General features: G+C 44.4%; 3 protein-coding genes and 1 long non-coding RNA gene across 5 annotated transcripts; 1 reads left to right on the top strand and 3 right to left on the bottom strand.

The window, feature by feature from the left end:
* Positions 1–12,966: 12,966 nt before the first annotated feature.
* Positions 12,967–18,198, bottom strand: LOC114882374. The gene has a single exon (XM_046289390.1). The coding sequence runs from the start codon at positions 18,196–18,198 to the stop codon at positions 12,967–12,969; it is 5,232 nt and encodes a 1,743-aa protein (XP_046145346.1).
* A 3,284-nt stretch (positions 18,199–21,482) lies between these two features.
* On the bottom strand, positions 21,483–22,287 carry LOC123988637. Of its 2 annotated transcripts, XR_006830263.1 has the most exons (4): positions 22,237–22,287; positions 21,830–21,903; positions 21,576–21,741; positions 21,483–21,522 (listed from the first exon to the last, which is right to left on the bottom strand). It is a non-coding gene; the product is annotated as an uncharacterized LOC123988637 (long non-coding RNA). The 2 variants fall into 2 exon arrangements; XR_006830262.1 differs by lacking the exon at positions 21,483–21,522 and having other exon boundaries at positions 21,542–21,741.
* A 23,821-nt stretch (positions 22,288–46,108) lies between these two features.
* LOC123988640 lies at positions 46,109–90,023 on the bottom strand. The gene is made up of 4 exons (XM_046289389.1): positions 89,971–90,023; positions 50,223–51,190; positions 49,676–50,066; positions 46,109–49,616 (listed from the first exon to the last, which is right to left on the bottom strand). Exons 1-4 carry the CDS (start codon positions 90,021–90,023, stop codon positions 46,109–46,111), a joined length of 4,920 nt encoding a protein of 1,639 aa, XP_046145345.1.
* Positions 90,024–100,035: 10,012 nt separating this feature from the next.
* On the top strand, positions 100,036–101,586 carry LOC123988639. The gene has a single exon (XM_046289388.1). The coding sequence runs from the start codon at positions 100,036–100,038 to the stop codon at positions 101,584–101,586; it is 1,551 nt and encodes a 516-aa protein (XP_046145344.1).
* Positions 101,587–144,179: the final 42,593 nt, after the last annotated feature.

The following is a 144,179-nucleotide window of genomic DNA, read 5'->3' as shown; positions in this document are numbered from 1 at the left end:
GCATTAGGTTTGTAATATACATTTAATAAGAATATCATTATTACCATATCTGAATTAGATATGTAATATACATTAAATAACAATATCATTATTACTGTATCTGCATTAGATATGTAATATACATTTAACAAGAATATCATTATTGCTATATCTGCATTGGATATGTAATGTACATTTAATAACAATATCATTATTACTACTATATCTTCATTAGATATAATGTAATATACTTATACCTTCTGCAGATCTATGGACATTTTGCAACAATATCATTACTACTGTATCTGCGTTAGATATGTAATATACGTTTAATAACAATATCATTATTACTATATCAGCATGAGATATGTAATATACATTTAACTACAATATCATTATTACTATATCTGCATTAGATATGTGATATACATTTAATAACAATATCATTATTACTATATCTGCATTAGATATGTAATATACATTTAATAACAATATCATTAGTACCATATCTGAATTAGATATGTAATATACACTTAATAACAATATCATTATTGCTATATCTGCATTAGATATGTAATATACATTTAACAACAATATCATTATTACTATATCTACATTAGAACTAATGTGATATACTGATTACTCCATACAGATCTATGCGCATGTAGTAACAATATCATTCCTACTATATCTGCGTTAGATATGTAATATACATTTAATAACAATATCATTATTACTATATCAGCATTAGATATGTAATATACATTGTATAACAATATCATTATTACTATATGTGCATTAGGTGTGTAATATACATTTAATAACAATATCATTAGTACTATATCTGAATTAGATATGTAATATACACTTAATAACAATATCATTATTGCTATATCTGCATCAGATATGTAATATACATTTAACAACAATATCATTATTACTATATCTGCATTAGATATGTAATATACATTTAACAACAATATCATTATTGCTATATCTGCATTGGATATGTAATATACATTTAATAACAATATCATTATTACTACTATATCTTCATTAGATATAATGTAATATACTTATACCTTCTACAGATCTATGGACATTTTGCAACAATATCATTCCTACTATATCTGCGTTAGATATGTAATATACATTGTATAACAATATCATTATTACTATATGTGCATTAGGTGTGTAATATACATTTAATAACAATATCATTAGTACCATATCTGAATTAGATATGTAATATACACTTAATAACAATATCATTATTACTATATCAGCATTAGATATGTAATATACATTTAACTACAATATCATTATTACTATATCTGCATTAGATATGTGATATACATTTAATAACAATATCATTATTACTATATCTGCATTAGATATGTAATATACATTTAATAACAATATCATTATTACTATATGTGCATTAGGTGTGTAATATACACTTAATAACAATATCATTATTACTATATCTGCATTAGATATGTGATATACATTTAATAACAATATCATTATTACTATATCTGCATTAAATATGTAATATACATTTAATAACAATACCATTACTACTACTATATCTTCATTACATATAACGCAATATACTGATACCTTCCTACAGATCTATGGACATTTAGTAACAATATCATTCCTACTATATCTGCGTTAGATATGTAATATACATTTATTATCAATATGATTATTACTATATCAGCATTAGATATGTAATATACACTTAATAACAATAGCGTTATTACTATATCAGCATGAGATATGTAATATACATTTAACTACAATATCATTATTACTAGATCTGCATTAGATATGTGATATACATTTAATAACAATATCATTATTACTATATCTGCATTAGATATGTAATATACATTTAATAACAATATCATTATTACCATATCTGAATGAGATATGTAATATACACTTAATAACAATATCAGTATTGCTATATCTGCATTAGATATGTAATATACATTTAACAACAATATCATTATTACTACTATCTACTAGAGACTAATGTGATATACTGATTACTCCATACAGGTCTATGCGACATTTAGTAACAAATCATCCTACTATATCTGCGTTAGATATGTAATATACATTTAATAACAATATCATTAGTACTATATCAGCATTAGATATGTAATATACATTGTATAACAATATCATTATTACTATCTGTGCATTAGGTGTGTAATATACATTTAATAACAATATCATTATTACTATATCTGAATTAGATATGTAATATACATTTAATAACAATATCATTATTGCAGTATCTGCATCAGATATGTACTATACAATTTAACAACAATATCATTATTACTATATCTGCATTAGGTATGTATATCATTTAACAACAATATCATTATTGCTATATCTGCATTGGATATGTAATATACATTTAATAACAATATCATTATTACTACTATATCTTCATTAGATATAATGTAATATACTTATACCTTCTACAGATCTATGGACATTTTGCAACAATATCATTCCTACTATATCTGCGTTAGATATGTAATATACATTGTATAACAATATCATTATTACTATATGTGCATTAGGTGTGTAATATACATTTAATAACAATATCATTATTACCATATCTGAATTAGATATGTAATATACACTTAATAACAATATCATTATTACTATATCAGCATGAGATATGTAATATACATTTAACTACAATATCATTATTACTATATCTGCATTAGATATGTGATATACATTTAATAACAATATCATTAGTACTATATCTGCATTAGATATGTAATATACATTTAATAACAATATCATTATTACTATATGTGCATTAGGTGTGCAATATGCATTTAATAACAATATCATTATTACTATATCTGCATTAGATATGTGATATACATTTAATAACAATATCATTATTACTAATATATGTAATATACATTTAATAACAATACCATTACTACTACTATATCTTCATTACATATACGCAATATCTGATACCTTCCTACAGATCTATGGACATTTAGTACCAATATCATGCCTACTATATCTGCGTTAGATATGTAATAGACATTTATTATCAATATGATTATTACTATATCAGCATTAATATTATTAATATCACTTATCACAATAGCGTTATTACTATATCACATGAGATATGTAATATACATTTAAACTACAATATCATTATTACTATATCTGCATTAGATATGTGATATACATTTAATAACAATATCATTATTACTATATCTGCATTAGATATGTATTATACAATTAATAACAATATCATTGTTACTATATGTGCATTAGGTGTGCAATATACCCTTAATAACAATATCATTATTACTATAGCTGCATTAGATATGTGATATACATTTAACAACAATATCATTATTACTATATCTGCATTAGGTGTGTAATATACATTTAATAACAATACCATTACTACTACTATATCTTCATTACATATAACGCAATATACTGATACCTTCCTACAGATCTATGGACATTTAGTAACAATATCATTCCTACTATATCTGCGTTAGATATGTAATATACATTTATTATCAATATCATTATTACTATATCAGCATTAGATATGCAATATACACTTAATAACAATATCATTATTACTATATCTGCATTAGATATGTGATATACATTTAACAACAATATCATTATTACTATATCTGCATTAAATATGTAATATACATTTAATAACAATACCATTACTACTACTATATCTTCATTACATATAACGCAATATACTGATACCTTCCTACAGATCTATGGACATTTAGTACAATATCATTCCTACTATATCTGCGTTAGATATGTAATATACATTTAATACCAATATCATTATTACTATATCAGCATTAGATATGTAATATACACTTAATAACAATATCATTATTACTATATCTGCATTAGATATGTGATATACATTTAATAACAATATCATTATTACTACTATATCTTCATTAGATATAATGTAATATACTTATAGCTTCTACAAATCTATGGACATTTTGCAACAATATCATTACTACTATATCTGCGTTAGATATGTAATATACGTTTAATAACAATGTCATTATTACTATATCAGCATTAGATATGTAATATACATTAAATAACGATATCATTATTACTACTATATCTTCATTAGATATAACGTAATATACTGATACCTTCCTATAGATCTATGGACATTTAGTAACAATATCATTCCTACTATATCTGCGTTAGATATGTAATATACATTGTATAACAATATCATTATTACTATATGTGCATTACGTGTGTAATATACATTTAATAAGAATATCGTTATTACCGTATCTGAATTAGATATGTAATATACATTTAATAACAATATCATTATTACTACTATATCTTCATTAGATATAATGTTATATACTTATACCTTCTACAGATCTATGGACATTTTGCAACAATATCATTACTACTATATCTGCGTTAGATATGTAATATACGTTTAATAACAATGTCATTATTACTATATCAGCATTAGATATGTGATATACATTGTATAACAATATCATTAGTACTATATGTGCATTAGGTGTGTAATATACATTTAATAACAATATCATTAGTACCATATAAGAATTAGATATGTAATATACATTAAATAACAATATCATTATTACTGTATCTGCATGAGATATGTAATATACATTTAACTACAATATCATTATTACTATATCTGCATTAGATATGTGATATACATTTAATAACAATATCATTATTACTATATCTGCATTAGATATGTAATATACATTTAATAACAATATCATTATTACTATATGTGCATTAGGTGTGTAATATACATTTAATAACAATATCATTAATACCATATCTGAATTAGATATGAAATATACATTAAATACAATATCGTTATTACTGTATCTGCATTAGATATGTAATATACATTTTACAACAATATCATTATTACTATATCTACATTAGAAATAATGTAATATACTGATTACTTCACACAGATCTATGGACATTTAGTAACAATATCATTCCTACTATATCTGCGTTAGATATGTAATATACGTTTAATAACAATATCATTATTACTATATCAGCCTGATATATGTAATATACATTGTATAACAATATCATTGCTACTATATGTGCATTAGGTGTGTAATATACATTTAATAACAATATCATTAGTACCATATCTGAATTAGATATGTAATATACACTTAATAACAATATCATTCCTACTATATCTGCGTTAGATATGTAATATACATTGTATAACAATATCATTATTACTATATGTGCATTAGGTGTGTAATATACATTTAATAACAATATCATTAGTACCATATCTGAATTAGATATGTAATATACATTTAATAACAATATCATTATTACTACTATATCTTCATTAGATATAATGTAATATACTTATACCTCTACAGATCTATGGACATTTTGCAACAATATCATTTCTACTGTATCTGCGTTAGATATGTAATATACGTTTAATAACATTATCATTATTACTATATCAGCATGAGATATGTAATATACATTTAACTACATATCATTATTACTATATCGACATTAGATATGTGATATACACTCAATAACAATATCATTATTACTATATCTGCATTAGATATGGAATATACATTTAATACAACATCATATTCCTACTGTATCTGCGTAAGATATGTAATATACGTTGAATAGCAATATCATTATTACTATATCAGCATACGATATGTAATATACACTTAACTACAATATCATTATTACTATATCTGCATTAGATATGTGATATACATTTAGTAACAATATCATTATTACTATATCTGCATTAGATATGTAATATATTGCTATCTTCCTACAGATCAATGTACATTTAGTAATAATATTATTATTACTATATCTGCATTAGCTATGTAATATTCATTTAATAACAATATCATTATTACTACTATACCTTCATTAGATATAACGTAATATACTGATACCTTCCTACAGGTCTATGGACATTTAGTAACAATATCATTTCTACTATATCTGCGTTAGATATGTATATACATTTAATAACAATATCATTATTACTATATCTGCATTAGATATGTAATATACATTGTATAACAATACCATTATTACTATATGTGCATTAGGTGTGTAATATACATTTAATAACAATATCATTATTACCATATCTGAATTAGATATGTAATATACATTAAATAACAAGATCATTATTACTGTATCTGCATTAGATATGTAATATACATTTAACAACAATATCATTATTACTATATCTACATTAGAAATAATGTAATATACTGATTACTTCATACAGATCTATGGACATTTAGTAACAATATCATTCCTACTATATCTGCGTTAGATATGTAATATACGTTTAATAACAATATCATTATTACTATATCAGCATGAGATATGTAATATACATTGTATAACAATATCATTACTACTATATGTGCATTAGGTGTGTAATATACATTTAATAACAATATCATTAGTGCCATATAAGAATTAGATATGTAATATACATTAAATAACAATATCATTATTACTGTATCTGCATTAGATATGTAATATACATTTAACAACAATATCATTATTGCTATATCTGCATTGGATATGTAATACACATTTAATAACAATATCATTATTACTACTATATCTTCATTAGATATAATGTAATATACTTATACCTTCTACAGATGTATGGACATTTTGCAACAATATCATTACTACTGTATCTGCGTTAGATATGTAATATACGTTTAATAACAATATCATTATTACTATATCAGCATGAGATATGTAATATACATTTAACTACAATATCATTATTACTACTATATCTGCATTAGATATGTAATATACATTGTATAACAATATCATTATTACTATATGTGCATTAGGTGTGTAATATACATTTAATAACATATCATTAGTACTATATCTGCATTAGATATGTAATATACACTTAATAACAATATCATTATTACTATATCTGCATTAGATATGTAATATACATTTAACAACAATATCATTATTACTATATCTACATTAGATATGTAATATACTGATTACTTCATACAGATCTATGCACATGTAGTAACAATATCATTCCTACTATATCTGCGTTAGATATGTAATATACATTTAATAACAATATCATTATTACTATATCAGCATTAGATATGTAATATACATTGTATAACAATATCATTATTACTATATGTGCATTAGGTGTGTATATACATATAATAACAATATCATTATTACTACTATATCTTCATTAGATATAATGTAATATACTTATACCTTCTACAGATCTATGGACATTTTGCAACAATATCATTACTACTGTATCTGCGTTAGATATGTAATATACGTTTAATAACAATATCATTATTACTATATCAGCATTAGATATGTAATATACATTTAACTACAATATCATTATTACTATATCTGCATTAGATATGTGATATACATTTAATAACAATATCATTATTACTATATCTGCATTAGATATGTAATATATTGCTATCTTCCTACAGATCAATGTACATTTAGTAATAATATTATTATTACTATATCTGCATTAGCTATGTAATATTCATTTAATAACAATATCATTATTACTACTATATCTTCATTAGATATAACGTAATATACTGATACCTTCCTACAGATCTATGGACATTTAGTAACAATATCATTCCTACTATATCTGCGTTAGATATGTAATATACATTGTATAACAATATCATTATTACTATATGTGCATTAGGTGTGTAATATACATTTAATAACAATATCATTAGTACCATATCTGAATTAGATATGTAATATACATTAAATAACAATATCATTATTACTGTATCTGCATTAGATATGTAATATACATTTAACAACAATATCATTATTACTATATCTACATTAGAAATAATGTAATATACTGATTACTTCATACAGATCTATGGACATTTAGTAACAATATCATTCCTACTATATCTGCGTTAGATATGTAATATACATTTAATAACAATATCATTATTACTATATCAGCATTAGATATGTAATATACATTGTATAACAATATCATTATTACTATATGTGCATTATGTGTGTAATATACATTTAATAATAATATCATTAGTACCATATCTGAATTAGATATGTAATATACATTTAATAACAATATCATTATTACTACTATATCTTCATTAGATATAATGTAATATACTTATACCTTCTACAGATCTATGGACATTTTGCAACAATATCATTACTACTATATCTGCGTTAGATATGTAATATACGTTTAATAACAATGTCATTATTACTATATCAGCATTAGATATGTGATATACATTGTATAACAATATCATTAGTACTATATGTGCATTAGGTGTGTAATATACATTTAATAACAATATCATTAGTACCATATAAGAATTAGATATGTAATATACATTAAATAACAATATCATTATTACTGTATCTGCATGAGATATGTAATATACATTTAACTACAATATCATTATTACTATATCTGCATTAGATATGTGATATACATTTAATAACAATATCATTATTACTATATCTGCATTAGATATGTAATATACATTTAATAACAATATCATTATTACTATATGTGCATTAGGTGTGTAATATACATTTAATAAGAATATCATTAAGGCCATATCTGAATTAGATATGAAATATACATTAAATAACAATATCGTTATTACTGTATCTGCATTAGATATGTAATATACATTTAACAACAATATCATTATTACTATATCTACATTAGAAATAATGTAATATACTGATTACTTCATACAGATCTATGGACATTTAGTAACAATATCATTCCTACTATATCTGCGTTAGATATGTATATACGTTTAATAACAATATCATTATTACTATATCAGCCTGATATATGTAATATACATTGTATAACAATATCATTACTACTATATGTGCATTAGGTGTGTAATATACATTTAATAACAATATCATTAGTACCATATCTGAATTAGATATGTAATATACACTTAATAACAATATCATTCCTACTATATCTGCGTTAGATATGTAATATACATTGTATAACAATATCATTATTACTATATGTGCATTAGGTGTGTAATATACATTTAATAACAATATCATTAGTACCATATCTGAATTAGATATGTAATATACATTTAATAACAATATCATTATTACTACTATATCTTCATTAGATATAATGTAATATACTTATACCTTCTACAGATCTATGGACATTTGCAACAATATCATTACTACTGTATCTGCGTTAGATATGTAATATACGTTTAATAACATTATCATTATTACTATATCAGCATGAGATATGTAATATACATTTAACTACAATATCATTATTACTATATCTACATTAGATATGTGATATACACTCAATAACAATATCATTATTACTATATCTGCATTAGATATGTAATATACATTTAATAACAACATCATTATTCCTACTGTATCTGCGTAAGATATGTAATATACGTTGAATAGCAATATCATTATTACTATATCAGCATACGATATGTAATATACACTTAACTACAATATCATTATTACTATATCTGCATTAGATATGTGATATACATTAGTAACAATATCATTATTACTATATCTGCAATTAGATATGTAATATATTGCTATCTTCCTACAGATCAATGTACATTTAGTAATAATATTATTATTACTATATCTGCATTAGCTATGTAATATTCATTTAATAACAATATCATTATTACTACTATACCTTCATTAGATATAACGTAATATACTGATACCTTCCTACAGGTCTATGGACATTTAGTAACAATATCATTCCTACTATATCTGCGTTAGATATGTAATATACATTTAATAACAATATCATTATTACTATATCTGCATTAGATATGTAATATACATTGTATAACAATACCATTATTACTACATGTGCATTAGGTGTGTAATATACATTTAATAACAATATCATTATTACCATATCTGAATTAGATATGTAATATACATTAAATAACAATATCATTATTACTGTATCTACATTTGATATGTAATATTCATTTAACAACAATATCATTATTACTATATCTACATTAGAAATAATGTAATATACTGATTACTTCATACAGATCTATGGACATTTAGTAACAATATCATTCCTACTATATCTGCGTTAGATATGTAATATACGTTTAATAACAATATCATTATTACTATATCAGCATGAGATATGTAATATACATTGTATAACAATATCATTACTACTATATGTGCATTAGGTGTGCAATATACATTTAATAACAATATCATTAGTGCCATATAAGAATTAGATATGTAATATACATTAAATAACAATATCATTATTACTGTATCTGCATTAGATATGTAATATACATTTAACAACAATATCATTATTGCTATATCTGCATTGGATATGTAATACACATTTAATAACAATATCATTATTACTACTATATCTTCATTAGATATAATGTAATATACTTATACCTTCTACAGATGTATGGACATTTTGCAACAATATCATTACTACTGTATCTGCGTTAGATATGTAATATACGTTTAATAACAATATCATTATTACTATATCAGCATGAGATATGTAATATACATTTAACTACAATATCATTATTACTATATCTGCATTAGATATGTAATATACATTGTATAACAATATCATTATTACTATATGTGCATTAGGTGTGTAATATACATTTAATAACAATATCATTAGTACTATATCTGAATAAGATATGTAATATACACTTAATAACAATATCATTATTACTATATCTGCATTAGATATGTAATATACATTTAACAACAATATCATTATTACTATATCTACATTAGAACTAATGTAATATACTGATTACTCCATACAGATCTATGCACATGTAGTAACAATATCATTCCTACTATATCTGCGTTAGATATGTAATATACATTTAATAACAATATCATTATTACTATATCAGCATTAGATATGTAATATACATTGTATAACAATATCATTATTACTATATGTGCATTAGGTGTGTAATATACATATAATAACAATATCATTATTACTACTATATCTTCATTAGATATAATGTAATATACTTATACCTTCTACAGATCTATGGACATTTTGCAACAATATCATTACTACTGTATCTGCGTTAGATATGTAATATACGTTTAATAACAATATCATTATTACTATATCAGCATTAGATATGTAATATACATTTAACTACAATATCATTATTACTATATCTGCATTAGATATGTGATATACATTTAATAACAATATCATTATTACTATATCTGCATTAGATATGTAATATATTGCTATCTTCCTACAGATCAATGTACATTTAGTAATAATATTATTATTACTATATCTGCATTAGCTATGTAATATTCATTTAATAACAATATCATTATTACTACTATATCTTCATTAGATATAACGTAATATACTGATACCTTCCTACAGATCTATGGACATTTAGTAACAATATCATTCCTACTATATCTGCGTTAGATATGTAATATACATTGTATAACAATATCATTATTACTATATGTGCATTAGGTGTGTAATATACATTTAATAACAATATCATTAGTACCATATCTGAATTAGATATGTAATATACATTAAATAACAATATCATTATTACTGTATCTGCATTAGATATGTAATATACATTTAACAACAATATCATTATTACTATATCTACATTAGAAATAATGTAATATACTGATTACTTCATACAGATCTATGGACATTTAGTAACAATATCATTCCTACTATATCTGCGTTAGATATGTAATATACATTTAATAACAATATCATTATTACTATATCAGCATTAGATATGTAATATACATTGTATAACAATATCATTATTACTATATGTGCATTATGTGTGTAATATACATTTAATAATAATATCATTAGTACCATATCTGAATTAGATATGTAATATACACTTAATAACAATATCATTATTACTATATCTGCATTAGATATGTGATATACATTTAGTAACAATATCTGTTTGTGAATTTGCGCATTGTTCGCGCCGGTTATTTTTCTTCCCGGTGGGACTCCCGGCAATACACGTACTCACGCAGGTCCAATGAGACAACCGTGACTCGTGTTAGGAGAAAGAAAGGACAGGCTTGGTGTAAAAAATTCGTTTCCCTTTAATGAAATGTCACAGCTCTGTTCAGCTTAATAGCAAGAAGACCACGGCAATAACCCCCACGACTGGTCGAACAATGCCACTATACATTCAACGAATTCCGCATTCGTGTTGCCCAATTGTGTTCGATAAGAGTTCTCAGCTGCGACTGTCGTTTCCGATCCCCCCGCTTCGTACCTTTTGCTCCGATCGCGGCGCTTGGCTCGGTTCGTCAGGTGCTGTCATCTTTTCAGATCCGCACGCTAATTAGAGCGCGCGCGTTAATTAAATCTAAAAGACGCTTAAATCTTAAAGGTAGGAATTAGAATCCCAAACATGCCGCTCGCCTCGTGCGATGGTACGAAACAAAGTTCACGTTAAAGGGCGTTAACGACTTCTAAGCCTAGCGCTTGACATAATCTCTATACTCTACATTGTATTTTCGCAAAACAGTCAAATTCAAATTAAGGGAAGATACAAATATACAAAAAGTGATATAAAGTAATATTTGAACGTAAACTTAACTAAGGCAAAATTAGGAGCTTAAATCTAACGCGCTTGACTCTAGTTCGCCGCCCGCCGTGCGACGAAGGTCGAAGCGAATGCTGGGCGCAAATCTTCCGCCCGCCATGCGACTAATAACAAATGGTCAATTTTGACAAGTTTCGACGGGTAGTTTACACAATTTAACGATTGGTCTTTTAAATAGTCCGGAGGCAGTTTTTACTTCTGCTACTCGGACATTTCCGCTTGAGTCCGGAAAAACCTTGACGATACGCGCTAGCTCCCACTTGCTGGGAGGGAGCAGATCATTTCGGACAATTACAAGTTCTCCTACTCGGAGATTGTCACAACCCTGTTGCCACTTGTTTCTTTGCTGAAGACCGTGTAAATAATCTTTGGACCAAATCCTCCAGAAGCTCTCGAACATTCGGTGGACTCGCTGCCATCGGCTCAACCTAGCTTCCGACAAGTCCAGTACCGACTCCTCAGGCATTGAATTTAAAGGTCGGCCTACCAGGAAATGTCCTGGAGTTAAAGAGGAAAGATCGTTAGGATCATCGGTCAAGGAAGAGATAGGGCGTGAATTTAAACACGATTCGATCTGCGCTAATAGTGTAGAGAACTCTTCAAGGGAGAGCGTGTGCGATCCTACTATTCTTTTGAAATGATGCTTCATAGCTTTAACTCCAGCCTCCCACAGGCCCCCGAAGTGTGGAGCGGAGGGTGGAATAAATTTCCAACTAATCTTGTCGGTTGCTAGCCAGGACTTTAGATTCGAATCACGCGTTAGAGCATAGAAGGCTCGTGATAGTTCGCGCTCAGCTCCCTGAAAATTGGTGCCGTTATCGCTATACATAACGGAAGGTAGACCGCGTCGAGCCGAAAATCGTTTAAATGCGGCGATAAATCCGTTGGAAGTATAATCATTGACGAGTTCCAAATGGATTGCTCTGGTTGAAAGACAAACGAACAGGGCAACGTACACCTTGTGAGATTTCTGCCCTCGCGTCGCGGAGTACGTCGCGTGAAACGGGCCAGCGTAATCCACTCCTGTGTGGACGAAAGGACGTGACGGGGTGACGCGCGCCTTCGGTAATTCTCCCATCTGCTGAGAAATAGGCTTTGCCCGGTAACGCGTGCAAATGACGCAATTGTGCACGACTGACTTCACTAGATTCCGTGCGTTCAAAATCCAGAATTGTTGTCTTACAGCTCGGAGGGTTAACTGAGAGCCGCCGTGGAGGCAACGCCTATGTGCTTGCTCGACGATAAGGTCAGAGATTCGATGACGAGGTAAGATAACCGGATGTTTCTCTTCGTAAGAGAACGGAGAATTTTCTAATCGGCCTCCCACTCGTAACAATCCGTCGTCGTCCACGAAGGGATTCAGACTTTTCAGTTTGCTAGCCTTTGGAAGCTGTGCTCCTGATTTGATAGCAGAGATTTCGTCAGAAAAATGAAAGATTTGTACCGACCTGATCCAAAAGGATCGAGCTAATTTTATAGCGATCGCTAGTGAATTCTTACAATCATTTTGAGCAAGAGTTGAGAAGCGCCTATAACGCGAAAGTTTACTGCACAAGAGAATGCAATATGCAGTTATCTTGAGAAGACGAGGCCATGTTGAGACATCGTCCGGGAGATTCCATTCTGATCGGTCGGAACGAACGATTAGAGTTTTCACAGATCTCATTTCCTCCTCGATAAGAATACCTTCCGGGTGCGGTTGCTCAGGCCAGGAGGAAGTATCTAATTTGAGCCAAGAAAGTCCGTACCACCAGAGGTGGTGATCCTTGAGATAAGATGTACTGACGCCACGAGAGGCGCAGTCGGCTGGGTTTTGCTTTGTATTGACATATCCCCAAACTGCGTCCGGTAATCGATTTTGTATGTCGGCTACTCGATTGGCCACGAAAGTTTTCCATTGAGAAGGATGTTTCTTAATCCAGGAGAGAGTAATCATCGAGTCCGACCAACAGTAGAGAGGAACTGTGGAAAGATTTAGAGTAAGCTTTACAAATGATAAGAGTTTGGTGAGTAACTGAGCCGCGCCCAGCTCTAAACGAGGAATACTGACCGTTTGAAACGGCGCTATTTTAGTCTTACTAATAAGGAGGCTAGTTCTGACTAGATTCGCATCAATTTCGACCCTAAGGTAAACGACTGCTGCGTAAGCTCTGCTAGACGCATCAGCGAATCCATGCAGCTGCACTCCGTTAATATTTGGACCTTGATTAGTCCATCGTGGTATCGACACTTCGTGCAGACACTTCAGATTTTCGAAATAACTCTCCCAAGATTCTCGGAGATCACTCGGTAACGGAGAGTCCCAATCTAACTTTCGAATCCACAGTTCCTGTAGGAATACCTTCGCTAGGATAACGATCGGTGTAATTAGACCGAGAGGGTCAAATATGCGAGATATATTGGAGAGAACGGAGCGCTTTGTCGTTTCAATGTTCCCTCTTGTTTTCTCAAATTCTGGAGAATTAAAGTGAAAAGTGAAACAATCGCGTTCTGGCTTCCAGGATAGGCCCAAGGCCTTGATTGGCTGATTATCAGAAAACGAGACAGGTGTGCTGACCAAAAGATCAGTCTTAGGTATTTCATGAAGAAGTTCTGCGGAATTCGATGTCCACTTTCGCAAATGGAAACCTCCCAATTTTAAGAGAGAGTTAAGCTGTTCTCGGATTTCTGAAATTTCAGAGGGATCGTGGGCGCCGAAAAGAACGTCGTCCACGTAGGTAGATTCGTGCAAAACCGATGTGGCGCGTGGGAATGCGGCACCCTCATCGTCGCACAATTGTTTTAGAACGCGCATCGCCAAGTATGGCGCGCAAGCAGTACCATAAGTTACGGTTAACAAATCGTAGGAAGAGACTGGTTTGTCTACGTCAGAACGCCATAAGATTCTTTGATACTTCGTGTCAGCGGGGTATACGAAAATTTGCCTAAACATTTTTGCTATGTCAGCGATATAGACTAACCGATGAGTTCTCCATCTGAGTAGAATCGATGGGAGATCCGTTTGTAGCTTAGGTCCCGTCAACAACTGGTCATTAAGTGACGAACCTGATCGAGTTACGCAAGAAGCGTTAAATACAACCCTCAGAGGGGAAGTAGTACTAGATTCTCTAAGAACCGGATGATGAGGCATATAATAACCAGCTGATGTTCGAAAATCAGAGTTCTTCGGGAGAACAGTAGGAGCCATATGTCCAAGCTGCTCGTATTCAGACAGAAAGGAAGAATATGCCTCCGCAAGTTTAACGTCCTTGGAGAGACGGATTTCTAATCGATTGAGCGATCGCGACGCGATTTGAAACGAATCAACGAACTCGGTAACAGCGCCTTCTTTGAAGGGCAACTTCACGACGTAACGACCGTCGGTGCGGCGAGAGTGAGTGGAGGCGAAATGCAGTTCGCAACGGTTTTCGTCCTCCGAGGGAGCATGGAAGCTTGGAATTTCTTCAAGCTCCCAGAATTTGCGAAGATTTAATTCATTCGCGTGGGAGATATTCGACTGTAAACAGGATATGCCCTTGGAAGGGGTTCCTCGTCTGGTCGAAGGCGCACAAGGCCCGAATACTATCCAGCCAAATATTGTGCGCTGAGCAATAGGTTCATCGGCAGAACCTTTTCGTAATCCATCGAGCAAGATAGATCCGTAGAGGTCAGCACCAATTAGCAGGTCGATGCGATCGAGTTTGGACTTATTTCCGTCCGCTAGTTTGATTCCTCTCAAGTGAGGGATAGTATCGAATCTAAAGTTCGGAATGTCTCGATGGGAAGTAAGGTTCGGAAGGATGAGAGCACTTGTTTTTATAAAATCGTCATCATTGCCGCACGCGCCTATTTGTATTTGCGACGTATAATTAACAACATTAGCGCATTGGTCGCCTATACCCGTCACGCGTATCTTAACTTTTCTGCGAGAAAGTCTCAATGACTGTGCAGCTCGCTCACTTATAAAAGTGGCTTCCGAGCCAGTATCAATTAATGCGCGTAACTTTACAGATCGACCAGCAAAGGAGCGTACGGTTACTCGCGCGGTAGCGAGTAAGACTCGTGTCGGCGAATCATCGAATGAATCTCGAGAAATCAATGCCTTCAGAGCCACACTAGACGTTGTAGGACTCACCGAATTAGCTGCGGAACCTTCGTCTTCCTTGTCGGATTCAGCTTTCTCTTTATCCGAATTATTACCTTCAACTTCCTCATGTAAAAGCGAATGGTGCTTGCGGCCGCAGCGAGCACACTTCCTGCTCGAGAGACAATTTCGAGGGTAATGTCCCTTTCCCAGACAATTGAAGCAACAGCGATGCTTTTTTACAAGTTCCTTACGTTTACCTACGTTTAATGATTTAAAGTTAGTACATTGATACAGCGAGTGAGCTTCGTTACATGAAATGCATTTAGATTTATCAACGGCAGAGACGAGAGATTTCGTGTTTGTTGTACGACTTGATTTCTTATTCCCTTCACTGATTTGTTGAGTAGCTTCTAAAGCTCTTAGTCGATTGACTAGAAATTGACTGAGTTCTTTGAAGGTCGGAAGTTCGGTTGCACCTCCGAGAAGAAGATTCCACTCTTGCAGTGTTTTTACATCTAATTTACGTTCAATAATCGCGACCACGAAATCGTCGTCTACTGCACGGCCAAGGTTTTTCAACGCATGAACAGAGTCGTTTATGTTATCGTAAACTCGTTTTAATTCAGTCGCGGATTCAGATTTCATAGGCGTCAGCTCGAGAACAGCGCGTAAATGACTGGATACAATCATTCTCTTGTTTTCATAACGCCGCGTCAACTCAGTCCACGCAGTTTGATAGTTAGCCTCGGTAACTGATATATTTCTCAGGATCAGACTAGCCTCTCCGATTAGACTCATCTTCAAATAATGCAACCGTTGCACATCGGACAACCCTTCATTAGAGACTACCAAGGAATGAAATAAATCTCGAAAATTTGACCATTCGGTATATTGACCCGAAAATTTTGGTAACTGAATGCGAGGTAAAGGCATTGACGCAGCGTTTAAAGCAGTAGAATTATTAACAATACTAGAATTTGACACGGGTGTTGACAACTTATCCAACAGTTCGGCGAAGAAATCCGCCGCCTCGAAATAGCTGTCCTCCGTTGTCTGCATCTCGTCACTCCGGAAGTATGACAGTCTCTCCACATCGTCCTGAGAGGCTGCCGCCACAATGGCAGAATGTAACGCCTGGCATTTTCCCCATCTTTCTTGAAGAAGCGCTTGTCGACAGCGTATGTTGCAGGTCGTATAATTAGCCTGACCGATCTTCCTGAAGTTTTCTAGAGTTCGGTGGATTTGTCGCATTACTTCGCGTTGTTCCTTCAAAAGTTGGTCCATTTTAAAAATAATGCGTATCTCCCTTTTTCACCGTGGATACGAGTATATTTCACCGTCACTGTTCCGGTGAAACCTTGAAGATATTGTCACTGTGTGAACACAATAGTCAATATCGAAAAACCAACAATGTATGTTGTTTTGATACGTGTCCTTGTATTTGTCTCGTTGCCTCGTGCGAATCTTCTCGAACGAGGAATCACTTTCACGAAATCACTTTGTCTTTTACAAAATTCTGGAAAATGGGCTCTCACGGGGCCGGCATTTATATATCCGGCTCGAAGGACCATTAAATGTTTGTGAATTTGCGCAATGTTCGCGCCGGTTATTTTTCTTCCCGGTGAGACTCCCGGCAATACACATACTCACGCACGTCGAATGAGACAACCGTGACTCGTGTTAGGAGAAAGAAAGGACAGGCTTGGTGAACAAAATTAGTTTCCCTTTAATGAAATGTCACAGCTCTGTTCAGCTTAATAGCAAGAAGACCACGGCAATAACCCCCACGACTGGTCGAACAATGCCACTATACATTCAACGAATTCCGCATTCGTGTTGCCCAATTGTGTTCGATAAGAGTTCTCAGCTGCGACTGTCGTTTCCGATCCCCCCGCTTCGAACCTTTTGCTCCGATCGCGGCGCTTGGCTCGGTTCGTCAGGTGCTGTCATCTTTTCAGATCCGCACGCTAATTAGAGCGCACGCGTTAATTAAATCTAAAATACGCTTAAATCTTAAAGGTAGGAATTAGAATCCCAAACAAAGCGAAACAATAGAAGAGTACGGATTTCGAGTAAATGATATTCTAGATCGCGGGGTACAGGCGGCGAAAGTAAATTTTAATTCGGAGGAATTTGGGGAAGTTAAACAATTGCTTATGACGAGCGCGATGACCGGATTTTTAAGGGGATTACAGAACGATGTCATCGCGAGTATCCTTTTTGAGGGTGATATTAAAGAATTAAGGGAAGTTATAAAATTAGCGTCTAGAATTGAAAAATATGTAAACTCTCCACGGAGATCTAGAGATGCGAATACTTCTGATATTAATCCTAGGGTATTGAGAGCAGAAGTGCGTAAGAAAACGTGTTTTAGTTGTGGGAAAACAGGTCATTTTTCTAAGGAATGCCTTGCGCGACCGGATCGTCAATACGGGAGGCCAATTCGCAACGCGCTTAGGTGTCGGAAATGTGGGAAATTAGGCCGAACCAATTTATCATGTAGGAGGAGAGATGTTAACCGTGTTTGGAAAATCGCGATCACCAGCTTCCTTTCAGTTTCTAAAAATCAAGGAAATCCTTTGAATTCGAAAAGGAGTTGTTAGTAGTCTTCTTTGGTGTAGAACATTTTTTGTTTGATTCTATCTTTATGGTCGGCAATTTACGATGCTTACTGACCATAGACCTTTAGTTCGACTACACAGTGTCAAGGACCCCACGTTTAAAATTATGAGGTGGCGTATTAGATTGATTGAGTATGATTATACTATGGTATACAAACCTGGAAAGGTTAACGCCAATGCCGACGCACTTTCGCGGAACCCTGTAGCAACCTGTATAAATTCTGATCCTCAACCATTTACCGTACGGTCTGGCGTGGATTCCAATCCCGGTTCATGGTGTCTGGAAAGGGTGCTTGCCTGCGCAGGTGAGACACCAGTTGCAGGTTCTGAAATGGCCGGGTTGGATGAAATGCAGTTTGTTGATAATGAGTCGCTTGTGGCTTCTGCATTCCTGGCGCGCGGGAAGGCAGCGGTTAAATAAAACGAGGTCACTAACAAAGTACAAGGAACTTTGTATTTGGAAGTAGTATCATCAGGAAGTTTATTTAAATCTCTGAAGGGATCATCCTATTTGGGTGCCTGTGTGGTCCCGGTGCGGCTTGTGCCAGCGCAGGGGTGTGATCCCCGTTACTGTGTGGTTTACTGTGTGGTTGTCCTCACCTCGAAGAGTGGTTTCGGGTGAGTGTAAGAATGAGGTCACAGCTAGTGGATATGCTGGACCCACCGTGAAATCCACCCCAGATGTACATGCGGGTGCGGCACGGGAAAATGTTTTCAACCCGACAGGCCATTTATTTGCCCAGTGTGCGTGAATACATGCTTGCATGGTCCTAGGGTTGATGTTGTGGAATGCCTTGGTAAGGAGATCAGGCAGCGTGGACAAGTTGGCATTGGGATTCCCAAGGGGATTTGTGACCTCGGTAATAGTTGCTGTAAAAAAAAGATAAAGATTATAAATTTTAATAATGTCAAAAGCGGTGAAAATAGTAGAAGCACGGTATTGGTTAATAATTTGAATGATGAAATAAATAGACCTACCGTATATCCTTCCTTTTTACCTGTTATACATCATGTAGAGTATAATCTTTTTATGAGACATGATTGTTGAATTATCGTTAAAGTCATTAAGAAGCTCTCCTATGAATTTAGAAAAGCAAACGAGTGAAATGTTTGAGATGATAATTTGCTGAAATGCAAGCTCAAATAGCCCCAGGGTTTCGAATGATTCCCCGCGCTTTATATATCTCTCTGTTTACAAACGGTGTATAAATAAAAGATCGCTTCAGATGAGTCGTCGCTGTTTGACGCGCGATGCTGTTCGTTTCTTTTGTCTGTCTGTGCGTTTCGCTTCGCTAAATAAGTTAAATGGTTAAAAAGCGTCGAAAAAGCGAATACACACGCGACAAGACAAATCGAACGAGTAAAGGAACGCTCCGCTCCAAGATAAAAATGGTTGTTTATAATCAATGCAGTGTTTCGGTACCCCTGATCGTAGTCTGAAACTGTGTAACAAAAGAGAGGAAAGCGAATGGTGAAGGAACTTCAAAGCCTCCGTGGCGTGGCTAGAACTTGTGATAAAATATGTTTGCAGCAATTATGCATGCTCCCGTTAAAACAGCATTTCAATGTTTCGCATGGCTTAAAGTCTTAGGAGGCTTCAACATTTAGAATACATACGGACTACTTCTCGACAAGTTTTTGAAAAATCCAAATGGATAAAGTTGTACCAGTACCTGTAACCGATAGGGGAAATCAGTACCTACTCGCTATACAAGATAATCTTACTAAATATTTAGATGCAATACCTTTGAGAACCATCGACACGAAAACTGTCGCTCATGCATTTACTGAGCAATTTATTAGCAGATTGGGTGTCCACAGGGTAATCCATACTGACCAGGAAAGGAATTTCACTAGTCAGGTGATGAAACATTTCTGTAGGATTTTCAAGATTCAAAGAATAACTTCAACAGCTTTCCGTCCTCAGTCTTTAGGTTCGCTTGAAAGGGCACACAGAAGTTTTATAATTATCTGAAACATTATTGCACTAAAACAAGCTGGGATGATTGGATAGGATTCTGCATTTTTCTCGTATAATACCTCCACACATGAGGCTACAGGTTTTACTCCTCACGAATTAGTTTTTGGCGTTAAAGCCAGGATACCCTCCGAATTTGCTAGAGGACAAGCACCACGTACCATTGCGCAACACTTTGACGAGCTCTTTACTAAAATCACTACTACTCAGATTATTGCGGCCCAGAATCTAGAAAAGGCAAAACAAAGAAGTAAGAATTATTATGATCAGACGCTTAATCCTCGTAAATTTAATGTGAAGGATGTTGTATATTTACTCAAGGAGCCCAGAATTTCTAAGTTTGATTGTGACTGGACGGGCCCTTACAGGATAAGCAAAATGCTTAATGATCTAACAGCGGAATTAGAATTAGGAACGAATAAGTTTAAGATAGTTCATACTAATAAACTCAAATTAGCGCATATAAGGCTAGACGATTCTACCGAGATAGATTAAAATTAGATTAGTATTAATTAATCACTGTGTGCTGTGTGTTTTATTATCATTAATTATTGATAATTGAAGTTTGTATTTTACCTATTATTCTGGACAATATTGCTGTGCTAGCAAAGACTATTTTAGTTCTGTATGCTTATATTTACTACTTGAACAATGTTCTGAATTATTAAATAAGTTATTGTAGTCGTATGAACTGTGAGATGAATAATTACGACTAGTGCTTACCTTTATAATATTTGGGTGTATATAAGGCTGTGTGATCCTGTTGAAGCACCGAATTAGACTAACAGGCCTTGTGATCTGGTATCTATGTCCTACCAATATTATTGCCTGTGAATAATCCAGAGACAGTAGATAATACATGGAAAAACTACCATTTGTCTGTATCGTTTACATATACGGATTTTGATGTGCGCGAAATTTACGGTTATTGAATGAACTATTGAAGTAGCACGACGAGTGACTTTGAATGAACTATTAAATCCGGACTTACTATCATGTTAACAAAAGCGTAATGTTATGAATGAAAAAGCTGTTTAATGTAAACACCTTTTTGCATAAGGGGGAAGGTGTAACGTGAAACGTTTATCACGTGAATATGTCTAGAGTGGTATGGCGACATTGACATGGGAATATTTATCGAATAGACTATTGTATCGATATGTCTCGAATGTTCTTCGAGGACCTTTTGTATCGATGGCTATAAATTAAGAGCGGAGTTTAAACCATCTGCGTGTACGCTCGTATTATAAAATAAACAAAGCCTAAAGTTGTAAACCCCTCGACATGGGTGATCGAGCTGAGAGAAGGCCGGAAATCCAGAGAATGGAATAGTTTCACTTAGTAAATTCCTAAAAGACTAATTTATGATAGACCATAGCTAATTCGTTGTTTTCGACCAAGTCACGAACGGTCCTTAAAAGTAACGAAGTCTTTTCGATATCCTGTCTTTTCATGCACTCTAAGAGGGTCGTAAATTTCCTCAAGAGTTGCCTTTGGCAAGTACAAGGTCTTGTCTTTTCCTATTTTCTCTGGGTCCCACGCTTTCTCGTAGCACATGTGCGCTGCAACGTTCTAGCGTCTTGGCGGAGCGCCTCCACTTCCACGCGCCTGAGGGTGGACCACAGCCAGGAGAAGGGGCCCACGCGAGACGGGGTGGACTCCTCCACCATTGGACGAGGGATGATCCTGAGGGAGGATCCAGGATCCATCAAGGAAGGGGAATCGACCGACGACGCGCGAAGATCTCCTCCGCCAAGCGTTGAACGTTCAGAATGATTTTGTCGCTTGACTCTGCAAAGTTGTTCTCACGCCGCAAATAAACATCATACCTGATTTAACAGTTTGATTAAATTCTTAAGATTAAAACCATAATCAACAGTGAAACATAGTTTATTTGTTTTATTTTCGCGCCTTGCGAGCGGAGCGCCTTCGCGCTCCACGAATCACCTTACCTGCGCCTAATTCCCCAGAAATCCCTATGCACAGTGAACGGACACGCAACACCATAATGATTATCGACCATCAAATTAACCACCAAATAATCAAATTAATCAACTAATTATACAGAATATATAAACGTTCAAAAGCGAAAAGCGGAAATAAGAGCGAAAATACTTCAACAACTTTCAATAAATCACCGCGATGGAAACCTGACGTAAGGTACCTACGAAAGATAACGATAGCAAAACGCATCGTAATAAGTACAGCATGCGATACTGCGCGAAGATAAGCCGTAAAGCTATCCCTAGTCAGTAACCAACCGCAGCACCAGAGATATTACCAACCGCAAATGTTCTATCCACCACATAATACTCGGCCGCTCGTTCCGTAACGGTTCCGTCACGGTTATCCACAGACCAATTATCTGCCGCGCAGCAATTACCTACCGCGCGCCAGTTACCCGGTACACACAGTTACCGCCTGCAAAACCATCCACCGTGCAGCCGCGCAATCCTAGGAATCCATACTTACCATCAAACTTATCATCAAAGATAAGTCTGATATACAGTACTTTCACGAAGGTATAAAGCACACGAACATCAAATCAAGCTTCCAGGCAGATCAAGATGGAGGCTAAATCAGTTAGTAAAATCAATACTGCGGTTATTTATTATATATAAATATGAATCATACGTTTGTAATAGGGTGGAATGAAATAAATATAAATTACATATAAATTACAAATTACAAACAATAAGGAAAAATAAAATGGAATCAAATGAATCAACCCGAATAAGATCCACAGATTGCGCAGATTGCAGGACACACTGTATTACTACATATCGCGCCGCAGAAAACAGATTATACGAAACAACAAAACAACAGAACAACAGAATCAACGGAATCAGGAATCGCCACAGAACGAAGGGCCGAATAAATAAATAGAATAAAACATTTAACTTAGACAAAATCAACCAGTAAAGTCAAACAACGTCAACAACGCATGCGATCAGGAAAGTCCCGTGAGCCCAATAATAACAACTCTCGGTCAAATAATATTAGTTAGTAGAATAAAATAATAAATCAATGAAACTAGAATAAAGCATGGTAACAGGCAACTAGCAGAAATGAAATATGAAGCAGAAATGAATCAATAAATCAAGAAAAATCGAATCAGATCAATGTATAGCTTTAATCAATCAACATCAAAATGAAGGAATGAATGAATAATAAATGAATGAATGTACGTAAACTGAATGCAGGTAAAACAGCTAAGGATATTCACAGATTTGGAACTACAGAAAGTGTGTAACGCGCAACATACGTAACCAACATAACCGACATACATAGCCGACATAATGTAATGTAATGTAATGAAATGTAATATAATGTAAAATAATAAATACAGCAAATGAGTTATATTCCAACTAAATATAACCGTAGGCCTTATTGGCTCAATCCCCCCTACTTTATAAATTATAGATTATACGGTTATAAGTCATAGTGTTCGAAAATGCGTTGATTTCAACCGTCGCCACACGAACCGCGGCAGCACTCTTCAGCGTGACCGGCAGGCACCTTGGATGCCGGTCAGGCTGACCAATCACCGAGCTTGACGTCACCGGGAAGAAGCCAACGGCTCTTGCTACGACGAAGCCGGTGGTTCTGCCATTACGGTTTTGTATCGTTACGGTAAACACGTGCAGTACTGATTCCAAAAATTTCCAGTGCAATTAACGTATTTCGATTCTAAAGAACTCAGCATCGCAACGCGAATTCTGTGCCGACGGGCAACGCGAACTCGCTGTTAATCTAGTACGTGCAAATCCACGAAATTAGTAGAATTTCGTGGTGACCACGTGTTGAACCAACACGTGGTTTTAATACAGCGCAATCTCAATCGCAAATTCTCCGCGACGCGGGTGAATCTTCACGATCTACGATCATCATAAATTCGTGCAACGCACAATTTATTGTAAATACTGTACATAGTGTATTTGTGCCTGTAAATATACATTGTTTGTTTTGTGCAATCTCAAGTGCATTCATTTTCAATTGCCGTCTCACTGCCGATCCTACATTCCGAACCGGTTCACAATCGCAAGCTCAAGACATCCTTACAATCTCGAACACTTTTGAACACATAGATTGCAAATTGTAAATTGCAAATTGTAAATTGTAAGTGATTGCGTCCATACAAATGCAAAAGGAATAAAAATTTACACCGAAAGATGTAGAAGGATAAATCAAAGCACGCCTCGCAAGCATCCAAGTTTCCGCCACGCGCGCAAATCCGGCCGTAAATAAACAGGCTTATATGCACTCTCGTACAGGGACTTTCCAACAACCAGGCATCTGGGTAGCGTGCATCGATTCAGAGAAAAGAAGAGAGATCCATATTGGGGCCTTGCAAGGCAACACAATCGGCCAGCGTCGTCGCTCAAAACGACAATAAACAGCCGTTCAAAACGAACGTCTTACCGATTAGGTAAGGAAGAAGAAACACTGTGGCCCCTTTCTTTGAGGTAACTGTGCACTACTCTAAGCTGTATTCACTATTCCGAGCTGTAAATGCTACTTCCAGCGCAGCTGTGCAGAAGAAGAACAAGAAGAAGAAGAAATATCTCGGAATATGTGCGTGACGCCCCTTTCTTTGAGGTAAATCTGCAAGTATTTCGGAAACGGTGCGAGCTATCGCAAAATCCTAAGAGACCTCTTCTGTAGGAAATAAAATCTCCTACTATTTATGTTGTATGACATTTTTTGATCAGAATCGTAGTTTGCGAGATATATCGAGTATTTTAATAGTTCCGAAGCCGCACCAACATTATAAGGAAGAAGAAGCACTGTGGCCCCATTCTTTGAGGTGACTCTGCACTGTTCTAAGCTGTATTCACTATTCCGAGCTGTAAATGCCACTTCTAGCGCAGCTGTGCAGAAGAAGAACAAGAAGAAGAAGAAATATCTCGGAATATGTGCGTGACGCCCCTTTCCTTGAGATAAATTGCAAATATATCGGAAACGGTGCGAGCTATGGCAAAATGTTAAGAGACCTTTTTTGTAGCAAATTAAATTTCCTACTATTTATGTTGTACGACATTTTTTGATCAGATCCGTAGTTTTGGAGCTGTGGCTCCAAAAAACGCGGAATTTCACTGCGAATCGTTTCCAATTTACGAAAATTATCCTTAAATAATGTCCAATGTTTATAATTAACACCCCGAACACCGGAAACACGACGTCGAAATGCCGCGTAACACGCACATCACGTTTTCGTTATTTAACAATAAATTAACACAATATTTAATCAAAAAACGACACAATAGCAGTTCCGAACACATGATAAAAATGATTGTACCAAAAAACGCGAATAACTAATCCGCTATCCACCGCGTTGAAAATCTAACCACGGAGCGACCACGAAACACGTCCGCTCTCCTCGACGCGTCAAGCGGGAATCCAACCTTTTTTTTTTTCGTGGGGAAATCTTACATAAGACCCCCCGCCACCCGTGGGGGAGGGCAGCGGGGGAGTGTCAGATTCCTACTGACTAAAACCCCACGGCGACCTCCTCTGGCGTATGACAGAGGCTCCGGGACCTGATTACTATAACTCCGGAGCCTCCCCCGCCGTGCGCTGATAGCGCCCCTCACCGGGGGTGTGACAACTACCCCAGCCGGCACCAGGGGTCGTACCCGGTGCCGGCTCCATCGCGGGGGAACTGCGCGCAATGGCGGCGGGCCCCCCAGCACGTACCGCCTGCAGTCCCCGCGCCTCGATCTCCTCACAGGCTACGGGGAGGAGCAACACCCCGCCCGCCCGCGACGAAGGTCGGGCACTGTCCTTCGCTCCGCCGGCTTCCGGTGCCGGCTACACCCCGGGCCCGCGTGCAATGGCGCCCAGACAGGGCGCCTGCGGCCCGCCGAGTCGTCCCCCTGTGGGCTGCGGTGTGCCGTGGCCGGACACCCTCCAGGGGGACTCCCTCGGCTCCGCTGCACCCCCCCTGCGGGGGCCAGCGCCACTCCCAGCGTGGGAGGGAGACGCCACTCTCCGCCCGGAGTCACCCGGTCCCCCAGAGGCGGTCGGAGAGGGGCCACCGATTGAGAACGGGGACCCCACCCGCCCGCCCCCGGGTCCGACCGGGGTCCGGGCTCATTTCGTCCGTGGCGGGAGGGTACACCGCGACCCCTCCCGGCGCCACAAGAAACACCCCCCGTAAAATCTCCCCAGGAGGCGGGAGGGTACGCGGGCCCTCCCGCTACACTACCCCGTCCCGCATCCGTCGCGCCGGGGGGGCAAATAGCCAAAGCCGCCATCGCCCCCCCCCCCCCCCCCTTATGGCGGCGGATCCCTGCGACGTCGTCGCGTCCCACGTCCGCGACCTCTCCGAGCAGGATCGTACCTTTCACGATCCCGCTCGGACCTCTCCTTGAGGGCCATGACCTCCTCGCAGAAGGTGGTCATGGCCCTCCATTCTGTCTCGCCGGCAAGCATCTGTCTCACGATGCCTGCCGGCGAGAGATCCTCCCCTGTTTCTGCCGTCAGGGCGTGACGGGCCACCGCAAACACCGGGCAGTCCGCCAGCGTGTGCTGTGCGGCGTCCTGCGCCGCCCCGCAGAGCCAAAAGTGGGGGGTCCATTCCCTGTTCCTCCGGCACAGGAGCTTCCCGAACACCCCGTGTCCGGAGAGCACCTGCGTGACCCGGAACGACAGGGCGCCGTGGCCGCGGTCCCGCCACTCCGATATCATCGGCAGGACCGCCCCGACGGCGCGGGTTCCGGCGGCAGCCCCCTCTGTTAGGGATCTCTGACACCTTTCGGCCGCGACCAGTCGGGCCTGGCTCCGGTGTTCCTCGACCGTCGGCCCAGGCGGGTCCTCCCCGGCCTGGCGGAGGGCACGCGAATACCAGTAGCCCCGCACGATCCTGATGGCCAGCCGGCGCTCCACCCGCCGCAGCAGAGTGCAGCTGTGCCTACTGACCGCCAGATCGCCGGCCCATATCGGAGTCCCGTATAGGGCTATGGACCGGACGATTCCCACGTATAGGCGGCGAATCCTCACTCCCGGCCCCCGAGGTTGGGCAACAGGCGGCCAAGATTGGTCGCCACCTGTTCCAATCGGGGAGCCAGGCGGTCGAAGTGAACATCGAACCGCCAGTGGCTGTCGAGATACAGACCGAGGTATCGAAGACCCCGGCCGATCACGATCCGGCACCCGTCGACCTCGAGCCAGAGCTGGGCCGGAAGGGCTACCCCACGCCGAGGCTCGAAGAACCACATGGCCTCGGTCTTGTGAGGAGCCAGCGCCAGACCCAGCGTCCGGATCGCTCTTCGCACGATGGCGACCCCCACCTCGGCACGGCGGCAGGTCCTCAACCAGTCCCGCCCGGTGGCCAGCAGGTAGTAGTCATCTGCGAATACCGTGGCCCACACCCCGGGCGGGAGGATCACCCGCAGCGCCGCGTTGTACCCCACGTTCCATAAGGGGGGGCCCAGTTTGGACCCCTGGGGCACTCCGCAGTCGACCTCCCTCCAGTGCAGCGTACCGTCCCGGCCCGTGTACAGTATCCACCTGCCATCCAGGAAGGCCCCGATGATCCTCTGCAGATACGGGGGACGTTGTGGTGAACCAGCGCCCCCCGTATCGTCCCATGGGACAGGGTGTTGAACGCGTTTGTAACGTCCAAGGAGACGCCCAGCGCCACCCCACCCCGGGACGTAGCCGACTCGGCGAGGGTGCGCACCCGCTGGATAGAGTCGATGGTGCTGCGACACTCGCGAAACCCGAACTGGATGTCGGCCAGATCGGGGCCAACGCTCGACAGGTGGTGGACGAGGCGGTTTGCGATGACACGCTCGAAGAGCTTTCCCACCTCGTCCAACAGCACAATGGGCCGGTACGCAGAGGGAGAATCTGCAGGCCGTCCATCCTTTCGGAGGAGGACCAGCCGCCCCTCCTTCCAAATCGAGGGGAACACCCCCTGCTCCAAAGCGGCGCGGAAGAGGCGGCACAGCCTCGGACCAAGGATGCCGGACGCGATAACCCAGGCGCGGCCGGGGATGCCGTCCAAGCCCGGGGAGGTGTTCTTGGCCCCGTGCCTTCTGACGGCATCGTCCAGCTCCTCCTCAGTGACCCCCAGGTCGGCGGACCAGCCGACGGGCTCCGCCGGCCCTTGCTGGTGGCGCGGGTGCGACGTTCCCCCGGAACGGGGGAAGAGGGTGTCTAATACCCGCATCAGCAGCTGGTGGTCCAGGCTCTCCGAGACTGGGGGCGCCCGTGCGCGGAGCTTGCCCATGACCATCCGGTAAGGGCGCACCCACGGGTCCTCGTCCAGAGAGCCCTGGAGCTCCTCCCACGCCCGGGATTTCGCGTCCCTGATGGCCTGCCTCAGGGCTACCACGAAGACCTGGTATGTGCCCCTCATCAGATCCTCCCTCGCCGGGTCGCGGACTCGAGCCCTTCGGGAGCGCTGCCACTGGCGCCGGGCGTGCGGACACTCGGATCGGAGATCCGCAATGTCGCCCGACCACCAGTACACCGCCCTCCGGGGGGGCAGGCGCGGGGCCCGGGGCATGGCGGTGTCGCATATTGCGGTCATCGCCTCCCGGAACCACTTGGCCTCCCCCTCAACGTCCATGACCGGCCCGGCCGGAAGAGCTGGCCAGGCCACGGCAAGGGCTGCGGCCATCAGCATGTCCTTGTCCAGCCTCCTCAGCACCCAGCGACGCAGTGGCGGGCTACGCGCCGGCCTCGGGCCGGCGGGGACGGGGTGGCCGAAGGTGATGTATAGATGATCACTCAGCCTTTCCCTCGCCGCCACCCTCCAATTTTGCACCATGCGCCCGTCCACAGGGGACGCCCAGCCCAGATCCACAATGGATTCCCCCTGAGCCCGAACGCAGGTGCTGGCGGAGCCCCTGTTCAGGAGCAGGAGCCCCGCGCCAGCCGCCCAGAGCAGTACCGCCCCTCCTCTCGCGTCGGTCCTCGGGGACCCCCAGGCTTCGGCCTTGGAGTTGAAATCCCCGGGGACCAACGTCGGCCGGGTGTGGGAGCTAACCACATCGCTCCCCACCCGGTCCAGGAACTCCTCGAACCGCTCCAGGGACCAGCTGGGCGGCGCGTACACGCCCACCACTGCTACGCTCCCCCAGTCAACGGCCACGAAACGCCGCCCCCGTGCTAAGACATCGGCAGGCGGGGGGACGTGCCGAACCCCCAGGACGATGGCGACGGAGCCCGCCGCGTCGCCGAACCAGTTGGGTCGGTCCAGTACGCGGTACGGCTCCGACACCACCGCAACCTCAATCTGCCACTCGGCCAGGGTTTGTAGCAAAAGGTCCTGCGCCCCGGCCGAGTGGTTGATGTTGGCCTGCAGGAAAGGACCCTTAGGCCCCATTGCGCGCCGGCTCCACCGCTGCCTCCACAGCTGCTCCTGCGTTGCTGGGGCCCGCTACCCCAGTGGGCGATGCAGCCGGGGACTGCTTCGCGCTCGTCTTTTTGGCGGACTTCTTCCGCCCTTTCTTCGCGGAGACCGGCGGGCATCCTCTGGTCCCCATCCTGTGCCCCGCGGGCCGCCCTGAATCGGTGCACAGGGGGCACCGCGGCGGGGCCGTACAGCCACTGGTTCGATGGTCCAGATCGCCGCAGTTGAAGCAGCGATCCGAACGATCGACCCCGCAGGGACACCGCTGCCTGACATGTCCAGTCTCCAGGCAGCGGTAGCATTGCAGGGGGCGAGCCGCCAGGGCCTCGACCCGTGCTAAGGACCAGCCGACCCTCAGCCTCCCCGCGTCGAAGACCTTGTTGGCTGCGGTGAGGGGGCACCTCACCCAGGCCCTCCCCAGGTCACGGGGTGGGGCTCGAATCTCCCCCACCTTGACCTGCTCCGCGGTGCAGGCTCCTCCGGTTGCCACCGCCGCTGCTACCTCCTCCCGGGTGACCGAATCGTCGAGCCCCATGAAGCGGATCTCGCCCATCTTAACTGGGCACGCCACCCTAACCTCATCGGACCCGCGGAACACAGTTTGGAGGCGGCTAACCAGGGCCGCCGCCTTTGCCGCCCTCTCCGTCCCGGCGATCTCCAGGACGAGACCGCCGGTGGCCGCGCGCCTGGGCCGGAGATCGGTGATGCCGATCTCCGCGAGGTCGACCTCCTGCCTGGCCCTGATCATGGCCTCACAGCAGGTGATCTTCGCCCCGGGCGCGACCGTTAGCGTGACCGCCGAGGTTTTGGGGGTGCGGGCGAGGCGGAGCTTCTTTGTGGCCTCCTTTGTCGCCTTGCCCCCCGCGGTTCCCTCCTTTCGTGCGGCCGGGGGATATGTCGTCCCGGCCGTCGTCCTCCTCCCCGTCTTCTTCGCCAGCGGCGGAGGGGGGGGGGCCATCTCCACACCCTTCTTCTTCGCCGCCTCTGCCTTCTTGGCTTTGCGACCTGCCACCTTGGATCACGCCCCGGTCTCCTGGCGGTGGTCCTCCTGGATTTCTGCCATCCTGTCGGCAACGAACGAGCCGGAGGAGGCCGTAGGGCGGGAAGGCGCGCGAGTCCCATCCGCCCCCGAATCCTTTTTCTGGGGCTGCGGAGTTCCCCCGGATGTCGTGGGATCCCCGCGCTGTTGCCTCTGCCCCTTCCCCTGCCGTCCAGAGGTGGCAGGAGGGGGGCACCCGGCAGCGCCAGCCGGGGGACATGGCCGAGCCCGATCCCCGACAAGCTCCCGCCGGAGGTCGGCCACGCTCCGCTGGACGAGGGCAGCGATGCCATCCATAAGCGCGGCCGTCCCCGACGCCCCGGCCCCCTCCCCTTGGCGGCCAGGGCCTCGTGCTCGGTGGGGTCGTCCACGGCCCGCCTCCGTCCGGTCGCGGCAGGTGACGGTGAACGCACCGGGGCGGGGTCCTCCGACTCCTCCAACGTGGTAGCCCTCCGACAGCTCCTCTTCGGCCGGGCCTCCTGCTCCAGCGGGGACGCCGGCCGCGACGCCTACCTGGTGCCACGGGCGGCCGGGGCTTCTATCGCCGGGGTCCTCTCACGCAGAGCCTCCAGCTCCTGCCGCAGCGTCGCAATCTCCTCCCCTTGTGACGCTGTTTTGGCGTCGCGGAGCTGTAATTGGGCCCTGAGCTCCTCCGTTTCGTGATCGTCGCGGAGCCGCGCGGCCCTCAGCCCCAGCTCGTTTACGACCGCCTCCACGTCACGGGATGCCTCCCTGAGGGCACGGACACAGGTGCCCTTCAGGTTTTTGGAGCACCCCGCGACCTTCTCGACCTTTACGGCGCCCTCCATGGCGCGCGCCACAAGGTCTGGCGAGGGGAGTTGGCGCACCTCCCGCGCAATTTCCTCCGCCTCTCTCAGCTTCAGGGCCGACCGGCTTGGCTGCCGGGGGGCCGCACCGACGTCCAGTAGCTCCCTAGTTGCCTGGAGCTCCATCTCCTCCCGCTGTAGGCGCAGAAATTCTTCTTTCTTCGCAGCAAGGGCCACGTAGTCCCCCGATGTATGGGGGCGTCCCCTCTTTGCCGCAGCCGAGGTGCTGGGGGTCGTGGGCGGCACCGAGATCACCGACCCATCCGACTCCTCCTCGCTGTCAACCGGCTGTCGCCAGAATCCCCTATCAGAGGCAGCAGAAGAAGCCCTGCTGCCCCTGGTGGATCCCGCCGACATGGGTCGCGCCCTTCTGGCCCGAGCGGGAGCCGCGGCACTACTGGGCCCCGGCTGCGCCGTCTCCTCATCCCTCGCCGACCTGACCGTGTCAGGTTCCCTTGCCTGGTTTGTCATCGTTTCGACCCGTCCTGCGTTTTGTTTTTGGTTTGTAGAATTTTCCAGGTTCGTCCCACGAGTAGGTCGGATCCTAGGTCCGCCCAGGCAGAGCCGCCTTACCTGGGTAAGGCAGATACACCCGGGGGGTCGCCAGGTACCCCGGGGTTGGTCGCTAGCGACTGGTGCAACCACCAGCCACCCCTGGTGCTAACTCCAGGGGCACCCTCTTCACCGCGTGCCGCAGCTTGCGGCTAGGGATTTTTGAATAGATTGTGATCCTCGCAGGCCGGCCGGTTAAGGCAAGCCTCCCGTTCCAGCGAAACGTGACCATTGGATTACGGTATAATTGCTAGGGCACCCCGGGTTCGCTACCCGCACCAGACTGCCACGCACCCTGGCCCCAGGAGAACTCAACGACGCCGCTGCAACCTTCATCGCCTTTCAGCCCTGGACCTTTCCGGCATGGTAGTACCTTCCAGAGTCCAAAGGCCGTAGCCCAAGGACCCCGCCGTTATCGCCCCAAGTCCTCATTGAGGCCATTCCAGCGGCAGCGATCGTCCCCCGTTCAGTCGCCTTGTACGACAGGCAGGGGTTACCGTGTCTGTATTCTATCCCCCAGTCACAGGGAAGATTTTAATGGGCTTTCCGTTCCTTGGTGTTTGGTCCGCGGGAGCTATCGCTCCTACCCTCCATGCGCTCCGAAAAGTGCATGGCGAGCATTCCCCTATCCGCCACCTGGGGTATCACCACCCCGCCTATCCTGGATAACCAGGTAGGTCCGTGGAGCGGGAATCCAACCTAACCTAACCTTTTTTTTTTTTTTACGTGGGGGAAATCTTCGAAAGACGCCCCCAGCCCCCCTGGGGAGGAGCCGAGGGTAGTGCCGGATTTTTACCAGCTAAAACCCCCACGGTGGCCTACGCTGGGTGTTGGGGAGGGCTCCGGGACCTCTGACGAACAACACCGGGGCCCAAACACCCATCGCGCGTTGACGCCGCCTTCCTCGGGGGCTACACCCGATGACGGCACTACTCGGGCCGCGTGCAATAGGGACCGAGGCCCCAGCCCCGGCCCCCTGCGGCCCTGCGGCCCCGCATAAGTTTCGCGTGGCCGCGCGATCGGTGTTTGGCGGGGGGGACGTTCGCCCCTCCCCGGTGCTCCTTTTCCGGGGGGTGACTGGTGTCCCCCCATAGAACTCCTCTTCAGGGGCAGCGGGTGCTCCCCCCCCTCCTCTTCTCCCCGTTGGGGCGGTGGGCCAGGTATGTAACATCTTCACCGCCCACCGCCCCATCTCCCTCAGGTGACGCCGTCAGGGGGTCTCCCTCGCCGACGCCCCCTCGTTCTTCTGCGGATGGGGCCGGTTCTGACCCGACCCCGCTCCGCTTCCTCCTTCAGAGCGATGTCCGTCTCGCAGTAATCGGTGACCGCCCTCCACTGATTCTCAAGTGCCGCCGGCGAGAGATCACCACCAACTTCGCACCGCAGGGCGTGACGGGCCCGCGCAAACGCTGGGCAGTGCTCCAGGGTATGTTGCGCGGTGTTCCGCCCCGCCCCGCAGTGATGGCATGCTGCCGTCCCCTCCGCCCGGATCCAGTGCAGGAACTCACCGAAAACCGTGTCCGGTGAGCACCTGTGTGGTCCTAAACGTGAGCCATCCGTGGCCGTGTTCCCTCCATTTCTTGAGCACTGGAAGGACCGCCCCGGCTAAGCGCTGGGCGGTGGCGCCGCTCTCGACGAGCTCGCGTCGCCACCGACCCAGGGCTCTCTGCCGGGCCGGGCGCCTAATCCTAGCAACAGCATCGGTCATCTCTTCTAACGGGATCCCGTCCAGACGAAGGGCACGCAGGCGCCATAAGACTTTGGCGTCACCCTCTGCCTGGAACTTGAAGGGGACAACCCCCGCCAAGGTCATCGCCGCCACGTAGCGGAATCCATCAGGGCGTTCGCCCATATGGGCGCACCATAGAGGGCCATGCTCCGCACGATCCCCACGTAGAGACGGCGAACCTTCTCGTTGCTTGCCCTGTCTAGTCTAGGAGACAGACGACCGAATAGTTCATCGAAGCGCCAGTGCGTGTCCAGCTGGATGCCCAAGTACCTGTGGCCCTTCCCCACCTGGACGTCGACTCCACTCACATGGACCACCGACTGGGGCGGTGGCGCAACTCCACGCCGAGGCGAGTAAAACCACATCGCCTCGGTTTTGTGGGGAGCTAGCTGAAGCCCCAGCCGCCGAATCCGCGCGGCAACGGCAGCGACGCCAATCTCGGCGAGGCGGCTAGTCCTTTTCCACCACCGACCGACGGCCAACACGTGCGTATCATCTGCGAAGCACGTGAGGCTCACACCGGTCGGGAGCTCGACCCGCAAGACCGGGTCGTACCCCAGGTCCCAAAGTGTGGGACCTTTCGCAGAACCCTGGGGTACGCCACAGTCCACGTCCCTCTCGTGCATCTGGCCATCCCGGCCCCTGTACACAATCTTCCTGTCCCGGAGGTAGTCGCCGACGATCCTCCTCATGTAGGGGGCGCCTTGTGGCGTATCAGCGCCCCCCTTATCGTCCCGTGAGGCAGGGTGTTGAAGGCGTTGACGATGTCTAGACTAACGCCTAACACCACCCTGCCCCGGGACGTGGCCGAGTCGCAGCGGGAGCGCATCGACTGGATTGCGTCGATAGTGCTGCGCGCCCGCCTGAAGCCATATTGCGACTTGGCCCAGTCGGGGCCCTCCTGGGACAGGTGCTGGACCTGGCGGAATATCAGAATCCGCTCGAACAACTTCCCCACCTCGTCCAACAGCACGATGGGCCTGTAGGCCGAGGGACTGTCGGCGGGTCGCCCATCCTTCCGGACGAGGACTAGCCGACACGTCTTCCACTGTTCTGGAAAGACTCCTTCCTTAATGCAGGCGCTGAAGAGGCGTCTCAATCTCGGACCGAGGACGCGTAGAGCCCTCACCCAGGCACGGCCGGGGACGCCGTCGGGGTCCGGAGCAGTGTTTCGGGCCCCCATCCGTTTAATCGCCCCGGCCAGCTCCTCCTCCGTGACCCCCAGTTCGTCGGACCAAACCAGCTCCTCGTGGTCCGGCGGGGGGCGGGTGTGTTCCCTTTCCCGTGGGAACAAAGTGTCGATTACCCGCCCCAAAAACCGGGGGTCGAGGCACTCCGTGACCGGGGGCGTCCAGGGCCTAAGCTTGCCCATCACCATTTTGTATGAGCGCCCCCATGGGTCCTTCTGGAGAGAGCCTAGGAGCTTGTCCCATGCCCCGGATTTAGACTCCTTGATGGCCGCCTGCAGGGCGGTCTCCAAAACTCGGTACTGCCCGTACAGATCCTCCTCCCTCGCTGGGTCGCGGAATGTCCTTCTTCTGCGGGCCCTTTGCCACTGGCGACGGGCTGCGAGAGAATCCTGTCTCAGATCACCAATGTCGCCCGTCCACCAGTAGGCGGCCCGCCTGGGGAGGTTCTTGGTCCGGGGCATGGCGGCGTCGCACACCGCCTTCATGGCTCCCCGGAACCGTTCTACCTCCTCCCCAATGTCCGCGACCGGCCCGGCAGGTGTTGGCAGCCAGGCCAGAGCGAGGGCTGCAGCCTTCAGCACTTCCTCGTCCATCCTCTTCAGCGCCCACCGTAGCGGTGGTGGTCCACAGGGACGGTGGGCGGTGGTGGTAAGGTCGAGGCGGATGTATAGATGGTCACTAAGTGTGACCGCCTCTTCCACCACCCTCCATCTCTGCACCATACGCGCGGCCAGGGGTGTCGCGAAAGACAAATCGACTATAGACTCCCCCTGGTCACGCACGCAGGTGCTCTCGCGTTTGTCCTCGGGGAGCCCCAAAATGACGCATGGGCATTAAAGTCCCCGAGGACTAGCACTGGCCGGGGGGAACAACGGGAGACAAAGTCCCCCACCCGGTCCAGGTACTGTTCATATTGCGCGAGAGGCCACCTGGGCGGGGCATAGAGCCCCACCACCGCTATTTCACCCCACAGCACGTCGACGAACCCCCGACCCGTTCCAGTGGGGCGGGGTGTGGGGGTACTGTGGTGCCAATAATCGCCACGGAGCCGTCCTCGTCCCCGAACCAATCTGGTCCGTCGAGGACTCGGTACTGCTCCGCGGCCACCGCCAACCCAGCCTTCCACTCGGCCAGGGTTTGGAACAACATGTCCTGAACCCTGGCCGAGTGGTTCAAGTTGGCCTGAAGTATTCGGCCCTTGGGCCCCATACCTAGGCTTTACGAGCCGCCTCCGCGGCATTTTTACTCGCCGACATGACAGGGGAATTTTTCTTGCCCCCCTTCTTCGACTCCGCAGGCTTGGTCCTTGATGCCTGTTCCTTGGGGGCTGTTCCTGCCACTTCAACGGCACTCTTCTTCTTCCTCGGGGAGGAGGAGGGGGCACAACCTTTTGCCCCCAATCGATGCCCCGCGGGCCGCCCCAGGTCAGCACAGAGGGGGCACCGCGGGGTGGCGCTACAATTGCTGGCCACGTGGCCCGACTCTCCGCACGCATAGCAGCGGTCGGACCTATCAGCTTCGCAGGTGCATCGCTGCCTAACATGCCCTCTTTCTAGGCAGCGATAGCACTGCAATGGCCGCGGTGGTAGCGCCTGTATTCTGGCCGAGGACCACCCGACCAGAACCCTCCCAGAGACGGATAACTTTTTGAGTGCCGCTAGAGGGCATCTCGCCCAGACGGTCCCCATCCTTTGGGGGGAGGTGCGAATCTCCCCCATTTTAATTTCTTCAGCGGAGCAACCTCCCGCAGCGGCCACCGCGGCCGCCACCTCCACCGGGGTGACCGAGTCGTCGAGACCGGTCACCCTCACCTCGCCCGTTTTTATGGGGCGGGCAACCCTGACCTCAGTGCCGCTAAACACCTGGCGGAGTCGGTCAGCCAACTTGGCCGCTTTGTCCGTCCTGTCCTCCCCAGGTACAGTAAAACTTGGATATATGCAACAAACATTCGGACCCAGGCGTTGCATATATCCACTCGAGGTGTCGAATCTCGGGTTACACGCGACGAGCAGCCAAGCGTGAACGTAGAAAAGGACAGACAGTGGTGGAAAGAGAGAGGTCCGATGATCAAAGGAAAGAGCCGAAACGTATCGATGTGACTAATACTAATTCAACTATAAAACTTTTTTATCTTTGACTTCTTTTTACTGAAACTTTTACTAACGCATTGGTGAAATTTTTCTGATTAAAATCATACCAAACACGATATAGTTTGAATTATAATTACTTGCTAAAATTGATGTTAAAAGTTGGCGAAAAGCAAAGGAGGATTGGAAATGAAAACCGGTTGCGGCGTCGGCTCGGGTTTCAAACGTTGCATATATCCAAGCGAGGTGTCGATTCTGGGCATTTAAACGTTGCATATATCCAAGCGAGGTGTCGATTCTGGGCATTTAAACGTTGCATATATCCAGTCTTGGTGTCGATTCTGGGCATTTAATGTTGCATATATCCAGTCTTGGTGTCGATTCTGCGTCCGTACGTTTGTACCGTGCCGCGTTACCTATTCTACGTTCGTACACAACATGCGACGTGTTGCATGTTGCATGTTGCGCGTTTGATGTATCTTTGGTGTACGGCCTGCCTTATACATATGTAGCCAAATCATATCGTGTATGGTACCATTATAATCAGAAAAATCTCACAAATGCGTTAGTAAAAGTTTCATTAAGAAAAAGTTAAAAATAAAAAAGTTTTATCGTTCAATTAGTATTAGTCACACCGATATTACGGTCGGATCATATTACACGGTTTCCTCGCCGAGCGGCTCGGTTCGGCTTAGGGGGATCCCCCCAAGTGGAGGGGATAGCGATGTTGCATATATCCAGACAAACTTTTGTTGCATATATCCAGGTTTTACTGTATCTCGAGGACCAAGCCACCGGTCCGAGCTCTTCTGGGCATCAACGCCGTGATGCCCAGCTCCTCCAACTTGACCCGCTCCCGGGCCATGAGCATGGCCTCGGCGTATGAGACCTTAGCCTCGGGAGCTAGGTTGATGGTGACCGCCGCAGTACGAGGAGGGCGGGGGGCCTTCTGCCTGGCAGATTGGGCTCCTTGCCCCTTGACCGCCGGTGCCGCCCCTCTCTTCTGCCCCTTCTGGGCAACCACCTTGGAGCCTTGGGAGGGAGGGGCCTTGGCCGCTATCGCCTTCTTCTCAGCAGCTTTAGCGCGGCGGCCAACCACCGTCACCCAGGTCCCATCCGCCGTCCTCCGATGCTCCTCAACAATCCGGGCCATTCTGGCCTCCACACATGATGCCGGCTGGTCCGGTGCTGAGGAGGGCCCTGGCAACGACTCCGTGGCAGGCAGGGACTTATTCCGCACCCGCCTCTCCGCTTCCTTCCTCGATGCAGGGGGGATGGTCAGAGCCGTAGCTCCCCCCTTAACACGCTCCGCCCTCTTAGGCGGGGGCTGGACAGCTGCAATAGCGGCTTTGAACTCCGCCCTGAGCCCCGACAGACCTTTCTCGAGGAGAGCCACAAATCCCCTCATCAGATCGGGCTCGGGGCCACCAACCTTCCCCTCCTCTTTTCTAGGTGCAGCAGCTGGGATCGGGACCTGCACCACGGGGCATTCAGGCGGGCAAGACGGTAAGTCAAAAACTTCGACTTCGTCCTTCCTCCTCTTCCTGCCCGCCTCTTCGCCGGACAATGGCGAGTCGGGCCTCGCGACCCTCTTCGGGCCCGCGATTACCGGCGTCTCCGTGGTCGCGACCCGGCATGTGAGTTCAGCCAGGCTTTGCTGGAGGATGCTGATCTGGGCTGTCTGGGCCGCCAGCTGCTCCTCTCGGAGCTTTAGCTGGCGGCGGAGCTCCTCCAGCTCTTTACCTGCCCTAGCGGGGGCGCCCCTAACCGCCGTCTCCGTATGGATGGCCTTTAAATGGCGTGCGGCCATCCTTAGTTTCCTGACGAGCGTTCCCTTGAGGCCCTTGGAAACGCCCGCTACCCTCTCCACATCCCTACAGAATTCCAGGGCCTGGGCGGCTAGGTCGACGGTCGGGACATGCCTGACCTCCTCCGCCAGGGCCTCAGGTTCGGGGAGTGACCTGCTACTTCGACTCGGCTCGGGAGGGTCCTCGGTAGGGTCCAGTGCCCTCTTCTCCTCCGCGAGTTCCAGCTCCTGGCGTTGTACCTCCAGGAGCATTTGCTTCGCCGCGGCGAGTTGCGAGTACACGCCGGTGGTCGGCGGACGGCCCCTCCTCTTCGCCGGCCGTCTCTCCAAGGACACAGTCGAAGCGACTGACTCGTCCGAGTCCTCGCCGTCCCGAAATGCAGCGGCATCCGAGGCCGCCTGGGAGACCCCGCCCCTTCTTCGCCCCGACCTCAGGGTAGACCATTCCGCGTTCACCCTAGAAAGTTGAACGGATAGCTGGCGCGCATCCGTCGCTCCACTAGTGCCGGGCAGCACCAGGTCCACCTAGCTAGCTGCCTGTCTCACGTCCTGACTCGTAGCCATGGTCGTTTCCGTTAAATCCCGTCCAGTTTGTTTATTTGTTGATTTAGTAATTCCATCCATAATGGTCCCGCGAGAGGGTCGGTCCATGGGTCCACCCGGGCAGAGCCGCCTTACCCGGGTAAGGCTAGTACACCCGGGGGGTCGCCAGGTATCCCGGGGTTGGCCGCTAGAGACTGATGCACCCATCAGCCATGCCTGGCGCTTACTCCGGGCACGCCCTCCTCACGGCGCACCGCAGCTTTGGGCTAGAGATTTTTTATAGAGGTTGTCATCCTCGCGGGCCGGCCAATGAAGGCAAGCCCCCCGTTTCAGCGAAACGTGACCACTGGGTTACGGTGTAATTGCTTGGGCACTCCGGGTTCGCTACACGCATCCGACCGCCACGCAGCCTGGCCCCTGGAGAACTGAGCGACGCTGCAGCCACCTTTTCGCCTCTCCGACCCAGGCCTTACCGGCAAGGGAGGCCCTGCCAGGATCCGTAGATCCCACCGGCATCGCCCCGGGTCATCTGCGAGGCTACTTCCACAGCAGCAAACGTCCCCCTTTCAGTCGCCTCGTACGACAGGCAGGCTTTACCGTGTCTGTATTCTATCCCCCAGTCACAGGGGAGGTTTTCATGGGTTTTCCTTCCCTTGGTGTTTGGTCCGCGGGAGCTATTTTATTTCACTCCTACCCTCCATGCACTCCGAAAAGTGCACGGCGAGCATTACCCTATCCGCCACCTGGGGACGCGCCACGTCGGGGTATCACCTCCCCGCCCAGCCAGAACACTTGGCCAGGTCCGTGGAACCTAAAATAACCTTTTTTTTTTGTTTCTGTTGGAAGAGGAAATGCGTTTGCGCACGCGCGGGTTGATCCCCTTTCGGCCTTCGTCTAGAGGGGCCCCGGGCAGTGTGGGACTCATGTCCGCCCTGGGGGGGCAGGCTGGCGCCCGTTTGGTGCGGGCAAACCCAAAGAGGCAACCCCAGATGGGGGCAACCTGGCAACCCGACCCCGAAGGGTGGGGTTTAGCCCAAGAGTAGGTCTCAGCCCAGAAGGAGCGACCTTCAGCAGGTAGTCCAGAGGGGACAGTCCTGTGGCTGGATATACTACCCACTAAAACCTCTCCCCTGTGTGGGCCGCCTGTACCTTTTCATCTTTGGGATAAATAAAGAATACCAACGTATAGCCACAACGGCGTTTTGGCAATTCAATGCATTTCGCATTATTCCGTCCTCCCGCAAAAACGCCATGCGCTAGGCACCATGGGGCATCTGCGGATCCACGCCGTTGCACCTCCGATCTTGCGGTAGGACATTTTCAACCTGAGCAGTACACGCAGGAATATTTTTTCAGCAACGATCGGCACCGGGGCATCCTCCAGGATCGCGCCTTCCCGGCGTGACCGCGCCACCTCTTCGCCTGCCTAGCACTATTGCCGGGACAGGGGTTCCTCTTCAGCACGGTCAGGACAGGGACATCGTATCTCCACAGTTGACCGTGCCCGTCTTCGTCCTCCTGGTAGGTTGATAATGATGATGTGGCTTATGCTAGATGTCATCACGCCCACCTGTCCTGCCACGAGGAAAGGCCATTTTTCTTCAGCAACGATTCGCACCGGGGGGACATCCTCAAGGATCGCACCATCCCGGCGTGACCACGCCACCTCTTCGCCTGCCTAGCATTTTGCCGGGACTGGGGTTCCTCTTCGGCCACGACCAGGAACCGGAGCTCCTGCTCAACGGGTGGTCGCGCCATGTGTTCACCTGCTTCAGCAGGGCTTGCTTTTCGGCCACGATCAGGACCCGGAGCTCCTGCTCAACGGGTGATCGCGCCATGTCTTCGTAGGCTGCAATCCTCGATGACCTGTTCCACGCACACTCGCACACACACTCTCACGGGCTTCAAGCAACCATCAAACTCGCACAAAATAAATGAATAAATATATAAATAAATAAACCAATAAATACCTGTATCCTGATTAACCATTGAAGGCGTCCTCTTCTCCACTGCAGCATCCCAGCCACGTCTGTCTTCATTTTCCGCCACTTCTATTCTCAAGTCGTCGCACACTCTTCTTCTGCCTCGCCACCTTCTCTTCTGCTTTCAGCCATGATGTCCCGATACCTGTTGCATACATCCCGCACACGCACACTCACCCTCGCACACACTCGCACATTCTTACAAGATCTCAAGCACACAAAAATAAATGATTAAGTATATTAATAAATAAACGAAAGCTCACCCGTGTTCTGCTTCACTCCTTCAGAGCGTCCTCTTCTCACTGCAGCGCCCCAACCACGACTGTCTTCTTCGCTGTCTTCTATCTTCACGCCCCCTTTTAGTCGCCTCTTACGACAGGCAGGGGTTACCGTGGCTGTATTCTAACCTAACCTAACCTAATCTAACCTTTTTTTTTATATTTTGACAGCAAGAAAATACATTTACGCAAGCGAGGAACCCGTCGGGTTAGGAGGGGTCGCGGGCAGTGTGGGACTCAAAGGTACATACCAAAACAAGTTTCCCTGAGTTGGATCGTTAGAGTACCCCAATACCCACTAAAAACTTGCTCCGTATCGGCCACAGATACCTCCGGCAACCCCAGAGGGCTTTAATGGAGAGCATTCTGTGTAGCCACGATGTTGCTTACACATCGACCGACTCGGACGACCTAAAGGCGTTCAGTCGTCCAAGAACGTCGCGGGTAAGCCGCAGCGCACCTCCGCTTATAACGCAGGCTATTTTGACCGACGGTGATTTCATTTAGCCACAGAAGGTACAGAGAGCATTAGGTGGGCACTCTGCAGCCGCTGTGCGTACACACCGCCGGAACTGTGGATTATCTTTGCAGAATCATTTTTCCCTACCCGTGTGTTTGCTACGCAGGAGATGAGTGGGATAAGCTGAGCCGCTTGGTCATCAGAGGCCGCAACGCACATTTGGGCGAGCTAAGCCTCTCAATGGGCGAATTTCAGCCTGGGAAAGGTCGCGAAAACGCAGGAGTACTCGCAAAATTACGAGAAGAAGGAGAGCCCGACCCGCCTGGACACCAGCGACCGCTTCACACATTCGGGTGAGTTAAGCCTCTCGATTAGCGGATTTCAGGCCTGGAATTGGTTACACGCACTGAGGAATGCACGCATAAAAGCGAGCGAGAGGAAGGCTTGGGTTGCCTGGACACCAGCGACCGCTGGGCGAGCTAAGTCTCTTAATGGGCAAATACCAAGCATAGGTGAATTCGCGAGAGAGCATTGCTAACGCACAACAATGCCCTTTAAACACGTACCGAACCGACCTGAATCGCCTGGACATCAGCAGCCACAACACACTTTGGGTCGATGGGCGAGTTTCAGGTTAAGGGCACAGACTCCTTCGAGGCCTCCTCCGAATCGATGTAAGCGCCATTGGAAAGAATCGGGCAATCGTGAAAACACATAATAGAGAAATTCGACATTTGACGGTGTGACATCTAACGTCATTATGCAGAATAAGAAACGAAAGTGAGGTGGCATAGTTGCCAAATCACATCACTTGAGAGTTCTATCGCGGTGTTGCCGCATCTGTGACCATCTATCAAAATGAATTTGCTCGAGCCGAGCGAGATTTTGATTCCTGGCCGACATAGAAAAGGAGAGCGCGAAAGAAAGAGGAGTATCATGAATGAAACAACGTAGGGCCGATCGGCGGAAATATAGTCACACGCTACGACAGATTCGATGAAACTCTGTAATACACATAACGTACACGACTATAAAACTTATAGGAATAAAAACTATATGGCATTAATAATTTCAGGAAAGGAACGAAAAATAAAGACATGTAAATTGATCTATAATATACAATATTTATTGATTGAAATATAATCAATAAATATAAACAATGCCTCTTCTTTCTCCGCGACGTCTACATCATCGATTACCATGGCAGCCACTCCAGCCACGTGTTATTGAAATTTTTTTCATCTGAAATATAATAATGAATTTTAATATAATTGTACCTGCATATACAGGGTGTCCCAGTCTAAGTGTGACAGAATTATATTAAAATTCAGTATTCATTTCTTTATTTCTTATTCCCTTCTTGAAATTATTATGTCAGGTAGTTTTCATTCCTATAAGGCTTATGGTCGCGTACTTACGTTATGTGTATTATTTCATTCATTCTACCCCTACCAGCATCACGAATCCGTCGTTCTTTGATGTTTCCGAACATAGAAAAGGATAGCGCAAGAAGGATAAACAAAGAGAGAAAGACTCGCAAGCACAACATTTAATCCAATATTATGCTACTAAATGTTGATCGATTTATATTGTGTTTAGCTTCATTTTAATGAGAAAAATCTTCTCCACATGATAGTGAAATTTTTATTAACAAAAAGTACCAAATAAAAAACTTTATTCTCTGCACTAGTATGGTCACATTGACACGGGACATTTAAATGAAGGCAATAAATCCCTATTTCAGTCCCTCTTTCGTCTTTAGCTACTGACTCTTTCTAATCAGTGTTTACTGACTAGGCAATCAAATTTGAAAAATGATTCTCCTATTTCATAACAGTTGCGGAGTGGACCGGCAATAGTTATGTACATTTATCGAGTTTTCACTGCATATGGTGCAAGTTTTATAATTCATTTTTCTGGCATACCATTTCAAGTATTCCATCTGTCATTTAATTAATAAAAAAACATGATTATAAATATGAATAAAAAAGTTTGATGGTTGCACACTGTTCAGGAATGATGGAAATCCTGGATGGATTGCGCTGGGAAAGAAATTTACGCTTACTGGTTCGGGTTTCACAAATTGATTTATTTGAGTCACTGATAAAATGAAATAAACAAGATGATCTGACAATTGATGGTGAACCGTACAATGATCCGCTTTGAATTTTACACGTGAGAAAATGAACCGTCTGAATGAGTTTCAAATTACAATGATTCGTCGTGAATGATGAATTTACATGAGTCGAGACATATAGATTATTATTTTGATCTGTCACCTGGTCTGTGGTAACTGAACAATGCTTTTACAAATTGCGAACAGCGAGCTTCTCAGCGCCGTTAATTATATTAATTCAGCCCGCTGCTGTGATAATGCCCATGAGCGTGTGCGTGATCGGCACGTGGTTGGCGGCTCACGTGTACAATGAATTATGTGTAAAAGGAACAATACCTATTGATCCAGTAGCTTGCACAGGTGCTGTGGATCGTGATCTCTTCACTGAGCTTGGTTGGTGATTTTCACAGATGAACTGCACTTGAACAATGTGAGTTGAGCAGAAACAGATTTTCACGTGCGATTCGCGGTGATCGATGATCAATAATGGCGTCGTTGCGCGCGAGCCGGCGAGAAGACCCCTGCTCACGCGTTACCTAGATGGTCGACTCCCGATCGATAAATCGATCGACCGTGAGCGCCATCATGGCTGAGCGGGTTCTCAAACATTTCCGCCCGCCATCAGCAACTCGTTGATGATGTTTCTGCAGAGGTGAGCTCAGCTTGATGGTGAACAGGCAGGATGACAAGCTTGGTGATCGGTCTGACGAGAGTCGTGGTTGCAGTCTTCACGGTTGCAACCCTGGTGAGGGCATCCTTGCCGGGGTGAACTTCGGTCACTCTTGCGAGTGGCCACTTGCTCGGTGGAAGATGCTCGTTCGTGAGCAGCACCAACGAGCCTGTCTTGATGTCGTTCGATGGGTGATGCCACTTGGAGATTGATTGAAGTCTCTGCAGGTAGTGTCGAGACCACTGAGACCAGAAGTGTTGAACCCTCTGCTGGATCAGTTGCCATTTCGACAATCTACCTGGTGAGACGTCGAGCAGTGATGGTTCTGGTATCGTGTTGAGCGCTGAACCGATGAGGAAGTGTCCTGGGGTGAGCGCAGAGATGTCGTCGGGATCGTCACTGAGCGGCTCCAGTGGTCTTGAGTTGAGCACCGCTTCGATCTGTGTGAGGAGAGTGGAAAACTCTTCGAATGTTAGTAAGAGCTCACCAATTGTTCTCCTGAGATGGTACTTGATTGATTTCACCACAGCTTCCCATTTTCCTCCCATGTGAGGAGCAGCTGGTGGGTTGAACATCCATTGAGTGCTGTCAGCTGACAGAATCGATGCGATCTGTCGGTGCTCCTGTGAACTTGACGTGAACAGGCGTTTAAGCTCTGCCTGTGCTCCAATGAAATTTGTCCCACAGTCAGAGTACAACTTGTGAGCGATCCCTCTTCGTGATGAGAATCTTCTGTAGGCTGCCAGAAATCCCTCGGTTGAGTAATCGCTGACAACCTCGAGGTGAACAGCTGATGAGGAGAAACATACGAACACGCAGATCCATCCTTTGATTGTTTTCGAGCCTCTTCCCTTTGAATTTTTCATTGTGATCGGTCCTGCATAGTCGACACCGGTGTGAGCGAATGGTCGTGATGGTGTGACTCGACAGAGAGGTAGTTGACCCATCATCTGACGAGCACGAATCCCCCTCTGACGAGCACACACGACACATCTCAAAATGTGAGATTTTACAGGAGCTCTGCCACCGATGATCCAGTACCGTTGTCGAATGTATGCGAGCGTGAGCTGCGTTCCTCCGTGAAATGTTCGCTTGTGAGCATCTTCAATGATGATCTTCGACAGGTGAGCGTCCCGTGGGAGGATCGCTGGATGTTTTTCATCCCTGCTGAGCGCTGTGTTTGTGAGTCTTCCTCCTACTCGTATTGTTCCCTGCGAATCGATGAAGGCGGTGAGGCGACTGAAGGGGTGAGTTGCAGGCAGGGTTGAGCCTGAGTTGAGCGTCTTGATTTCGCTGGTGAAATACAAGTGTTGAGTCGCGTGAATCCAGAAGAGCTGCGCCTTCTCCATGTCGCAGGATGGTATGATGATCACAGGAGGAGTTTCGAGCTTTCTCTTAAGCCGTGAGGCAAACCTGAAACAAAGTGCAGTCAGTCTATACAGCTTAATAAGAGATGAATATTTGTAAATGAGATCCCAATGATAACTTAGCTTTTGAGCTGAGGCAAAGAGTGAGACATTGGGTCTCACTTCGAGTTCGTTGTTTAAAGTTGAGAATTCCTTTTGCTCTGGCCAATGATCTTGATTTCGAGCCATCCATGGGGGACCTTTCCACCAAAGCTCGAATCGTTGAAGTTGATTTGTCGAAACGCCTCGGGAAGCACAGTCGGCTGGATTTGAAGTACCTGGAACATGCCTCCAATGCGCATTTGGAGTGAGTTCTTGGATTTGAATGACTCTGTTCCGAACATAATCCTTCCAACGTGATGCTTGCGATTTGATCCATATGAGCGAAACTTGAGAATCCGTCCACAGGTGCGTTGCCTTGATTTTTACCTTGAGCGTTGATTGAACATATTTTGTGAGTTTTGCCAATAGGAGTGCTGCAGACAACTCCAATCTTGGTATTGTGAGCCTCTTCAGTGGTGCAACCTTTGTCTTAGAGCAGACAAGTGACGTCATTGAGTCGTTGGACGGAGAGCTGACAGTGATATAAATCACTGCTGCCATGGCAAGTTGAGAAGCATCAGAGAACCCATGAATTTCTACAATTGAATTGCTCCATGTGTTGAACCATCTTGGGATCGATAGCTTGGCCAAGCTGTTGAGATCTTCTCTGATGATGAACCATCGTGATACAATTTGAGACGGTAATGGATCGTCCCAATTGATTTTGTGTAGCCAGAGTTCTTGTAATAGCATTTTTGCTCGTACTATTACCGGTGAGACGAAACCTAATGGATCAAATATCCGAGCCACTTCGGACAATACGAGGCGTTTTGAGCACTTACTTGGTTGATCTGTGATCGTGGATGAAAAGCCAAAATTGTCGGTTTGAGGCATCCATTGAATTCCGAGTAATTTGGTAGTGCAGTCGTCAAATGATATGGGAGCTGACGATTGTGTGGATGACGAAACAGCCCGTAGAAGATCTGGGTGAGTCGCATGCCATTTTGCGAGTGGAAATCCGCCCGCGTTGCACAATGCAATCAGCTGTTGAGCGACCTCCACAAGTTCCGAAATTGAGTCTGCTCCTCCAAAGATATCGTCCACATATCTGCCATGTGTGAGCGAGGGCGTTGCCAGAGGGAATCGATGACCCTCATCGTGAACAAGTTGCATGAGTGCTCGTGTCGCCAGGAAGGGAGCCGCCTTTGTACCGTACGTGACAGTTGTGAGCTGGTAAGGGATGACATTGCGGTCTTCATCGATCCAAAGGATTCGCTGGAGATCCCAATCATCCTTGTGAACTGCTACCTGGCGATACATTTTTGTGATGTCTGTGGCAAAAATGTGGTGATAATGGCGAAGCCAAATTAGAACATCTGTAACATTCAAGAGCAAATTAGCACCAGTATGCATTAAATCGTTGACTGATTTGCCTGATGTCGTAGCTTTTGATCCGTTGAATACAACCCTGAGCTTCGTTGTTGAACTGTCGAGACGTAGAACTCCATGGTGAGGCAAATAATATGGTTGAAGATGAGCAGAGGTCTGAGGTGTTGAACCGTCAGAAGAGACCCTCAACCCTCCTGATGCCGAAGCATCATGTGCCAAGGTCATCTCCCCATCAGGCCCAACGTTCTCAGCCTCTCTTGATGAAATTCTTTGGTGATCTGGAGCCTTTACCATGTGTCCTAATTCTTCGTACTCTTTCATGAACTCGACGTAGAGCTGGTTGTATGTTGAATCCTTGGAGAGTCGTCGCAACGTGCTTTGTAGACATCTTTGAGCAATCTTGTGTGAATTGCCTAAGAGCGATGCTGGTGCCTTGAGTGGAATGCGAACGATGTACCTTCCAGTGTGATCACGAGTGTGAGTCGCACAGAAATGTGATTCGCATTCTTCTTCCTCCGGAGTGAGCGTGCTTGGAATATCCATTGGTGATGGAATATCCATTCCTCTTGAACCCAGAATTTGGTGAGCAGCTCCTGCAGATTGCTCTGGTCGTCTTGAGCAACTGCAAAATGTGAATAATGAGTGGTTGAATGTGATTCGTTGACTGGGCCAATGACGAGCCATCCAAAAATGGAAAGTTGAGCAATTGGTGTTGTTGGTGAGCCCTTGATGATATTTGGCTTGATGATCCTTCCGTAGAAATCCGCTCCAATGATTAAATCGACCGGTCGTGGTGTCAAGAAATCATTGTCCGCCAACCTCAATTTTCTAATGTGAGGCCAATCCGGAGTTCTCATTGAGAACGATGGCAGGATTGTCGATACGGCTGTGAGCACGTGAGGCTGGATGCAGACAGTCTGTTGTGAATGCCTTGATTGGAGTGTGACAGTGACCACACCCTTTGTTTCAGTTGATTTTGTTCCACCAACACCAATGATTGTGATGGATGATCTGTGTCTCCGAAGGTTGAGCAGACGGGTGAGTTCTTCGGAGATGAACGAGATTTCGGAACCTGGATCGATTAAGATGCGGATTTGGTGAGCTGTCGTTGAGGTGGTGAGCAGAGCTTGAGCGGTTGCAAGGAGTGTCTGGTGATCTGTTGATTTAACGACTGCACCGAGGTCCTACTCGGTGGTGCGAGCGGATGAGGAGGCTGCTTTAGATGAACCGGCTTGGAGTTGAGCTGTCAGCGTCTCGCCTTCGTGGATCATCGTGTGGTGTTGCCCTCCACAGTGCTTGCACTTTTGCGTGGATTTACACGAGCGGACGCTGTGCCTGCCCAGGCAATTGTAACACAGGCGCTTATTTTCCACACATTGAGCTCTTACTTTGGGCGTCATGCTTCGGAATAGTGAGCACGCAACAATATAATGTTGCCCTCCGCAACAATCGCAGCACTCGAACGGCGATGGTCGCTCTGAGTCGGGCCTCTCGGGTGCCGTTCGAGGAGCTGGCTGTCGAGCTGGCGCTGCAGCTACTGCTGTGTGAGCTGGCCTTCGGAGCTGCGTGGATTGAACTGTCTGTCGCGTTGGTGCCGCTCTGGGTTGAGCTGCCTTCGCCTGGTCCTCGCTGAGCGACTCCAAGGTCCTCACACGGGCGGTGACGAATTCCACCAGCGAATCGAACCTTGGAAATTCAGTTGTCGCCCCGAGTGACGACTCCCACCTCTCCTTGGTTGTACGATCCAGCTTGCGGCTAACTTGATGCACCAGCATACAATCGCCTAGTGTTCCTGGATCAACCAAGTTGAGCACGGCATTCCTCGTCTCCAGAGCTGTCGAAATGAGCTGGCTCAGGCTCTTCGCTTGCTCGGCTGCCATAACCGGTGGTCCAGCAGGTAGCGACGCCAGTTGATCCAAGTGCGCTTGGATGAGCCGGCGCTTGTTCTGATAGCGGCTCTTGAGCTGGGCGATGGCTGAATTGAGCGATGATCCGGTGAGCGATAGGTTCGATATGATCTTGAGCGGCTCTCCTCGCAGGCATCCCTTGAGGTAGTAAAACTTCTGGACGTCGTCCAAGTCCTCTCGGTTGATCACGACTGAGGTGAACAGATCAATAAATGAGGGCCAATCGGTGTAACTGCCATTGAACTTCGGCAGTGCAATATCCGGCAACTTAGATTGAGCTGGCGTTTTGCTGCTCACGCGTTAGTAACTGCTCACTAGGTAACTGCTCACGCGTTACCTAGATGGTCGACTCCCGATCGATAAATCGATCGACCGTGAGCGCCATCATGGCTGAGCGGGTTCTCAAACACACACATTAGTATATGTATTGTTTCATTCTCGGACCTCTTTCTCTTTCGAGCGTCCTATTCTTTTCTATGTCTGGCAGGAATCAAAATCGGCTCGAGCCTGTTGCAATTGTAACAGATGTGGCAACAGCGTTACAGAAGTGTTAATACGTTGCGGCAACTATGCCATACTTGTGGCTATATTCGCGTAGCTGTTTGTGGGGTCAAATTAGAATTTACATTTATCGACTGATTTGTGTTTTTATCGACCCCGATGATAACATGGTCAAATATACCATCAATGCCTCTGACGGAAAATCAGTGAACTATTCTTCCGTCTATTTGACGTCTGATGCGTGCAAATCGTAAATTTCGTTTCACGTCTTCCAGAAGTGATAAATTGTGAAAAATCGAATTTCAGTGATATTGTGCTAGTTCAAGGAAGGGTGGTCTGGTGTGCTATGGGTGAAAAAAACATTAAATCGTCCAATATTTGCTAAAATGCAGCCGAACGCAGCATTCGGCAGCCATGTTGTTTGCTATATCGAAAATACCATTTTTCTCAACGTATGGTGTTTCATAGCGTTCAAACGGACCAGACCACCCTGTGGTGAAGTCTACTCGTGGGTGCTGTACCCGCGAAAATTTCATTTCTGCAATTATCGAGATGTAAAACGAAATCTACGAAATCGAGTGTCTCTCTCACGCATGGCGTATACGTGCATGCTTTTCGTTGATTGTGTGAGTGCACGCATACAGGTCATGGCACAAGGAGTCTGTGCCCTTAAGGATAGACCGCGTAAGGTAACTCGTTTCCGAGGGAAGCTCGTATGAGCTCGCGACAGGTAAGGCCGAATCGCCTGGACATCAGAGACAGTAGCACATGGTCGAGTGAGCTGTCCTCTCGATGGGCGAAATCCGGTTTCAGGAATGGAAACGTAAGGTATCGCGTGATCGAAGGAGTATCGGTGCGCGAGGGTTCCGGGTCGCGTGGACACCAGTGACAGCAGCACTCGTAAGAGTGAACTGGACCACCCGGCGGGCGAATTCCAGATGAAAGAGAGGGTGCGAAACGTAACGCGTAAGCGAGGGAGTGCTCGTGCGAGCCCGCGAATGGGGTATGCCCGGGTCGCTTGGACACCATCGACCGCAACACACATTTGGGTGAGCTAAACCTCTCGATGAGCGAATTCCGGGCGTGGAAGAGGACGCGAAAAGTTTTCGCACGAAGGAATGCTCATGCGAGAGCACGCGGTAGCGCTCGGTAGGCTCGTGTCGTTTGTCGCATGTATTCGTCCATCCATTCAGTTCATACAATCCTTTTACACGATTCAATTCTATACTACATGTGTACAAGGGCACCGTAAGCGGAACGCTACGTATAGTGCGTACGCAATCAGAGAACCGAAGGGGAAGAGTAAGAAGGGTCGCGGTTCGCCGAGAGTCGGCCAGCGAGAGGAAGGATCAGGCCGGCCGGTCTCGATCCACTGCCCGGCAGGTACAGCGAGAGGGGAAGATCGAGCTCGGGATGCTGTGAAGAGCGAGCGCGAGAGAGGGGATCAAAGAAGAAGCCGCGGGTCGGAATCCGGGAGAGAGCCGAGACGCGAGCGTAATGCGTCCGAGATTAGAGGTCACTGATTGCGGATCGCGCGTCATGTTAATGCGATTTTAATTGAATTTAATTAAAGTGATGTAAGGAAATTTAAAATGTAATAAGATTCCAAATTTATCAAATTCTAAAATTTACAGAAAACTAGAATTGATGTTTCGTATTTGAAGAACCACATTAATATTATAATTAAGAATTCATACGAACCAAAACCTTGAATTTTAAATTGAAAATTGATTTTAAAGGTAATTAAATACAATTTTCACGAAAGAAAGTTGGTGCAGATTGCTTTCAAGATTAATTGTCGGAGAGAGAGGTAGATGTTCGGGAAATGTAGAATGTATTAAAATTGGATTTTCGAAATTTGAATTTTAGATTAGGCACGAAAGCTAGCAGTTTTAAGCGCCTCGTTGGGCGGGTGGGAGGCGCGTACTAACGGGTGATGAACGGATTACGTCACCCGCTCTGAGGTATCGGCCGAAACTGGGTCAATGGATCAGCCGTCGGTCGGCGTCTAAAGGGGTTGCGAACGAACCGGGTCGTGTACAAAGTGTCCGATACTGCCGATATGAAGAGGCTTCGCGCGCGATTCCTTTTTAGTCGCCTTTTACGACAAGCCAAGGAGGCTGGAGACGTATTCTGTAACCGCCCGCCTCCAGGGGAGGATGGGATGTAGTCTTCCACAGTAAATGTGTTAGAGCTAGAAGTTTCCAGGATTTAAGATTAGTGACAAATTAAGCTTTATGATTTGGGGTTGTGAAATTTTGTTGATGTTAGACTTGAGACCCGGGAGGAGTTCTGGATTTGGATTTTAAATTGAATTTAAATTGAGGGTAGAGTTGATCGCGGGAATCGTAGTCTAAAAGTAATTAAATATAATTTGTGCGGATGCGATGTAGATGAAAAAATGCTCGTTATCTTAGAATTAAAGTTATGGGGAGGCTAAAATGGGTGATCAAGGAGAAGAATTGTACTTGAAATTAAGGGGATTCTGAGAATCTTGAATTAAGATAACATAACACATAGAAACTGAAAGTTTAAAAGTAAAGGCAGATGTGTACAGTAAGAATGGGTGTGGATCCTGAGCAGAATGTAAAAGGTGAAAATAGTGGAGAAATAAAAACATAAATAAAGAAATAAATGGAGGAATAGGGAAAAAGGACGGTAGAGAACAACGAAAAACAGCCAGAAACAGCTGTAAGCGGAAAGTTGGTAAAGCGGCATACGGTAGATTTGGAGTTAAGCTGTACCAGGTGTCGGGTAGGGTAGGCGATAAAGTAGGTGATGGGTAATAAACGGGCAATGAGGAGCAAGGCGCTAAAGGAGGCGACGTAGGGTAAAAGCGGTGCGAGTTCGCAAGGAATAATAGAGTAATAGAGTGAAAGTACAGTGAAGCAGTAAAGCAGAGTAAGGCAGTAGCATAAACTAGGAGGCCTGCTCGAGCGACCAGAAGGAGACAAAGGAGAATGGAAACAATAAGGAAAATAAAGAAGTCGGAGTTTTATTGTCCTCGTGAAGCGTAGCTGAGAAAAAATAAATATGCAGGGGCACGCTGACGGGCGCGGGAGTCATGTCGGAAAGGTACCCGTGCCTGACTATCAAGGTGTAGTGGGTGTGTAGGAGATGCCGCATGGAGGGAGCTACATATTCGCGTACAGCAGGAGGATCCAAAAAAACAGAGTAGATAGGGTCATGGTTCGTCGAGAGTCGGCCAGCAAGAGAAAGAATCGGGCCGATCGATCTCGCTCCACTGCCCAGCAGGTTCAGCAAGAGGGAAAGATCAAGCACGGGATGCCGCAAAGAACGAGCGCCGGGGGGGAGGTCAGAGAAGAAGCCGCGAGTCGGGATCCGGAGGAGAGCAGTGACGCGAGCATAATGCGTCTGAGATTCGAGGGCGCTAATTGGAGATCGTACGCCGCAGAAAATGCGATTTAAATTAAATTTGATTAAATTGATTAAGATGTAATTTGAAAAATGTAATAGAGTTCAAAGTTCAACAAAATCTAAAATTGGCAGGGAAATAGAATTGGTGATCCGTAGTTGAAGACCGCGATAATATTACAATTGAGAGTTGATACGGGTCAAACCTTGAATTTTAAACTTATCATTAAATACGGAGGTAATTAGATACAGTTTCCGCGAGAGAATGTTGGTGCGGATTGCTTTCAAAATTTGTTTCCAGAGAGAGAAGTAGGTGTTCGGAAAAAGGAGCATATCTTAGAATTGTGTTATCAAGATTGGAATTTAAGATTAGACGTGAGAGCTAGAAGTATTAGGGCGCCTCCTCAGGCGGGTGAGAGGCACGTACAAGCAGGTGATGAGCGGATTACGTCACCCACTCGCAGGTAGCGGCCGGAACCGGGTCAACGAGTCACCCATCGGCCGGTGTCCGAAGGGATGCGAACGGGCCTCATCCGTGCATGTCGGCTTGTTGCTGCCTATCTAGAGGGGCTAAACGCGCGGTGCCTTTTAAGTCGCCTTTGATGACAGGCTTGGGAGGCTGGAGACGTATTCTGTAACCCCCGCCTCCAGGGGAGCCTTGATTCTATACTTCCACAGCAAATAGGATCGGATATAATCGAAAGTCTGGAATATGCCTTATTAAGTCAACACCCTTGACCGTTATTGATCAGTGAGTGCAATTGATTTAATTGTAATTTATTCACGTTATTAATGTTGACTTGATTAGGTCCTTTCATCGAAGGCTTGGTAAGTTTTGGGTTGCCCGGCTTTGTTGAAGACGACTACGAGACCCCTGCTTCGATCGAGGGGAGGCGAGAAAGCGAGGGGCGTGTGCCGAAGCGCGTGTCTTGAAAGCGGGGCTCAAGGGTGAGGGACTACCCCTCGCAGGTTCCCTCAGCCACAACGATTGCCGGCCGCTCTGGATATAAATTGGGGCACCTCGTAGGGGCCTTCATTTAGTACATTTCTAACTGGGGAAGTCGCTAGTTCGCGCTGTTTGTGGTGCTCCGAATCGAAGCTTGGAGCAATACGCGTGTGTCGATACGTGCGCCGTGGTGCAGTGAGGGATTATTGTGCATAACTAAGCGCAGCAGATCAGCACAGCACACCACAGCACATTGCTCATCCTCGCAGCGAAAAGGACCCGCTGTCGCCGACAACGCCCATGCGCCAACGCGTCTATAGCAGAGGCGGGTGAAGAAGAAGAGGAAGGAGGAGTAAAACAGAGGAAGAGCGACGCAGCCGATCACTATCAGTCATCCTACGACAAGCATCGCTGAGTAAGTAAGTATTGAGTGATCATTTGTCGATTAACATTTATCGCACCATCCTTGTTTGTTCAGCCTGCCCGTTTAAACACTACTATTGTTGCTGATGCTGGTGTTAGTTCCGCTGCCGTTGCTCCTATTAATACGTAGCTGGTTAGTCCTTGATTGTCAACCATGCTGGATATTGGCCGAATGCCGACTGTAAATAGCTGTTCGGTTTGCCGGTGTCCTGATACTAATTGCTTAGTTCTATCCTTACTCTTGATGAAGTTGATTGAATTAGTTCGATCTTGACTAGCTTAATTAATTAAATATATTCAGTTAAATCCTGGCTTGGCTTGACTTCGCTTCACGTTGTCGAGTGGTTCCATGACTTGTTTCTAAGTTGGGTCAGGTCAGCCCGCTGTCCCGCTTCATCCTTGGATTGGGTTGCGTGAGTTGAATTAAGTTGATAGGGCAGGGCGGAGAGGGAGGGCGATGCACGCAGATTGATGCGAGTCAGTTGAAACAATCCCATCCGTGCTACAGTTGTTCCCTTTTCTCCCCCTCTTTCCCCCCTTTTTTCCCTTCCCTTTTTCCTTCCTTTCTCTTATTCTCTTTCCCTTCCTTTCTTTACCTCCTTTTGATTCAGATTTAAGTTATAGATCATGTCATTTGCTTCGCTTTCAGGACTCATGTTACTCATTGTTTGCTGTGGTTTAGGATCCTTGTACCGTGAGGGTCATAACCGGGGTTGTCATTGCCGTTACAAGTTGCAGTAAGTGTTGATCACTGCCATGGCAGTTCAGTTCGACTTAAATGTAGATCCTTGTACTTAAGAGTGCCCGTTTCCTTTTGTTCCGATAGCTACGTTACTGTGCTGCTAAATCTCCGAGCCGAAGAAGAAAGAGAAGAGGAAAACATGTCTGCGTTCAGCGTACTGCAGATCAATTTAAACAGATGCCGCGCGGCACAGGATCTCTTGTGGCAGGCCGTGAACGAGTTTCGCGTGGATATAGTCGTCATCAGTGAGCCGTTTAATCCTCATCCGAATTGGCATCAGGACAGGAGCAGCTCAGCCTGCGTGTGGTATACGAATCGTCCTAGCTGCGACATGGGGGTGACTAGAAAGGTGTTTGAGACAGACGGATGCGTGGCATTGGAGACTCGCGAGTTTGTGATAGTGAGTTGTTACTTCTCACCATCACTGACTATAGAAAGCTTTGAAGGTCAATTACGGGGTCTTGCGACATGTCTGTCAAGTGTTAGGAAACCGATTATAATCGCCGGGGATTTCAATGCCCGCTCTCCGCACCGGGGATCAGATCGCGTGGATTCACGCGGTCACCGTATGATGAATTTGATCGAGCAAGCAGAGCTGATGCCCGTGGCAAGTAAAGGAGGCCCGTCATTCGAGCGTGGTGGCGTGGGTTCTCGAATCGATGCCCTTGCGTGTAGCCGCAGCCTCCACGGTCGAATATCTAGGTCCACAGTGTCCACGCGCTATTCGGGGTCGGATCACCGCTATCTTATTCATCGATTTAAAGCGAGACCAGAGGCTATTGGTTCGCCCGAGCATTCTCTTTGGGAGGCGAGACTAGGTCGCCCGGACATGGAGACGTGGAGGGAAATAGTGAGCGGCCAGTTACCGATGCCAGGATCCCTGGATCCAACAGTTCAACGTAGTCAAGAGAGAGGAGCTGCAGCAGCCGGTCCATCGGAACAGTCCGCGCTACCGCCGCTGTGCAGCGTTGCCGAAATTGATGAAGTGATTGAGGAGTTAGAGACGCTCTTTCAGTCAACCCGTCCATCACTGCTGACCCGCAAGAGGAGGAAAATACAAAATGTACCATGGTGGAGCCAGGAGATAGCAGATCTTTGTCTCCAAGCAAAGCGTCTCCGCCACCGCTGGCAGAAGGTGGCTCGCCGGAGCCCGACGACAGCACGACAGCAGGCGCACCCGTATCGCAATGGAGATGCTGGATAGCCAACGTGCCTTATCCTTGGCATTGCGTCGAGCTAAAGAGGCATCGTGGAGTGAGATGGTCTGGACTATCGCAGAAGATCCGTGGGGGAAACCCTACAAGGCGGTCATGAATCGTCTGAAGGGAAGTCGCCCCTGGTTCGCCTCAACCGAGAGGAGTTCCACGCAACGGTGTCCGCGCTTTTCGTGGTGGAGCAGGAGCGACAAGAAGAGGCGCCATCCCAAAGAGTAGTGCAGCAGAAGAAGAGGAGGAAGACGAAGCAAGAGGAGAAGAAGCAGCGCAGGCTTCATTGATCTGGCCTCGTCAGGAAGGAGCGTCAACGTCGTCGGCATCCAACGCACGCGAGATCTCGGGGGTAGCCGCAGGGTCAAGCGCTGTTCCTCCTAACACCAGAAAGAGATGCTGAAGCCCAGGGGAGGGCACCTAGCGCCAGGGGGACGTGTTCACGAACGAAGATGTGAGGTACGCAATGGGGATGTTGAAGAAAGGAAAAGCTCCGGGTCCAGATGAAATCCCTGGCGAGGCCGTTCACGTTCTGCGTAACACTGCATCCGGCTGGGTTTGTGCCCTTTTCAATTCCTGTCTGAGGCTAGGATACTTTCCAAGGGCTTGGAAAGTAGGGCGTCTGACTTTAATACCGAAGGCCGGGAAAGCCTGTAATCCTCTTTCCGACCTTCGATCGCTTTGCATGCTGTCAGACGTGGGGAAGTGTTTCGAATATGCTTTGCGCGTGTTAATGCTAGAAGCGATTCGCCTGTCTGTAGGGCTGTCGTTGCGTCAATTTGGGTTCACGGAGGGCAGATCAACTCATCAGGCGATGAAGGTGGTCATGTCGGAGTGGGATCGTGCGCGCAGAGGGCGAAATCACTGTCTGCTAATTACCCTGGATGTGAAAGATGCATTTAATACAGTGCGTTGGGACCGCATCCTGGCTGCAGCCGAGCGCCGTGGGTTTCCGACGATAATAATGGACATGTTACGTATCTATTTAAGCGAGCGAAGAGTGGGAACCCGGACGCCAAGCGGTGAGTGGGTGGAAGCAGCTGTATTTGGTGGGGTGCCACAAGGATCAGTGTTGGGACCACTGTTGTGGAACCTATCGTCCGACGGGCTGCTGGAGGTGCTGCTGCCACCAGGCGTGACGACCGTGGGTTTCGCGGATGATATGGCGCTGCATATAGTAGCCCGATCATTAGACAGGGTGCGCGAGCTGGCAGAACATGCCTTACGTGTGGTGGGAGCGTGGTACGAGAGAGAGAGACTGGTTCTCGCGAAAGAGAAAACTGAAGCAGTGCTCTTAACTGGGCGGCGCGTACCCGACGGACTTGTACTATCGTACGAGGCCGCGATAATCAGGACATCGCGCTCGATTAGGTACCTTGGTGTGATGTTCAGTAATAGCAGACTCTTTCATAGTCAAATGAGCCGGGTATGTGAGAAGGCAGTGAAAGTAGCGCAGCACCTCTCGTGGCTGCTGCCGAATCCACGAGGATGCGGTCCGAATCCACGTTTGCTGTATTACCGAGTGCTAGAATCTATAGTTTTGTATGCGTCTCCTATATGGAGCGAGGCGGTGGAGTACGGATGTGTGAGATAGCGATTGACATCGACACAGCGGTTGGGGTTACTGCGCGTGACACGCGCGTATCGTACCGTTTCATCAGAGGCATTGTGCGCGCTGTCAGGTTGCATGCCGTGGGTCTTGTTAATAAGGGCCAGGGCCGCTTTGTATGGGTACGAGGAGGCGGAGGACCCGGAAGAGCGCGTGAATCTGCCGGAGGTGGTGGAATATGACACCTTTGAACGCTGGCAAACTCGATGGACAACCTCGGAGAGCAGCGCCTGGACTCGCAGGCTGATTGCCAACATCGAGGCGTGGGTGGAGAGCAATGGTGCACGTTACCTAACCTATAATCTGGCGCAGATGATGACAGATCACGGATGCTTTGCTCATTATCTCCATCGTATAGGAAGAAGTCCGTCCCCGAGCTGCTGGTTTTGCGATCCTCCAGTGGACGATGATGCGTGCCACACAGTGTTTGTGTGTGATCGTTGGACAGTGCAACGAACACTTCTACACCTGGAGGTAGGGGAGCTGACTATAGAGTCGTTTGCAAGCTGTCTTCTGGATAGACGAAGGCAACGCTCTCTTATATCGTTTGTAACCGAGCTGATGACCAAAAAGGAGAGTGTGGAGAGAGCAAGAGAACGCGCAGGGTTAATGGTGCCTCGTCGAGTCCGCCGGCGAGGCTCCCGTCACTCCCGCGGCACACGCGGATCCCGGGCGAGGGATGGCCGCGGGCGCCGGTTAGGCCAGACCGGCGAAATTAATGGCATTAGTGAGGGCAAGCCAAACGCACACACGTACTCAACCCGTCCACCTAATTATGTTTGCGAGTATGTGAGTTAAGTATGTGAGCTTAGTATGTGTATTATTGTATCTGCGAGTTTATCTGTGAATTTATATGTCAAAAAAACATTTGTAAGGGAAGGTAAGGAGTTACGTAGAATGTTATTAATAAATGGACGCCTTGCAGGCATTATTGCTTGATCATAACTTAATGTTTGTGTTTACCCAGTCCAGTAATAGGAATGCTGTACTCGTTTCATAAAATAGGGCAGTTACACAGAAGTTCGAAGGTAGGGTTCACTCATTGAATTGATCATTACCGGCACAATCGATGCCAAGTATATTATTCGCGTGTCTGGAAAATTGAGGCGAAGTCGTACTCGTGAAGCCACGCTGAGCGAGAGTAGGGAGGAAGGGGAGCCGCGATGGAGCACTTCCGCACGGGCAACTTGCCAAGCCATACAAAATCCGACTTAAAAATTTAATGGGTGCAGTATGCAGGCCAGGCAGTCCGAAGCCGGGTTAACGAGTTCCGTCACCTTTGGCAAATAGCAGTTGGGAAGGGCTCACACGGGGAGTACGGTAAGGAAAATCAACCGCGGATCGGAGTCCGGGAGAGGGTCGAGACGCGAGCTTAATGCGCCTGAAACTCGAGGTCATAAATTGAAAATCATGCTGTGCAAAATGCAATTATGACTAAATTGATGAAACGCAATCTTGAAATAGTCAAAAATTCTAAAGTGGACAAGGAACCAGGGTCAATGATTCGTAGTTGAAGGACTATGTTAGTATTATGATTGAGAATTGAGAAGAATCGTAGATTTGAATTAACTTATCATAAGAATAAAATGAAGAGGCAATTAATACAGTCCCGCGAAGGCAATTGATGCGAATCTTTCTCAAAATTAAGCGTGGCCAAGTCGCGCCCATGCACGTGAAACCCGCCGTTAGCTATAATAAGGACTTCGCGCGCGACCCCTTCTGCTTCATTTTTAACGACGTCGGGCCAAGGAAGCTGGGGACGGATTCTACAATCCCCGCCTCCAAAGGGAGTTCAATTCAATTAATACAGTTCTCTACTTTGCTAGTTGGTCGGACAGACCAGCCATAGTGCCACAGGAGATATAAGAGATATGAAAGGAGCATTCATAGATTCAGGCTATACTTGGTTACATGAGGGTTTAGCACAATCGTTTGCATATTTCTGACAGAGAGCCCGATACTTGGTTAGCAGACGACAGCTTCCAGAATCCATCGCCGGTTTGTAATTAACAGAGAGCAAACTATGTTTGAATTAGGTTATGCAATTGTGTTTGCGTTTGATTAGTTTGTAATGTATGAAGCTGAAATTGAAACTAGGGTTTAGGCTGGGATTGAAATTAAAATTTCCTGGTTCAAACTTGCCCTTCCTTCCGTTATTTGTGCGGGAGTGACATACCATTATGACAACCGTGTGCGGCTCGCAATGTGTGTTGCAGTTGCCCTTTCGTAAGACAGGCTGAGAAGGTGTCAAACTTGATTGATGTGCCAAATCAGGGTTGATTAGCCGTCCAGATAAAAGGCAGCATCAACAATGGTAGCAGTGAACGTAACCTTCCATTGGTTCTTTCAAAACCTCATGTCACAGTTCTCATCTCGTGAGACGGGTTGGGTAGATGTCAATTTAGATTTGGAAAGGCAGATCAGGGTGGACCAGTCGCCAAGATAAGGAGGCTGCATCAGCAATGCCCATAACACTCGACGTCCTCGATAAATGTACGTCGCAGCCACGAAATAGAACCGCAAAGCACGCTTGCAGTAAAACATTAGTGAAGCGAGCTCGTATCACTGGTACACTTCCGTAACACTTATAGAACCGCACAGATTACGGGGAGACAGAAAAAGAACGCGCACATACATGCAACAAAGAAGATAATCTAGCACTTAGTATCCACATAGTCGTGAGGCGCCGCGAAGCACAGCAAGGGCCGCAGAGGTCGCGAAATCGTAGGAATTACTGATGTTGCAAAACCGAAGAAAAACCGAAGACGTTGTAGAAAATCAAGAAAAATCAAGGAAACAAAGAACGATGCAACCTAGCAGCACCAGATGCCTGGCAGGCCACGGGACCCTCGAACGACACATCCGACCAGCTCGGCAGCCAGCAGGAGACTCCAACCTAACCTAACTCAACCTAACCTTTTTTTTTTCGTGGGGAAATCTTGCATAAGACCCCCCGCGCCACTGGGGGAGGGCAGCGGGGAAGTGTCAGATTCCTACTGACTAAAACCCCACGGCGACCTCCACTGGCGTATGGCAGAGGCTCCGGGACCTGATTACTATAACTCCAGAGCCTCCCCCGCCGTGCGCTGAAGGCGCACCTCACCGGGGATGTAACAACTCCCCCAGCCGGCACCAGGGGTCGCACCCGGTGCTCCATCGCGGGGGAACTGCGTGCAATGGCGGCCGGGCTCCCCAGCCCGTACCGCCTACAGTCCCCGCGCCTCGAGCTCCTCACAGGCTACGCGGAGGAGCAACACCCCGCCCGCCCGCGAGGAAGGTCGGGCGCTGTCCTTCGCTCCGCCGGCTTCCGGTGCAGGCTACACCCCGGGTCCGCGTGCAATGGCGCCCAAACAGGGCGCCTGCGGCCCGCCGAGTCGTCCCCCTGTGAGCTGCGGTGAGCCGTGGCCGGCCACCCTCCAGGGGGATTCCCTCGGCTCCGCTGCACCCCCATCCTGCGGGGGCCAGCGCCACTCCCGACGTTGGAGGGAAATCGCCACTCTCCGCCCGAAGTCACCCGGCCCCCCCGAGGCGGACGGAGAGGGGCCCTCGATTGAGAACGGGGTCCCCACCCGCATGCCCCCGAGTCCGACCGGGGCCCGGGCTCATTTCGTCCGGGGCGGAAGGGTACACCGCGACCCCTCCCACCCCCACAAGAAACAGCCCCCGTAAAATCTCCCCAGGAGGCGGGAGGGCGCACGGGCCCTCCCGCTACACTACCCCATCCCGCATCCGTCGCGGCGGGGGGGCAAACAGCGAAAGCTGCCATCGCCCCCCCGCGCCCCTTACGGCGGCGGATCCTGGCGACGTCGTCGCGTCCCACGTCCGCGACCTCACCGAGCGGGATCGTACCTTTCACGATCCCGCTCGGACCTCTCCTTGAGGGCCATGAACTCCTCGCAGAAGATGGTCACGGCCCTCCATTCTGTCTCGCCGGCAAGCATCTGTCTAACGACGCCTGCCGGCGAGAGATCCTCCGCTATTTCTGCCGTCAGGGCGTGGCGGGCCACCGCAAACACCGAGCACTCCGCCAGCGTGTGTTGTGCGGTGTCCCGCGCCGCCCCGCAGAGCCAACAGTGGGGGGTCCATTCCCTGTTCCTGCGGCACAGGAACTCCCCGAACACCCCGTGTCCGGAAACCACCTGCGTGACCCGGAGCAACAGGCCGCCGTGGCCGCGGTCTCGCCACTCCGATATCATCGGCAGGACCGCCCCGACGGCGCGGGTCCCGGCGGCAGACCCCTCTGTTAGGGATCTCGGCCACCTTTCCGCCGCGACCCGTCGGCCCCGGTGGGTCCTCCCCGGCCTGGCAGAGGGCTCGCGAATACCAGTATGTACTGGATTCGACCTCCGCCTGGTACCGGAGTGGGATGAGACCCGCCCGGACAATCGCCCCCTCGTAGGGGATCGTGCAGTAGTCCCGCACGATCCTGATGCCCAGCCGGCGCTCCACCCACCGCAGCAGAGTGCAGCTGTGCCAGCTGACCGCCAGATCGCCGGCCCATATCGGAGCCCCATTTAGGGCTATGGACCGGACGATTCCCACGTATAGGCGGTGAACCCTTACTCCCGGCCCCCCGCGGTTGGGCAACTGGCGGCCAAGATCGGTCGCCACCTGTTCCAATCGGGGAGCCAGGCGGTCGCAGTGAACATCGAACCGCCAGTGGCTGTCGAGATATAGGCCGAGGTATCGAAGACCCCGGCCGATCACGATCCGGCACCCGTTTACCTCGAGCCAGAGCTGGGCCGGAGGGGCTACCCCACGCCGAGGCTCGAAGAACCACATGGCCTCGGTCTTGTGAGGAACCAGCGCCAGACCCAGCCCCCGGATCGCTCTTCACACGATGGCGACCCCCACCTCGGCACGGCGGCAGCTCCTCAACCAGTCCCGCCCTGTGGCCAGCAGGTAGTACTCATCCAGAGAGCCCTGAAGCTCCTCCCACGCCCGGGATTTCGCGTCCCCGATGGCCTGACTCAGGGCTACCACGAAGACCTGGTATGTGTGCTTCAGCAGATCCTCCCTCGCCGGGTCGCGGACTCGAGCACCTCGGGCGCGCTGCCACTGGCGCCGGGCGTGCTGACACTCGGATCGGAGATCCGCAATGTCGCCCGACCACCAGTACACCGCCCTCCGGGGGGGGGGGGGCAGGCGCGGGTCCCGGGGCATGCCGGTGTCGCATATTGCGGTCATCGCCTCCCGGAACCACTTGGCCTCCCCCTGAACGTCCACGACCGGCCCGGCCGGAAGAGCTGGCCAGGCCACGGCAAGGGCTGCGGCCATTAGCATGTCCTTGTCCAGCCTCCTCAGCACCCAGTGACGTAGTGGCGGGCCACGCGCCGGCCGTGAGCGGTGGGGAGGGAGTAGCCGAAGGTGATGTATAGATGATCACTCAGCGTCTCCCTCGCTATCACCCTCCAATATTGCACCATGCGCCCGGCCACAGGGCACGCCCAGCCCAGATCCACAATGGAATCCCCCTGAGACCGAACGCAGGTGCTGGCGGAGCCCCTGTTCAGGAGCAGGAGTCCAGCGCCAGCCGCCCAGAGCTGTACCGCCCCTCCTCTCGCGTCGGTCCTCGGGGACCCCCAGGCTTCGGCCTTGGAGGTGAAATCCCCGAGGACCAACCTCGGCCGGGTGTGGGAGCTAACCACAACGCTCCCCACCCGGTCCGGCAGCTCCTTGAACCGCTCCAGGGACCAGCTGGGCGGCGCGTACACGCCCTTCATTGCTACGCCCTCCCAGTCAACGGCCACGAAACCCCGCCCCCGTGCTAAGACATCGGCGGGCGGGGGGACGTGCCGAACCCCCAGGACGATGGCGACGGAGCCCGCCGCGTCGCCGAACCAGTTGGGTCGGTCCAGTACACGGTACGGCTCCGACACCACCGCAACCTCAATCTGCCACTCGGCCAGGGTTTGTAGCAAAAGGTCCTGCGCCCCGGCCAAGTGGTTGATGTTGGCCTACAGGAAAGGACCCTTAGGCCCCATTGCGCGCCGGCTCTACCGCTGCCTGCACAGCTGCTCCTGCGTTGCTGGGGCCCGCTACCCCAGTGGGCGTTGCAGCCGGGGACTGCGTCGCGCTCGTCTTTTTGGCGGACTTCTTCCGCCCTTTCGTCGCGGAGGCCGACGGGCATCCTCTGGTCCCCATCCTGTGCCCCGCGGGCAGCCCTGAATCGGCGCACAGGGGGCACCGCGGCGGGGCCGTACAGCCACTGGCTCGATGGTCCAGATCGCCGCAGTTGAAGCAACGATACGAACGATCGACCCCGCAGGGACACCGCTGCCTGACATGTCCAGTCTCCAGGCAGCGGTAGCACTGCAGGGAGCGAGCCGCCAGGGCCTCGACCCGTGCTGAGGACCAGCCGACCCTCAGCCTCCCCGCGTCGACGACCGTATTGGCTGCGGTGAGTGGGCACCTCACCCAGACCCTCCCCAGGCCACGGGGTGGGGCGCGAATCTCCCCCACCTTGACCTCCAGGGCGCAAGCTCCTCCGGTTGCCACCGCCGCTGCTACCTCCTGCAGGGTGACCGAATCGTTGAGCCCGCTGAGGCGAATCTCGCCCATTTTAACTGGGCACGCCACCCTAACCTCATCGGACCCGCGGAACACAGTTTTGAGGCGGCTAGCCAGGGCCGCCGCCTTTGCCACCCTCTCCGTCCCGGCGATCTCCAGGACGAGACCGCTCGTGGCCGCGCGCCTGGGCCGGAGGTCGGTGATGCCGATCTCCACGATGTCGACCTCCTGCCTGGCGCTGATCATGGCCTCACAGCAGGTGGTCTTCGCCCCGGCGCGACCGTTAGCGTGGCCGCCGAGGTTTTGGGGTGCGGGCGAGGCGGGGCTACTTTGTGGCCTCCTTTGTCGCCTTGCCCCCCGCGGTTCCCGCCTTTCGTGCGGCCGGGGGATTTGTCGTCCCGGCCGTCGTCCTCCTCCCCGTCTTCTTCGCCGGCGGCGCAGAGGGGGCCATCTCCACACCCTTCTTCTTCGCCGCCTCTGCCTTCTTGGCTTTGCGGCCTACCACATTGGACCACGCCTCGGTCTCCTGGCGGTGGTCCTCTTGGATTTTTGCCATCCTGTCGGCAACGAACGAGACGGAAGAGGCCGTAGGGCGGGAAGGCGCGCGAGTCCCAGCCGCCCCCGAACCCTTTTTCTGGGGCTGCGGAGTTCCCCGGATCTCGTGAGATCCCCGCTCTGTTGCCTCTGCCCCTTCCCCTGCCGTCCAGAGGTGGTAGTAGGGGGGCACACGGCGGCGCCCGCCGGAGGTCGGCCACGCTCCGCGCGACGAGGGCAGCGTTGCCATCCATGAGCGCGGCCGTCCCCGACGCCCCCCCCCCCTTGACGGCCGGGGCCTCGTGCTCGGTGGGGTCGTCCACGAGCCGCCCCGCTGCAGTAGCGGCAGGCGACGGTCAACGCACCGGGGCGGGGTCCTCCGTCTCCTCCAACGTGGTAGCCCTCGGACAGATCCTCCTCGGCCGGGCCACCTGCTCCAGCGGGGACGCCGGCCGCGACACCTTCCTGGTGCCAGGGGCGGCCGGGGCTTCTCCCGCCGGGGGCCTCTGGCGCAGAGCCTCCAGCTCCCGCCGCAGCGTCGCAATCTCCTCCCCTAGTGACACTATTTTGGCGTCGCGGAGCTGTAATTGGGCCCTGAGCTCCCCCGTTTCGTGGTCGTCGCGGTGCCGCGCGGCCCTCAGCCCCAGCTCGTTTACGACCGCCTCGACGTCGCGGGATGCCTCCCTGAGGGCAAGGACACACGTGCCCTTCAGGGTTTTGGAGCACCCCGCAACCTTCTCGACCTTTACGGCGCCCTCCATGGCGCGCGCCACAAGGTCTGGCGAGGGGAGGTGGCGCACCTACCGCGCAATTTCCTCCGCCTCCCTCAGCTTCAGGGCTGACCGGCTTGGCTGGCGGGGGGCCGCGCCGACCTCCAGTAGCTCCCTAGTTGCCTGGAGCTCCATCTCCTCCCGCTGTATGCGCAGGAATTCTTCTTTCTTCGCGGCAAGGGCCACGTAGTCTCCCGATGTATGGGGGCGTCCCCTCTTCGCCGCAGCCGAGGTGCTGGGGGTCGTTGGCGACACCGAGATCACCGACCCATCCGACTCCTCCTCGCTGTCAACCGGCTGTCGCCAGAATCCCCTATCAGAGGCAGCAGAAGAAGCCCTGCTGCCCCTGGTGGATCCCGCCGACATGGGTCGCGCCCTTCTGGCCCGAGCGGGAGCCGCGGCCCTCCTGGGCCACGGCTGCGCCGTCTCCTCATCCCTCGCCGACCTGACCGTGTCAGGTTCCCTTGCCTGGTTTGTCATCGTTTCGCCCCGTCCTGCGTTTTGTTTTTGGTTTGTAGAATTTTCCATGTTCGTCCCACGAGTAGGTCGGATCCTAGGTCCACCCAGGCAGAGCCGCCTTACCTGGGTAAAGCAGATACACCCGGAGGATCGCTAGGTACCCCAGGGTTGGTCGCTAGCGACTGGTGCACCCACCAGCCACCCCTGGTGCGAACTCCAGGAGCACCCTCCTCACTGCGTGCCACAGCTTGGGGCTAGGGATCTTTGAAGAGATTGTCATCCTCGCAGGCCGGCCGGTTAAGGCAAGCCTCCCGTTCCAGCGAAACGTGACTACTGGATTACGGTATAATTGCTAGGGCACTCCGAGTTCGCTACCCGCACCAGACTGCCACGCAGCCTGGCTCCTGGAGAACTCAACGACGCCGCTGCAACCTTCATCGCCTCTCAGCCATGGACCTTACCGGCATGGTAGTACTTTCCAGAGTCCAAAGGCCGTAGCCCAAGGACCCCGCCGGCATCGCCCCAAGTCCTCATTGAGGCCATTCCAGCGGCAGCGATCGTCCACCTTTCAGTCGCCTTGTACGACAGGCAGAGGTTACCGTGGCTGTTTTCTATCCCTCAGTCACAGGGGAGGTTTTAATGGGATTTCCTTCCCTTGGGGTTTGGTCCGCGGGAGCTATCGCTCCTATTATCCAGGCGCTCCGAAAAGTGCATGGCGAGCATTCCCCTATCCGCCACCTGGGGACGCGCCACGTCGGGGTATCACCTCCCCGCCCAGCCAGTACACTTTGCCAGGTACGTGGGTCCCCCTGAAACCTTTTTTTCTTTTTTTCGTTTCAGTTGGAAGAGGAATTGCGTTTTTGCACGCGCGGGTTGGTTCCCCTTTTCGTCTATTCGGCTAGAGGGGACCCGGGCAGTGTGGGACTCATGTCCGCCCTGAAGGGGCAGCCTGGCGCTAGTGAGGTGAGGGCAAACCCAAAGAGGCAACGCTGGAAGGGGGCAACCTGGCAACCCAACCCTTAAGGGTTGAGTTTCGCCCAAGAGTAGGCCACAGCCCTGAAGAGGCGACCTAGACGGGCAGCCCGGAGTGGGCACTCCCGAGGCTGGACATACTACCCACTAAAACTTCTCCCCTAACGTGGGCCGCCGGCACCTTTTCACTCGTTAGAATTCATAAAGGAATACCAGCGTATAGCCACAACGACGCTTCGGCACTTCAACGCATTTCGCGTTATTGCGGCCGCCCGCAAGAATGCCATGCGCTAGGCACATGGGCCAGCTGCGGATCCACGCCGTTGCACCTCCGATCCAGCGGTAGGACATTTTCAACCTGTACGGTAAGGCACAGGATTTTTCTTCGGCCGCGACCAGGAACCGAAGTAAGCCCATTCCGGGTGGTCGCGCCATGTGTTCACCTGCCAGGGCAGGAGCTTGCTCTTCGACACGGCCAGGAATCGGGACATCGTGTCTCCACGGCTGACCGTGTCCATCTTCGTCCACCATGGTTGGTTGATAATGATGATGTGGCTTATCCTTGCAGTCATCACGCCCACCTGACCTTCCACGAGGACAGGCCATTTTTCTTCGTCCACGACCAGGAACCGGAGCTCCTGCTCAACGGGTGGTCGCGCCATGTATTCACCTATTTTAACAGGGCTTGGTCTTCAGCACAGCCAGGGCCCGGGGCGAGTCCTTTTCCCGGTTGACTGTGCCACATCTTGGTAGGCTGCAATCCTCGATGACCTGTCCCATACATACTTTACACACACACACACACACACACACGCTCATGACAAGCATAGCGCTTCGAGTAGCGCTTCGAATGCCCCAAATATGCAACGATAAATAATGAATAAATAATGAGTAAATAATAAATGAATAAATAAATGAATAAATGAATGAGTGAATGAATAAATAAATAATGAATAATGAGTAGGAATTAATAAGCACATGAAGCCCATGAATAGAATAGAGGAGCCCATACATTCAATAACAGCTGTCATAATAAGCATACTAAACATACTAAACATACTAAAATTGGTTAAATCAAATCACAAATACAACGGGAAATAAATATATATATGCATCTAATGCATCTAATGCAATAGAGCAGGTAATGAATAGTTAACAGTAAAAGAAACAGTAAGCAATATGAAAACGTGAGAAACTGTGAAGTAAACATAAGAAGTATTGCACGCAAGCAGGCAAGCGAGCATATGTGAACTGGACATAAGCAAATGACCAACAAAACCTCCAAAACCTAAAACGTCAAACATACATACATACAGCCGAGCAGCCAAATAGCAGAAGAGGAATATTTAACATTCAACACTAGCGCACAATATAATCACATAAAATTAAACTCAAGATAAACCATAAATTTGAGATGAAATAAGCCACGGATGTGAACCGTAAAGTAAAATAAAGTCGCCAGACAGATAGCAAATAGCAAGCCAGCCATGAGAGAAGAGAAGCAAACATAACATAACATAGAATGCTACTAATTATTATCAGAAGTAAAGGTAAATAAGGTACAGTATAAAATATAGAATATAGGGTATAACCAGAAAGTAAGCTGGGAAGAAAATAAATAGGTGAGCGTAATGTAATACTAATAATTGAAACCATTCATTGAAACTATTAAGTTACTTAAATTTACTTGCAGGAACATTTACGCGACCACAACCTCAACGTGGTTGGCAAGCGAACATGATGGAGTACAATCAATGATCAAATGAAGGCAATAAAAAACAATTAGAAATTATTGCGAGCAAATCATCAATAAAGATAAGTAGCAACATATACCTCATAATGAGAATAATAGGAAGAGACAGAACTGTTAACATCAGAAATTAACCACAGTATTAAATGTAAAATGTAACATAATCCTAGTCTATTTGCAGGAAGCCCTGACGCCAGCCAATGGAAGTGGAGGTAGAGTGTAATTAACGGATAACAGGAGAAGAGAATACCCATCTGATATAATATGGGGAGCACATGAGACCTAAATCGGCATAAACCATAAGGCAGATCAAACAATTCAAATACTTATAAATTGAGTAGATTAGATTGTTACTGGATTATAATACCGCTCCGATAAGTACGGTATTAATATTAATATTGATACAGGTAAGTCGATGCAATACAGCGCGTGGTGAAAACTAATCAATAATAAACAATCAATAATAAACCCCACATACAACCATATTACTACTAAATCATAATATAAAGGTACAAGAAAACTAAACTACACTACAATAGATCAAAATTACTATGAACATATGTGTATATATAATATGTAACGAAAACACTCCAAATATAATCAATTTAATAAGTATACCGATGTAGATAATTAATTAAACTCCTCATACCATAGTCAGTTTAAATGATGCAGTTCCATTAAACCCCCTTTAATACCAATTAATAGAAAAGGCATATAGGTGCTAAACCAAGCCAGACACTCCTATAAGAAATTCATATGAGCTCCACGGTCAAGAAATTCAAAGAATTTAACGAACCATAACGCATATATGTATGTATAGAAAACCATAACGACATTGTATCATGCAGGACGGACTACTGCAGCGTATGCCTCCCTGAGCACCAGCCGTATTAACCAATACTGAACTAACACTTTCCAAATCAGAATCAAAATCAGAATCAGAATTGTAATTAAGAAAGGGTAATTAATGTACAAAAGATTGCATAAAGTACCGTAAGTATTCAAAATACACAGATTCACAACTGTCACAGCTGCACTAGAATTGAATTAAACATAGTATGCAAAACATTATCCAGAGGGGGAGTACGAAGAGCTACAAAAGAGCAGTGAATAATATTATAGGAACATGGAACGTAAAACGTAACACTCAATTGAAGAAGAAGTCACTGAAACATGTCAAGTGACCAAGAATAAAAATAAGAAAAGAATAAGGATAGTGAATAGTGAACGGCGAACAATAAAGCAATAAACCAATAAACCAATGTCGTTACACGTCATTCATGTCTAAATTGCTAAAGGATATATGATACATCTTATAGTCTACAATTAATTGACAATGCCTGGGAGCCCAAATAACCCCCGAAAGCTTTGAAACAATGCATGATACTACAAGAGGAACTAAGGAGCTAAGAACTAAGAAACAAGAAACCAGAATCAGAATCAAACCCACCCTTAAAATATGCAAAGGGATTATAAACGCAATATACGCATATGATATAAACTCATTAATCCATCCAATCCAGATAGACTCTTCTAAATTCCATAATACAAGACCCATTAAACTAAGTCAAATAAATATAACCGCAAATATAATCGCATATATAATCATCACAGATATAACCACAGCTATAATCATAGCAGCTAAAATAAAGCAGACACATATTAATAATCTGTATCATGTAATTTAATTCAATGCAATTCGATGTCATATGCCATTGTTAATTACTCTGTACATTTACTTACTCAATTATAATAATTTAATGGAATAGAAAGTTAGGAAGTTACATAATAATAATGCAATATAATACAATTTAATACAGAATACTGGTTAAGTATAGCCTAACGTAGCTAACTAATATAGCTGAATAACTGGACACAACCCAAGGGCTAAAATAATAATATTATAATATAACATATAATATATTCAATGCCTAAAATGGTCACAGATTGAACGCAGGCTGAACGCAATTGAACGTAGATTGAACGTAGCTTGGATGTAATAACATTAATAACATAAATAAAATAATACAATATGATTATGGTATAATACAATACAATAACAATACTATAATACAATATTATAACATAATACAATAAAACATAATATAATATAACATAATACAGCATATAATATATAATATATAATAGTAAGTAATATAAATGCACCGAATGCATCAAATGCACAAAACGGAGCTAATGATACCACATCAACAAATACACTGCAATTACACTACAATACAATACCTCCGAGCGTAGCACATTAGTACGCGCAATTTCACAGCAATCACATCCGCACGAATAAATACAAAATTTAAATTAGAAAATTCAAAATTCAATAATTTCAATAAATTCAATTCAATTAATTAATTAATTCAGTTCAATTGACACTTATCACTTAACACTTCGTATCACATCACATCATAGATGACCGATGACCATGTCAACGTCAACTAAGATAGGAAACAGGGCGAAGTAAAATAAAGAGCGCGACCATAAACCATAAAGAACATAGATACCTAGTGTTCGAATTCCCTAGTCCATACCATAATGATTATCGACCATCAAATTAACCACCAAATCATCAAATTAATCAACTAATTATACAGAATATATAAACGTTCAAAAGCGAAAAGCGGAAATAAAAGCGAAAATACTTCAACAACTTTCAATAAATCACCGCGATGAAAACGGGAAGTAAGGTACCTACGAAAGATAACGATAGCAAAACGCATCGTAATAAGTAAAGCATGCAATACTGCCCGAAGATAAGCCGTAAAGCTATCCCTAGTCGGTAACCAACCGCAGCACCAGAGATATTACCAACCGCAGATATTCCATCCACCACATAATACTCGGCCGCTCGCTCCGTAACGGTTCCGTAACGGTTATCCACAGACCAATTATCTGCCGCGCAGCAATTACCTACCGCGCGCCAGTTACCCTGTAGACACAGTTATCGACTGCAAAACCATCCATCGTACAGCCGCGCAATCCTAGGAATCCATACTTACCATCAAACTTACCACCAAAGATAAGTCTGATATACAGTACTTTCACGAAGGTATAAAGCACACGAACATCAAATCAAGCTTCCAGACAGATCAAGATGGAGGATAAATCAGTTAGTAAAATCAATACTACGGTTATTTATTATATATAAATATGAATCATACGTTTGTAATAGGGTGGAATGAAATAAATATAAATTACATATAAATTACAAATTACAAACAATAAGGAAAAATAAAATGAAATCAAATGAATCAACCCGAATAAGATCCACAGATTGCGCAGATTGCAGGACATACTGTATTACTACATATCGCGCTGCAGAAAACAGATTATACAAAACAACAGAACAACAGAACAACAGAATCAACGGAATCAGGAATCGCCACAGAACGAAGGGCCGAATAAATAAATAGAATAAAACATTTAACTTAGACAAAATCAACCAGTAAAGTCAAACAACGTCAACAACGCATGCGATCAGGACAGTCCCGTGAGCCCAATAAAAACAACTCTCGGTCAAATAATATTAGTTAGTAAAATAAAATAATAAATCAATGAAACTAGAATAAATCATGGTAACAGGCAACTAGCACAAATGAAATATGAAGCAGAAATGAATCAATAAATCAAGAAAAATCGAATCAGATCAATGTATAGCTTTAATCAATCAACATCAAAATGAAGGAATGACTGAATAAGAAATGAATGAATGTACGTAAACTGAATGCAGGTGAAACAGCTAAGGATATTCACAAATTGGGAACTACAGAAAGTGTGTAACGCGCAACATACGTAACCAACATAACCGACATACATAGCCGACATAATGTAATGTAATGTAATGTAATGAAATGTAATATAATGTAAAATAATAAATACAGCAAATGAGTTATATTCCAACTAAATATAACCGTAGGCCTTATTGGCTCAATGCCCCCTACTTTATAAATTATAGATTATACGGTTATAAGTCATAGTGTTCGAAAATGCGTTGAATTCAACCGTCGCCACACGAACCGCGGCAGCACTCTTCAGCGCGACCGGCAGCCACCTTGGATGCCGGTCAGGCTGACCGATCACCGAGCTTGACGTCACCGTAAACACGTGCAGTACTGATTCCAAAAATTTCTAGTGCAATTAGCGAATTTTGATTCTAAAGAACTCAGCATCGCAACGCGAATTCTGTACCGACGGCCAACGCGAACTCGCGGTTAATCTAGTTCGTGGAAATCCACGAAATTAGTAGAATTTGGTGGTGACCACGTGTTGAACCAACACGTGGTTTTAATACAGTGCAATCTCAATCGCAAATTCTCCGCGACGCGGGTGAATCTTCACGATCTACGATCATCATAAATTCGTGCAACGCACAATTTATTGTAAATACTGTACATAGTGTATTTGTGCCTGTAAATATACATTATTTGTTTTGTGCAATCTCAACTGCATTCATTTTCAATTGCCGTTTCACTGCGGATCCTACATTCCGAACCGGTTCTCAATCGCAAGCTCAATACCTCCTTACAATCTCGAACACTTTTGAACACATAGCTTGCAAATTTTAAATTGCAAATTGTAAATTGCAAGCGATTGCGTCTATACAAATGCAAAAGGAATAAAAATTTACACCGAAAGATGTATAAGGATAAATCAAAGCACGCCTCGTAAGCATCAAAGATTCCGCCACGCGCGCAAATCCGGCCGTAAATAAACAGGCTTGTATGCACTCTCGTACAGGGACTTTCCAACAACCAGGCAACTGGGCAGCATGCATCGATTCAGAGAAAAGAAGAGAGATCCATACTGGGGCCTTGCAAGACAACACAATCGGCCAGCGTCGTCGCTCCAAACGACAATAAACAGCCGTTCAAAACGAACGTCTTACCGATTAGGTAAGGAACCTTTCTTTGAGGTAACACTGCACTATTCTAAGCTGTATTCACTATTCCTACCTGGAAATGCCACTTCGAGCGCAGCTGTGCAGAAGGAGAACAAGAAGAAGAAGAAATATCTCGGAATATGTGCGTGAAGCGCTTTTCCTTGAGGTACATCTGCGAATATCTCGGAAACGGTGCGAGGTATGGCAAAATGTTAAGCGAGCTTTTTTGTAGGAAATCAAATTTTCTACTATTTATGTTCTATAACATTTTTTGATCAGATGCGTAGTTTTCGAGATATATCGAGATATTTAAAAGTTCCGAAGCCGCACCAACATTATAAGGAAGAAGAAACACTGTGGGCCCTTTGTTTGAGGTAACTCTGCACTATTCTAAGCTGTATTCACTATTCCGAGCTGTAAATGCCACTTCCAGCGCAGCTGTGCAGAAGTAGAATAAGAAGATTTTTATGTAACATTTTGCCATAGCTCGCACCGGTTCGTAGATATTTGCAGATTTACCTCAAGGAAAGGGGCGTCACGCACATATTCCGAGATATTTCTTCTTCTTCTTGTTCTTCTTCCGCACAGCTGCGCTGGAAGTGTTGTTTACAGCTGGGAATAGTGAATACAGCTTAGAATAGTGCAGAGTGACCTCAAAGAAAGGGGCGACAGTGTTTCTTCTTGCTTATAACGTTGGTACGGCTTCGGAACTTTTGAATATCTCGATATATCTCGAAAACTACGCATCTGATCAAGTAATTTCATACAACACAAATAGTACGAAATTTAATTTCCTACAAAAAAGGTCTCTTAACGTTTTGCCATAGCTCGCACAGTTTCCGAGATATTTGCAGATTTACCTCAAGGAAAGGGATGTCACGCACATGTTCCGAGATATTTCTTCTTCTTCTTGTTCTTCTTCTGCACAGCTGCGCTGGAAGTGGCATTTACAGCTCGGAATAGTGAATACAGCTTAGAGTAGTGCAGAGTTACCTCAAAGAAAGGGGCCACAGTGTTTCTTCTTGCTTATAATGTTGGTGCGGCTTCGGAACTTTTAAATATCTCGATATATCTCGAAAACTACGCATCTGCTCTAAAAATCTCATAGAACATAAATAGTAGGAAATTCAATTTCCTACAAAAAAGGTCTGTTCAGATTTTGCCATAACTCGCGCCGTTTCCGAGATATTTGCAGATTTACCTCAAGGAAAGGGGCGCCGCGCACATATTCCGAGATATTTCTTCTTCTTCTTGTTCTTCTTCTGCACAGCTGCGCTGGAAGTGGCATTTACAGCTGGGAGTAGTGAATACAGCTTAGAATAGTGCAGAGTTACCTCAAAGAAAGGGGCCACGCTGTTTGTGCATTTTTATAACGTGTGTACGTGTACGAATTTCGCACTTCAAACTCGTACGAATATCTCGGTCGGTAACATGGATCGATAATCCCGTCTTCACCAAATACGTAAAAGTAATCGCTGCTGCGCTGTCTAACCACCGATCCGAGCGCTCGCCAATATTAAAACTCCTAAATTCGAACCGTTACGGCATTCAGAGAGCGATTATCAAGCGACAGCAACGACCAAGAGCTTTATCTTTACTCGAGTTTAGAGCGCTTCTAATTTCAATTCAGTGCCTTGCACCGCGAAGTCTGTGAATCGTGTAATTCCAAATTAAAACACAAGTGTGATTTTTGTAGTGCTTAATTCACGACTCATTGTGTAAAAATTGTAAGTTATACACAATTAGTGACCGCAAAGCTGTGTCGTTCATCTTCTCCTCGACGCCCACGTCTTTGAAAAGACGGAATCCACGCCTTTTCCGAAAACGATAATTCTCGCCGAGAACACATTATTTCTAATGTGGATATAGTAATAATGATATTGTTATTAAATGTACACTGATCTGTAGGAAGGTATCAGTATATTACATTATATCTAATGTAGATATACTAATAACGATATAGTTATTAAATGTATATTACATATCTAATGCAGATATAGTAATACAGTAATGCTTCGAAATAAGCAAGTGGTCTCTGCTTCGAAATAAGCAACTCCGTATCCCCTCTTCTTTGTTTCAAGTCGCCCGCAAAGTGAGAGGTACGAGAAATGAGTGAGAGGTCCATGAAAGCGCGAAGCCGATGTTTAGTGTAATAAATTTCACGCTCGACTGAGCAGTGACATCGGTTAGTAGAAGAAGCATGGAATATATATAATGCTTTCTCAGTCTGGTATATTTGCTTCGAAATAAAGCATAGTGCGAGAATGAGAGGGCATGCTATATTCTATCCTTGTCCAAAAAATAACATCGCTGCTCGGCCGATCACTTTATGATTTGCCGCTACCTCGGATCTCTCACTCGTTTCTCGCGTTCTCTATCGTCTCGTTTCGAGAACAAAGTCAAGCCGAATAGCATACCTGCTTCGAAATAAGCAACTGTTCGGTCCCGAGCCACTTGCATATTTCGAAGCATTACTGTAATGATATTGTTATTAAATGTGTATTACATATGTAATGCAGATAGAGTAATAACAATATTGTTATTAAATGTTCCTTTATCTGTAGGAAGGTATCAAGATATTACATTACATCTAATGTAGATATAGTAATAATGATGTTGTTATTTAATGTATATTACATATCTCATGCACACATAGTAATAATGATATTGTTATTAAATGTACATTGATCTGTACGAAGGAATCAGTATATTACATTATTTCTAATGTAGATATACTAATAATGATATTGTTATTAAATGTATATTACATATCTAATGCAGATTCAGTAATAATGATATTGTTATTTAATGTACATTACATATCTAATGCACATATAGGAATAATGATATTATTACTAATTGTACACTGAACTGTAGGAAGGTATCAGTATATCACATTATATCTAATGTAGATAAAGTAATAATGATATTGTTATTCAATGTACATCGATCTGTAGGAAGGTATCAGTATATTACATTATATCTAATGTAGATGTACTAATAATGATATTGTTATTAAATGTATATTACATACCTAATGTAGATATACTAATAATAATATTGTTATTAAATCTATATTATATATCTAATGCAGATATAGTAATAATGATATCGTTATTAAATGTCTATTACAAATCTAACGCAGATATAGTAATAGTGATATTGTAACTAAATGTACACTGATCTGTAGGAAGGTACCAGTATATTACATTATATGTAATGTAGATATAGTAATAATAATATTGTTATTAAATGTACATTGATCTGTAGGAAGGTACGAGTGTATTACATTATTTATAATGCAGATATAGTAATAATGATATTGTTACTAAATGTACAGTGATCTGTAGAAAGGTATCTGTATATTACATTATATCTAATGCAGGTATACTAATAATGACATTGTTATTAAATGTATATTACATATCTAATGTAGATATAGTAATAATGATGTTGTTATTTAATGTATATTACATATCTAATGCACATATAGTAATAATGATACTATTATTACATGTACATTGATCTGTATGAAGGAATCAGTATATTACATTATTTCTAATGTAGATGTAGTAATAATGATTTTGTTATTAAATGTATATTACATATCTAATGCAGATACAGTAATAACGATATTGTTATTTAATGTATATTACATATCTAATGCACATATAGTAATAATGATATTGTTATTACATGTACATAGATGTGTATGCAGGAATCAGGTTATTACATTATTTCTAATGCAGATATAGTAATAATGATATTGTTGTTAAGTGTATATTACATATCTAATGCAGATATAGTAATAATGACATTATTACTAAATGTGCATTGATCTGTAGGAAGGTATCAGTTGTAACGTGGTGACACCCGTGCCCCCCCGTTACAATTGCTGCGCTTTCCCTCACCTATGCGCCCACCTAATAATAACCTCTAACCATTCCTTCACCTTACCCCTTTTCCCCCAGCCACCGATGGAGGCGACGGACAGGTCAACGAGGATCACCCCCACAAGGAGCTTCGAGGCCGGCGACAGACCCACCCCTCCAATAAGCGGAGCAACGTGGGACTCCCAAAGAGTTTCCAGAAATTTTGATGAAGCGGCCCAAACTAACGCAGATGCCCACCCGGAGCCATCTGTTGCCGAGCCCGAAGACCTCGACCCACCCGTCACCGAAGGAAGTCCGTCAGCCCCATCGATCCCGACCACCGGTGTATCGAAGATCGATAATCGATCAGTCCCGTGCCGAAAACGGCCCCTTCCAAACCCCCATCCCCTCCCAAAAATATCCCGCGACGGCCTCGTCGTCGCCGCTGCGTTATTGAGCCTTAGGCTATCTAAGTACAGAGTCATTTTGAGATTTTAGTAACGAAAGCGAATAGAGAGTTGTTGGTGTGAGTGGCGTTCGAGTCGTGTGTGTGAGACGTTTTGGTGAGCCCCTTATGATATTCTTGTACTGTCCGAGATTGGCAACGCGCCCCTTCTCGTTTTGAACCCCCCTTTTTATAAAACTGCGCGTAACGTAGAGACCCCCGCGAGAACCCATCCCGACCCTGTACCTTCCCACCCCCAGCTATTTCCTCCTTGCGCACTCCCCCGCGAAATTGTACGGACGTAAGTGCCCGCGAACCCTCCAGTGTAAACGCCCCATACCCCTTTCCTTTTTGTTGCTTTCGGTTGCCACAATCAGTGGCTGGCGCCCAACGAAAATTTTGTATTTTGAGACATCCGTTTGTATAGAGTGAACCCAACGAAAGGGTCACAAATTTTGGCGCCCAACGTGGGGCCACGGAAAATAAAGGTCTAAAAACTCTCGCGTAGTTTCCCCGTTATATTTGAAAATTTTCAAAATCAACCGAGAAGGTGCCCGTTGCCGAGCCTCTTGTTGCCAGTTTTTTTTTCTAAGTACCGTCGGTCGAATGCGGCGCGGTGTTAGAAATTTGATCCTCGAATGTCCCAGAGGACAAATAAACGTAGCCGACCCGACACGTACGCCGTTTTCGACCGAGCCGTTACGGTTGTTGATATTGAATTTGAAGTACTATCTGTGCCAAAAGTTTATATTTCTTCTGTGTGTGCCCTCCAAATTCAAAAGTTTGTTCGCGGTTTACCGATATCGAGGGCCCAGGCCGTGTCGTTTGCCGACCGTGGGCACTCTATCGAGCCCCTTTCGATTCAAATCTTTTTTTCAGGTTCCCCCTTTCTTTCAGATTGTGATTCCAGAATACGGTATTTTGATTTTACTATTATTATTGCATTTGATTTTGAAATTGTTGTGCCTGAATTTAAACTGTTTCCCTTTTCCTCGTACCCCTTTCCGCCCCTCCAATTTTGAGAAACCACGAAAATGGATTCCGAGGAGGCCCGCGTAATGCGAGAGCATATCTGCGACCTCGATGTGGTAGAGCTGATCCAGTTAATGGATCACGCCCGGTTAAACATACGCGGTAAATTAAAGGACCTCCAGGATCGGTATGTTCGCGCGGAAGTACGGCGTGTATTCGGCTCGGACGCCGCGCCATGGGACGTGACACTCGATACAGCCGGGGATCGCCTTCCGTTTACCCTTTTCACGGCATGGGAGACCCCGGCTGCCGAGGATTCCCCTCCACATCTCACGGCCGATCCTCCTTCCCGCCAACCGGACGATCCCGAGTCCGAAACGGCCTCCACCTCGGCAGATCCACCGGCTCCCGAGACGTTCCGCCGATCCTTTCCCGAAATACGACCCCAACCCTACATCCCCAGTCCCGCTACCCTGACCTCAACCACCACTCCGACCACCACCACTGTCACCGTAACCTCAGTTTCCCGCCCAACTCCCGCTCCACACTCATTAACGAATTTAAATCAGTCCCGGGCTGCCGAGGAACGACGCGAAAGGGTTACCCTCTCACTCGTCCCTTTAGTACCTCCAACCCGTACCGTAATAACCTAGTAATGGCTCCGCCCCCCCTAAGTAGCACCCATCTCCCACAACGAATCTCCGACATCCAACCACCTTTCCTCCCGCCACAACCGATACCGGTACCAACACAAGCTCCAAACCTCATGGATTATACTTACCCCGTTCCATGCCCCTCCCAACGTCCACCCTGTCCTTCATTTTCCCCCTCGTTCCCGCAGTTGCCCCCGCGCTTCGCCGAACCATCCCTTTCCCGAACAAACCCTTTTCATCCCCTGGGGAATCTTTCACAACCCTCCCATTTCCCTGCCGCAGGCGAGGGTCGCGCTGCGGAACTATTCCGGAAATGGAAGATTTCCTTCTCGGGAACTCCCGGGGAGGACGGGGAGGAATTCCTTGAAGCATTGGCCGAGTCGGTCATAACCCAGAACCTAACTGAACCCGAAATCCTCCGAGCCATCCCCTACGCCTTAACAGGCGAATTCCTGCGCGCCTTCCGTCTGTGTTACACCCCCAGTAATTACCAAAGCCGCTTAAAGAAAGAATTGACAACCCGCGGAACACCCAAGGGGAACGGGAACCCCTTTCCACCTACCTTTCCAAGCTACAGGTGATACTCCGCCGTTTAGAACCTCCCTTACCCGTTTCCGAACAACTAGAAATAGTCATCCGAAACCTCCACCCTCGCTACAAATTAGTAGTAGACTTCCACCCTCCCAATTCCTTTAGTGATTTGCTCCGTCTGGGAAGGTGGGTGGAGGAGACCCAGCGGAGCAGCGAAGAGTGTCGCGGGCCGCCGACGACGGGGAGCCTCACGATCCCGGGAACAACACCTAACCGCCCCCAAACCTCCACCTCCTACCGTCCAGTTACAACTCCCCCTCCCCTCACTATTACCGAAATCCCTAGTTTAATGTCTCCCCCACGACACCACCTCCTGCCGGATATCAAGTGCCCCGATCCACGTACGCACCGACCTCCACCCGCGCAACCTCCTACGCCCAAGCGACTTCCGGTTCCCGACAACCGCCTCTCCGTTCCACCGCCCCAAGCTCCCAATCCTCCCTGCCCGGACAGTGCTGGAACTGCGGCCAGCAGGGACACTGGTTCGGCGCCTGCCAACAACCGCGGAGAAAATTTTGCTTCCGGTGCGGAACGTTTGATGTGATCGCACCGGAATGCCCGAAATGTTTGTCGGGAAACGCGTACGGAGGTCAGCGGTAAGGGTCGACGCAACCTCCCCGAAAAACCCGATCCAACCCCCCAAATCCCGCGTCCAGAAACCCCCAAAAACTCCTTCAACCGCACCGATCCCAACTCCAAGGAAATCCCTTTTAGAAGAGTCCCGTACCGAACCCTATCCCGGCGATAATCGCATTTTCCTCCCTTTACAACACGGCAAATACATTTTCCAAGCCCTCCTCGACACCGGCGCAACCCATTCTTATGCAGGTCCCAAAATTGCACTATTATTCCGACCCCACTTAACCCCTTCCCAAGCCTGCATGATCCTAGCCAACAACATAAAAGAGAGAATCCTCGGAGAAGTCACCGTCGCAATCCAGGTCGATGACGAAATCCACAACCTCCCCCTGCGCGCCACCGAGTCATTGGGGTATGAGGTAGTCCTAGGGATGGATTTTATCGCCCGATTTGGAATTACTATAGACGGAGATCTAAGGTCGTGGCGGACCCCGAATGAACCTCTTCACCGTTTTTACCCTGAATCCTATCCCAACCCCTTTCCCATGAACCCCGCGTGCGCCGGACTTTCCGAAGCAACTCCCGAGGAAATCTCGGGAATTCAAACCCTGCTTGACCACCTCATTCCACTCCCATCCTCCACCTTAGGAACTACCCCTCTTGTTACCCATTCCATTGATGTGCAAGGACACCCTCCAATTAAACAACGTCCTCGTCGTATGGCTCCCCGCGTTTTAGAAGCCGCCCAAAAAGTAGTAGATTCCATGCTCCAAGCCGGTATAATTGAACCCTCCTCTAGTGCTTGGTGCAGTCGTCCCGTCCTAATTCCCAAACCCAATGGCTCCTATCGATTTTGTATTGATTACCGTGACGTTAATAAAGTCACTAAAAAAGACGCCTATCCCCTCCCAAGCATGGACCGTATTCTCGACAGCCTCCGAACAGCCCGTTATATTTCCAAATTAGACCTTAGCCAAGCATATTTCCAAGTTCCCCTCGATCCCTCCGCTAAAGAAATCACCGCTTTTGCAGTTCCCGCTAGATGCCTTTTCCAATTTACCTGCATGCCCTACGGCCTCCCAAACGCCCCCGCAACCTTCCAACGGATAATGGATAAATTGATTACCCCCGATTGGGAACCCCATATTTTCGCGTGCCTAGACGATGTAGTAATCGCGACCGACACGTACGAGGAACATCTAGAATGGCTCACGAAAGTCCTAACCCGTTTGAAAGAAGCCCACCTTGAAATCAACCGTGAAAAAAGTGAATTTTGCTGTTCCGAAGTCCGATACCTTGGTTTCCTGATAAATAAAGACGGCATGAGAGCCGACCCCGAAAAAATAGAGCCCATCCTTTCATACCCTCCCCCTACAACCCTTAAACAACTCCGACGTTTCCTGGGCATGGTAAAATGGTATTCCCGATTTTTAAAAGATGTTTCCAAAGACCAAACTCCCCTCACCCGCCTTTTACAAAAAGATGTTGCTTGGGAATGGGGTCCCGAGCAAGCGTCCGCTTTTGAAACCTTGAAAATTGCCCTTACCAAAACTTCCGTCTTGGCTCGTCCCGATTTCACCCTTCCCTTTTCCCTCCAAACAGACGCTAGCGATACGGCTATCGGGGCGGTTCTCGTACAAACCGTGGACGGTGAAGAGCACCCGATAGCCTACGCTAGCCGCTCCCTTACCCGCGCGGAGAGAAATTACTCCGTGACCGAAAGAGAGTGTCTGGCCGTCGTGTGGGCGACCCAAAAATTCCGCCCCTACATTGAAGGTTCCGAAATCACCGAGGTGACGGACCATAACAGCCTCCGGTGGCTTCACCACCTTCAGGACCCCACAGGACGATTAGCCCGTTGGGCCTTGACCCTTCAAGGCCAACCTATGAAAATCATGCACCGTAGGGGAACCCACAACGTTGTGCCAGACGCTCTCTCCAGAATGTACAGCGACCCCATAGACGGCATGACTGCCGTTGGCAATGACCCTGACCCATGGTACTCCAATAAACTCCGCGATGTTAGTGATTTTCCCTCCAAATATCCCGACTGGACAATTGAAGATAACCGATTGTATTACCACCGTCCTAATTCCCTCCTAGATCCCATCGTCCCCGACCTTGACGGTTGGAAATTAGTCCTTCCCCTTTCCTTACGTCAAAAAGCCCTTTCTGACGCCCACGATCCTCCCCAATCCGGTCACCTTGGCATTGATAAAACCTATTACCGTCTGACTCAGGACTTCTACTGGCCTGGAATGTTCCAGGACGTAGTCCAATTTGTCAGACGGTGTCTTCAATGCCAACAAAGTAAAGTTTTGCAGCGGCCACCGGCGGGGCTGATGCGGGAGCGCCCGGTGGAGGCGCCCTGGACCGTCGTGGCTGCTGACATTATGGGTTCCTTTCCTCCCAGTAAATCCCAAAATAAATATCTTCTCGTTTTTCAAGACCTATTCACAAAATATCTTGAAGTAAAACCCCTCCATAAAGCTTTCGCCAAACCAATCCTTTCCGCTTTTGAGTCCCTTGTCCTCCACCGATGGGGATGTCCCAAATTCCTCCTTACAGATAACGGTACAGAATTTTGTAACAGAGACGTGACGAACAGACTGACGATGTACGGAATCAAACAGACGACAATTCCTCCTTATCACGCCCAAGCCAATCCCGTCGAAAGAGTCAATCGAACCCTTAAAACAATGATCACGACGTTTGTTGGAGAAGACCACCGAAATTGGGATAGACATCTCCCCGAATTTTGTTTTGCCTATAATACCGCCGTACATTCCTCTTCCCTCGTTTCTACCGCGTTCCTCAATTTTGGTCGAAACCCCCGTCCCATCCAAAACCTCCGCCACGAAAGTAAATTTCTTTAATAAGAAATCCCCAACAACGGTCCAACCGCATTTCTCGTTTAACCCTTTTATATGATATAGTTCAGAGAAATTTAGAAAAAGCCTCGTATCGCCAAGTGTCCTATTACAATCGTGAGCGTCGTGACGAGCGTTACCAAGTTGGTGACCTCGTCATGAGACGCCAACGAATTCTTTCCTGCGCTGCCCACAATTTTGCATCCAAACCTGACCCTAAATTTTCAGGCCCTTATAGTAGTGGGGATAGGCCGGTTCTAATTCACTTGCGGCAGCATTTTTTTTGCTGACAGCATAAATTTGACACCCTCAGCAGAAATATGATACCCCCCCACCCCCACCGCACCCCCACCCCCACTTTGAACTGAAATTTGATACCTTCGGGGGTGGGGTGGGGGTGGGGGGGTATTATATTTCTGCTGAGGGTGTCAAATTTATGCTGAGTCAGCAAAAAAAATGCTGACGCAAGTGAATTACAACCGGCCTAGCACCCTTTTGACCTTGAACTATTTTTGGCGTCACCTATAACGCCCCCACCGCACCCCTCATGACCTTGAACTGAAATTCGACACCTATGAGACCCCCATCCCCCTGGAACTATTTCTTCTTATCGGAAGACAACCACAAGACCCCCTCCCACCTTAAACGGAATTTTTCTACGTCTTGGAAATGAGGTTTTTTGTTGACGCAGCAAATCTGACGTTGCAATTTGTGACTATAGAAGGTAGGGGTTTTGCTAAAGTTTCAAGCATACTCAAAACCAAATTGACCATCACCGCAAGTGCATCGTTCGCGAGATTGTATTGTGAAAAGTGAAATATGTATTCTCAAAGTTTCAAGGAGTTTTTTTTGCAAAAGGAAACACCAAGTTCTATCGAAGATGAGACACGCAGAAAAATAACAAAACATCAGGATGATGTAAAGTAAGTGTTCGAAACATATTCCATTTAAAGCTGGAATAAGGTATTTCTTTGTTCTAATAACATACGTAAATGGCGTTTATTTGTTCTAGAATCAAACCCCAACAACCATGTCAAATTTTGGGTCGAAAATATCCGTTGACAGATTCTTGTACGAAGCATTTGGAAATTGGAATAATTATATTCGGCAACAAGTTTTATCCCCAACTCATATTATCGGACAACCGCAACAACCAGCTGGAGCTGAGCATAGTTACGTGGTCACTGATTGTAGCTGAAGCAGACAACGTGCGCAGCTTCTTTGAAGATGCAACAGATACACGTGACAATATTAACTTTAACGATGTAGGCGTTGAATTTGGAGTGCTATATGGTGAAAAAGTTGTTAAATTGTTCAACAAAGATATATCTATGTGTATAATGAGGAAAACGTTTGAGAAAATGATAATTTTAAATGATTGTATAATTGAAATGCATAATGCATTATACGATACACTGTATTCGGTGGAGCAAAAATTTAAAGAGTTTGTAACATTAGTTCGGGGATACGGGGATGTAAAAGTGCATGCGGAAGTTGTTCAGTATATTAAAGAGAGCCACATTTACGATCGAAATTCAATCATCGATGGCGAATTAGTAGCTTTAGGCATTCATGCAATAATAACAGCGGCATCAACAGCATCTTAACAGAGAAAATTAATTGAATTATGATACAAATTATACTTTAATAAATCATAGAATTATGTTACAAATTATAATGTATTGCATCATTTGCGACTTCTCTCTCTACCTATATAAACCCAAACATCCCAGGAAAAGTTTCACTTCCGATACGATAGTCATACGATGTGCATATGCACATTTGATCTTCGAATTAGCACAAAAAGAATTCGCACTAGATTGGAAAATACTTTTGTCTGCGCGCGTTGCTGGAATATTGTTGGCCAAAGAGTTAGCCAAAGAAGAAAGTAATGGCACCGCGGAAAAGTAACAAGAAGAAGACGAAGTCGCGCAAACTTCCAGTTGCAAAACGTGGGGGATTTCTTCCAGCACTTGTACCTATTTTTGCAGGCCTTTCAGCTTTGGGCACGGTGGCTGGCGGTGCAGCAGGTATCGCCAAGGTAGTCAACGATGCGTCTGCAGCACGAAAAACATTGGAGGAAATGCAACGGCACAATCGTGTTATGGAAGGACATGGACTTTACCTTGCGCCATATAAACGGGGAAAAGGAATTAAAGAAAAAAAAAAGAAGCGCTTCGGCAAATTGCAACGCTTTCACAGGGCGCAATGACAAATGTACAGTTATATAACTTTGCACAAAAGATGAATTTTCCATATTTTCGGGGTGTTTTCATGCGTACAAATTTACCCCCGAAATCGTTCTTAAACGAATGTGGTATCGTGAATTTAGATAAATCGGAAGGTCCTGGCACACCCTGGGTAGCTTACGTAAAGCGGGGTAATTGTGTTAAATATTTCGATTCTTTTGGAAATCTGAGACCACCGACAGAGTTAATAAACTACTTCGGAAACCATGCAACGATTTTATACAATCACACGCAGTATCAAAAATTCAATACGAGTGTATGCGGACAACTCTGCTTGCATTTTTTAGCTGGAAATGTATAAAATAGTTTCGATGCACATAGTCTTCACAGTTGCAAAGATGTCGTTGACGTTTACGTTAAGCGGAAAAAATTCTGTGCTTAGCACTGATTACTTTCCACCTATAGACTTGAAGGATGACAATTACGAACTTGGACTCGCTGATTTTCAAGCTTACAACACAATACCGAACGTTGACTTTACAAACAATAAATTTTACTTTGATGCCGATGGTGAGATCACGATACCGGATGGTTCGTACGAACTCGAAGCGCTAAATAAATACTTGCAAGAGAAAATAATGGACAAGACAAAAATCATTTTATTTCGTGCAAATAACAGCACTTTGAAAAGTGAAATATATAGTGATTACACAATCAATTTTACCAAACCAAATAATATAGGATCGCTTCTCGGGTTTTCTACATATCGAATATTACCACCGGGGCAATGGCACGAGTCGGATATACCTGTAACGACCCAGAGTGAGTACGTCACTGCACCGACTTGTAGGGAGAGCGGTTCCCTTAGAAGGCAACTCGTATTCTGTGTTATAGGGATTATAGGTTCGTGTGGTTTGCGGTTAAGGAGTGAAATCCAAACACTAATGTGCTAGAAACCGAATGAAAATGTGTTTATTCAAAAATAAAAGGTAAGTGAATTGAAATATAATATAAAAGAAAATCGCTAGTATCACAATAAGTGCGGCTAGAAATTGGAATACAATAAGAAATTATAATTAGTTCGCCCTAGATTGGGAATACAATTAAAAATATGTAATTAGTAATTAATATATGTAAGTAGAAATTAATAATTGTAATAATCGATAGCGCTAACGCGAATGCGGCGTGGTCTTCCTGTACAGTCAATACTCTGTTTGGTTTTCAACAATGATTATGGAAACTAAATTCCAGAGGTTTGTGCTAGACTACTAGAATCCAGTTAACCTTTCCTATGGGTCGCAATCGGTTTCTGGTTATACCAGAGCTGTGTTAATCGCAGGCCGTTCAAGGAGCTCCGCTCCTCGCTAGCTCTTTACACTTAAATGTAGGCTTAGCGTAACAATTGTGTAACACGTTGCGAACCGCGGATAGGAGGTCCACTGATCTGCGGTACTGCACGCCACCAGTGGAAGAGTAGGAAATAGCTGTAACTCGCGCTCTATCGCTGCCTAAACAGTTCAGCGCAAGCTTTTCTCTACTGTTCAGAGTACTGTCTGCTTCAGACCGAGGCCTGAGAAGATCTGCATCGAAACTGTGCGGAACGCCTCTATTTATACTCAGATCTTGCTGAGTCGGCACTTTTTTTCCGCATAGAGTTCTTGGGGTAGCTGGGTTTTCCCCATCACGTGGTGGTCCAGCATCCCCGCTGTAGAATTCTACCCCACTATGTGTTCACTGGGGTTGCGCTGGCGCGTGCGCGGTCAGACGTCGATAATTTATCGGTAAACTGTTTTACCGTCTGACTTATCGACTAAACTTTTATCGATGAATGTAACAGACTCGGTTATCGACGAAATGAAAATGTTTATTACAAAAATTTATACATTAAATATTAACAATAAAAATAAAATAAAATACTTTGTATGGAATATAAAAATTAGTTATAATAAAGAAATGAAATCAAAAAGATATTGCGTTTGTTATCGGGTCGTTACAGCTTCCCCCACGCGTTTGTCTCTTGTCCTCAAGAGACTGTGGTTTTGTCTTTTTAGGTTGCATAGAGCGCAGCAGCATCTCTCCTCGCTGTTTCTTGGAGAGGCTGATAGGATTCCGAAATATCGCATGATTTGTCCATGATTATGTCTTGGATCGGTCCTTTCTGTATTTTTATAAGTCCTCCAATCAAACTCCGGTATGTCGACTGTAACCAACCTCCACTGTGGTGGTGGTGTTTCTTCCTTTAACATTTCTTCCTGCGCTGTCATCTTTGAAATTTTGTATAAAAGAAATAATTAATGAATGAAATAAATCTTTGATGATACAATTCTACCTCTTTGAATTGTTTCAAGGCTCTTCTTAACTTTCTTAATCGTTCTCGTCGTCCAGCGCGACGCACCATTTTCGCTCTCTGCGAGTTGAATTTAGCTGCGCGTGCGTAGCGTCGCTCTCTATATCTCTCTCTGTTGCTCCTAGTTTCTGTCTCTTTCTATCTTTTTCTATGCAACATGGCGGACTTGCGAGTCTGCGCATTAATACTTCGAACGAATTGAGAATGGTTTGTAGGAATTTGGAATAAATGAACCCATTTGTTAAGAATAATGAATAAGAACGATTATATATATATTTTAAATAATTATTTTACAACAGAAACCATTAATTAATGTTGATTATTAACAACAACTCTGTACTCTCCGCTTTGAATAACAATATCTTTTATCGAAAAAATATTGGGGTTGTTACGTCCGGGCTGGATTTTCACCAACCCGACCTTGCGTTCCTCATCGGGTGCGTAGCACTTGAAAGTATTCCACGTGAGGGATGCAAGGAAGGGTCTGATTTTTCTAAATTTTCCGTTTCTGTTCGCGCTCCTCCGATCTCGTGCTTCTTCGTCGGGTGCGTATGCACGTGAAGGTATTCCACACGAGAACACGAGAGAGGAGTTTGAGATTTAAATTGACCTTTCTTTTCCTTTTTACTCTTTTATTTCATTTCAATAGCTACTTTCCAGTATACCTAATTTGTGTGCCTCGGCAGTGCGACGCACTTGGAAGTATCCCAGGCGAGGAACACAAAGAAGGCTATATTTGGCTCTTTCAAATAATATAAACTAATCTTCCTTGGGACGATTGCCGTTGGAACTACGTTGAAAATGTACCGAAATTCGAAACCGTTGAGGTCAAGGAGAGGTATCATAAACATCCTTCACCGCGCGGTTAAGCAGTGCGACGCACATGGAGGAATCCCAGCTTAACTGCGCAGAATAAAGAAAACGCGATTTTCGCCCCATTTTACAAGCGGATACCTCTCATACCTGTAAAGCATGCGTCAGCCGTCCCTTCCATGGGAAAATGAGTGTCATAAAGGATGAGAGTGATTTGTTTGAAATGTTATAAAATGATCTGAATGGAATGAAAAGCGAGGTTTGCGTGACAACCACTGAGAGGTTGAAACGTCGACGAACGTTTAGGAACGTTCGAGACAACGGTCGACGGGGATCGTAAACGCGTATTGTCACAAATAGGCAACAAAAACTGCCAAGCAATGTTCTGGAACGAATTCCAAGAACATGTTAACGGATATATGTATATTATTCGATATGCGTGAGCTTATGAAAACGCGAATAAAATGTTCGCGAAACTAATTGAAATTAAAACATCAATCTCTTTGTCACGGAAGCCGGGAAACGCGTGTAATAAAACAAACATCGATTATAAAAATACCTCGAATGAATCAAAAAGCCCTAATACTATTATTACGAATATTATTGCGAATATTATAGTAATTGACATAAATAAAATGTTAATCGACACCAGAGATTCGTTTGTACCGACTTCGTTAATTAATTGAAAGCGAATAAGATTAAATTAAAGCATTTGGAAGATTCTAGAAGACATAGAAATTGCGACGCACTAAATTCATGAAGCGCTGTAGGGGTAAAAGAGAAAGATGGTCAACTATTAGACAGAGTCAGAGGAAGGTCAGGGAGGGATGAGAACTCGGGAAACGCGCCTAGACGAAACCAATACGCGCGGGCTCTCCCCTTCGACACGTACCCCGATTTGCCAAATGATGTCCCCACTTTGGGCCCATGATCGCGGGTCGAACCCTGAGATACGATCGCTTGACTGAGGCAAATCACTCTTCGTCGAAGAATCGCAAGGTGTGTGACGGGGAGCCCGTGTCCGCGTAGAGACAGAGTTGTCTACGGTATCGCGAAATCTGATTGCTCGGCAAAGTTCCTCCGTGTAACGAGGCAGAGTGTCGGGAGAGTTTCAATTCGCGGTTATCGTGTCAAAGACTCATACGGATACGTAAAATCTTTTCACACTTTTCAATTATCTATCTTTTCTCTTTCATTTTAAATCGTCCGAAAATTAATTATATTCCTTTTCCGCGCCGTATTGTTTTCTGTCAATCGTATTTCGTAATCCGTAACGCCGTAACGAAGGCTCAAACGCGAACGCGTAGTGCGTGTGCAATTGGTTCTCATCCTCTCTTCGATTTTCCAGATTTCAGACCATCATCAGAGTATTAAAAACCCAAACTTATTGCAAATATTGTATTACATCGAATTGGTGAGTTGCACATTTTATATCTTCGTTAACACAACGAATCTGGTGTCGAGTGAGGGCAAAACGGCAATCTGAGGGACAGTTAGTCGCGGAAGTATCCAACTAGATTGTTCCGTTCAAAATACGAGGTAATCAATAAAATCATTTTTCGTTTACACGAGCGTGAAGACGGCCCACGAGACTGTTAGTCCTGGAAGTATCCTACTGGGACCGTCCTTTTTCGGATCGTAGAAAAATATAAACAAAACACCGAAGTTCGAATCGTGATTTTTTAAAGTCAACAGTTTTGTCAATTTTCTGTTAAAGCTTCATTTCAAGTAACTACATTGATCTAATATTCATTCTAACCTGTTATTTTCTAATTCTCTATTCATATATTTCATACAGCTCGTACACATTGTAAAACAACTATTTTTGTTGTAATTATTTTTCTTACAATTATACACATCTTACCCATATTTAAATTTTTAATCATTCGCATTCAAACACCCCTAACATTTCCTTATTAATACGTCTACCTTCCTGCACGAATTCACACGAGGGGCCCGTATGGGACTAGAGCATTGACGAACTCAATACAACAACTTCTGAATCTTATTATAAAAATTAAACGATTCTTTTTAATTGTTCCGATCGTTAACGACCTAACATCGTCGAGCGCGATCGGGACTGGTGGCAGCGAAAATACCGTCCTGATCCGTATCAATCATCAAATTTTCTAATTCAATAAATCTTCTTTCTTTCTTTCTTTCTTTTTTTTCCTTTTATATTTTGTACGTCGCGCGCCGTATCACTCGCTCGCGACGTAACAAAATTTTTGGTGGCAGCGGTGGGATACTTTTCAATGCTCGTTCGTTGGAATTTGTGCAATTAGGTGTTTGAATTTTTAAAGTGTCAATATTTTTGAAAGTTATTTCTGACCGATTCGAACTTCGAGTGCGGTAATTACGGGAAAACTGATATAGATACCCCCTTTTGCCACACTTCACTACGCATTGTGCCAATAAATTTATATATATTTGCGGTGTTATATTTTGTGTTACAATTTGTATATTGTGTATTTCATTTATGTGTGTTATGTGTGATAATTGCTCATTATTGAATTTATAATTGAATCTGATCCGATACTAATATTTCTGATTAACCGTATTTTGTCACATTTATCTATTTATTTATATTTATTTATTTATTTATTTTTCTGTTTCTGTTTTTCTACTTGGTGTTTTCTGTTAGAGGTTCATTTTCAAAATTACTGATTTTTTTTTTTTTGGATTTATCAACACAATTTTTGTCGATTTATTATCAATTACATCTTATTAACTATATATTCGTCTGATTAGTGAGCAGTTATCACGTAAATTGAATATTATATCTCATATTGATTTCTGTGTTATTTTTCATACATATATTTTGTGTATATTTCTTTTGTATATTTCTCTGATATATTTTTTTTACAAAAATGCCGAATTCTAAAGAGGTAGGCCCTGCCAAAAGCACGGCTATCGCAGGTCCTAGTAGAAGTACGGGTATTTCTAGTTTATTAGAAGGAACTAATACCGGGGAGGGTAACGAGTCAATTTTCACAGCTTCGGTAATAGAAAGTTTCGCCGTTCAGCAGGCCGTTCAACATGTGCCGGTTTTTGACGGGAAAAATATCCGATTAAGGGATTTTCTTGCTGAAGTAGAATTTAACGCGGAAAGTCTCCCGATATCAGCAATGCGTGGTTTTGTACGACTCGTAGTCTCTAAATTAAGAGGAGAAGCTCGCGATAGCGTCCACGGATTAAAATTCGAGACCGTTTCAGAACTGGTGAAACACTTAAAACGTCGTTTTACCTCGGATAGAACGTATAACGATTATTACTTTAAAATCGCCACCGTTCGTATGTATCGAGACGAATCCGTCTACGCGTTCTACGACCGTATTCGAGCTTTATTGGTCGGGATAGAAGATTTTATTAAGATCGAATATAAAGGCCGAGCAGCTGATATTATGGAACCCGTAACGGCTACCGCGCTTAATGCATTTCTTCGCGGGTTACCGGACGAAATAGGCCGAGCCGCGCGAGCGCGAGACCCGAAAAGGTTAGTAGACGCGCTAGATATCGCCTTAAGAGAAGAAACGCGCTTAAAAGATGGACCGTCCACATTGTATGATTACTACCGTCCATCCCATGAACGTAGTGATGATTATGATTACCGATCTCGTTACTATGACAGCCCGGATAGAAATCGAAGCTACGCGTATCCTAGATACAGCTCGCCGATACGAGCACCGGAAACGTCGCGTAACATCTCGTATTCGCGAGATAGAACACCGAGTCCTGTTCGGATATTGCACAGGAGAGAGTTGACCGCAGAGGAACGAACGTGCCCGTGTTGCGCGCATCCTCAGCGCATGCATACGAGATCGAGCATGCAAGCAGACGATAGACGAGAAAATTCACCTGTAGGAATGCGTGATTCGAGACCGCGTACATCACCTCCGCGCGAGCCGACGGCCGGACCATCGGGCCGAAGGTCACCGTCACCGGAAGTAAGAGGGTCTTTAAACTTGAACACGACTCGTCGTACCGACGCGACGACGAGCCGTCAATCTCCGGAGCGTCGTCCACAGGTGAAATTCCAGTAGAGACCGTACTCGCAATAGAAACGAAACGCGACACTCCGATAGTAAAATTGTCATCTAAAGATTTTCGAATGAAAGAGGCGCATTTCTTGATAGATACCGGTGCAGAAATCAATCTGATAAAATTAGATACGTTGCTTATGAACGTTCCAATAGCTACGCATGAGGCTACGATAATAACGGGAATTACCCCACAAAAAGACAGAACAATCGGGACCGCGACAATCCATTTACAGGGAAAACCAGTTCGTTTTCACGTTATACGCTCAGATTTTCCACTAAACACTAACGGAATCTTAGGGCAGGAATATCTTCGCCAGGAGCAAGCCGAAATTTCGTTCGCGAACAATACATTAGTCACGAGCACAGACCCGGTTCGTCCAATTAGATTCGTCGATCAACGTTCACTAGATTATCGCGAAAGGCGTAAACTAGAACCGCGTACATATCTTATAAAGGCTCGTACAAGACAACCTATCGCGATCGATGTCGTTAATGATAAATTAAAAGAAGGTTATTTGCCGCGTTTAACGACAATTGACGGCCTGTATGTCGGCGAAGCTGCTGTTTCGGTTAACAACCAGGGCGTGTGCCATGTATTAGCAATAAACTCGCTCAACCAAGACCTTGAACTTACAGTACCTGCACAGGAACTGATACCTTTCGATTATCATTGCTTTCCGGAAGAACAAGACGATTCCGATACCGATAGCAAACCTAATGTAGCGACTGATAGAGTTACCGAAATTTTAAGTAAACTGCGTCTAGACCATTTAAACGATGAAGAGCGCGAGCATGTAGAAATGCTAGTTGAGGAATTTCCTGAACGTTTTCATCTTCCATCCGATAAATTACAGGCTACTAACTACATAAAACATAATATACCGACAATAGACGACATACCACTAAACACTCGACAATACAGATTCCCGCCTATACACAAACAAGAAATAGAACGACAGATCCTGACTAAATTATCAAACGACATTATTACTCCTTCAAATTCACCCTACAACTCTCCTCTGTGGATAGTACCCAAGAAACCAGATTCGAAGGGAAACCCACGTTGGAGAATGGTAATAGATTTTCGTAAACTAAATGAGAAGACAATAGGTGACGCATATCCTTTACCGAACATTACAGAAATATTAGATCACATCGGAGACGCACAGTACTTTTCTGTTTTCGATTTAGCTAGCGGGTTTCAGCAGATCGAAATGGATCCCAAGGATCGCCATAAAACAGCCTTCAGTACACCAAATGGGCATTACGAATACATTCGTATGCCCGAAGGTTTGAAAAACGCGCCAGCCACATTCCAACGGCTTATGGACCAGGTTTTGCGCGGGTTACAAGGGATCGAGGTTTTCGTATACTTGGACGATATAGTCGTTTATGCGAAAAATTTAGAACAACACGGGAAGAAAGTTCGACGTTTATTCACACGTCTAGCCGAAGCCGGATTAACTTTGCAACCCGATAAGTGCGAATTTCTTAAGACCGAAGTCGCGTACTTAGGACATGTTATTAGTAAACGTGGAGTCCGACCTGATCCTAAAAAGATCGTTGCCGTTAAAAATTTTCCGCGGCCAAAGAACGCGAAAAATATTAGACAATTCCTAGGCTTGGCGGGTTATTATAGACGCTTCATCGAGAATTTTGCGGAAAAGTCAAAACCTCTTTCCGATCTGTTGAAAAAGAACGTACCTTTTATTTGGGGAAAGGAACAGAAAAAGAGTTTCGTCGCGTTAAGAAAAGCACTGTGTCGCGCGCCGATTTTACAATATCCCAATTTTGATAAACCATTCACTTTAACTACAGACGCTTCAGATTTTGCAATAGGAGCCGTTTTGAGTCAAGAGAAAGAGGGCCATGATTTACCGGTAGCATACCTTTCTCGCACTTTAACTAAACCGGAACGGAATTATTTTACTACCGAAAAGGAATGTTTAGCCGTTTTATACGCGGTATTACATTTTCGACCGTATCTTTACGGTAGGAAATTTAAATTAGTGAGTGACCACGAGCCGTTGAGGTGGATAAATTCAATTAAGGATCCCGGTCAACGTTTAGTACGTTGGAGATTGAAATTACGGGATTACGAATATGACTTCGCGCACAAACCAGGGAAATTCAATACTAACGCTGATGCCCTGTCGCGAAACCCCGTTGTCGTAGATGAATTAAACACCTCAGACGATTTCTCGCTTGATTCCTCTTCAGATGAGGGGCAGCCTGCGAGCCTCTCGGGCATGGAAGAATCCCTCCAGGCTGCCTCCCTCACGGAAAAGAGTGAAGCGCCCTCGGTTATTAAAGCGATTAAGGGATTCTTACGTACGAATGCGCTTGTCAAATCAAACAACGCGCGTCGTGCTACTAAGCCCAAAGTCGTTTTACCGGTTACGGATTCACCTGAAACATCCGGTTCCGAATTAGAGCCTGCGATTGTCAAACGGAGGGTAGGAAGACCGCTAGGATCAAAAACAAAACCGAGACCTCCACCTACTCATGATCCGGAAGCCATCTCCACTCGAACTCGGCTCAGATCTTCAGACAAACCAATGGCTCAACCTTCATCCACTACACCTCTCTCATTACCGAAACCTGCCATTACAATTACTTCAGATACTTCAACAGACGTAGCTTCAGACAGTGATACATCCGACGTCGATTCAGATGCGTCCGAACCACCGATTTTCGTTCGCCGTAGGAGCGTCCTACCGAGCTTGGGGTCATGCCCGAGAGCACTGGGAGTACCCCCGACCTCAGGACTCGAGCCGGACCTTGCCAATGTCGACTCTGATAAAGAACTTTTTAAAACACCTTATTCAGATAGCGATCATGAATTCTTTGACTTTTCACCCGACAAAGAAAATCTATCTACGCAAGTCGCTAAAAATACAGACGCAGAGACTGACGTTGACAACTTACACAAACACTTAGACGACTTAACGCAACAGACGCATGACGTTACACAGGACACTATAATATACAGACCTCAACACCGATCACAATTACCTGCTACTCCTCCATCCTTACCGCCAATAGCCGTATCAACACCACGAAATAAAACAATCTCAAAACCAAATCCACCGACCCAGGATGAAAACACTCTAGTGCAAACCGACGTGTTACCACACGCTCCCTCCGCGAATATATTTATGGATTCAGAGGATCTATACTCGGATCCGCCTCGAAAAATAGAAGTTCCAAAAACAGTAACTTTTGCTTCAGAAAACTTGACCTATTACAGGGACAATTACGTGCATTTTCTTAGTAGTGATTTACGACTCGCACCAGTAGGCGAATTGCTCGTTGATATCGGCGTAATAGACCTCGAAACGCTAAGAAAATCGGAATTGGAACCGGGCAGTATAATAGTAACAGACCGCGGTAAAAATAAAATTTTTAGCATCGTATTACAGAAGAACTCTAGTGACAATCCTTCGGTCGCGACATTGGAATCAGTCATACGGAAGCTCAAGTTAAAGTTATCCGATTTGAACTTGAATACTTTCAGGATTTCGCGATTCGACGACCTTACCGATGCGTTACCGCAGGACGTATTACCCGGAATACTAAGGAAAATTTTTAAAGATTCCGACGTAAAGATTACCCTTTGCTACGGGCGCGTGCAATTACCACCTAGCGAGATCCGAAATGAAATCATCGCGGAAATGCACGGGAGCCTCGTAGGCGGTCATAAGGGGTTAACGAAAACCTATCAACGAGTACGCGAAAGATTCTACTGGCCGAATATGCGTGCTCAAATAGAAGAGTACATACGACAATGCACGAGTTGTCAAACGCAAAAGATTTCGAGGAACAAAACACGCGAACCTATGGTTATTACTGATACACCCGTAGAACCGTTCGCGAAGGTAGCAATAGACACTGTCGGGCCTCTTCCGACTACACCTGATGGAAACAGGCACATCCTCACAATGCAAGACAGCCTCACAAAATTTTGTATAGCAGTTCCGGTGCCTAATGTTAGGGCAGATACCATAGCTCACGCATTAGTAACTCATCTTATTTTACAATTCGGTACACCAAAAGTCATTTTATCTGACAGAGGTACCAGTTTCCTGAACAAAGTATTTTCTACCATGGCGAGAATGTTTGGCATTCAACACATAACCACTTCCGGTTATCGACCTCAAACTAATGGTGCCCTAGAACGTAGCCATGCGGTACTAGTAGATTATATTACCCACTATCTTGGTGATTTCGATGACTGGGATAGATTAGTCCCTTTCGCAATGTTTGCATATAACACCTCCGTGCACGAGGGTACGAAGTTTACCCCCCTTCGAGCTAATTTATGGAAAACGTGCACGATGTCCTACAGCATTTTCTGCAAATGACGACCTTCCGACTTACGACGGATATATACGCGACTTAAATGACCGTTTGAGCGAAATGCAGGAAATCGCAGGAAGTAACTTACATCGAGCAAAGATCAAATCGAAATCATATTATGATGCAAGAGCGCATCCATTCAAAGGTCAAGTTGGGGACATGGCATATGTCCTGGTTGAGCCAAGGGTAGGGAAGTTTGGCAAACGGTACCACGGTCCCTACGAGATAATAGAAATTACACCAAAGAATAACGTTGTGTTAAAGGATAAAATGGGCAACTTTTTTTCTAGGCATTTAGATAAATTAAAATTCTGGAAGACAGGAAAGACTTGAAACTATGCACAGTCGGCTTTCTGCTCGAAATTTAGAACCAGATGATTCGACGAAGGGACAACCAAGACTCCGTGGAAGGGTCGACTGATGCATTGCGATTTATTTGTACATTTTCTTTACAGGAGCGGCTCGAATAATCAATGTACCAGCGTTAATGATTTTTCGTTTCCTTCATGTTAATTTCGCGAATATTATCTATGTATCTTGCGTCCTTTATAGCCGAACACGATGACGACATATCGAGCCAGGAAGGAGGAAAACCAGGGAAGGCGCGTTTTCGTGGCCAACTTGGCCCCGTTTACGCGAAAAAACCTGCTGATGAGGATTTTCAAGGACTATCATCCGGAGCATGCGGTTATTATCCGTAAGCCGACCGGAACGATGGCGTTTGTGACCTTCCCATCCTGCGAGGAAGCTATGGCGGCCATCCGATGGGCTAAGGATACCTGCCCGACGCTGCATAAGCGGAAACTGACGGTGAAGGAGGCAGATCCATGGCACGAAGCGAACTTGCTGCAGCCAAGGCCGCGGCCAGATCCGTTTCCGGGTTGGGAGCGCCCTTACTCCCCTCCGTTGCCGACGGAGGTAGTAACCCGCATCGCTCGCTTCCTCCAGTTCAAGGATCGTGCACGCATGGAGTGTGTGTGCCGGGGTTGGAGAGCAGGAGCTCTCGCCTCGTATTCGACCATCCACGATTTTGACCTGCAGGATTGGCGCTGGCCCGAATATCAATTTGGTAGGCGAATGACGACCGACACCTTCTATTGGGCTATCAAAAGGATGGGCCCCTATATCGACAGCCTACGCCTATTCGATCGAGCGGTGACTGGCAACCTTAGCCCCCAGGCACTTGCTATCGCTGTAAGAGGTTGCCCCTTCTTAACAAACGTCGATTTATCCGGAGCAACGATCCGTCCTCCCGCGATACGCGACTTAATTCCGATAGCCGCGAACTTGCGAAGGATTTCTTTGGGACCCTGTCATGGACGCTTGGATCCGGAGTTGACGGGGTTGCTTGGAGCGGCGACGCAGCTCCTGGATTTCGAGGCGAAAGCAACGGAGTTCCGGGGGAAGTCGTTGCTTCAGGTGACCCCGGCACTCAGGACCTTGCGGCTCTGCCAGTGTCCGTCGGTGCTTCCGACGCCGTTAGCAGGCGCATTAGGTCGATTAAGCGCTCTCGCCGCTCTCGAGCTCTCCCACTGCGACGGACTGACATCAGAAGAGCCATTGCATCAGCTTGTTGCAAATCAGGCTCTCCACACCACCTTGGAGGACCTAAGGATCATTGGAATAAGTTTCGATCCTATTATGTTAGATCCGGAGCTAGAGGATATCGAGGTGCCGGAAGACCTACAAGCACCGTACGTAGAGCTGAACATAGGACCAGCGAATGCGGGAACTTCGTTAGCGGAGGCGTTCACTCGTCTCCATACCCTGCATCTGCGTTTCTGCGGTTGGGTGTCGAATTCCCTACTAGTCCAAATTGGGGAACACTTGAAAGAACTTGAGCGATTGGATCTGTCAGGTTGCTCTAATATACGCGGGCAGTTCGCCCTGGAAGAACTGGCGACGTTACATAAACTGAGGGAAATACATTTGTGCAATCTGCACCCTTCGGTAGGCATTCAACCCCTAGGGTCAATAAGGACCTTGCAGGAGGTCCAGTGTAGGGACTCCTCTGGAATAACCGATGAAGATGTGTGCCAAGTGGTAAGGGGTTGCCCGGCTCTTACGCGCCTTAACGTCGAAGGTTGCCAGGGGGTGACGCAACAAACCGTTGTAGGCGCTACCGAAATAGTACGCCGAGAAGGAAGATCCGCTGTGTTGAGCTTGTGGGTGGGCGAAACGGGCGCTGATCGATTCGCGAGGGTCCGACAATCCCTATTGCTTCGGGTTTTCTTCGATCGGGCGTATCAGCCTATTTTAGCGTAAACGCGGGAGGGCGGACGCGTCGCGTTACCACCACGCGTACGCACCCCCACATTGCCGGGGACGGCAATGATTCTAAGGGGGGGGTATTGTTACGTCCGGGCTGGATTTTCACCAACCCGACCTTGCGTTCCTCATCGGGTGCGTAGCACTTGAAAGTATTCCACGTGAGGGATGCAAGGAAGGGTCTGATTTTTCTAAATTTTTCCGTTTCTGTTCGCGCTCCTCCGATCTCGTGCTTCTTCGTCGGGTGCGTATGCACGTGAAGGTATTCCACACGAGAACACGAGAGAGGAGTTTGAGATTTAAATTGACCTTTCTTTTCCTTTTTACTCTTTTATTTCATTTCAATAGCTACTTTCCAGTATACCTAATTTGTGTGCCTCGGCAGTGCGACGCACTTGGAAGTATCCCAGGCGAGGAACACAAAGAAGGCTATATTTGGCTCTTTCAAATAATATAAACTAATCTTCCTTGGGACGATTGCCGTTGGAACTACGTTGAAAATGTACCGAAATTCGAAACCGTTGAGGTCAAGGAGAGGTATCATAAACATCCTTCACCGCGCGGTTAAGCAGTGCGACGCACATGGAGGAATCCCAGCTTAACTGCGCAGAATAAAGAAAACGCGATTTTCGCCCCATTTTACAAGCGGATACCTCTCATACCTGTAAAGCATGCGTCAGCCGTCCCTTCCATGGGAAAATGAGTGTCATAAAGGATGAGAGTGATTTGTTTGAAATGTTATAAAATGATCTGAATGGAATGAAAAGCGAGGTTTGCGTGACAACCACTGAGAGGTTGAAACGTCGACGAACGTTTAGGAACGTTCGAGACAACGGTCGACGGGGATCGTAAACGCGTATTGTCACAAATAGGCAACAAAAACTGCCAAGCAATGTTCTGGAACGAATTCCAAGAACATGTTAACGGATATATGTATATTATTCGATATGCGTGAGCTTATGAAAACGCGAATAAAATGTTCGCGAAACTAATTGAAATTAAAACATCAATCTCTTTGTCACGGAAGCCGGGAAACGCGTGTAATAAAACAAACATCGATTATAGAAATACCTCGAATGAATCAAAAAGCCCTAATACTATTATTACGAATATTATTGCGAATATTATAGTAATTGACATAAATAAAATGTTAATCGACACCAGAGATTCGTTTGTACCGACTTCGTTAATTAATTGAAAGCGAATAAGATTAAATTAAAGCATTTGGAAGATTCTAGAAGACATAGAAATTGCGACGCACTAAATTCATGAAGCGCTGTAGGGGTAAAAGAGAAAGATGGTCAACTATTAGACAGAGTCAGAGGAAGGTCAGGGAGGGATGAGAACTCGGGAAACGCGCCTAGACGAAACCAATACGCGCGGGCTCTCCCCTTCGACACGTACCCGATTTGCCAAATGATGTCCCCACTTTGGGCCCATGATCGCGGGTCGAACCCTGAGATACGATCGCTTGACTGAGGCAAATCACTCTTCGTCGAAGAATCGCAAGGTGTGTGACGGGGAGCCCGTGTCCGCGTAGAGACAGAGTTGTCTACGGTATCGCGAAATCTGATTGCTCGGCAAAGTTCCTCCGTGTAACGAGGCAGAGTGTCGGGAGAGTTTCAATTCGCGGTTATCGTGTCAAAGACTCATACGGATACGTAAAATCTTTTCACACTTTTCAATTATCTATCTTTTCTCTTTCATTTTAAATCGTCCGAAAATTAATTATATTCCTTTTCCGCGCCGTATTGTTTTCTGTCAATCGTATTTCGTAAGCCGTAACGCCGTAACGAAGGCTCAAACGCGAACGCGTAGTGCGTGTGCAATTGGTTCTCATCCTCTCTTCGATTTTCCAGATTTCAGACCATCATCAGAGTATTAAAAACCCAAACTTATTGCAAATATTGTATTACATCGAATTGGTGAGTTGCACATTTTATATCTTCGTTAACACAACGAATCTGGTGTCGAGTGAGGGCAAAACGGCAATCTGAGGGACAGTTAGTCGCGGAAGTATCCAACTAGATTGTTCCGTTCAAAATACGAGGTAATCAATAAAATCATTTTTCGTTTACACGAGCGTGAAGACGGCCCACGAGACTGTTAGTCCTGGAAGTATCCTACTGGGACCGTCCTTTTTCGGATCGTAGAAAAATATAAACAAAACACCGAAGTTCGAATCGTGATTTTTTTAAAGTCAACAGTTTTGTCAATTTTCTGTTAAAGCTTCATTTCAAGTAACTACATTGATCTAATATTCATTCTAACCTGTTATTTTCTAATTCTCTATTCATATATTTCATACAGCTCGTACACATTGTAAAATAACTATTTTTGTTGTAATTATTTTCTTACAATTATACACATCTTACCCATATTTAAATTTTTAATCATTCGCATTCAAACACCCCTAACATTTCCTTATTAATACGTCTACCTTCCTGCACGAATTCACACGAGGGGCCCGTATGGGACTAGAGCATTGACGAACTCAATACAACAACTTCTGAATCTTATTATAAAAATTAAACGATTCTTTTTAATTGTTCCGATCGTTAACGACCTAACATCGTCGAGCGCGATCGGGACTGGTGGCAGCGAAAATACCGTCCTGATCCGTATCAATCATCAAATTTTCTAATTCAATAAATCTTCTTTCTTTCTTTCTTTTTTTTCTCCTTTTATATTTTGTACGTCGCGCGCCGTAACTCGCTCGCGACGTAACAGGGGTCCTTCGTTGGCAAAATAAATCCTTCGCGAAAAACCTCCTTGTGTTCGTCATCGGCTGCGAACAGTCTACTCCTGCAGTCAGTGCAAGAGGCTGCAGGTCTCATTCTGCATAGCATTTTTTTGCATATAATGCAGTGGATGTAATTTATATTTGTATTTTTTGACACGTGGTTGTGCCACCCCATAAAGAACCACATGTCCTTTGCTTCCGGGACCATCATGAATGCACAATCAATGCATGTTCGGCCAATACTTTGCGCCAAATTATTATTAAAAACCGGGCCTATGTCACGGATACATACGGCGTCCAGAATATATTGTCCAATTTCTTCAAACTACAATAAAAACAAATTGTCTTATTTCTGTGATAACTTATATTAAAATATACATTCTACCTCATTCAGATCCATTTTTGTTTAAATTCTTCTTCTTTCCTTTCTTATTTTCTTTAATAGCGTTTTTTTTTGTGCACTTGTACCTTGTGTTCTTTACGCTTCTTAGCAATATGGCGGTAGCTTTAAAATTTTGCATGTGCGCATGCGCATGTTCCGAAAATCATATAGATTGCCATATCGATTTTTATTTTTGATCAATGTTGTAGATTGGTCGATAGGCCCTCTTTAGTCGATCCTTGTGAACTATCCTAGTCTTTTTGGGACCTATTTGTAATTCTATGTTATTCTTTTCTATGTTTCTTAAAACTTTGTACGGTCCTGTATATTCTTTTTGTAGTTTACTTCTTCTTGGTGGATTTAATAACATGACTTCTTCTCCTGTTTCATAATTAATTGGTCGTATCTTTTTATCATAATAGTATTTCTGTCTGTATTTTGATTGTTCTAGATTTAATTTTGCTGTTTGTCTAATTTTATGTAAATTTTGTAATAGTTTATCTACATAATCTGGATATGTGTCTAATGTGTCAGTTGGTGTGAATTTTGAAGGTAATCTTGCTTTTTTTCCGTATACTAGTTCATGAGGTGTGAATTTTGTCCCCTCATGAACACTTGTGTTGTATGAAAACATTGCTTGTTGTAGCCATTCGTCCCAGTGTTCTTGTTTGGATATATAGTGTTTCAAGTATTCAATTAGAACGTGATGGCTTCTTTCCAGGGACCCGTTTGACTGAGGATGGAAGGATGATGTACGGTACGTCTGGATGTGGAAGATTTTAGCTAGCTTCTTAATAAGTGAGGATGTGAAGCATGTTCCCTGATCGGTGAGGATAGCTTTAGGACTGCCGAATTGGCATATAAATGAATTGGTGAATGTTCTTGCGACGTCCTCTGATGTAGCTGACACAAGTGGAACCGCGACGGAGTACTTGGTCAAGTTGTCCTGTATGGTGAGGATGTAACTGTATCCTTTTTGCGTCATAGGTAAGGGTCCAAGAATATCTAAGGACACCTTATCGAATGCGTCTGAAGGAGTGTCTGTGATAACCATAGGCTCCTTATTCTTCATCCTTACTAGCTTGGTTCTTTGGCAGCTGATGCATGATCTGATATAATCGGTAATTTCTCTTTTCATGTTTTTCCAATAATACTTGTTCCTGATCCTGAGGTAAGTTTTTCTAATTCCTTTGTGTCCTGCAACTGTGCTTTCATGATTTTCTTTAATTATACTTCTTCTTTCATCCTTAGGTGGAGTTTGGATTGTTCCTTTGCAGATGATGATGTTGATGTTTGAATCTGCAAAGATTACTTGAAGAATTGCTCTTAATCCTTGCTTGTCTGGCATGCTGCATTCCTGGATTCCTTTTTGAATTAACATGTGACGAAGAGTTTTAATTTTCTGTGGTAATGTTTCTTTATAATCTATTAATATTCCAAAAATTAATTTATTTTTAATTTTATATTCTGTGATATTGTCTTGTGGTTTAGAAATTTTAATCTTTTCTTTTTCTATTAACTGTTTTGATTGGTAATCTTCAGGTTGTCCTTCTTTGTTAATGAATACTACTACTGTACCTCTTTTCATCCATAACTGGTCCTCAGTTTCCTCTATTTTGAATATGACTGGTTTATTGCTAATTATTTTTGGTTTAATTTGTTTCATTGTAGATGGTTGTTCGGTTTTTCCTTTTTTAATTTTGATAGGTGTGATAGGAGCTGATAATGTGTCACTTGAGGTTTCTTTTTCTACCTTCTTTTTAATTATAGGAGATCTTTCTCTTGTGCTTGAAGAGGAATCGATTCTGGGTGGCTCTCTGAAGATATGTTTAGGTAATATCGTTTCTTCATTATAGTCTTCGATTTCGTCTCCAATTATTACAGGTTCTTGAGTTATAGGTCGTTTCTGTGGGATGATGTATTTCTTTTCTTGCGGTGGTTGATGTATTTCCACAGTGACTTGTTGTTCATTAGGTTTTCTTTTCTTCTTGATTTCTTCAGAAGAGTATGTTTTTATTCGTTTTCTTGGTTTCGATTTTGGTGGTTCTTCAGATACATCAGTATCGTAATATTGAGATTCATCTGAACTTGTATAGTCTTCTTTTATCCTTTTTCTTGCTGCTTTTCCTTCTTGAGATGGGCTTCTTTCTCGTATTTTATCCTTTCGGTACCTTTTTCTTACTTCGACATCTGTGGAGTCATCTCATGGTCGTGTTAAATGTTTGTGGCTGATTTTCCTCTTTTTAATTTCTCGTGAACTTGACGAGGTTGTTGGCCTTGGTCTTCTTGGATACTGATGCCATTCTTTCTTCTTTTTATGATTTTCAGACTCAGTTGTAGTTGTTGATCTAGGTCTGGTTGGATATTGATGTGCTTCTTTTTTCCTTTTAAATTCCCTAGATTCTGACGTCGTTGTTTGCCTAGGGCGAGTGGGATATTGATGCCACTCCTTCCTCTTTTTGTGCTTGCCTGATTCTGAGGTGGTTGTTGTTTGTCTGGGGCGAGTGGGATATTGGAGCCACTCTTTCCTTTTCTTACGCTTCTTCTTTGACCCAGACGTAGATGAGTGCAGCCTTTTTGCATTTATTTGTAGAGCGTTTATATCTTCGACAGGATTTCTAGATAGAGCATCAGCGTTCATGTTTTGTCTCCCTGGTTTGTATTTAATTTCGTAATCGTATTCGCTTAATCTCAGTTTCCATCTCATGAGTCTTGATGTTGGATCTGAGAGACTGTTTAACCAGATTAAAGGTTTGTGATCTGTGATTAAATAGAATTTTCTGCCGAAAATATATGGTCTGAAATGATTTATTGCGAATATTACAGCAAGTAATTCCCTTTCTGTTGCAGAATATTGTGTTTCCGGCTTATTCATTACTCTTGATGCGTATGCTACTGGCTGATCTTTTCCTATCTCTCCTTGACTTAGGACCGCTCCTACTGCTGTTCCGGATGCGTCAGTGGTTATATTAAATGGTCTCTCAAAGTCAGGATATTGTAGGATTGGCTCTTCGCATAGCACGTTTCTTAAGAATTCGAAAGCTTGCTGCTGTTGGTTAGACCATTCGAATTTTTGCTCCTTCTTCGTCAAGTCAGATAATGGTTTAGCTATTTTAGAGAAGTCTTTAATGAAACGTCTATAATATCCGCACAATCCTAGGAACTGTCTGATATTTTTGACAGTCTTCGGAACTGGGAATTTTTGGACCGCTTCAACCTTTGCTGGGTCAGGTTTTACACCGTCTTCTGTAATTATATGACCCAGGTATGCCACTTCTTTCTTTAAAAATTGGCATTTGTCGGGTTGCAAGCATAAATTTGCTTCTCTAAGTTTCATCATCATTCTGTTGACTTTTATCTCATGTTCTTTTAGCGAGCTTGCATAAATTACGATATCATCGATAAACACGAATAATTCCAGTCCTTGTAGTCCGTCTAAAACATTGTTCATCAGGCGTTGGAACGTGGCTGCAGCATTTTTTAAACCAAAAGGCATTCTATTGAATTCGAAATGCCCGAATGGTGTTGAGAATGCTGTCTTATGCTTATCTTCTGGATGCATCGGTGTTTGATGAAAGCTAGATTTTAAATCAAACACGGAGAAGTATTTTGCGCTTCCCACTTGATCCAGGATATCGGTGATGTTGGGTAGCGGATAGGCATCGCTGATCGTTTTTCATTTAATTTTCTAAAATCAATTACTAATCTCTAGCATTTATTTCCTTGTGAATCTTGTTTCTTTGGTACTATCCACAAGGGGGAGTTAAATGGTGATGATGAATGTTTAATGATTCCTTTTTCCAGGAGATCATTTACTTGGTGATTGATTTCATCTTTCAACGCATGAGGATATCTGTATTGTTTAACATTTACAGGCACCTCATCCGTCGTGATGATCCTGTGGTAGATTTTATTTGTTGCTGGAAGTTTATCTCCGTCTATATAAAATCTGTCAGCGTGCTCTCTTACTATATCCTCTACATTGGTGAGTTCTTCTTGATTTAAATGACCTGTTTGTAATATTTCAAGAATTTGCTGAGCTCTTTTAGGTTCTTGATGGGTTGTTTCTTCGTTCTGTGGTGCCTCTTCATACTGTTGCAGCTCTACTGCTGGCATTTCAATTTCGATGTCTTCTGCTCCAACGTTGATTGCGTATAGGAACGCTATACCATCTCGATTAGTAACTACAGCGTTTCCCATATATATTTGTGGGTGAAGTTGTAATTTTGGGACAAAACCAGTTTTGATTTCAGTGTTTGATACTCTTATAGGTATCATGGTTTTTGTCCTGGATGGTATTACCACTGCTGGTTGCTTGAACGGTATTATATTGTTATTTATGACTAGTATAGACTTGGCGTAATTGATGCTGGCTCCACTGCTTTTAAAATACTCTGTTCCTAAAATTCCGTCTTGTTCTATTGGTAGTTCTTCGATGATGTGGAATATGGATTCAGTTTCCAATATCTTTACTTTGATGTATCCTGTTGTATAAATAGAGCTTTTAGTGATTCCATTTAATTGAAAAATTACATCTGTTTTTTGTAATAATTTCGTTTGATATTGCTCGTTTTTTAATTATATTAATGTCTGATCCTGTGTCGACCATGAATAATGCTTTTTGATCACTGAAGCTTTCGCTTAATAGTTCGACACTAGGAGACTTACATATTTCTCCTAAGTTTAGGTACAAGTTTGCCTTTTTACGTACCTGTTGTACTTGAGGAGTTTGTTGGAGTCTTTGGTTTCTGTTGCGTTCTTGATATGCCTTTTTCCGGCATTCCTGAATTGTATGGCCAATGTTTTGGCAGAATTCACAAATTGTAGGTCTTGCTCGTGTCCAATTTTGACCTTGTCTTTGCGTAGGCTGGTTTCTATAGGTTTGAGCTGGCTGCACAAAGTCCTGGGGGACCCCTGGTCTTGGTGGTTGGTCCTTAAACCAGCAAGTTTCCAAGGTGTGCCCGGACCTTTGGCAGTGTTGGCAGTGTTTTGCTGGCCAGCGGGCCCTCGACATTGATTGTCTTTGGAACCGCTGACTGCAGCATACACTGGCGTTATGCCCGTATCCATAGCAGTTGTCGCATTGTTCGGCCGTAGTGAATCCCTGTGATAACTTAGCTTTGGTCTGGCTTTCTAAATTCTCTGCCTCGGCTACAATTGCTGCACTGATTGCTTCGTCAAGGCTGTTGAAGTTCTGATTTTTCATTCGGTTATATACTTCCTGTTTTAAACCGGTGAGGAAAGCTTTAATTGTATTAGTTTCCGACGATCGGTTGTATCCTTCGATGTTATCTGGGAATTCTAATTCGTTGCAGCTTTTAATTTGTAGTAGAAGTCCTGAGACGCGGCTGCCGTAGTCCACGACTGCCTCAGTTGGACCCTGTGCGATCCTTGCCATGTCGCCGCATAGCTGCATCGAAGTGAAGAGTGGTGCGAACCGTGATTTTATTACGGCAATCAGTTCCTCGATGGTGTCGTAGTCTCCGTTTAGTACCACTCTTGCTGCTTGTCCGTAGAATTTGTTCTTGATTAATTGTACCAATCCATACTCAGCATTCGGAGAGATTATATTCTTCGCTTTGAAACAGCTCTTTGCAAACTGATAGACTGGTATGTTGCGGCCGTTGAATGCTGGTACGATGTCTGCTGCATCGCGAATACTGATCGGTCGGCTTCCTTCAGTCGATCCGTTGGCTGATCCGCTGGCTGATGCGCTGGCTGGTTGATCGGCTATTCCGTTTGGCATCTTGATTCTTGCTTATTAATATAGTATATATGTATGTGTATATGTATTATATATTTGTTTTTTTTTTATTTTCTCCCTTTTTTTTTATTATTCTTGTATTTTACTTTTTATTTGTATTTGTCTGTTTCTAGGCTAACCATTAATGTCCGCAGAGATACGATTTCTCCTTACCACTCGAACAATCCCACCGCTGTCACCAAATTTTTATATACTATCTCTACGTGTAACGACCCAGAATGAGTACGTTACTGCACCGACTTGTAGGGAGAGCGGTTCCCTTAGAAGGCGACTCGTAATCAATGTGTTAAGGATTATAGGTTCGTGTGGTGTGCGGTTAAGGAGTGAAATCCAAACACTAATGTGCTAGAAACTGAATGAAAATTTGTTTATTCAAGAATAAAAGGTAAGTGAATATTGAAATATAATACAAAATCGCTAGTATCACAATAAGTGCGGCTAGAAATAGGAATACAATAAGAGATTATAATACGTTCGCCCTAGATTGGGAATACAATTGAAAAATATGTAATTAGTAATTAATATATGTAAGTAAAAATTAATAATTGTAATTAATCGATAGCGCTAACGCGAATGCGGCGTGGTCTTCTTATACAGTCAACACTCTGTTTGTTTTCAACAATAATTATGGAAATTAAACTCCAGAGGTTTGTGCTAGACTATTGGAATCAAGTTAACCCTTCCTACAGGTCGCAATCGGTTTCTGGTTATACCAGAGCCGTGTTAGACGCAGGCCGTTCAAGGAGCTCCGCTCCTCGCTAGCTCTTTATACTTGAGTGTTGGCTTAGCGTAACACCTGTGTAACACGTTGCGCACCGCGAATAGGAGGTCCACTGATCCGTAGTCCTGCACGCCACCAGTGGAATAGTAGGAATTAGCTGTAGCTCGCGCTCTATCGCTGCCTAGACAGTTCAGCGCAAGCTCTTCTCTACTGATCAGAGTGTTGTCTGTTTCAGACCGAGGTCTGAGAAGATCTGCACTGAAACTGTGCGAAACGCCTCTATTTATACTCAGATTTTGCTGAGTCGGCACCTTTTTTCCGCATAGAGTTCTTGGGGTAGCTGGGTTTTTCCCGTCACGTGGTGGTCCAGCATCCCCACTCTAGAATACTACCCCACCGTATGGTTACTGGGGTTGCGCTCGCGCGTACGCGGTCGGACGTCGATAATTTATCGGTAAACTGTTTTACCGTCCGACTTATCGACTAAACTTTTATCGATGTATTTAACAAACTCGGTTATCGACGAAATGAAAATGTTTATTACAAAAATTTATACATTAAATATTAACAATAAAAATAAAATAAAATACTTTGTATGGAATATAAAAATTAGTTATAATAAAGAAATGAAATCAAAAAGATATTGCGTTTGTTATCGGGTCGTTACACAACGGTCAATGTGTTCATACCATTCATGAGTTTTCACCGTGCGTGCCACCAGGATATAAAATTTCGGAAAGTCCTACGAACGTCATTTATCATCCAGTTATCGTGAGAACCATTGAAGTAGTTGTTCTATGCGGATTCTAAATCACTGGCGTCAGCATTTTTTGTAATTTGACACCACACCGTCAGCAGAAATATGATACCCCCCCACTCCGACAACATCCACCCCTCTCCCCACCCTATGACCTTGAACTGAAATTTGACACCACCGTCAGCAGAAATATGATCCCCCTCCCCCGTCCCACACCCCATAACCACCCCTCGGCAGAAATAACCACCCTGTGACAACCCCCGCCCTATAACCACCCCCTCAGCAGAGATACCCACCCTATAACCACCCACTCAGCAGAAATACCCACCCTATGACAACCCCCGCCCTATAACCACCCCCACAGCAGAAATACCCACCCTATGACAACCCCCGCCCTATAACTACCCCCTTAGCAGAAATATCCCCCTCTCCCCTCCCCCTCCCCTCTCCCATGACCTTGAACTGAAATTTGACGCCATCAGCAAAAATATGATACGTCCTGACCTTGAACTATGACGGTGTGGTATGATACCCCCCACTCCGACAATATCCACCCCTCTCCCCACCCTATGACCTTGAACTGAAATTTGACACCACCGTCAGCAGAAATATGATACCCCCCCACCCCGACAATATCCACCCCTCTCCCCAACCTATGACCTTGAACTGAAATTTGACATCGTCAGCAGAAATATAACACCCTACCCCCACCCTCCATGACCTTGAACTGTTTGTTCTTATCGGAAGGTCACTTTTTCTACGTCTTGAAAATGATTTTTTCTACGTCTTGGAAATGAGTTTTTTGCTGACGCAGCAAATCTGACACTGCAATTCGTGACTATAGAAGGTAGGGGGTTTGCTAAAGTTTCAAGCATACACAAAACCAAATTGACCATCACCGCAAGCGCATCGTTCGCGAGATTGTATTGTGAAAAGTGAAATATGTATTCTCAAAGTTTCAAAGAGTTTTTTTGCCAAAGGAAGCGCCCCGCAAGTTCTACTCAAGAAGAAGAGGCACGCAAAAAAATGACAAAACATCAGGACGACGTGAAGTAAGTGTTCGAAACACATTTCATTTAACGCTGCTGGTATTTATTTGTTCCAATAACATATTTAAACGGTATTTATTTGTTCTAGAATCGCACCACAATTATCATGTCGAATTTTGGGTCGAAAATATCCATTGACGGATTCCTGTACAAAGCATTTGGAAATCGGCATAAATATACTTGGCGACAATTTCTACCCGCAACTCATATTATCAGACAGCCGAAACAACCGCCTGGAGCTGAGCATAGTCACGTGGTCGCTGATTGTAGCCGAAGCGGACAACGTATGCAGCTTCTTTGACGATTCAAAAGATACACGCGACAATATTAATTTTAATGATATAAGTGTTGAATTTGGAGTGCTATATGGCGTAAAAGTAATTAAATTGATTAGCAATGATATATGTATGTGCATGATGAAAAAAACATTTGAGAAAATGGTAATTTTAAATGATTGTATAATTGAAATGTATAATGCATTATATGATAAACTGTATTCGGTGGAACAAAAATTTAAAGAGTTTGTTGCATTAGTTCGGGGATACGGAGATGTAAAAGTGCGTGCAGAGGTTGTGCAGCATATCAAAGAAACTGATATTTATGATCCAAATTCAATTATCGATTGCGAATTAGTAGCTTTAGGTATTCAGGCAATAATAACAGCTGCATCAGCAGCATCTTAACAGAGAAAAAAGGATTATGTTACAAATTATGTTAGAAATTATACTTTAATAAATCATAATGTATTCCATCATTTGCAACTTCTCTCTCTACCTATATAAACCCAAACATCCCAGGAAAAAATTTCACTTCCTATACGATAGCCGTACGATGTGCATATGCAAATTTGATCTTCGAATTAGCACAAAAAGAATTCGCACCAGATTGGAAAATACTTTTGTCTGCGCGCGTTGCTGGAATATTGTTAGCCAAAGAGTTAGCCAAAGAAGAAAGTAATGGCACCGCGGAAAAGTAACAAGAAGAAGAAGACGAAGTCGCGCAAACTTCCAGTTGCAAAACGTGGGGGATTTCTTCCAGCACTTGTACCTATTTTTGCAGGCCTTGCAGCTTTGGGCACGGTGGCTGGCGGTGCAGCAGGTATCGCTAAGGCAGTCAACGATGCATCTGCAGCACGGAAAACATTAGAGGAAGTGAAACGGCACAATCGTGTTATGGAAGGACATGGACTTTACCTTGCACCATATAAACGGGGAAAAGGAATTAAAGAAAAAAAAAGAAGCGCTTCGGCAAATTGTAACGCTTCCAAAGGGCGCAATGACAAATGTACAGTTATATAACTTTGCACGAAAGTTGAACTTTCCATATTTTCGAGGTGTTTTCATGCGTACAAATTTACCCTCTAAATCGTTCTTAAAAGAATGCGGTATCGTGAATATAGATAAATCGGAAGGTCCTGGTACACACTGGGTAGCTTACGTAAAGCGGGGTAATTGTGTTAAATATTTCGATTCTTTTGGAAATCTGAGACCACCGACACAGTTAATAAACTACTTCGAAAAGCATGTAACGATTTTATACAATCACACGCAGTATCAAAAATTCAATACGAGTGTATGTGGACAACTCTGCTTGCATTTTTTAGCTGGAAATGTATAAAATAGTTTCAATGCACATAGTCTTCACAGTTGCAAAGATGTCGTTGACGTTTACGTTAAGCGGAAAAAATTCTGTGCTTAGCACTGATTACTTTCCACCTATAGATTTGAAGGATGATAATTACGAACTCGGACTCGTTGATTTTCAAGCTTTCAACACAATACCAAACGTTGACTTTACAAACAATAAATTTTACTTTGATGCCGATGGTGAGATCACGATACCGGATAGTTCGTATGAACTCGAAGCGCTAAATAAATACTTGCAAGAGAAAATAATGGACAAGACAAAAATCATTTTATTTCGTACAAATAACAGCACTTTGAAAAGTGAAATATATAGTGATTATACAATCGATTTTACCAAACCAAATAATATAGGATCGCTTCTCGGGTTTTCTACATATCGCATATTACCGCCGGGGCAATGGCACGAGTCGGATATACCCGTAAATATTATGAAAGTAAATGTGCTGAGGATCGAATGTAATATTACGACTGGCGTGTATAGCAACGGTCAATGTGTTCATACCATTCATGAGTTTTCACCGCGCGTGCCACCAGGATATAAAATTTCGGCAAGTCCTACGAACGTCATTTATCTTCCAGTAATCGTGAGAGCCATTGGTCACCTTAGTATACGCATTACCGATCAAAACGATAATCTGATAAATTTCCGTGGAGAAGAATTGACAGTGAGGCTTCATATTAGGCGGTGTAAAAAATAACATGAATATAAACATAATAATCAATGGCCTGTTGAACGGCACGAACGGCTCGAACGGCCAGCGAACGGTTCGAACGGCTCGAACGGCTCGAACGGCTCGAACGGCTTTCCGTTGAACGGCTCGAACGGCTCGAACGGCTCGAACGGCCCGTTGAACGGCTCGAACGGCCCGTTGAACGGCTCGAACGGCTCGAACGGCTCGAACGGCCCGTTGAACGGCTCGAACGGCCCGTTGAACGGCTCGAACGGCTTTCCGTTGAACGGCTCGAACGGCTCGAACGGCCCGCCGAACGGCTCGAACGGCCCGCTGAACGGCTCGAACGGCTCGTTGAACGGCTCGAACGGCTTTCCGTTGAACGGCTCGAACGGCTCGAACGGCCCGCTGAACGGCTCGAACGGCTTTCCGTTGAACGGCTCGAACGGCCCGTTGAACGGCTCGAACGGCCCGTTGAACGGCTCGAACGGCTCGAACGGCCCGTTGAACGGCTCGAACGGCTCGTTGAACGGCTCGAACGGCTTTCCGTTGAACGGCTCGAACGGCTCGAACGGCCCACCGAACGGCTCGAACGGCCCGCTGAACGGCTCGAACGGCTCGTTGAACGGCTCGAACGGCTCGTTGAACGGCTCGAACGGCCCGCTGAACGGCTCGAACGGCCCGCTGAACGGCTCGAACGGCTCGTTGAACGGCTCGAACGGCTCGAACGGCCCGTTGAACGGCTCGAACGGCTCGTTGAACGGCTCGAACGGCTTTCCGTTGAACGGCTCGAACGGCTCGAACGGCCCGTTGAACGGCTCGAACGGCTTTCCGTTGAACGGCTCGAACGGCTCGAACGGCTCGAACGGCCCGCTGAACGGCTCGAACGGCTCGTTGAACGGCTCGAACGGCTTTCCGTTGAACGGCTCGAACGGCTCGAACGGCTCGTTGAACGGCTCGAGCGGCCCGCTGAACGGCTCGAACGGCTCGTTGAACGGCTCGAACGGCTTTCCGTTGAACGGCTCGAACGGCTCGAACGGCCCACCGAACGGCTCGAACGGCCCGCTGAACGGCTCGAACGGCTCGTTGAACGGCTCGAACGGCTCGTTGAACGGCTCGAACGGCCCGCTGAACGGCTCGAACGGCTTTCCGTTGAACGGCTCGAACGGCTCGAACGGCCCGCCGAACGGCTCGAACGGCTCGAACGGCCCGTTGAACGGCTCGAACTGTCCGCTGAACAGCTCGAACGGCATGCTGGACATTTTACGGCAGCTGCAGTAAGGATAATGATGTAAAAACGATAACAATTACACAATCATTCAGTAGAGGGAATATATCCAAATCGGACACATCGCAAGAGCACATCGTCAAACGCTCCGACGACGCGGCCGTTTAATATACGTTATATCTCCGTTCATTTAATCGCCTTTCAAGAGAACAAGCACAACTTATGCTAAACATTACTAGAAATAATGCTGTTGTACACAGATGCTAAAACTCAACCGATCAACAATCCGCCGAATGCATTATTGAGCACCCCGTTGAACGAGTTGCTAAAAGGATCGTTAGAAAATGGATGGAACCAGAACTTCAATCACAAACGCACAAATTGTACTTGCAGCAGCAGCAATTACCACGGTTGCAGGAATAATAATCATGTATTAAACGGTGATGACTCTTTACAATCATTTAGTAAGGACAATATCTCCACACTGAACACATCGCAAGATTTGAGCGACAAAAACACGCAATTTCTGCAATCGTTGGGTTTTGTGATTAAGAAACGAAAATGATGGACCCATTGAACATTGCCAGTTTACCGATTTCTGACGATCGAATTACAAAGATCGAATTACATAGTTACAGCCCATACGCCAACACAACGTTCGGAAACAATGATGAAATACGAATTCCCATTCAACAACAAGATTTGTACACGTTTCCTAGTGAGAGTTACCTTTACGTCGAAGGAAAACTCATTCTCAACGATGAGAATGTTGCAGGAACTTCAGTTGGACTAGAAATGAATTGCGCAGCATTTATGTTTGATGAAATTCGATATGAATTAAACGGCGTGGAGATCGATCGTTGTAAAAACGTTGGAATAACAACTATGATAAAAAATGGAGTATCGTTGACAACGACAAAATCAAAAATGCTTGAAAACGCTGGTTGGATAGACATACCCAATGCAGGAGGCTACTTTGACTTTTGTGTTCCTCTAAATATGCTGCTCGGTTTCTGCGAAGATTACAAACGAATAGTGATTAATGCGCATCATGAATTGATTCTGATTCGATCGCGAGACGACAAAAATGCTGTTTATGGAACAGATGGTGCAAAATACACGCTGCAATTATATAAAGTACAGTGGAGGATGCCACATGTCACGCTCGAAGAAAAACACAAACTTTCATTGTTGCGTATCCTTGAAAACGGTCAAACGATAATTATGAGTTACCGTTCCTGGACTTATACGAGTATCCAATGTTACAAGCAACCACTAAACATACATGGAGCATTAAAGCAGCTACGCAATTAGAAAAACCGCGATATGTAATATTTGCATTACAAACGGATAAAAAAAATAAGCTCAATAGACATATCACCAAATTTGATGACTGCAAACTCACCAATTTTCGATTGTATTTAAATTCGGAATCATATCCGTATGACAATTTGAATCTTGACTTTAATAAAAATAGATACTCTGTCCTTTACGACATGTATGCAAAATTCAGAAAGTCATATTACGGAGCAATGTGCAGTAATAGTGATGACGGAGCTCTATACGATAAGATACTCTTTTTCGGCTACGGCCCATTCGTTGTCATTGATTGCTCGCATCAGAACGAATCGATAAAAAGCGCTACAATCGATGTAAGAATCGATTTTGAGTGTAGTGAAAACGTTCCTGAAAAAACTAGCGCTTACTGTTTGATCATTCACGATCGTATCGTACAGTACAATCCACTGACCAATGTAGTGCGCAAACTCTCTTAAGTGAAAGAGGGTTTATATGATCATTCCGCAGCAAAAGCGGTCATTTTTCGCCACAAATTCAACTAATCAAAATGAATGTACCAACATTCGTGGACATTCAAGGCTTCAAAAGCGATACGAACGAGTTTTTCGTAATGGAACTTGCCATCTTCCAGAATGGGAATCGTGTACAATGTTTCATATTTGCGCCACCATTTGCTAAGAAAAAATTGTTGACAGCTGAATTAAGACAAATAAAATGGTTGACGCAAAATCATCACGGTTTTGAATGGGACGATGGTACCGTGCCGTATTCACGCCTTCAAGAGTGTGCCGCTTCGTGTTTGAAAGATAGTATTCATGGATCCGTATACGACAAGGGCATTGAGAAAGAAAAATGGCTGAAGAAACTTTATCCTTCAGTCAGTCCAATCAATATAGAGGTTTTGAACAAAGATGACGATCTACCAAATTTGCCAACCAAGAGCCGGCATATTCAGGATGGCTGGATGGATAAACATATGGCATGCATCGCGCACAATGGGGCATGTGCTATGAGAAACGTATCGATATTGAAAGAATGGTGGTTAAAAAAAAGGATGGAGGAAGACGAAGAGCTGTGCATGGAACATTATAACCGGCCGGGGGATGACACGCACATAGATGGACCTCCACCGAAAAAGAAAAATTGTTACATTTGTCTTAAAACACGAAACATCTAATATCATTTATTAATTTTGTTCATTACTGTAAAATAATAAAATCTATTTAGTAAAAATATACTTTATGCGTCTTAATGTTGTTTTACCTAGAACGATTGTATGTGTATCGTTTGTGTTTCATATTCCAATGTAGGAGATACAAAAGGAATGATCTTCTATTTCAAAGACATGAGGGAGTAGGGCGAAATCCATGTTTACATGCAGACACGTGTTGATGTGCAATCTGGTACAGATAGAGAGCATCGTCGAGACAGACTTTTGGTCACGTTTTGCTTGGATGCCTCTTTGACGGCTTGCTGACGCGGTTAACATGAGGGGTAGGGTGAAATGTTTACAGGTAGACACGTGTCGAGTGCAATCTGATACAGATTGAGCGAGCATTGCCGAGACAGACTTTCGGTCACGTTGTTGCTTGGTTGCGTATTTGATGGCTCGATCACGAATTACATTCCGCGCGCCCGCCACCACCGCCCGCCCGCCGCCGCCGCCGCCCACCGCCGCCGCCGCCGCCGCCGCCGCCGCCGCCGCCGCGCCGCGGAGAAAAGGGTTAATCGCGGTTAAAGCGCGTTATCGCCGCGGAGAAAAAGGGTTAATCGCGGTTAAAGCTCGTCTACGGCCGCGGTTAAAGCGCGTTCACGACGCGGACAAGCAGCTTTTCCGCAACCTATAAAGAGGCTGAATCATTAAATATATGGTTATTATATAGACGATATGCGTTTCGCAAAGCAGCCCCTGTCTATCCTTATTCTCGATTTAGACGAGAGGACAACACGCATGGACGATCGTCGGCGACGACACGGGCCCCTCTTGCCGAATACGATACGTGGTATAATTTGCGGTCCATCGAACTGCGGTAAAACGAACGTCGTAATCAGTCTGATCGAGAGCCCGAACGGTGTAAGATTCAATAACGTATATGTATACTCAAAATCATTGCAACAACCAAAGTACAAATATCTCGAACGAATTTTGACAAACGTTCCTGAAATCGGATACTTTTCATTTTCAAATAATGCCGAAGTCGTGCCACCGAACGAGGCGCTGCCCGATTCGGTGTTTATATTCGATGACGTTGCGTGCGACAAGCAAGACGTGATAAGAGAATATTTTGCTATGGGAAGGCACTCGCGCGTGGACTGTTTTTATCTCTGTCAGACTTATGCGAGAATACCGAAACACCTAATTCGCGACAATGCCAACCTTTTGATCGTGTTCAAACAAGATGGCACGAATCTACACCACATTTATAATGATCATGTAAATACAGACATGTCGTACGAAAACTTTTGTAAATTGTGCGCGCAGTGTTGGGAACAGAAATATGGTTTCGTAATAATCGACAAGGACAGCTCGATGGAACATGGCCGTTACAGAAAAGGATTTAACGAATTTGCCGTTTTCTGAAACATTTAGTCCATCGATAGAACGCTTAGCGAGTAGACGTCTTCTCTTTGCAATGAATAATAGTAATATTAAAGAATCGAGTAAAGTTGCGAATGCTATAGCTAAAACAAGCGATGCTATACGCAAAAAACGCAGAGCTCTCAAATCGGAGAGCATCGACGAAGAGAGAGTCATCGAAAAACGATTGAGACCCGTGGTAGAACCGCTGGAACAAATTATCGAGAATATATCAGCGGTATCGCCACATTCAGACACGATCGATATAAAATCCGAGTCGACATTCCCAACCTTGAATATTAAAGAACCGCAAAAATTGACGTCAACTCCTTTTCTTAACCCTCAAAGCGCACAAACTGCAAGAGCGCGCATTTATTCCGAACCTGGTACATCTTCGAGTGAACAGACGGTGGATGTGACGAAAGATCGTGATGAATCGATACATGCCGTTGAAACGTACGGCGACAGCGACGAGAATCTTAATGTTTCTATACAGCGAATTTTGGACAAGCCTAGCGAAAACATACGTAGCCATTTCACGGAAAATTTGGGGCCGTTGGCAGCTAAATACATTCAATTACTCTTTACCGATCATGAGAAGAAGATAGATGACGTGTATGGAGTATATGTACAACGCAACAAATTAATGCTTGGAAGTTCAGTTTTCAACGTAAACAAAAACGACGATGTGATTATTAATGGGGTGAAGTACAGAGGAACAACTGGTTTGTACGAATTACTATTCATGAGAATGCCTGATGACACCTTGTTCAACGATGCTGATTTACACAAATACGCGGAAATATTAAAGTCGTCGAACGCTCATAGACGCAGCCATATCTCGTCAGGGTTTGTGAAAAGTAACAAGGGTTACAAGTATAAATATATCATTACAAAATTGCTTAAGAACGAGCGACGTGGAGGTAATCTGATACCGTTCGATATGGTGGCTAACGATAACGCGGTGGACTACGTGCACTGGAATGACCCAAACGAGCTCGTCGATAGATTACGTCTTCTCGTATCCTCGAAATCCGCAGGACATACGGGGCATGACAACGAGATCGTTTCTATAATCGAAGAACTTCGAGAAGCCGGCTTGATTATAAATTGACACGTTCGTAAAGCATAACGTTAGTTTACAAACATGAAGAAGGTGAAGAGCAATCATATCACGGACGAGAAGATACAGCTGGTCATCGAGTTGCATGCGCCAGCGAGACGTAACTTTAGACGTAGACGAGTCATTGTACGGGGTTACGATGATCTCTGGCAAGCGGATCTCGTAGAGATGCGACAGTATGCGCGAATCAACAATGGCCACAATTACATACTCACCGTTATCGATGTCTTATCTAAATACGCTTGGGCCGTAGCAGTGAAAGCGAAAAATGGAAAAAAACGTTACTGACGCATTTTTAAACGTTTTGAATGATGGAAGAAAACCAAAAAATCTTCAAACGGATAAGGGGAAGGAATTTTATAATGCAGAATTCCGAAATCTTATGAAAGAATACGATATAAATCATTACTCTACGCACAGTGTAATGAAAGCATCGATAATAGAACGTTGGAATAGGACGTTGAAAAGCGAAATGTGGAAAAAGTTCACGCTTAATGGAAGCTATGCGTGGACAACCGTCTTACCGACGCTGGTCTCAGATTATAACAATAGAAGGCATCGTACGATTAGAATGCATCCCGTCGACGTAACACCGGAACACGCGGACAAACTTTTATCGTCCGTATATTCTAACATAAAGATTGCAGCTCCGGCCAAGTACAAGGTCGGTGATCACGTGCGAGTTAGTAAATACAAAACCTTATTCGCAAAGGGTTATACACCGAATTGGACAACTGAAATTTTCACAATTATTAAAATTCAACAAACAAATCCTGTAACGTATCTCTTGCAAGATATGCAAAAACAACCGTTGGTTGGCGGGTTCTATGAATATGAGCTACAAAAAGTAAAAAATCACGATGTATACTTAGTGGAGAAGGTTCTACAACGAAAGGGGAATAAAGTTTTCGTCAAATGGTTGGGGTTTGATTCTACGCACAATTCATGGATAGGAGCGAATAATATTTTGTAATCTATATTTAAAAATGTTTGTAATTATACAGATTATATGAATAAATAATTTTTCGGCTTTATTCTGTGTTTACTTTTATAACAGGGAATGTTATTTTATAAATGAAGGAGATTGGTCTAAGAATAAAGTATATTGATAATTTTGAATACTTTTTAATACATAATACATAATACAATAACACATAATACAATAATACAATAATACATAATACAATAATACATAATACAATAATACATAATACAATAATACATAATACAATAATACATAATACAATAATACATAATACAATAATACATAATACAATAATACATAATACAATAATACATAATACAATAATACATAATACAATAATACATAATACAATAATACATAATACAATAATACATAATACAATAATACATAATACAATAATACATAATACAATAATACATAATACAATAATACATAATACAATAATACATAATACAATAATACATAATACAATAATACATAATACAATAATACATAATGCAATAATACATAATGCAATAATACATAATACAATAATACATAATACAATAATACATAATACAATAATACATAATACAATAATACAATAATACATAATACATTATATACAATTCGCTGGGAGGTAGTGGCTATAACAGACAAAATAAAACTCGCATTAGGTAAAATCTAATAAATTAAAAAACATAAACGGACGGGCAACTTACATCAATTTCCTCCAACTGGCATTGGGTTGCACTTATTGATCACTTAAATTTTCCGTGTATGGTAAACATGGTGATACACATCAATATCTCCCCAAATAGGGCCCTCATCTATTTCCTCGCCAAACAGAGCCCTCAAATCGAATAAACCTTCATGATTAGGATTCCAACCTTCGGCCCACATTAACATCTGGCTGAACCGATGGTCTGCTCGCTTCTGGCGCACTTCGATGAATCTTTTTATTGGCACTAATCCTAACCTTTCAGCTTTTAACAAACAAACAACTAGTTAAAAATAAAATTAATACACCAAGACAAGTAATCGTTAAAGACTACTTACAATACTGTTCAATAAGTGCCTTAAAGGCAAGTAGTTCAAGTCGCGGAACGGTAGCCATCGTAACCTGAATAATGCGAAATGGGCAGCGGATAATGAAATGAATAGTGGATAAAACTCGTCGGTTTATAAAACACCGAGAAAATATCCCCTCCAATCCTAACACACCCAAACACTAGACTTTCAGCATCTCACGAAATTGCAAATTTGCAAGAACTCCGAGTCGAGCGCCTCTCTCTCTCATGAAATTGCAAGGTTCGCAAGAACTTGAACATTGCAAAGAATAACGATTGAATAATTTTATTTTCATATCGCATTAGCGGTTTTACAATTTTATTTTCATATTATTACATTAATGAAGTAGGGGGAAGGGTGAGGTAAGGAATAAATGACAGTAATAACGATTATATAACTTTACCATATTATTTATTTTATTATATTGTTACAAGAAGTACGGGGAAGTGTGTGGCAAAAATAAATTACATTGATAATGGTTATATACTTTTATTTTATCTTTACTATATATATTTATTTTCTCTCCGATATTTTATTACTTATTAAAGGAAGTATGGGAAAGGGTGTGGCAAAAAATACTTTTATTTTATCTTTACTATATATTTATTTTCACTCCGATATTTTATTACTTATTAAAGAAAGTATGGGAAAGGGTGTAACAAAACTAAATTACATCGATAACGATTATATATTATTATATTCTTATTATAATTTACATTCTTATTATATTCTTATTAGTGTAACCGTGCTCTAGTCTGCACAGCCCACATCACCTACAGTTCGTTATCAGCCATAAGCGTTGTCATTATGATAATAGCAGCAATAGGATACCGATACTACAAAAACGAGCCAGAAATGACAACCAACCCAAACGTCACCAGTTCACGCCAGAAGACATCGAGACGCAGAACCGACCGACCACCACCCCAACAACGTGGCCCTCAGATCTACAGATAGCAGAGCTACCAGAAGCACAACAAAACGGAACAACGAACCCCGGCTTCAAAACCAAAACAATCCTGTACTACTAAAAATTAAAGAACGGGATCAGAAGGCTTAAGAAAAAAATAAAAATAAAAATAAAAACAGGCACCACATAGAAGAAGAAAATATATATGATTTATTTTTTATGTATGTTTTGTTCCGTAACAAATGAAAACAATTTTAATTCCCCTCTCGAAATAGAGGCGCAAGGTTCAAGATGCGATCCTCGTCCCACTCCCATAGCTCTTGGAGGGTACGTCGAAAATAGGCCCGGTACCACCGGACGGCCTTCCGGTATGCGATATTAATGTGCCCCGGGTAAACCATGTGCGTACCATCTTCACGCTGAAAAAGGGCATCACAAGAAAACGGAATAATAAATCAAAAACAAAAAAAGAAAAAAGAATGATGTCAGGACTGCTCACCCAAGATCGGAATATGTCTTTCTTAAATAGTGATAGATCCATATTAAACGCCAAAGTTTCTTTTAAAGTAATCGCAACACCCAACCGACCAGTTTATATACCACCATGCCCCCACCAGGTTTGCCAGGAGCATAGCGACGAGTAGTCCTACATCGACAATTTTTCAACATGGACAACCGTCTTACCGGCGCTGATCTCAGATTATAACAATAGAATGCGTCCCGTCGACGTAATACCAGAACATGCGGACAAACTCTTATCATCCGTATATTCTAACATAAAGATTGCAGCTCCGGCCAAGTACAAGGTCGGTGATCACGTTGAGATGAGTAAGAACTCCGGTCTCTCTCTCATGAAATTGCAAGGTTTGCATGAGTTCGAAACCCTACAGGCTTATAAAGATACTTGGAAATTAGTAATATTTTGCTCGTGGAGCAAAGAATAAATTATGTTTTTACGAATAATTATTTATTTTATAATGTCCCCAAGGCAATGTTCTTGTGGATTGTGGAATTATGAATCGTTTATCATCGTAAGGACTAAGCACCTTCTTTTCTTCACATATAGAATATACATTGTGCAATTTTGAACCAATACATCTCTGTTCACGATGCACTTCTAAACGATCATACAAGCAACGTATATAATCATCGAAGGAAATAGTTTTCCTAATTACGTTACTTTTGACACCCTTCACTTTTTTCGTGTCCCGTTTGCCCTCTACGCGCAAAGCATACATTTTCGACCGAAGTCCGACAAACTCAGTCATTATACACCCATTATTTTCATCCTTCATTAATCCCGGTACTTTTTTATTTACTCGTGGCATACTGTAAACATTGTCCTCGGTATAGTCGCTCGTGTCAAACCGATGTATATCGCGTTTCATTACATCGTATATGTCATCACATTCCAGTTCGTATATAAGACTGTCTGTGTCTGTGTATAATATTTTACAAAGATGTTTAAATTTCGGCCAAACATAATCATGATGGAATTCGTACAAACATGTTTTTGATATATCCAGAATACACATACCAACATAAATGGGTTTTGTAAATTTAATTTCCAACTTTCGCATCTCTATTGCGACCAAATGTTCCGTAAATATTGATCTGCTATGAAAATTTGGTTTTGATATCATGGCCTCGGCCCCGTATCTACCTTCCCATTTTGTGACTAATTTAACGTCTACATGATTTCTAACGTTCTCCATAGTTTTACCAAAGACTGCATTATTCATTAATTTGAATAAATTCTTTTCAAAATCATTTTTAGCTACAGTTCTAAGTTGCGTGTTTAAATTAATGTATTCGCGAAGCCATGGAGATTGTTTAAATTCTAAAACGCGATGAATTACAGAAACTTTTAAACCATGATTTAAGCATTGTTGAAGATTGCGGTAATGGATGATGTAACGTTGCTTATCTTGAACTGTAGCGAGTAGTTTCTCGTGTTTGCCATTAGGAGGCTTCTCGCGTATTGGGCAAAAAGGTAAATCTGCATGCTTATCGTGTAATTCTAGCGGGTATTTCAAATCGACTTCCAAAATGTATCCAATGTCCGAATTTTCGGATATCGCATGAATGTTAAAACTTTTAATTTCATTATCGTCTAACCACTTAAACTCGCCGTAAGGTAGATACTGCGACATTGCCCATCCATACAAATTATTAACGTCGAAATAAACTAAATATCGCGATGGTTCTTCGGAATTGTATGAATCCATGTATTTATTATTGGCCTTTGCGTATCGATTAGAACATTGACTTAAACCACCACGTATGCCGCGCTCTATGAAAAGTAGCATATCGATATCTGTCAATAATTCTAATTCGATACGCGTGTGCTTCAGCATTGCATCCCACGTAAAACCGGGTAAAGTATAGTAATATGCAGGATCCAATTTGTAACTTCTCAAACAGCTGCTTCGAAAATTTTCAAAAATGTCGGCCAATAATAAAACATCTGTTTTTAAATATAAATCGCTATATTCGCCAAGTGTTTTTATATTAAAACTGCGCCAGACTTTTATCGCGTGGTCATAATTCTGCTGTGAAACTGCACAGTCGCTTAGTTGATTATAAAATTTCTCATATGTCGGCAATGTTGTCTCATTCAGTTTCATATAGTCGGTAACATAATCGTATGGAAAGATGCCTTTTCGTGTAAGCAAATCGAATTTTATTTCATCCAAAAAATTAAATTGCGATCGTAAAATCATCATATCGTCTTTCTCTAAATATGAACTCAATTTATCTAAACTTGAACTTAAAAATTTGAATGAATCTATAAATCGAAGCGAAATTTTGTAGCGTTTTAGATTCGTTGAAAATGAAATATATTTTTCTTTTGCAATTGGCAATACTGATGTTGAACTTTCGATAATCGTTACTAATTCTTTTATTACAAAATGTGCATCGTATCCCGATAAGTTATGAAACACTATCGGTATAAACGTTTATTTTTATAATTTAAATTACATCTCTGATGAGCAGGTCCTCGGTAACGACCAGTGAAATGGCAATGATCTCGAACTTTTGTGTCGTCGATGTCGAACGGTTTTTCGCAAATATAACAATGTGTTGCATTCATATAATTTTCTTTTTCATCATCCGTCAAATTTGTCATGGGCACAATCGTATTAAATAATGGCGCAATTTTTCTTACAAGGTTCTCAAGTTCATTCACAAACCATGCAGCACAGTCAGGACCCCGATACGTGCGATACTCGCACACCGATGCGTTGTACGAACAGTGAAAATAATATCCCACACTGTATGCTTCGTGCTGTTGGTATGCATTGCAGTGTCCTTGATTGACGCTGCCGTTAACCTTCTTAAGCAAGCATTCGAAATCGGCATAAACGATGAATGGATGACGTTCTCGGTGACAAAATTATCAAACTTTATTAAATTATCCTCATTTGACGGTAGAATGATTGCACAGTCGTTCATCTTCGCGCAATCCTTCGAATGTTTCAATAACTTTTCTTCCACACAAAAGTAGTGAAGACATCTGCATATAAACAAAGTAGCTGCATTAGTACAAAAGAAAAACGTATACACTGAAATATATCTTAATGTTGTGATACAAACCTGTCACAAATATAAGTTTTATGTTCCTTTTTACTGAGCTGGCGTGAAACAAGCCGGGACAGACTTTTAATCCATGCAAAGTGATGCACATTATGGTTGGGGGTTTCAAGCATCAGCAGGTTAACGTGATGAAATCTTTTGTTCGCGGTAAGTTGGAGCGGAACATACTTTTTCATATTCAAGTTCCAGAAATAAACGTTTATCGAAACATCGTTTTGACGCTCAAATTTTGGTATTTGATTAAGCGTTACTGGAAATGCGATGCCCTCCAAATTTAAAACGGTGTTGTAGTTGGGATATGATGATGGTCGATGTGCATTCACATGGACGGGATATAATGCTGCAACTATCAATCTAACAAAACATGTATCATCGTCAACAGCCACATTTACTACCGCTCTTTTGTCCTTAATTGTTTTTGGTATGTCGGTGTAACAACCAGCGTGCATTGGATTGCATTTATTGATATTTAACATCAAATGCAGAATTTTCGATAACGCCCAACCGCTGTCCCGTTCCTGAAATTCTTCCAGCAGTGTTAAGGTTGAGTTCACAACGTATTTGTCATACCAATCGTTCAAGTTCGATGTACAAAATAATTGCTTATTTTTCGCAATCAAATTTTTCACATCGTTTTTATTATTAACGGTAAACTCCCCATAGAATACCGTATTCACTTGTATGCATGAATGATTTTGGAAAACTTCCGCTAGACGTTGGAATACTATTTTTCTAGCATCTTCCAAAAAGTTTCGTGGGTCAATATGCTCGGTGTTGATTATAATTCCAGTAGTTATCCGGTTATGGAAAGCTAATTCTACGTCCTCCCAGATAAGAGATGATGATGATGTGTGTGATTCAGCACCTGTTCTCCCTTGACCTTCACCTATTTTTACAGATCCGTGTAACTCTGCTCTTAACGATTTAAATCTCGCTATCCTGGCTGTTAAACTATTTTTCAAACCAGTTGATAAGTCCTTTTCGAGTTGCAATCGTTCTATCATTAAATCAATGCATTGATTGCATTGCGCCAGACATGCGTCTCTGTCGTCGTTACTACTTATGGCCGCAATACGTTGGGGTAAAAGTTGTTCTATACATGCAAGTTCGTTCAGTAATATTGCCTTTTGACCACTAGGATGATCATTGTTACAATGCAATGTCCAACGCAAGGCACCGATTCTTTCTTTGTGTGCTTCTATGTCTCGCCGTCCTTCGACTGATAAATCGCCCCCATTTGTAATCGATCGTCTATCAATTCAATGCATTGGTCACATTGCATCAAGCACTCGCAACGCTCATCTTCGGTATTGATGTTTATTACCCGTTGCGCCAATAATTCGGCAATGCGTTCGAGTTCTCGCAGTAACGTGGTCTCCATTTCTCTTATTCACAAACGCGTTAAGTATTCATGCACTTCTGATTATCAAACTACATATGACACGCTCTTTTCACAAACGCGTTAAGTATTCATACACTTTTGATTATCCAACTACATATGACACACCTCGCCGATTTTCACCCATTTTTATTAAAGTCTCGATCTCATACATAGAGAAAAAGGCTCAATCTGTGCTAATGATGATAGCACCCACACATACACGAATTGCAGTGTCAGATTTACTGCGTCAACATAAAAACTGCAAAAATAGTTTAAGGTTATGGGGATGTCATTGATGACGGTGTTTAATTACAGTTCATTATTGCCCCTACCTTCTATAGTCACGAATTGCAACGTCAGATTTGCTGTGTCAACAAAAAAACCTCATTTCCAAGACGTAGAAAAATTCCGTTTAAGGTGGGAGGGGGTCTTGTGGTTGTCTTCCGATAAGAAGAAATAGTTCCAGGGGGATGCGGGTTTCATAGGTGTCAAATTTCAGTTCAAGGTCATGAGGGGTGCGGTGGGGCGTTATAGGTGACGCCAAAAATAGATTTTATCTCATGGTCATGGGGTGGGGGGTCTCGTAGGTGTCAAATTTCAGTTCAAGGTCATGGAGTGTTATAGGTGACGCCAAAAATAGTTCAAGGTCAAAAGGGTGCTAGGCCGGTTCTAATTCACTTGCGTCAGCATTTTTTTGCTGACTCAGCATAAATTTGACACCCTCAGCAGAAATATGATACCCCCACCCCCCCACCCCCCACCTCACCCCACCCCCGAAGGTATCAAATTTCAGTTCAAAGCGGAGGTGGGGGTGGGAGCGGGGGGGTGGGGGTATCATATTTCTGCTGAGGGTGTCAAATTTATGCTGAGTCAGCAAAAAAATGCTGACGCAAGTGAATTAGAACCGGCTTAGCCCCACTACTCCTTATACAATTTCGAAAATCCTTTCCCCTGTAGTTTACGAATTAAAACACTCCGTTGGAAATATTATTCCAAAAGTCCACATAAAAGATCTTAAACCCTTCAGACCTCCTCCAAATTTGGATGATTTAGTTTCCGATAACCCTTTTCTGAGTCAAGATATTAACGATACTTCTCAACCCGGACCTTCCTCAAAAACTTCTGACATTTCCACCCAACAAGCACCACAACAAACATCCACGCAAATTTCCCCTGCCTCACCTATCCCCACTCCACCACTTTGTCGAGGACGAGGGAGACCCCGAAAAATCCCAACACCCCAAGATATCCCACAAATAATAAATACACCACCCACTCCCATCCCACTCCCTCGTCGAGAGCGAGGGAGACCCTGAAAAAAATCTCTAAACGCTTCAGTGAACGTAATTAGAACTGAACACCCTTCCATACCTCCCCACATGTCCTTACCTATTCCCCGGCCCAGGAAACTCCCAATCAGTAATGAAAATTAAACCAAAGTTGGCGCTCGAACCCCGAGTAAAATCTGTACGGAATGAAAATATGAAACAAAAATTTGATGCCCGTAAGTGACGACACTACAAACCCAAACAAAATCAAAATAATTTTTTAGAGAATCAAATTCAAGCCGTGTGAAAATTACATGTAATTTGGTGACATATTTGGTCATCGTCCTCCACCACTCAAGTAGCCCCAAATAAAAAGGCCCTCCACTGACACATTGCACCCCCAGCAGATCGAAAAACGTTTGCATCCCGACGAGGAGGGCGAGGTAGGGCAAGCAGGGCCAGAGGGAGGAGGTCGGCGCCGCGACGGCCGCGGCTATACCGAGGCCGGCCGCTAGTGCAGACGGCCGAAATCGCCACCCAGACCGTCTCCTCCGAGTCCGAGTACACTACACCCCCATAACCCGTACCCCTCTCCCCAAAATCCAAATTACGCGAATACGGGAAGCCGTCCGCAACATACCACCCCCGACATCCCGTGCCGCGACTCCCATCTCAACCTGAACCCCAACTCCTTTCCCCTACCCAACTTCCTCCGACGACCCTCATCTAGCCGCCTTGCGGGCTGCAGCACACCACAGAAGAGCTCAAGAGGGCCGCGTCCCATCCCCTACCCCTACCCCACCACCCCAGGGTCCATCCATGAAACACCTACAACGGGTCTTGGCCCGTTACCCCTAACCCGAACCCTCATTCCCATACTAGCCACCCTCCTCACGTCCACAAATCCCCAAAATCCCACCCTTCATGTCCCTTCAAATCCCTCCTCCACCCTTGATGTCCTTTAAAATCACCAAACCCCGCGACCTCCCTTAAACCTTCCCTCTTTCCTCCTTCCCCTCTTTCTTCCCCTTTTCCCCTTTTTTTCGCTCTTTTGCTTTCTTCTCTTTTCGTTTTCTTTTGTTTTTTTTCTTTCCTTTTCCCTTTTGGTCATTGCTCTCCCGTATTCCCCCTCTTGATATTCTACTACCCTCGCTCCTTCCCGCCCTCATCGGGGCCTCCCGCGGAAAATCTCCTATTCACGGAAAAGTTCGCATATGCGGTTCTCCCCGAGAAGGTGGTAGATAGCATCTCGGGGAATACTGGTAATCGTCGAGGCTACCATGCAGGGAAAAAGGATCGCAAAATTTTTTAGAGGTCTTTTCCCGAAATCTCTTTACACTTTTCCAAAATCCGACGCCAGGCCTCACCCTACAGGGCAATGAACTAGTCCCTATCTGTCCCCCTAACCCGTACAAACATTCGACACAACAACAATCACATAATCAAAAGGCAGGTAAACATTTTGTAATATTTCCCCACCCACCATTTAGCTTCTCCCCCTTTTCTATCACTTTGGCCAGATACTAATTCATTTTCATTGCAGGTCCATCAATCAATAGTACATTATGCTTCACAAACGGCAACAGGAGAGTCGCTCAGACCCGCGACCCCCCCTGAATGAGAGCGCAGCATGGAAGGATGAGTGACCGTGAAAAGCCCGCCGATTATTGTATCTCGTTTCTCTCATTTCTCGCCGTTCGACTCCCCCTTGTTGCATTCCCCGTTTCCGGTCAAGGCGGGGGGGTGTTGAAACGTGGTGAAACCCGTACCCCCCACTCCCCCGTTACAATCGCTGCGCTTCCTCCACCCATACTCTCACCTAGCGCTAACCTCTAACCCTTCCCTCACCTCACCCCTTTCTCCCTGCCCGCCGGTGTCGGGCCGATGGAGGCGACGGACAGAAACAGCGAGGACCACCCTCAACAGAAGCTTCGAGGCCGGCGACAGATCCACCCCTCCAGCAAACACGGAGCAACGTGGAATTCTACAGAAATTATGATGAAGCGGCCCAAACTGACGCAAACGTCCACCCGGAGCCATCCGTCGCCGAGCCCGAAGACCTCAGCCCACCCGTCACCGCAGGATGTCCGTCAGCCCCATCGACCCCGATCACCGGTGTATCGAAGACCGATAATCGATCCATCCCGTGCCGGAAGAGGCCCCTTCCAAACCCCATCCCCTCCCCAAAATATCCCGCGACGGTCTCGTCGTCGCAGCGGCGACGACGAGTCATTATTGAGCCTTAGGCTATCATTGTAGACAGATCTTGAGAGATTTTGCGTGTATTGTATAGAGAGATTTTTAGAAAGCGATTTTCGAAGCGTGAGCTTGTGTGTTGGCGCGAGCACGTGTAAGGCGTTTCTTGAGCCCCTCGATTACCATTTTCCGAGTATATTGTGTTGTGAGTATTGGCAATGGCTACCACTTCTCGTTTCGACCTCTGTTTTTTTGGAAAACACGCGTAACGTAGAGACCCCCGCGAGAACCCATCCCGACCCTGCCACCTTACGTCCCCTACTATTTCCTCCTCGCGTACACCCCCGCGAAACTGTACGGACGCAATTGTCCGAGACCGCTCCATTGTGAACGCCCAATACCACTTTCCCTCCTTTTGATTCCGATTGCCATAGTGTGGCTGGCGCCCAACAACATATTGTATTTCGCGACACCCCCTTATAGAGTGAACCACCGAAAGGGTTACACCTGATCCCTTCCCACAGATCAAGGCACAGATTGTAACATTATCGTCATTGCTATATCTACATTAGATATGTAATATACATTTAATAACAAAATCACTATTACTATACCTATATTGGGTCTATTGTAATATACTGATCCCTTCCCACAGATCAGTGTACATATAATAACAGTATCGTTATTACTATATCTACATCAATATAATGTAATATACTGATTTGTTCCCACAGACCAATGTTCATTTAATAACAATATTATTATTACTATATCTAGATTAGATATAATGTAATATACTGATTTGTTCCCACAGACCAATGTTCATTTAATAACAATATCGTTATTACTATATCTACATTGGACCTAATGTAATATACTGATCCGTTCCCACAGATCAGTGTACATATAATAACAGTATCGTTATTACTATATCTACATTAGGTATGTAATATACATTTAAAAACAATATCATTATTAATATATCTACATCAGATGTAATGTAATATAGTGATTTAATACCACAGACCAATGTTCATTTAATAACAATATTATGTCAGTTGTCAGTTGACCTTGCTGCTGTACACACGTATCGTTCAATCTCTCCTGTTTGAAATTTACCGTTTCACACCAACTATTACACTCGTTATTGCCCTCGCATTAAGTCTAATTATCGCAGAACGGAGTGCGGGTGTTGTTGCCTAGTACATTATAGTGCAAGTGAGCTTAGTGTATCCCGATCAAACCAATTCTCACTTCATTTTACAAGGAAGGATTGCTAACATTTACATACAAGGTTTTACACCGTTTTTATTATCGATTAATTTGTGACATCTATCAGAGTAACACATTATCTTGCGATGGCCGACAAGTGTAAGGGTTGTGCTAAACCTGCAACGTCCAATCCGGCCAGATGCCAAGATTGCGGGATAATCTCGCATACAGGTACAAACTGTTTAGTCAGGTCGGGTCACCCCTGGCACAACGGGCGTCTTTTAAATTGCAAAAGTGATCCTACTGCTATGCCATCTGGTAGTTCCTCATTAACCACCTCTCCAATTAGTTCGCGAGCGTCTACACCAGGAGGCTCCTCTTCCTCCTTTTGCCTCGATGACATTAGAGACTTATTCCGTAACGAAATTATGAACCTGCGGAGAGAATACGACAACGTCATTAAAACTGAGTTGGCCTCACTGATGGGCGAAATGATCGCGATGAGGTACGAGTTAAACGAGCGGCTCTCTCTACTGGAAAACCGTACTGACGTTGGCAGTAACACCCCTATCTCTACACCGGAACTGACTTTCACCGTCGTTGCTGAGATTGCAGAAAGGTAGAAAAGGTCCAAAAATGTCCTTATTCACGGCGTCCCTGAACCAACAGCCACTGGCGACGGAACCTCAAATTCACTTCGGGAGCAGGACATCCAGACGGCCAAACAAATCCTATCCAGTATTCACTCGGCAGACTATTCATCCATCAGTGTAGCACGATCAGGAAAACTAGGCAAAGCACCCAGGCTCCTCCGTATATCTCTGCAGGATGCTGAGGCCGCCAGGCAGATCCTTGCTAACAAGAGCAGATATAACGGTCCTCTCAAGATCACAGACGACAAGTCACCTACTGAGCAGACATACCTACGTGATCTACGTACTAAATTACAAACTCTGCACAACCAGGGGGACACCTGGAAGACCATCCGCTACATCAAGGGCATCCCATGTATTGTTGATTCCCAAAGTAAGCCAAAACCTGGCAGTTCAAAAAACTAGTTAATGATCTTAATATGTACTATCAAAATGTTCGAGGTCTACGTACCAAATTATTTGAATTAAGCTCCTCTCTGCGTACATCCACTGAGCGTTACGATATAATTATTCTCACCGAAATGTGGCTTAATCATTGCTTTTTTACTGGAGAACTTGGGCTGGACGACTACACGGTGTTTCGTAAGGACAGATGTGACTCCACCAGCGCTTACGACAGGGGCGGGGGTGTGCTAATCGCGGTCCACACCAGTTTAATTTGCTCTCTGCTCTCTCCTCTTACTGACCACTTAGAACATCTTATCCTAAAAGTCAGCTCTCCGCTATCCTCTCAGCTCCTTTTAGTCTCTACCATTTATCTTCCTCCAGGTTCTCCTCCTTCCTCCTACTCTGACCATTTTATGGTTATTTCCAACTTAGCAGCTGAATACGCATCAGCTTCGCTGATATTAACGGGTGACTTTAATGTCCCATTTATTAGCTGGTCTCCCCAGACACCATCCTGTAGCTCTCAGCTTATTTCTTCTTCCGCAAACAGCAGATCCGTCCAGATTACTAACCTCATTCATGAACTAATGGATCAATGCGACCTCATTCAACTCAATAATTTCACCAACTCTGTTGGCTCTATTCTCGATCTTATCCTCACAAATCATCCAAATACCTGCATACAATTCCCCACCGAATTACTTCTTCCCATCGATCTATTTCATCCTCCATTTAAACTCACCACTCAACTTTTTACTCCTTTCGTCTTTGGAACCTCTCCAGCCGAGCCTAGAAGCAGACCTGATTTTAATAGAGCAAACTACTTGGGCATGCTTGACTTCTTCAACTCGATCAGCTGGGACGTCAACATGTCTAACCTATCGGTTGATGACGCAGTGGATTTCATGTACGAGAATCTCTACCAGGCAATAACAACTTTTGTTCCGTTTAAAACTAGTAGACCGAGCAGTTATCCACCTTGGTTCACCAGTGAACTAATCTCGTTAGTTATTAGAAAAAAAGCAGCACATGCTGAATACAAAGCGCACTCCCGTCACTGCGATTACATTCAATTTTGTGCTCTTAGAAGTAATGCTCATCACTATCCAGGCAGTGTCACAGAGATTATGTATCGGCGGCGGAATCTAACATCCGTTGTAACTTAAAGGCATTTTGGGCGTTTGTCAACAAAAATCGTCTATCTCACTCGCTCCCACTCAACATGAAATATGCGAACCGTGAATCCAGCTTTCCTCAAATGATAGCAAATCTATTTGCAGACTTCTTCGAATCGAATTACTCTTTCAGTACACCGGGCTTAGGAGATAATCCCCATCTGACAACATCGGATTTGTGTATATCCGGTTTGGATATTAGTATTGGCGACGTACTTGCGGAAATTGATAATCTCAATATTTTCAAAAGTCCTGGCGAAGACGAACTCCCTAGCTCTATTTTCAAGCATTGTAAATTTATTTTGTCTAGGCCACTCTGGATTATATTCTGCAAATCCCTAAATGCTGGTAAATATCCTGTACGCTGGAAGAGGAGTGTTATAACTCCAATTTTCAAGGCAGGGGATAAAACCAATATAGAAAATTTCAGGCCTGTTACATTACTCAACATTGCTTATAAAATTTTTGAAGCCATTGTTTGCAAAAAACTCTCTAAACTTATGCACAATTACTTAGCTCCAGAGCAGCATGGCTTCATTAATGGCAGATCAACAACAACAAACCTAGCGTGATACGTTAGCTTTATCTCCCAGGCACTGGAAAAGAACAAGCAGGTCGATGCTATATACACTGACTTTGCCAAGGCGTTTGACAGAGTCAATCATAGTTTACTGATAGATAAACTCTATTCGTTTGGTGTAACTGGTACTCTCCAACAATGGTTTTTTAATTATACTACAGGACGGGTACAAACGATTAAATACTACGGAGTCTCTTCCAAAACGATCTCTGTAACCTCTGGTGTTCCGCAAGGTTCTCATCTGAGACCTTTGCTTTTCCTGTTATTTATCGATGACATCAGATACGTCTTCACCAGATGTAACTTTCTGCTATTTGCGGACGACCTCAAACTTTTTCAGGTTATCACCTCAGACTCTGATGCTCTTTACCTGCAGCAAGACATCCACCGGTTGGAGGAGTGGTGCAATAGCAATTTGATGAGCCTGAATCTTACTAAATGCAACATCATCAGGTTTTATAAAGGCAGAGAACCTATTATATTGAGGTACACACTCTTTAACTCTGTCCTTAATGCTACTGAATACACTAGGGATCTCGGAGTTTTAATTGACAGTTCACTAACATTTGACCAGCATATTGTGGCGGTCACAAACTCAGCTTCCAGAATGCTGGGGTACCTGAAACGCACTTGTTGCCAATTCAAAGAAACCAGTACTTTTCTCACTCTATATTATGCACTGGTAGTGTCTCATCTATAATATGCCAGCATTATATGGGCACCGAGTTTAGCCAAACACGTTAATGCTCTTGAGGGGATTCAGCATAGATTCCTACGCTTTCTATCTTTTAAAAGATAATTTTTTCTTATCTTTCTATCTTTCTATCTCTTAAGGACAGGCGTACCATTAACGAGATTTCTTTCTTACAGGAGCTCCTCTCAAATAAAATTGATTGTGCACCACTCCTTGAACAGGTTCCTTTTCACATTCCACCACGAGCCACTAGATCATCGGATCTGTTTCATCGATACCACTACTACTCCAGATTTGGGCACTTAAATGTTACAAATAGAATATGTATAACAACGAATGCATATAATATAGTCAGTGATTTGTTTAGTGACTCTGTTGATAAAACCAAACATAACCTCCGTAACCTCTTCATTGACCGCTCATCACCACGATAATTCCTGACCATATTCAGCCACACTAATCTGCACTAGTTTGTTTGGTGAAATCTAACAGTCCTCATTCACCATTAAAGCATGATCTGCGCACTTATGAATCACCAACTTTGCTTATATTCCGTCTTCATTCATATGTATACACTTACGCGGTGTCACTACTTCTACTATGATTTGTATATGTTTGCGGTCGTAACGTAGCGATACTATATATAGCAGTTCATTATCCGTTATTCTCGAATCATAACACTGCGACTGACGTATTGTATTTACTATACTCTTAGTTAAGCTTGTTGTTGTAAAGGGCTATGCCCGTTTATGTGAAATAAATAAATAAATAAATTATTATTACTATATCTAGATTAGATATAATGTACTATACTGATTTGTTCCCACAGACCAATGTTCATTTAATAACAATATCGTTATTACTATATCTACATTAGATATAATGTAATATTCTGATTTGTTCACACAAACCAATGTTCACTTAATAACAATATCATTATTACTATATCTATATCAGATAGAATGTAATATACTGATCCCTTCCCACAGATCAATGTACATATAATTACAGTATCGTTATTACTATATCTTGTGACCCTTTCGGGGGTTCACTCTATACAGGGGGTGTCGCGAAATATAAATATGTTGAGCGCCAGCCACGCTGTGGCAATCGAAATAAAAAAAAAGGGGAAGGGGTATGGAGCGTTCACAATGGAGGGGTCTCGGGTACTTTCGTCCGCACAGTTTCGCGGGGGAGTACGCGAGGAGGAAATAGTGGGGGGACGGGAAGGTGCAGGGTCGGGATGGGTTCTTGCGGGGGTCTCTACGTTACGCGTGGTTTCCAACAAGCAGGGGTCGAAGCGAGAAAGGGGTAGCCGTTGCCAATACTCGGATTAATACAAAAATGTAGTTGATACGGAAAAGGGCTCACCACTTCGCACGTGCCACGCACACACAATACTCTCTCTCTAACTCGCTAAACGCTTATCACTCGTAAATCGCTCAATAACTTTCTATCTCTCTGAATCTCACGGTAGCCTTAGGCTCATTAAGGGCTCGTCGTCGCCGCTGCGACGACGAGACCGTCGCGGGATATTTTGGGGAGGGGATGGGGTTTGGAAGGGGCCTCTTCCGGCACGGGATGGATCGATTATCGGTCTTCGATACACCGGTGATCGGGGTCGATGGGGCTGACGGACATCCTGCGGTGACGGGTGGGCTGAGGTCTTCGGGCTCGGCGACAGATGGCTCCGGGTGGACATTTGCGTCAGTTTGGGCCGCTTCATCATAATTTCTGGAGAATTCCACGTTGCTCCGTGTTTGCTGGAGGGGTGGATCTGTCGCCGGCCTCGAAGCTTCTGTTGAGGGTAGTCCTCGCTGTTTCTGTCCGTCGCCTCCATCGGGCCGACACCGGCTGGCAGGGAGAAAGGGGTGAGGTGAGGGAAGGGTTAGAGGTTAGCGCTAGGTGAGAGTATGGGTGGAGGAAGCGCAAAGATAGTAACGGGGTGGGGGGGGGGGGGGGGCGGGGCACAGGTGTCACCACGTTACACAGTATATTACATTATATCTAATGTAGATATAGCAAAAATGATATTGTTATCAAATGTACATTGATCTTTGGAAGGAATCAGTATATTACATTATATCTAATGAAGGTATAGTAATAATGATATTGTTATTAAATGTGCATTGGTATGTGGGATTAAATCAGTATATTAAATTACATGTGATGTAGATATAGTAATAATGATATTGTTATTATATGTACATTGATCTGTGGCAAGGGATCAGTATATTACATTATATCGAATGTAGATATACTAATAATGATATTGTTATCAAATGTACCTTGATCTGTGGGATGTAATCAGTATATTACATTATATCCAATGTAGATATAGCAATAATGACATTGTTATTAAATGAACATTGGTCTGTGGGAATCTAATCGGTATATGACATTATATCGAATGTAGATATAGTAATAATGATAATGTCATCAAATGTACATTGATCTGTGGCAAGGGATCAGTATATTACATTATATCGAATGTAGATATACTAATAATGATATTGTTATCAAATGTACCTTGATCTGTGGGATGTAATCAGTATATTACATTATATCCAATGTAGATATAGCAATAATGACATTGTTATTAAATGAACATTGGTCTGTGGGAATCTAATCGGTATATGACATTATATCGAATGTAGATATAGTAATAATGATAATGTCATCAAATGTACATTGATCTGTGGGAAGTAATCAGTATATTACGTTATATCCAATGTAGCTATAACAATAATGAAATTGTTATTAAATGAACATTGGTCTGTGGGAATCTAATCACGCATATTACATTATATCTAACGTAGATATCGTAATAACGATACTGGTATTATATGTACATTGATCAGTGTGAAGGGATTAGTATATTACATTATATCTAATGTAGATGTAGTATCATCGATGTTGTTATCAAATGTACATTGATCTGTGGGGAGGGATCAGTATATTACATTATATCTAATGTAGATATAGTAATAATGATATTGTTATTAAATGTACATTGGTCTATGGGATTAAATCAGTATATTAAATTGCATCTGATGTAGATATAGTAATAACGACACTGTTATTATATGTACATTGATCTGTCGGAAGGGATCAGTATATTACATTACATCTACTGTAGTTATAGTATAAATGATATTGTCATTCAATGTACATTGATCTGTGGGAAGGAATCAGTATATTACAGTAGATCTAATGTAGATATAGTAATAACGATACTGTTTTTTATCCGACTTCGAAAGGGAGGAGGATACTCAATTCGATGAGTTATTTAGATATTTTTTTTTTCTGGCTTTGTTCACCGATTACTCCGAGATGGATGGACCAATCGGAACGAAACTTTTTGCGTCTTGTACAGTACAACTCCCCTTTGGTCCCGTAACAAAAATATTTTGCATTTTTTTATTCCTAACGACTTTTTTTTCTAAATGTACGTTCGCTGATTACTCCGAGACGGATGGACCAATCGGAATGAAATCTTTTGCGTCTTGTAGGATATGTTTTCCCATTGGTCCCGTTATAAAAACATTTCGCATTTTTTTATTCCGAACGGTTTTCATTATTGCAAAATAAAAACGGGAAGTTTCTAATCTCAACATAGAATGACTTCAATGATCCTTTAATATATTGTCGGGGGCATGATTCTGAATAACTTTTTCATTATGCATAATTAACGGAAACCTTTAGTTTTCGAGATATTCGTGAGAAACTATTGTTATTTTTTCTGCCTTTGTTCGCTAATTATTCCGAGACGGATGGACCAATTGGAACGAAACCGTTTGCATCTTCTAAAGTATGTCTCCCGATTGGTCCCGTTATAAAAATATTTCGCATTTTTTTTATTCCGAACGGTTTTTATTGCAATTGGTTGCTAATAAATATAATAATAATTTTTAACAAAAAATACAACCGACTTCGAAATGCACTAAAACGTATATAATAATTTCTACTTCATTTATACAAATACCCAACAGCTATAAATAAAACCTAATTACTCGTTAAATAGTATACTAAATACATTTCAACCTTTTCGGAGGCGGCGCAAAATTAAAAACATTTCTTATACTAGGAAGATTCAGGCGTTGACAACCTATCAAATCATTATTGACAGCATCGTATATTCGGGTATTTTTAATTTTGCGCCGCCTCCGAAAAGGTTGAAATGTATTTAGTATACTATTTAACGAGTAAATAGGTTTTATTAATAGCTGTTGGGTATTTGTATAAATGAAGTAGAAATTATTTCATATTTTTTAGTGCATTTCGAAGTCGGATGTATTTTTTGTTAAAAATTATTTTATTTCACACTTTTTAGTGGAACGAGCAGTATTTGTAGGATGCCGTAAGGTGGTTTACCGTTCTTATTGGTTAATTGCAACAACGATAGTTTTTAGCGATAACAAGTTCCATACAAGTTATAACAATAGTTATTAACAATAACAAATTCCACAAATTTTTGCAAGTGAGGTATCGCGGAAATGTGAAAGGTTTCATCGCAATCGGTTCATGCCTTGGAGAGTATACATGTATACAAGAAACAGTAGAGAATCGGCGACCGCATGCTGACTCATACACCGGTAAAGACACGTAGGCATACGTAGAATTCAATGTAGTAGTAACAATAGTTTTTTACGAATATCTCGGAAACTAAAGCTTTCCGTTAATTATGCATAATGAAAAAGTTGTTCAGAATCATATCCCCGACAACATATTAAAAGGCCATTGAAATCGTTCAATTTTGACATTAAAAACTTCCTGTATTTTGCAATAACAATGAAAAAATGAAAAATTTTTTTTCAATGGGACCAACCGGAAGACATACCCTACAAGATGTAAAAGGTTTCGTTCCGATTGGTACATCCATCTCGGAGTAATCGGTGAACACACACAAAAAAAAAAAATACATACTGATCGAATTGAGTAACCTCCTCCTTTTCGAAGTCGGTTAAAAAATAATAAAAAGGCTTGGCTTTCTTCTTCACGTATCAGAAGCTGGCAGCCGATTTGGACTGTTTCTTTGCAAAAGTAACTGTCGTAATCTTTGCATTTCTGCGAGTGCTCTCTCATCATGAGATTTAACAAGGACTTTGTTTGGTGCTAAATCAGATAAAACTAGACCAGCTAAGTTTTTAACACGACTAAGTGCAACGTAAATTTGGCCTTTTGCAAAATTCTTTTTGCCAAGATCAATTACTGCTTTGTTTAATGTAGTCCCTTGTAATTTGTGCACCGTTACTGCCCAACTTAGAATAGGTGGTAACATTCTGCGCTCGACGTCTCCATAACCTTTCGTCGCTTGAAACGTTGCTACAACTGGAGATATTGGAATGTAACCGTCGGTATCTTTTATAAGTACTGAGTCTGGCAACTCTCCCTGTTCCAGTTGATCTCTTCGAAGTGCCGGCCATGTAAATTTCTTTACTATTCCCATTGCGCCGTTTATCAAACCATCAGAAATTGATATATTCCGTCGCAACATGATTCGTGATCCTTCAGTTAACGTTATTGTATGTAATAGTCCGCCACAATTATTTACATTTACAGGTATGACATTTGCTGGCGGCCTTTTTTCATATGTAGCTGCCTCACGGGACTCGTCTATTGAATCAATGATGTACATTCGATGTGATTTTGCTAATTCATCAGTCATTTTTGAATTATATTCATCCACTAATTTTATCGTTGGGAATATTCTTACTGCTGCACCATCCTCGAACTCTCCGGTTAGGGGAATTCTTCTTCGTTCGCATAGTATTTCCAGTGGAGACGTTGTCACTTCTCCAAACCGAAGGTTATTCAATAAATCGATAAACTCAACGTCATCTCTTTGTCGCATATTAATGGTGAGTTCGCAGAATGAAAATTGGTGCCATAAATTAATTTCTGCAGTACACCAATGTGGCTGTACAAAACACCAGTGTCCTTTTACTGGGGGCAACTGCATGATATCGCCAAAGAGAAGTACATTTACGCCACCAAATAGTTTATCATTTGTTTTGAATTCTTGCAATCCTAAATGAATTATTCGCAAATTCTCATAGGACACCATGGATATCACGTCGATAATCAACCACTTTGTATGACGCCACTTTCGTCTCTCCTGTTCGAGCCTTTGTCCTGTCAGTCGTCGATAGGTCATTGCAGTACCTTTTTCAATAGGTAACGAGAACAAGGAATGCAAAGTTTTTCCGAATATTTGACGGGCGGCGACACCAGTCAAAGAAGCTACTTCAATGAAAGATGGTTTTATCATCGCATCAATTGTAGGATTATAGCAGCGTTTAACATGTTCAACAAGTAATTTTAAAATAAACGACTTACCGCTACCAGCTCCTCCGGTAATAAAAAGCAACATTTGTTCGGTATTTTCATCATCATCATTTTGTTTAATATCTTTCTCAATTACTTCGGAAACTGATTTCAATAAGTCTTTCTGTTGAATATTCAAACTTCGAATGCTATTAAGGAGTACGTCTTCGGGCATTGCCGTGTTTCTTCTTGCTCTTGAGCTTCATATAAATAA

Source organism: Osmia bicornis, unplaced genomic scaffold (genome assembly GCF_907164935.1).
Source record: "Osmia bicornis bicornis unplaced genomic scaffold, iOsmBic2.1, whole genome shotgun sequence".
NCBI lineage: Eukaryota > Metazoa > Arthropoda > Insecta > Hymenoptera > Megachilidae > Osmia > Osmia bicornis.
Note: the sequence above shows the minus strand (reverse complement) of the source record. Positions and strands in the feature narration are given on the sequence as shown.

Coding starts and splice junctions, on each gene's coding strand:
- LOC114882374 (XM_046289390.1), bottom strand. CDS start 18,198: ATGGACCAACTTTTGAAGGAACAACGCGAAGTAATGCGACAAATCCAC.
- LOC123988640 (XM_046289389.1), bottom strand. CDS start 90,023: ATGACAGCGCAGGAAGAAATGTTAAAGGAAGAAACACCACCACCACAG. Junction 50,067..50,222: donor GACAGCTCAACTCCAAGCCG/GTTCATCTAAAG, acceptor TAATCGATCCAG/GTTCCGAAATCTCGTTCATC. Junction 49,617..49,675: donor CAACTTTCCATTTTTGGATG/GCTCGTCATTGG, acceptor CACATTTTGCAG/TTGCTCAAGACGACCAGAGC.
- LOC123988639 (XM_046289388.1), top strand. CDS start 100,036: ATGGCGTTTGTGACCTTCCCATCCTGCGAGGAAGCTATGGCGGCCATC.